Genomic DNA, 141,587 nt, shown 5'->3' with positions numbered 1-141,587 from the left:
AAGATTTAACACATGTAACCTTCCATTATTTAGTATAAATAGAATATTACATACAGACTAGAGCAGATGTTTAAGCTCTGAACAGTGTCTGCTAGATCATCATCATCTCAGCGGTGTGAAAATGAAGCCACCAGCAGCTTCACTAGACATATTTATTTATAATAACTTAATAATTCAGTATAAACACAACACTGTTTACTGCCTGAGGATTACACTTTTGCATGTGTGAGTCACAGCGAAGGGCCTTTAGCCCGTAAGCTAGCTCTCTTGCCCTTCTGAGGGCAGGGGTTAGCAGTACCCTCTGGCACATCCCCACCAGCCCCTGCCCTGCTGCCTGCGCTGCCCCGTGCTGAATTCTGCTGCACTCCGGCAGACGGTCTCTCAGTGGCACTGACAACAGGGGGTGCTTTGCCGAGGGGGGCGGGGGTCTCCTGCAGTCCAGCCAGGGGTGTGGGAGAGGGGGTGGGGTTCTGAAGGTAACCCAGGTTGGGGTCAGGGTTAGCATTAGGGTCAGCGTTGATGTCAAGACCCCCCTGCCCGCCCTCCGCTATTCCCATGTTGGGAATCTCAGCACTGACTGGCAGCAGGTAGATCACCTGAAAGAGAGAGAGAGAGATTAGTCAGAGTGGGTCCATGCATTAATAATGATATGTCTGTGTGTGTGTGTGTGCATGTGTTTACCTGATTTGCATCTCCCTCCTCTGAGCTTTCTGAGTTAGACTAAAAGAAAAAAAATAACACAGAACTGTATTATAAATGCAGTATTATGTATTGTTCAATACATGTAATATATAGTACTGTACTATAGTGCAATGCATTACACTAGTGTTTTAAGGTACTGCACTATAAGGGTGATGAAATTCATTATACAGGTGATTTATAGTTCTGTATTATAAGGCAGTGTAATAAGGCATTAATATAGGAAGTATATAGTACTGTGCTATAAGTCAGTGTGATGTGAGGCATTATATTCAAAGTATTTAGTACTGCACTATACAGTGTGATGTGAGGCATTATACAGGTGATATCAACAGTTCTGGGAACAAATAAGAGACTAAAAAATAAAATAATGAGTTTCTTTGATTTTACCAAATTCATAAAAACTCTGGAATATAATCAAAAGGAAGATGAATGATCACAGCTATCAAACCAAGCTGAACCGCTTGATTGTTGCACCAGGAGTGGAATAAAGTTATCCAAAAGCAGTGTGTAAGACTGGTGGAGGAGAACATGCCGAGATGCATGAAAAATGTGATTAAAAACAGGGTTATTCCACCAAATATTGATTTCTGAGCTCTTGAAACTTTATGAATATGAACATGTTGTCTATGCATTATTTGAGGTCTAAAAGCTAATAAATTCTCCAAATGACAAAATTTTTGGAATTTGGGAGAAATATTGAACGTATTTTTTAGAATAAAACAACAATGTTTATTTTTCTCAAACATAAACATATTAATAGCAAAATCAGCTAAACTGATTCAGAAACTGAAGTGGTCTTTTCCAGAGCTATATATATATATATATATATATATATATATATATATATATATATATGCTATATATATATATATATATATATATATATATATATATATATATATACAGGCAGTTTATAGTACTGTAAACTACTACTTAAAAGGGAGAGTGATATGCATGATACAGGAGATACTGGAGTATAAGGTCAGTGTGATGTGATAGATTATACTGGGAATATACAGTATATTTACTACTATAAACACAATTGGATGTAATGATACATTGAGGTGATATGTAATAGTGCGATGCATTATACAGTCAATGCAAAGTACAGTCCTGAATTCAATTTGATGTTATACATTATGCAAGTAATGTATAGTATAGTGTTATGAAGACTGTGACATCTAACAATCACATAGGTTATGAATAGTACTTTACTCTTAATGCAGTGGAGTTATACAGGTAATATGTTGCACTGTAATATTAAATGCTGTGTGACCGAATGCGTTTTATGGGTAATGTATAGTACTGTACTATAACTGTAGGGCCAAGTTATTTTTATTAGTTTTATTAACACTTACCAGCAGTCCTGGTCGAATTATTGACACCACCTACAACACACACACATAGTGAGCAATTTAAGTACACACACACATGCACAAACACACACGCACACACATATAGATATCTCTTTGAAAGTGAAGTGTGGGTGGACCTGTGTCTGTCCACCGACTCCTCCAGCAGGGGTCAACAAAGAGGGGAAAACAGTCTGACCAGTCTGCAAGACACAGACACACACACAGCTTAAATTTGTATGATATCCTATTATGTACTATGTTGTGGCCAACAGTGTATGATGCCTATACATGCTAGATACATGCACTGTCATGTGTGTAGTAGTGTATACACACCAGTGAAGGCTGCAGTGGGACTATGGGGATAGAATTCCACATCGGAAACACCTACACACACACACACACACACACACACACACACACAAACACACACACACACACACACACACACACACACATCAAATAAATATACGGTTTAACAACCTACTTACATATATACACATGTATGTATATATATTTACAGTACCAGGCAAAAGTTTGGACAGACCTTCAGAAATTGAATGTATTTTTAGTATTTGAATTAAAAGTTTTCTGGATTGCAGATTAATACTAAAGTCACACAAACTATGGAACTTATTTAGGAAACAAAAAAAGCATCAAACAAACCAGAATATTTCAGTTTTACATTATATTAGTATACAGTGAATAGCTCTATTTAAATTAAGTTCTAATACATATAATGGCAAGAACTACTCAAATAAGTAAAGAAAAAATACAGTTGATCAAAAAGAAATCAAGAATGTATAATCAAGTGCAGTTGCAAAGACCCATCAAAAACGTTATAATGAACATTATCATTTTAATTACATAAGCACTTATGGAAACACATCTGCAATAAATATGTCATTTACCTGTCCCTGTGGCAGTGCAGCCTCAGGTGGGAGAGGGAGTGTGTGTGTGTCCAGTGCTGGGTCGGTCGGTGTGTCTGGCTGTAGAAACGGACTGTTCACATTCTCAGCCTGCGCTGCGTTCTCATTCTTTACCTGCAGAACCAGCAGAACATTACAGTTAATCACTCAGTTCTCCCATTGATCTGTTTACTCTTAGCACCTGCTGTGAGGTTGGACGAGGTTTACAGAATACACTCTGACACTGACCTGATGCTGGGGCTGTGTGAGTGTGTATGTTTGTGCTGATGGAGGTGTTGGGATGGTGTTCCTCTGCATGTTCCACTGGGCCGTATTCACTGGTATCAGAACCACCTGTGGCCCGTAGGAGCTCATAATTGTGACTGGGATCAGGAGGGTATTTCCTGGAGCAGCAGGTGAGGGAGGCGGGGCCAGCTGGGGGGAGTTACAGAGTTTGAATTGAACTTTACATGAGTCACAGCTGGGTGGTCCTGTTTTCGCTCATGATAACTACATTATTAATAGTGATATTGCATAATTAACACATTATTAAGAGGTATTAATATGATACTTACAGGAAAGCCTGCAGACAGCCCGAGCACACACAACAGCAGGACAGCAAACTGCACCATCATTATTAATCTGCAGGACATAGACTCCATTAGTGACAACATCACATAGTACAGTGATGTCCTATACAATACGTCTGTACTATATAACTATATAACTAGATTAGTCTTCACTTTGCTGGACTCTATGATACTGTTGTACCAAACAATACTACACTGTTAGATATTATGGTCATAACATAGTACTGCTGTACTGTACTATGGTAATATACATAAAATACATTATTACTATATTAAACAATATTAGTGTACTAAAGAATGCTACTGTAATATACAAAACTGATGTATTGGAGAAATATGCTCTATTATAAAACTGCACATGTACTACACTATAATATGGTACTACACAAAACAATATTCTTAATCCTATTACTAATATAGAATACAAAATTGCTGTAATATCCAACACTACTATACAATTTTGCTGTACTATATGATGATACAGCATTATATTATGCTGCTGGACTATATGATACTGCTCTACCAAGCAGTACTTCTTAAAACTGTTGATCTGTCCTACACTATGGTTCTATAAAATGTATTTAATATTAATGTAATACATAATACTACTATATCACACAATGTTGTACATGTATATAATAGTATTATACTATGTAGCACTGCTTTACCATACACAATAATATTCTGCTGTATTATATAATACTTCTATACAATACTGATGCTGTACTACATGATTGTATGGTACTATACAATATAGATGTACTACACTATTCTTTGGTACTACGCAAAACAATACATTACACTACGGCATTACTATTATACTATACAATATTGCTGTAATATCTTGCACAAGTATACATATACACAACTATATATTTTTTCCTACACAAAATTACGGTACTATAAAATACACCTGTACTATATTTTCCCGCTGCAACATACAATACACTACTCTACTGTATTATATAATACTTATGTAGCACACAACATTGGTGTACTATAATAGTACTCTATAATACTGGAATACTACATTATACCACTGTACTATGCATTAAAGGTGTACTATATTTCAGTACTATATAAAACAATACATTGCTACTATGCTATACAAGTATATTACACTCTACTACTGTACTATACAGTAATGCTGTACTATTTAGAACAATAAAATACTGAGCGTTAACCCAAACCGAGAGCTGTTTGAAGGTAAGTTTATCACCTGTGAGCAGATCTTCAGTCCAGCCTGCAGATGCTCCGGTAAAGTCTGAGGTGTGTAAGGGATGTAGGACAGTTTATAAAGGCTGCCCAAGTACTTTGCCCGAGACAGAGACGACCATCACGTCTGTCTGACTGAGAAGGAGACATTTTCTCACTGGTAAAGATTAGAGGAGACACTGAGTCACTGCAGAGGAAGCTCAGGATCATCCCTGGGAAACCTGAAATTATCTTTCTTCTGGTGTGGACAAGCCGACCTGTTCGTCAGAGCTCCACCGACACAAACTACAAACTCTAGCACCTTAAAGTGATAGTTTAGCCAAAATAAAAAGTCCAATTTTCCCTGCTTTCACCCAAATTTAGTAAGAACATGGTCAGTGTGATGCTAGCTCCTTTAGCCTAAATTTGGACATAAAAAGCTAAAACACACTGTTTTACTGTAAGATTGAACAAGAAATGGAATTGTTCAGGCTTGGTTAGTAAACTTTATTGCCTGCTTACTGATAACAGCGAGTAACCTGTGTTAGAAACCACATTATGAACTCTATTAGCGATGACTGAACACCTTCTCGTGGTCTAAGAATGTTAGCACCATGCTAACTGACACTAATTGCTTGTTAGCTACATTAACTTTGTTGCCTCAGTGATAAAGTCAAATAAGTAAACTTCAGACTCTGAATGTGTTCTAGCTAATTGACTAGGGCTGCTACTCTAATAGCTTTTATTGTTTGGGCTGGAAAAATGTTTTTTTATTATTAAAATACACTTTTTTTTATTCTCTGCTCACTACTTTGAGCTTTTAGTGATGTAGTTCTACTGCTAGCTGGCTCTGTTGTGTCCACTGAAATTGTAAAAATTAATGAAATTGGTAGAAATTAATAAAGCTTACCATCAACCCTGCTCAAATGTTTGCTACCTCTAATGCTACATTTTACAATACTAGCAGTGCTTTAAATTTTATTTGACTTTAAGTTCACTCAAGCAAGTAACAAAGCAACATTGGTTGGGAAAATAAAAATCTTAACTCTCTCAACTATTAATATTAAATTTATTTAAAGCCAAACTATTGAAAAATATATATTAAACAGGGTAAAATAAAATATGCTTGGATTATACTGTAACCATAGTGTATACTGTACTATTGTAACCCCAGGACTGCACTAATAATGTAAGGTGCAATCTAAAGAAAAAAAACAGCAACTTAAAAAGATTTCCACCTTCATTCTAATAATATATACTGTTTAATCATTTGTAAAAAAAAAAAAAAAAAAAAAAAAGAATATTTCTATAAATAACTAAATGCTAATTAATTTGTAACTGAAGTTCTCATGATCCTTTAGCCCACTCTAATCCAGTGTAGCTAAAGGTTTTAATACCAACCTAGTACAAGCTTATTTGATCAGTCGTTTAAAGGCACTGTGTCCTGCATATTTTTGTGTTTTTTCTGCTTCCTACAAACCTTTACTAACAAGGACTTACAAGCTTTTCCAGTAGAAGAGTGTGTGCTGAAGCAAGAAAGAAACACAAAATATATTTTGTTTAACAACAACTTGAACACCCTGGGGAAATTATTTTTCCCCATTTTCTTATGTTTCTCTGTTGCCACAGAAGAGCAATGCATGAGCTTCAGGTAAGTGACATTTTAATCTAGTAACAAGTATCAGTAATATGTGCAAATTAGATGTTAATGTGTGCATGAAAAAAACAGACCGCTGTTTAATCTGAGGCTCCAAGACTTCAACTCTAAAATCAGGGCTTAACAAAATACCACTCATAATATAATACCATGCTTTCAACATGCATTAGAAACGTGGCTTTTGCGTAACAATAGAAATGTTAAACAATAACACCAACTTTTATTTTATTTTTTCTGTTTAGTTTTAATTACATTACATTTTTTTTCACACACCTAATTATAATTAATTAGTGTGCACAACCACCCCACTACAACACATTTTTCCAAAAGTCAGAATGATAATATTATCTTAAAATGTTAGTGTTGGAAAAGCTGGGATGCACTAGGCTCACTATTGCAGCAGCAGCATATATGCCCATTGGAAATTAATGCATTTTAAAACAATGCAGATATATTACAGAAGCTTAGTTGGAACATTTAGAGAACTCAAATTCTCTTGAGTCTCTGCACGGATCATCTTCATACTAGATTACACACAACTACATATGTTTTTGCTGGAGTGTGACATGATGTGCAGGTCGTCCCTAATGTACTACGGCTAATGTGTAACAGTTGGCAAAGCTCGTAGGGGACTGTGAATGGGGTTTAAAGGGTAAGAACAGGAGGCTGGCTGAACTATTGTTTTATATCACTCACAATTGACACACACACACACACAGAGCCTGTACTTCAGCCATTTCAGCACAGTCGGTGTGTACATCACTCCAGACAGAGGATTACACACACTATTGCACTTGTGGGTCTCGCCAGAGTGTGTGTGAAGACCTGCAAGAGTAAATTAACTCTGTGGGGCCTACCTCACATGCTGACTGTTGGTCTGTGAGCACACTCTCTCTCTCTCTCTCTCACACACACACACACACACACACACACACACACACACCGCATGCTGACAATTCAGAATGTTCATATATGGAGCAACACATTGGACTCACTGTGTGATGAGTGCAGAGCAAATAAACATGACAAGTTCTGACTGATTTACACACACACACACACACACACACACACACACAGTGAGCAGTAATTTTAGATTGTAGATAGTGTGGAGTTTAGCCTAGACACACCTGCTCTTCCTTCAGACAGTCTGACACTGCTAATACACAAAAGCCACACCCAGCTGAGCTAAAGTACTACATATATATAATATACAGAATGTAAGTGTCTATATTTAGTAGTAAAACAGCTCTGGAAAAAATAAAAGACCACTTTAAAAAAATTTCTTTGATTTTACAAAATTGAAAACCTCTAGAATATAATCAAGAGGAAGATGGGTGATCACAAGCCATCAAACCAAACTTAACTGCTTGAATTTTTACACCAGGAGTGGCATGAAGTTATCCAAAATCAGTGTGTAAGACTGGTGGAGGAGAACATTATTTTTTGCATTATTTGATGTCTGAAAGCTCAGCATCTTTTCTGGAATTTTAGCCATTTCTCATTTTCTGCAAATAAATGTAAATATAAATAGCAGAATCAGAGAAACTGATTCAGAAACAGAGCAGTATATGCCATTGTAGGTTCCTATATGTAGCAATAATACACAAAGAAAAACATACTCCGGATTGCTGCAAAATTCTATGCTATGCTGTCCCCATGTTTATTATGGCAGATATACAGTATACCGTTACCGGTGTGGTCATAAAAGTACCTCTTGGGGAAACACTAAAATGACTCCCGTATTCTTTATGCCTCTATGGTGCATTGATAGATGTTTCATGCAATTAACAGGCTGTGAAAGAGTAGTTCAGGAGGGAACTGAGGGAAGCAGGATGGTTGTTGTGAAGTAGCCCCGAATTGTTTTGTTCAGCTCAGCTGTACTATTAACCTGTTACTGCAGAAGCGCCCACTAGCGGGCCCGCCGGCGGGCTAGTTCTGACGATGTAAAGCAGAATGCTTAAAAGCGTCAAATATTCTAAACACATCGATCAACTAAGCGACTCATATTTCGTAGTAATACTATGACTGCCTGCTTTCAAATTGTCAGCCCTCTAACTTACATGGAACCAGTCGCCAATCTCCAACTAAAAACAGCCTGTTTTTTTTCACATTATTAAAATGGAGAACACGCCTCCCCAACAACTAAGCCTTATAAAATATTATTAGTATGTAAATTTACATCAGATTTTATTATAGAAAATTCACTTACTATTACAGGATCCACAATACAGCACTGACCCGCAGATAAAATATCCCAAAAGTCCTTTATTCACTTGCTCCTCCTTAAACACATTTAAACGCGTTTATTTTCAGCGCAACCGGAACGTAATATTCTCAAGCTCCTAGCGTAATGTTTTCACGTAAAGTTGTACGTGAATTTAAAGCTAAGGCTGCCCTCTTCTAGATTCTTTGTTTTTTATTGGTCCATAAACAACTATTTTCTTGAGTGACAGTTTTTTGTACCAATGGAGCGTGAGCGCTGGATCACGTTGGTGTTCAGAGGTGTCCAATCAAATGTGATTTTGGGTCACAAATGTGATTGACACTTATTTCAACCAATAGTCCACCCTCAGACGAATACATTGAAACGTGATTTGCCCTGATTGGTCTGCTACTAGCGGGGGTGGTGCATGCCTAAGCCGTCACCACGTGGTGTGCTGTCACAAAAAAAAACCCTGAACTCCAGGCTGCACACAGCGCGCACACGTGTGACTTTGTGTCATTTCACCAAAACAAATATAAATATTTATCTGAAATGCATGTACACTAGTTTGCTCTATCACAAACAAACAAATAAAAATATTACAAACTCCTGTTGTATAGTAACATATTTCTTCTTTGTATTTGGAGAGGTTAGGGGCACACTGAAGAGGTTTTGGCACTCTGAAGAGGTTTTGAACCCTTTGGAGGCGACTAGTGGACACCTAATATAATGCAGTGTAGCTCCTCAATGCTTTCTTGTAACTTTTTCAAATGTTGTAATTTGTTTTTCAAGACCCTACTGAATCAGGAAATGCAGAGAATGACTGATTTTTCATCACCAACATTTTTAAAAATATATTTTCATCTGCATTTGATGTTCTCAAATGGAACCTAAAGAATGGAAATAAAAGTAGTCTGGAAGTGAATTGTTGTTTTGTCCCAAGTGTCTACTTCAGTTTAAGCCCTAAATAATCATTTTGCTATATGTAAAACTTAAGATATCCAGTGTTATAGCGTAGTAGTGCAAATTGCATGAAAATGAGCATATAATTGGATCTGTCGTGAGGAGACAGACCACTGACCGCTGTGTGACTGGGAAATCTCTGAAAGAGCCACTAAACCCTAATCCATATTGTTTCCATTTATATTAATTAATTAAACATACCAGACCTGCTTAAACCTTTTAGAAACCTTTACTAACCTTTAAAAACAGTTATTTCTGCCTCTGCAGTGTCCTCACTGGTGTAACTGTGCTAAAGGCGAGGATGACGTTAATTTGTAACGTTACTTTTGTTCGTATAATATGCAAATCAGTCAATCGATGATACCCCCCCCCCATGCTACGCGTACATGCAAATCAGTCAATCAATGATACCGTCCTCCCTCCCATCCTCCAGCGAAGGAGCCCGGCGATGTAGCTTACCAGCGGCGTAGCTTACCAGCGGTGTAGCTAGCGTAAAAGCCCAGCAGCGTAAACATAGAAGCCTGGCGGTGTAGCCTACCAGCGGCGTAGCTAGCGTAGAAGCCCGGCAGCGTAAACATAGAAGCCTGGCGAAGTAGTGTACCAGCGGCGTAGCTAGCGTAGTAGCCAGGCGGCGTAGCGTATCAGCGGCATAGCTAGCATAAAAGCCTGGTGGCATAGCTAGCGTAGAAGCCCGGCAGCGAAGCGTCCAGCAGAAAGTATAATAAAGCTTTCTTTTTTAGGTAAAAGTGTACCCATGTTCTAAACTATAACACATTAACTGTGAAAAACGGCAGCCCAGCCCACTCGGCTCCTAACTGCAAACATCACTGCGGTGCCCCTCCCATTTTTTAGCATTTTTTTAAAACTGAGCCAGGGGTGGAGTCAGCTCAAATCGGGGGATTTAGTTGGCCTTTAAGGCCAGTAAAGGTGCTGGTTCAAGAATACAGTTCTGCCTCTCAGGAGAAACAGCCAATCAGCTTGCTGGATTGCAGAGCACCGAGGAGAGACAGTGAGCTATTGGGAATTTTTTTTCCAATGTAATTGTAACTTATTCAACAGTGCGAGAATGTTTAAGCAAGTTTGGGGAAAATAAAAAACAAAAAGAGAATGTTTCAAAAGTAGTTAATTGTAATAGGTGAGTTGTGAATGTTGCCAAATTAATTAATTTTAATAGTTTAGGGTTAGGGTTTGGTAGAGTTTGTTCAAATCTTAAATATTGTGGTGTCATTTATTTCCTACTACTACAGACAAATAAGGGAGTACAGAAGAGGGAATTTATGTTATTTTAAAAGGGAAAAGAACAATTTTAAAACAACTGAATTGTTTATATTATTGCATTGTTACATGCGTGTTTTGCATACTTTATTGAGGATTGAGTGATGAAATATATCTGTTCCATGTCTATTCTATTTTTGGGTCACCAACAGTCATTTTGCAGAATTTGTGCACCATTTCCTCAATTTTAAATCTATTAAATAAAAAAATATAACAACACATTATATTGTTAAACATTATATATCAGGATATATAAATATATAACTACATGGGCTGAGCCCCGGATCTTTACTTACGCCGGCCCTGCTAAAGACTGAAACTGTATTCTCTTTAGTGGCTTTTTGAGATCAGACAACTTTCAGGTTCAAGTATGGAGGCCTTGTGGTGAGTTATTTAATGAGCCTTTAGTGTGGAGTAACGCAGTTAGTTGCTCACCCCTAATAGTGATACAAGGGACACTAATGGCTCAGCACTATGTGCTGGACATCCTGCGGCTACATGTTGTCTTGCTTGGTAGAGGTTCCAACCTACATTTTTCAGCAGGACAATGTTCATATATATTTTACACCATTAAAATCCCCCTACACCAAAGATACACAGACACCGTTTTTTTACTTCAACATATTTAATATTTAATATTTAATATTTATATAGTTAACAAGTACAGAGATACGAATCAGATTCATAACATATTTTTCATGAAAATTAGTACAATCTCACCATTCATCAAACACACAAAAGTACTGCAGTCTGGCTCAGTGAGTCACTAATAAGGAAGTGTATTGCCCTCAAATGGCTGCCCAGTTTCATGACACTCTGCTGTGGAGCATGGTGCAAACTCCTAGACAAACATACATACAGAGACAGAGAGAGAGAGAGAGAGAGAGAGAGAGAGAGAGAGAGAGAGAGAGAGAGAGAGGAAAATACATAGTATCACAAATTAATTCAGAAAGTCTTCACAGTAGTAAAAATAATTCATAGTAGACACTCAATAAATTACAGTAGATACTAAATAATTACTTGATACATTTTGGCTGCTGTATTACTTAATAATACTTAAAGGTTGCTATGTAATTAAGAGTGAGAACTAAATTCACCACTACACCACAATACTGAATTCATAACGAAAACTAAATAGCTAAAAAAATACACCAATTCATAGATAGTTAATACTGAACAATTCATAGTAAAAATGGAATCATTTATAGTAGATACTGAATAATGCTTAATATATAATGAATAAAACACAGTATATAGTAAATTATTGTCTGGATATTATGAATAATAAATACTAAGTGTTTGCTGAACACATCATAGTAGATACTGATTGATTTTGATCTCTCTGGATCAGTAAATATACAAGTAAATATCTACCTGCTCTGTATCCATATTGCCATCTGCTTCCTGATTGGCTGGCTCAGTGGGTGCGTCATCTGCTTGCTGCAGCTGCAGAGAAGGAATGTTTGGCATTTGGAATGGTGATCCCTGAGGGACAAAACATCAGTTTATTTTCATTTAATAAACATTGACATGTGAAGATTTTAAATTGTGCGCTTTTTTTTTTAATCTCTAGAACACTATTAAAGATCAGTCTAATCATCTTAATTATCTAAATCACATGTTTGATCACTGACACAAAAATATTTAATTACATGCCATGACATGTTTAGTATCTGTTCATTAACAGGTGCTTATTTTTAGTTTACATTGAACTGGTGTGTGTAAGTGTGAGCGTGTGTAAGTGTACCTGTGATACACCATTTATCATTGGTGGTATGACAAACTCTCCCTGAGAACAACAAAATCAATCAATGCATTATTTTATACAGATATATATATATATATATATATATATATATATATATATATATATATATATATATATATATATATATAAATGACTGAAACAGCAACATTGTGTACAAATGAATGTGTAAATATATCAACACAGACTCAACAAGTGTTCAGCCAACATTAAACTGTGTTAAATATTCTAAATTAGACAATAAAATGTTTCTGCATAATTAATCAATAGCCAATAATTATCCAGAATCAATTGCATAAACACGTGCGAACACATTTGAAAGTACTATTAAAACACACACATACTTGATTTCCAGGGTTGGCTCGTTGTTGCCGTAGAAGTTCCCGAACATCAATTGAAATTGGCTGGTTGCCAGGGATGGATCCTTGTTGCCTTATAATATCCTGAATATTGACTATGGCTGATCGATTACCAGGGGTGGAACCTTGTTGCCTTAGAAGCTCCCGAACATCAATCGTAATTGGCTGGTTGCCATACAGTGAAGAAGTAAGCGGATTGGTCAAAGAGGGGAAGGGACTTCCTGGAATGGGAAGAGGGGGAGGGGCTACAAACGAAGGTAGCCCTGATTGAGGGGGGAAGAAATAGGGTGGGAGGGGATCAAAAGGAGAAGGAAGCCCAGTCAGTTGGGGGAAAGGGTTAGGCAGAGGCTGGGACAGTCCTGGTTGGGAGAAAACTGGATCAATAGGACCAACAGCAGGTGAAGGCAGAGAGAAGGGGGGTATTTCAGGGTAAAATGGATTCGGCAGTTCCCCGGGCAGGGCAGGAACAAGGGGTTGTGAGTGAAAAACAGGATTATTGGCTGGGATCGGGATCACAGCAACAGGAACCTGTGGCACATTCGGAATTCCAGCATTTTGAACCGGAGCGATAGGGCGGGAATTCTGAATCTGCATCTGAATCTGAGAAAGTAGCGAACGGAGGACAGGAAAAATCTGAGAAACAGAGAGACAGAGAGGGAGTTAATATAATACAGATGATGGACAGATCAATACTAATAATAACGTAAGGAAAGACTTACCTCCCCACTATCACTGTTACTATCACTGCCTACATTTCCCATAACCACTTGCGACAACTGCGTGAAAGAGAGGAAAAAAAAATTAGTTGACGAAACAAACAACCAGCTGACCAGTTAACCAAACCGTTAGAAAATGTGTTTTAATTTAGAACTGTTTATATAAAAACTTTATTTAACAAATTTAGAATTTAAGTTAAGAATTTGTCAAAAGTATTGACATTCATTATTCAGTTAAAATTATAGATACCAGGGTATTTCTACTTAAGTAAAAGTGTAAAAGTACTGGTTTCAAAACTACGTAAAGTGATGTAAAAAATGGCATCAAATTGGTATTGTTAATTGTACTATGTTTTGCTGAAGTGTGACGTGATACGTAGGTGTGATAGATCACATATAAACCAATAGGGTGTCAGAATGGATTATGTTTATACTTCTCATCCGACCACAATTAAATTCACTCTATCCGGAAGGAGCGATTTATCTGGGTTTTTTTTTAATGATGAGAATCCCTAATGAAAAAAAGTAAGAATTACATATGAGTAATTTTAAAATGTAAGGACTAGAAAGTAAAGATTATTCTATGAAAATGTAAGGAGTAGAAGTAAAAAGTTTGATAAAACAGTTCTAAGGAAACAAAGTCTTCGTACTTCATTTACTTTTGGTTTTACATTTGCTTTATGTATTTATGGGTGTAAAGTGGTAACACTGGGAGAGAGTAAGGTGGTGTGTAAAAGGTGGCTCACATACAGGCAGAGAGTGAACATGCTGCAATAGCAGGAACAGGAATAAACACACAGCCATCAGAACTGCGGATAAATTCACACACACACATACACACAAAAATGAAATAATATATATATATATATATAAATGTATATATATATTTATAAAAATCTAAATATTATTTGCCTTTTTAGTTCAATTAAACTGAATATATAATGATAATATTTAAATAAAGAATAAAGAATGGTATAAAGGTAAAGAATGGTATAATTTACAATAGTCCTGCTTATATTATAAACTTTAAACATAATTGTATTACAATAATTTAATAAAAATATATACAATTCATTACAAATATAGTGAATGAATAATTGCTAAATTTTTAACCCCTACATATGAATCCATGCAGTAATCACATAGACCATTAAATGTATTTTATGTGTCAGTGTGTAAAAATGAAAAAAAAAAAACTCACACTCTTCCTGTGGATCTGGGTCCAGATGTGGTGTAAAGGTGAGTGAGATCTGCTGACACAGCTCTTTAATACCTCACAGAAACACCAATGGGAAGCTGACAGCCAATCAGGAGGCAGATAACCATCAACCAAAACCATCAATACACACATAGACACACTCTTACACACAACTATTTTACACTATCATACTATCATACCTTAATCAGCCAATACGCCAGAGGCCCTCTGTGTGAATCACCTGGTTTCTATGTTTTTTCTAAGTGTGTGTGTGTGTGTGTGTGTGTGTGTGTTTGTTTATCAAAACAAGCAGTGCAGCAATTAAGTTGGTCCACATCTCATCATTATCACATTTCAACATCTTGTCGCATACAATCACACAAAACAACAATCACACAGCACCTTGATAATACCTCACTGGCCTCTTTATTAGAAACACCAACTTTGTACTTCCATTCACTGTCCACTGAAACCACTATCATGTACTTCCACTCACTGGCCATTTTATTAGAAACACCTACTTTGTACTTCCACTCACTGGCCCCTTTATTAGAAACACCTTCTTCGTACTTACACTCATTGGCCAATTTATTACAAACACCTACTTTGTACTTACACTTATTGACCACATTAATAGAATACCTAATAAAGATATTGACTAACACTGAAGACATGAGTCATTGGATGCTTTTTGGTAAAACAGTCACATGATTGGTTACCCGCTGACCATAATTACAGCACAATTATATCAGTCATAACTGATTTGATGGTAATTTAATTAAATTGATTACAACATGTCTCATTGTGGCCAGTGTGTTGCTGCAGGCATATCACCTGAAAACACACACACACACACACGCAAGCACACACATACATACACACCCATGCAAATATGTTGAGACCAGTCAGCAACCTTAATATCCACATTAAAATATCATCTTGCTATATGTGTTTGCTTTAAAGGAATATTAGACTAAATGCAAGGTAGAAAGACACCACAGAATGTGGACATGACCGTGGTTAAATAGACTGCTGCTTTCTGCTTGGTGCTGGAGAGAGATTACCTATTGCTTATTCACTGTGTCCATGTCACAGTTAGAGACAATACTAAAAATTTATTACAATTTGTGACAGTTGATTTTAGCGGTATGACAAGACCGGAAAACAACATACAAGCACGCTGGAGCTCACATCTTGAATTTTTCGAAAAGGCTAAGGGTATGCTAGGCTAACATTGCTAGCAAACAATGTACACCAATTTCATCTTTTTTAAAATTCATCCAGAATTTTCACAGAAATCCCAAGTATATTTCAGGGAGTTACTTTCCCCCACCCCCGCAATCCCCTGCCCAAAAAAAAAAAAAAACTTCCGCACACACCAACTCTTACAGAGAACAGACCAATCAGAACATGAATATGCACACCCGGGGAGCAACTTTCTCTCACTCTCCCTCACTTTCCCAAGCATGACTGGGAAAAAAAGTCTGTGCCGGCTGCGTGCACGTTTGAATTCACACTTGGTGGCCACTCATTCTAGAATCCGGGAGTTTTTATCTGACTTGCAGGCATCAGGGAGCCGTAATTGATATGCAGTAGACTCCCGCAACTTCCGGGAGACTTGGGAAACCAATAAGGCTTTTTTTACTAGTATGAAACTGTAAAGGGCAAAATGCAATGTGACAAATAATGCTATTCGAAAATAAATGTTGAATAGACAAAGGGATTTACTTACATAACACTGCATCCAGAAGTCAGCTAACTAGCTGATTTGGTAGCCATGCTAGCTTGTCATTGTGCATACATTTTCTCACTTTCCAAAATGAAGTCTTTTGAAGCTAAGACGATATTTACTGCTGAAAGGTCTGATTTAAACTGGGCATCAATGCTCTTTTTGTATCTCTTAAAATTAAGCTCTTTTGGAGTTTCCATCAGTAAATGCATTTTTTAATGTAGAAACACAAACTCAATTTCTTTGCCCGGGGTGAAGGTGTGTGTGTTGTGTTAAACGGGGTGAGTCATTAAAATCATATATTAAGTGACGCTGATCAAAACATGTGCTCACTCATTTCATTAGAAACTACATCATGAATATAATGTAAAATGAAATATAAATATAAAAGAAAACATATTTTATACTTTAGAAATACACTTACACCACACAACACCAGTCAAACCCTTCAGCAATGTCTTCCCCTGAACCCCTATTCCCTGAATGGTTTGATTGGTGTTGTGTGTTCTAAGTGCATTTTTAAAGTGCAAGATTAAAGTTGCTAGACAGACTTTGGTCAAACTGATAGTTAACATTATTAGGAGATGTTAGAGAGAAGTCCCCAACATCAGCTCTCATTATTTTTATGATGCTTCTGGTCATACCAGCAAAACCATCTTTTCAACACAACTTCTCTATAAGCATCGACTCCCTCTCTCTCTCACCGACAAAGGTTGCTAGGAACCTGGGTGTTATGGTTGATGACCAGCTCTCCTTCACGCACCATGTGGCCTCAGTTGCTTGACCCTGCCGCTTTATAACATCAGAAAAATTAGACCGTTTCTGATGCAACAGGCCATCCAACTCCTGGTACAAGCAGTCGTCATCTCACGCCTCGACTACTGCAATGCCCTACTAACTGGCCTCCCGGCCTACGTAGTAAAACCACTCCACTGCTCATTGAGCTCCACTGGCTACCAGTTGATGCTTGCATCAAATTCAAAACTCTTACAATCGCCTACAAGGTGATGACAGAACAGGCTCCTTCCTACCTGCACTCACTCCTGAAGGCTTACGTTACCTCCCGGCCGCTGCCCTCCTCCAATGAACGTCGCCTCACTTTGCCAAACACTCACACAAAGCAATCCAGACTGTTCTCATACAGAGTTCCCCAATGGTGGAACAAACTACCTTCCACTACCAGATCAGGAGAATCTCTCGCTATCTTTAAGAAACTCCTGAAGACAGAGCTCTTCAAAGAGCACTTACTCTCTTAACACCTCTAACACACTAACTACTTCTAACCTCATTTCCTTCTTCCCCTCCTTCACTTCTCTATCCTTTTATTTCCCTTCGACCTCCTTTAAGCCCTATCTAAAATGGTTTATCTTAATACCTATTACTTTTGTACTTGACTTTTGTAAGTCGCTTTGGACAAAAGCGTCTGCCAAATGTAATGTAATGTAATGTAATGTAAAAGTAGTAAATCAGAAAATACTAAATCAAATGATTAGATGATTTACTGTATTGTAGCTACTCGATTTATTATAAATGTATTTATTGACTGATGTGTGGCAGCTTCTTTGGTATCTGGGGTAAACCGATTCATGCATTGGGTGTTGTCCTAATAATTTCTGTGCGTGGGAAACTAGGTGTGGTGAGTGAGCGTGTGAACTGCTTAAAATACATGTGTCTCACACTCACCCAATGCTCTGGCTATAGTTGTTTGTTGGACCTACATTATCACGTTCAGATTTAAAGTTATTATTAATGTGGAGTAATACCATACACTGTGCTGAGGTAAACATTATTCTAAACCACATCCACTAATGAAGATATGGATGTGTTCTGGGAGAATAAATGGGAGACTATGGCATCACATTAATGTTAAAAGTCGGGGTGCAAAAATACCAGGGGAAAAAATTGACCCGCATGTTTTAACATTTTTGTGTGTAAATTTACTTCTCAAGAGTGCAAATGTGAAACTCTCGAGCAAAAAAAGGGAATCGTGTGCACACTATTAGCCTGGGTTCAGCACCTGCAGAGACCCACAGCAAACAGCTCCAAAAAGTCGGCCGCTGCAGATGCTGAGCTCGGGCTAACAGGTTCAGAGAGTGGGTCACACCAGGTGCTGAACCCAGGCTAAGAGCGCCGGAGAGAGGCTCATTCCAGGCGCTGAACATGGGCTAACAGTGCTAGAGAGCAGGCTGTTTCACAGCGTTGAACCTGGGATAACAGCGCCGGAGAGCGGGCTGTTCCACAGCGCTGATCCTGGGCTAACAGCTTTGGAGAGCGTGTTGTTTTACAGCACTGAACCTGGGCTAACAGTGCACAGGTGAGCAGGTGCTCCAGGTGCTGAACCTGGGCTAACAGCACTGGAGAGAGGCTTGTTTGGAGTTTGGATTTTAGCATAGTTAGCTATCTCTCCTGCTGTCCTTCTTTCTCGCCCTTCTCCGCCCTCCTCCCGCTGTTGTTAGTAGGCGGTCTGTCACAAACCCAGAAGGTATCAGCCAATATACAACAATTAGTTCCGACCTCACAATCTGATTGATTGAGAAATGTCCTAACCGTGCTGATATTTGTGATAACAGTATGCGTTCTCTATCTGTTTCACTACATGGACGTGTTGCAGAGTAACTGCATATACACACAAGACATTTTTGTATCATCACCTCCAGAAGCAGCACCAGTAGCATCAGCTTAGCACAAGCTAGTGCCCAGCCAAGGCACACCTGACCAATCCATCAGTCACCTCGGCCGCTATCTGATAGCCGGTAACCAGCCAGGCTAGGCTAAGCTAATGCTGAGCTAAATAAAGCAAGCTACGCTAACCTAACCACAGTCTGCAGATGCAGCTAACCTGCCAGCTAGCTAACTAACACCACCCAGCACACAGGCAGAAATGCTCCCAAATGCACAGCTTTCACGTGAAGGAGACAAATGTTTTTGTTTGTTTACAAAGAAAAATGATTGGGAAAGAGTCCAGTATTTAAAATTAATGTTAGTCTAGTATCTCCTGTTGTAAACTAGCTGTAGAAAGCATATGGCAGATACAACACATGCCTTATCAGGGCTATAGAGTGCAACCTACTTTCTCAGTAGTGTGACCTTTAATTTTTTCTGCTCGCACCAACACGACCAACCGTCTCCGTGTGGTTAAAGACTTGTATCCCTGTCTAAACCAATTAAAGTGAGTGAAGGAGCGGATCCCCACAGTTATATAATTATATGTCAACATTACTCAGAATCCGACGAGGTGAGTTTTCAGTAGAATTGAATAAAAAAGGTGATTTATTTAGATCAGAAATACAGTTAGTATGGCCAGTTAGCCGCTAGCCATCTCCATTAATATCAGCAGTCTGGTAGCCTAGCTAGCATTGGACCGACAGCCGCATTCTGGTGTTGTAAAGGTATTAACTACAGATTGGAGTATAGTAGCCTATAGTCATAATCCACATATCCTATAAAACCACAGGGTCTACCCATGGGCGTGGTAGTGGGGGGAAAAGTGGACCTGACTACCCAGGGCCCGAGTAGGGAGAGGGGCCCATGAAAATCCTGATTTTTTTTTTCGCTCACTTTCCTTTGTTTACTGGCATGGATAGGGGCCCATTAACATAGAGGGTGTACAGGGCCCAGAATTTGCTGCTACGCCCCTGGGTCTACCAACACTAACCAGCACAAGCACACCTATCTGATGTTAAAAAAAGGGATTAATGTCGCTTGGAAATACAGTTAGCATCGCTAGTTAGCCCTTAGCCATCTCTATTAACACCAGCAATCTGATGCCTAGCTAGCATTGGGCCGTCAGCTGCAATCCGGTGTTGTGAAGGTAATACGTTATTGACTATAGCCATAATCCACATCAAATATCAAACAACAGCTCTTACCCACTCTAACCAGCACTAAGAAATCAATCTGTTACTTAAAAAAAACAGTGATTAATTCAGCTCGGAAATACAGTTTGCTAGTTAGCCGTTAGCCATTGCAGCTAATCCACTATCAGCTTGTAGACTTACACTTTAATTATACTTCAATTCAAGAAAATCAATTTTGTACACTTTTGATCAAAATATAGTCAATTATGATCCTAATAACAATAATTATCTTAGTAATTGCATCAATTTTTAAGCATTTTAAGCAGGGGTTGTATAGATTATTACTGCAGTGTAAAACATTTCAGCTATTAATGTGTAGTTGTACTCTTTAAAATGTATTTGAGTAAGTTATACTTTGCAATTTAAGTGAATAAAGGTGCATCACATTATATAAAATTGGTCTTGTAGAATAATCTATAAGATGTTGAGCTATTTGATGGTCTGTTTGAAGCCCTTAAAACACTTGCACTTTTACATTTTATTTTTATTTAATTTATCTTGAGAGATTTAAGCTTAAATTTAAGATCAGTAAAACACTTTGAACATGTGGGAAATCTTACGAAGAAACCCTGTTTTACCTTGAGTATACTGACAAATATCTCACAATCATGATTACTTATCTTGGTATCTAAAATTACATAATCATCTGTGAAACCTTGTATTTTATATGCATTAACCAATACTTAAACCACATTAGATCATTTTATTATTCACATGATATATTTTTCACACATTTATATTAACACCATATTTGATCATTTTATTACTCACAGTATATCTTACACACATTTATATAGAAGACTAACCATTAACCACCATATATTCCTCACGTACATAGTGAAACATTGTTTTGTACGAGCATGTGACTAACACAGGCCTTAGTCTGACAAACTAACCCACATGATACATAAGGGGGTTTACTAACGTATAGACCTATTGTATGGCGGACGAATCACGCGCCACTGACACCTCACTGAAACTCATTGTGTGATTGCATGTTTTTTTCACTAACAGCTACAAATCATCAGATAGTGCATTCTGCATGACCTGACTTAATACAAAGGAGACTTTTGGGCAAACAGTGCAGTCTTTCTCTCTCTGTGCGCGTAAAGTCCTTCACCTGTCAAATTAAGGAGGACATGCGCGCAGGGAGCGCAACACTGTCTAATTACTGAACAATGCCGTACTGTCTGGCTGCACACACTCAAGGCCAAGACTAGCGAATCTTGAGCACTAACACGTAACACCATGCATGCTGACATAAGATGATTTTAGCAACGCCTCATCGGCAGATATCACGTCATTTTGGGTATATACATGGAGTCAGATCATTAGGGGGGTCAGAGCGTATGTTGGGACGGCTGATCAGCCGTTCTTTGTATGTTCTCCTGGATCCAGTCCTTTGTAATAAATACTTGGCTTGCTTTCAACTTCACTCCACCTGTCTTGACTCTCTATTCAACGAACACGTAGGGGAGTTGTACCCCAGGCGAGAGGTGGGTGCGGACCCACCTTTCATTCTCATTTCTACAACAAACACTAACACATTTTCTATTTTATATTACCTTATTTCTAGAATGATGCTTCAAATAAAGAACTTTATGCTGATCAGATCGTTAGTTAATTATTATATAAGTCAATATTTCCTGAATGGACAGTGGTAAAAAAGAAGTCAACCTGTAAAACTGCAGTGTTGAAGGTAATGCAGTCGAAAACTTGGATGCACCTAACATTTGTGCTGGTGCACCTAAAAAAGTTAGTCTAGAGCCTTGCTTATATTCTATTTATGCTGAGTTTATATAATATTATATACAGTGTGTTTTATCTGCTCGGTGTGTCTGGGTTAAGTCTCCCCCTGTCCTGCAGGGGCAGCGGTCAGCCTCGCTGCGCGGAGGAGAGTTTACGCAGGAAGAAGAAGAAGAAGAAGGAGTTGTTTTGGATGATTTGAAGATTTTAGCGCGGGTTCTTTTCTTTTAATAAAATTATTTCAGAGAGGGAATTTAAATGATTTCTAGTGATCTTATGTGTAGACATGTTATTCACTGACTAGGCTGATGCTGGTTTGTTATCCGTCCGTTTTGTTTTTGAATTGTCAGTTCCACCTTAAATGGACCGGCAGTTGCACTCTGGGGCTTCAGACGCCAGTGTATAATCTTCTGGAACATTTAAGGTGGAATGGACGGATATAAAAAGTAAGGATTCTGAAAGTTGCAGTGTGACAGCTGTGCATATTTTGCTGTGGAGGAATGGACGAGTTTCTAGACCCCTTTAAAGACTGCACTCGAGTGGTATGATGTCCAGAAGTTTGTTTTAATGCCCAGTCTGTGTCAGTTAACTTAACTGTCTTATTTTGACTTTATCTAGTTATGCTTTATCTAATTATTGGAGCCCAAGCATTTCAATCCAGTGGTGTAATGGTTAATGGTTCCACATTCCTCTCATTTATTGTCTTCCTAATCTGTGAAGTTACATACTATTAAATGATAAATAAATTAGATTTAAATATAAATATCTTTATTTGTTTCCCCAACCTCTGTTTAAACCATTTGGAGCTCTATTGCCGTAGCTTCATATGTGTAAAGATTAATATACAGGTCTGGGGAAAAAAGGGACCACTTAAAAATAAGTGTATTTGATTTTACCTAATTGGAAACCTCTGAAATATAATCAAGAGGAAGATGGATGATCAGCCATAAAGCCATAAAACCAAGCTGAACTGCTTGTATTTTGTCACCTGGAGTGGCATAAAGCTATCCAAAAGCAGTGTGTAAGACTGGTGGAGGAGAACATGCCAAGATGCATGAAAACTGTGCTTAAAAACCAGGGTTATTCCACCAAATATTTATTTTTGAACTCTTAAAACTTTATGAATATGAATTTGTTTTCTTTGCATTATTTGAGGTCTGAAAGCTCTGCATCTTTTTTGTTATTTTAGCCATTTCTCACTTGTTGTCTGTAGTTTATAGACTAAAACAACAATGTTCATTTTACTCAAACATATACCTATAAATAGCAAAATCAGAAAAAAATGATTTAGAAATTGATGTAGATTTTATGCCCACTCTGTCTCCGTTAACTCTCTAATTTTGACTTTAATGCTTTATCTAGTCTATGTTGTACAAATACTTTGATCCAGTAGTTTAGTTAGTTAATGGTTACACACATTTATGGTTATTCAAATCTATGAATTCATGTATCTAAAGTAAACTCTATCATAATATGTAATATCAACACTACATTTCAATATAAGTTTTCTCACACACGATTACAACATTCAAAGCAGTAGTGTTAAGAATTTCGGCTCAACACTACTAGTTTAATTGAATATATATTATTTAAAAATATATATATTACCTTCTGATAATATTAGTTATTTCAGTTATAAAAATAACTAAAAAGTAACTCTGTGTGTTTTGTAGGAGCAGGCATGGCTGGGGGATTTGTACGCTGCAGTGAGGGACTGGATCCACCCTGCTGTAGGAACCTCTCTCGGGTGGTCAGTGGAGAAACTGGCTGAGACTGTGCTTTGGATTGTAAGGAGAACTACAGGCTCACAGTCTCTACCTGTCAGCTACAAGTGGGTTTCTATTTAGGATGCTTTTGGATAATTGGAATTAGAGCTAAACAACATATCAATATTTTATTGTATTGTGATAAATGTTCTTATCTTAATTGGATTATGTCTGCCACTGCTGGTGCATTTTGTTTTCATGTCAAAATATGATAAAAATGTGTATTGTGAAAATATCTTTTAAATACTGTGATATAATATTTTACCATACCATACCATATGCATTGTCCATATGTGGTTATATACACTAAGGGTGGTGATTTTTATACTGTTCATATTGATATCGGAATTTGTATTGTATCATCTGAAATTAAGAAATATCTTGTGAGATAAATGTTTACTATATAGTCCAGCCCTAATTGAAATCTTTGCTTAGTTAAGGATTTGGGGAAAAATAGTTATGGTATTTCTTACGCCTTACGAGCGCTCCAGTTAAAAACTTGAATTGTTTGAAGCTAGTGCTAAGTACAATTATGAAAGCTAATCTTCAGAACAGCCTATTGCCAAATCTTATTTTACCCTTTGGCCCTGCCACTTACCCCTACCCCTCTGTTTTGTGCGTGCATGCAAAGAGGTAGGGGTGTCCCAATTCTTGTTAGGCTGGAGGGGTAGGGGGAAGGGATAGGGCTTTTTACCCCTTCATACTGAGCTTTTTCAACACACATCAAACCGAAGGGTATGAGAATTACTGGTAGGATGGCACAAGCGACCAAAGAAACCCACAAGTATTTTCCATGTCAAAAGTGACAATTAGCACAAATTACCATAATTTAATGTGCATTTTCAATTTTTTATGGCCGAAATCTTCATAGCAAGCATTAAAAAAGATTGTTTATTTGTCTCAGTAGGTAGCTAGCTAATTTTCCCATTTCACGTTAAAAGGTGCAGCAGAAGGCAGGAGCTGCAGCATTTAAGGCGAAACGGAAAAATAAAATAAAAGCTAATCAAAGCTAGTTTCAGCTCCCCACCACAGAGGAACTAAGAAATGGACAATAATAATTAATATCTGCACCACCTGCTCCCTTTCTGAAGATAATAACGCCTAAAGTTAACTAGTTATCCAGCAGCTAGGTTACTGAACTTCCAATTCTTAGGGGGAGGTTTTCACCCCTTCCCCTTAGCTTTGTTCAAAGGGTAAGGATTACACTCAAAATGAAGGGGTAGGGGTATGTGTTAGGAACAAGCGGTGAATTAGGATTGAGATTAATTTGTTTTCATTTTTTGTAATGTCAAAAAAAAAAACACATTTCTTTTGGAATTAGGCACAATTGAAGAAATTTGTGGTAAATTGGTGACTTAAAATGTACTGGCTGTACATATAATCTCTAATAAAGTGTGTGTGTATTTATGTGTGTGCCAGATTGGTGTCTGTTTCAGAGCTTCTCAGCAGACAGCGCTCCCCTTGCTGTAGCAGCCTTACCTGGAGCACCAGTCATTACAGGGAACGGGCCAGGGAGGCGGAGCAAGCCCTGCCCAATCACAAAGCTCTTCCACGCACCCAACTCCTTCTGATTGGCTTTCTGTGTGATGGACGCATATCTGGTCAGTGTAACGGCTGTTGGAGACTGAGGGATGTGACCGGGAGTGTCCACTGTGAGGTACAACTCTCTTCTGAGGCATTTTAATGTTCTTCTGATGAATATAATCAAAAAACACTGATCACACTCGGATAAACACACAATGCCCTCACAGTGCTTCCAGTGCATCGTGAAAGTGCTTTACTTTTTCCACATTTTGTTACAGCTTTATTTCAAATTTTATTAAATTAATCTCTTTTCTTAAAATTCTACAAAAAAATACCCCACTATGACTGTGTGTAAAAAGTTTTCTTGAGAGTTTTGAAAATGTATTAAAATTAAAAAACAAAGAAATCATATTCACACAAATATTCACAGCCTTTTCTTAATACTTTGTAGAACTACCTTTGGCAGCAACTACAGCCTCAAGTCTATATATATCAAGTCAATATAATGTCACAAGCTTGGCACACTTCTCTTTAGGCAGTTTTGCCCATTCTTCTTTGCAATACCTCTGAAGCTCCATCAGGTTGGATGGGAGACGTCTGTGCACATTTTCAGATCTCTCTAGAGATGTTCAAAGCTAGTTTCAGCTCCCCACCACAGAGGAACTAAGAAATGGACAATAATAATTAATATCTGCACCACCTGCTCCCTTTCTGAAGATAATAAAGCCTAAAGTTAACTAGTTATCCAGCAGCTAGGTTACTGAACTTCCAATTCTTAGGGGGAGGTTTTCACCCCTTCCCCTTAGCTTTGTTAAAAGGGTAAGGATTACACTCAAAATGAAGGGGTGGGGTATGTGTACGTCTGTGCACATTTTTAGATCTCTCTAGAGATGTTCAATCGGATTCAAGTCTGGGCTCTGGCTGGGCCACTCCAGGACATTCACAGAGTGGTCCTAAAATGACTCCTTTGAGATCTTGGCTGTGTGCTTTGGATCGTTGTCCTGCTAAAAATGAATTGTCGCCCTAGTCTGAGGTTAAGAGCGCTCTGGAGCAGATTTTCATCCAGGATGTCTCTGTACATTGCTGCATCTTTTCCTCTATCCTGAATAGTCTGCCAGTTCCTGCTGCTGAAGAACTTCCCCATGGCATGATGCTGCCACCACCAGGCTTAACTGTAGGGATGGTATTGGCCTCGTGACGAGTAGTGCCTGGTTTCCTCCAAACATGACGCCTGGCATTCACACCAAAGACTTCAATCTTTGTCTCATCAGACCACAGAATTTTGTTTCTCGTGGTCTGAGAGTCCTTTAGGTGCCTTTTGGCAAATTCCAGATGGGCTGCCTTGTGCCTTTTACTAAGGAGTGGCTTTTTTTTTTAACTGTAGAAACATCTCAAGGATTATGAGTGGAAACAGGATGCACCTGAGCTCAATTTTGAGCTTCATGGTGAAGGCTGTGAATACTTACATAAATGTGATTTCTTAGTTTTTTTTTTTAATACATTTTCAGAACTCTCAAGAAAACTTTTATCACATGGTCATAATGGGGTATTTTGTGTAGATTTTTGAGGAAAGAGATTAATATAATACAATTTGAAATAAGGCTGTAACGTAACAAAATGTGGAAAAAGTAAAGCGCTGTGAATACTTTCCGGATGCACTGTATAATAAAACAGCTCCTCTGTTCTCCCAGGTGCTTAACTCCTCCCCTCTCTGGTTGGGAAAGCTGATGCTCCTTCCCACTTGGAACTACATCCCCCAGAATGCACTTGGAAAAGAATTGGGGGGATACTTAGAGCTGATTGACTCTCCTGTCTGTGTGACCTCTGGACCCACAGAGCTTGACCCTGGGGAGATGCTTAATGAGGTCATTGGGGTCAGAAAGGCGGCCAGGATTCTTAGACAGAGGTGAGGGTAAATATGTAAATGTTTCTTTGTGTATTAGAAAAGATCAAACAAGTTACACAGAGGTGTTGATCCTGTAAAACAGAAAAATCATCATGATATAGGAGCTATTAAATAAACATATGTAAGCCTCATTATATATCTAACAGTGCAATGTGTAATGCTTTCTCTTGCTCTGTCTCTCTCTCTCTGTCTGTAGGGGCAGTGGAAGAGGGTGTGTATGTGTTTGTGGTGAGGTGAGAGTGGTCTGCCCTCTGCTGGTCATTGCTGGGAAATGCTTTTTCTGCTTTATTCTCGCTGAAGAGGACGCCTCTGTGCCCATCCTAGTCACTGTACGTCTGTGTTAATATCTCTTTATTTATAATCATTGATTGATTAAAATAATGGTCATTTATGAAGTAAATAAATTAGAGAGTAATTTATTAAGTAAGTCATTGATAGAGTAATTGAGTGATTAGAGAAATGATTGAGTAATCAAGTAGTTATAGAAGTTATGGAGTAGTTAAAGGGTTTAGTTATTGGGTATCTAAATGTTTAAGTAATTGATTTGGTAATTCTTAATTGCACGAGTAATTAATTGGTTGATTGAGTAATTGAAAGATTGAGTAATTAATGATGGCGTAATTGAACAGTTGAGTATTTGAGTTAGTCATTGAGTAATTGAGTGATTCATTTTTAACAGTCTAGTTGTGGTGTCTAATATGAATGAATGCCATTTGAGCCGTTTGTTTGTAAAAAAAAAAAAAAATCACTGAATTACAAGTATCTGAAATAAGACAGGTTTAGGGCTCTTGCTTATGAATTTTTATACATGCAAATATATCGCCTCTGATTGGCTAACAGCACTGCAGCAGAGAACGCCTACCTGCCCCCCCCTTAACCGCCGCCCCTCCGTTCTACTCGCGGCGATCTCCCCTGCTGTAAACGCCGCCCCTCCTCTTTCCCCGCGCCGGTATTCACTGCTCTAACCGCCGCCCCCGCTCTCCTCTCGCCGGCATTCACTGCTCTAAATGCCGCCTCCTCCGCTCTCCTCGCGCCGGTATACACTACTCTAAACGCCGCCCCCCTCCCCCCGCTCTTCTCGCGCCGGTATACCCTGCTTAAAGTTTAGAGCAGTGGATACCGGCGTGAGGAGAGCGGGAGGGGGACGGCGTTTAGGGCAGTGGATACCGACGCGAGAAGAGCGGAGGGGCGGTAGTTAAAGCAGGGTATACCGCCACGAGGAGAGCGGGGGGCGGTAGTTAAAGCAGGGTATACCGCCGCGAGTAGAGCGCAGGGGCGGCGTTTACAGCAGGGGATGCCGGTGCGAGGAGAGCGGAGGGCGGTGTTTAGAGCAGTGGATACCGGCGCGAGGAGAGCGGAGGAGCGGTAGTTAAAGCAGGGTATACCGCCGCGAGGAGAGCGGAGGGGCGGCGTTTACAGCAGGGGATACCGGCGCGAGGAGAGCGGAGGGGCGGTAGTTAAAGCAGGTTATACCGACGCGAGGAGAGCGGAGGGGCGGCAGTTAAAGCAGGGTATACCGTCGCGAGGAGAGCGCAGGGGCGGCGTTTACAGCAGGGGATGCCGGTGCGAGGAGAGCGGAGGGCGGTGTTTAGAGCAGTGGATACCGGCGTGAGGAGAGCGGGAGGGTGGCGACGTTTAGGGCAGTGGATACCGACGTGAGGAGAGCGGTGGGGGGGGGCGGCGTTTGGAGCAGTGGATACCGGCGTGAGGAGAGCGGGAGGGGGGCGGCGTTTAGGGCAGTGGATACCGGCGCGAGGAGAGCAGAGGGGCGGCAGTTACAGCAGGGTATACCGGCGCGAGGAGAGCAGGGGGAGCGGCGTTTAGAGCAGTGGATACCGGCGCGAGGAGAGCGGAGAAGCGGCAGTTACAGCAGGATATACCGGCGCGAGGAGAGCAGGGGGAGCGGCGTTTAGAGCAGTGGATACCGGCGGGAGGGGGGCGGCGTTTAGGGCAGTGGATACCGGCGCGAGGAGAGCAGAGGGGCGGCAGTTACAGCAGGGGATACCGGCGCGAGGAGAGCGGGAGGGGGGCGGCGTTTAGGGCAGTGGATACCGGCGCGAGGAGAGCACAGGGGCGGCAGTTACAGCAGGGTATACCGGCGCGAGGAGAGCAGGGGGAGCGGCGTTTAGAGCAGTGGATACCGGCGCGAGGAGAGCGGAGGGGCGGTAGTTAAAGCAGGGTATACCGCCTCGAGGAGAGCGGAAGGGCGGCAGTTAAAGCATGGTATACCGCCGCGAGAAGAGCGGAGGGGCGGTAGTTAAAGCAGGGTATACCGCCGCGAGGAGAGCGGAGGGGCGGCAGTTAAAGCAGGGGATACCGGCGCGAGGAGAGCGGGGGGCGGCGTTTAGAGCAGTGGATACCGGCGTGAGGAGAGCGGGAGGGGGGCGGCGTTTAGGGCAGTGGATACCGGCGCGAGGAGAGCAGAGGGGCGGCAGTTACAGCAGGGTATACCGGCGCGAGGAGAGCAGGGGGAGCGGCGTTTAGAGCAGTGGATACCGGCGCGAGGAGAGCGGAGAAGCGGCAGTTAAAGCAGGGTATACCGCCTCGAGGAGAGCGGAGGGGCGGCAGTTAAAGCAGGGTATACCGCCGCGAGGAGAGCGGAGGGGCGGCGTTTACAGCAGGGGATACCGGCGCGAGGAGAGCGGAGGGCGGCGTTTACAGCAGAGGCTACCGGCGCGAGGAGTGCCGCGGTTAGAGCAGGGGAGACAGGCGAGAGGAGAGCGGGGGCGGCGGTTCCTATAAATCTTTTAAAAGGGCCCACACCCTACACACTGTGTTGTGTTTTATACTTTGTTATGGACTAAATATGGGTGGGTTTTATAATTAATTTTCACAAAAATTACTGCGATATTACTCGCGATGGTATCCACTGCTCTAACTGCCGCCCCCGCTCTCTTTGCGCCGGCATCCACTGCTCTAAACGCCGCCCCCTCCGCTCTCCTTGCGCCAGTATTCCCCGCTCTAACTGCCGCCCCCTGCTCTCCTCTCGCCGGTATCCTCTACTCTAACCGCCGCACCTCTGCTCTCCTTGCGCCGGTATTTCACGCTCTAACTGCCGCTCCCCCGCTCTCCTCTCGCTCGTATCCCCTGCTCTAACCGCGGCCCGCTCTACTCGCGCCGGTATCCCCTGCTCTTAATGCCGCTCCTTTGCTCTCCTTGCGCCGGTATTCCCCGCTCTAACTGCCGGCCCCCGCTCTCCTCTTGCCGGTATCCCCTGCTCTAACCGAGGCCCCCGCTCTACTCGCGCCGGTTTCCACTGCTCTAACTGCCGACCCTCCGCTCTCCTCGCGCCGGTATTCCCCGCTCTTAATATATATATATATATATATATATATATATATATATATATATATATATATATATATATATATATATATATATATGTATGTATAGCGAAGATTGTACATTTAAGATTGTATGTTTCACAGTGTTTGCACATCACAAAACACTAAAGTTAATTTACAAAATGTGTTGCTTCAGAGTGGAGGGGGCGGCGTTTACAGCAGGGGATACCGGCGCGAGGAGAGCGAAGGGCGGCGTTTACAGCAGGGGCTACCGGCGCGAGGAGAGCGAAGGGCGGCGTTTACAGCAGGGGCTACCGGCGCGAGGAGTGCGGCGGTTAGAGCAGGGGAGACCGGCGAGAGGAGAGCGGGGGGCGGCGGTTCCTATAAATCTTTTAATAGGGCCCACACCCTACATACTGTCTTGTGTACATACTACACCCCCCCCCCCCCCCCCCCCCCCCCCCCCATCATCGGTTGTAACTACCGCCACCCTGCTCTCCCCTCGCTGGTATCTGTTCTGTTCTAACTGCGGTGCCGGTATTTCACGTTCTAATTTCTCCGCTCTCTCCTGCTCTAGCTGCCGCCCCCGGTCTCCCCTGCTCTAACTGCCGCCCCTCTGCTCTCCTCACGCCGGTCTCCCCTGCTAACTGCTGCCCTTTTGCAAATTTGTTTACATTTTTGTCAATTTGTTTTTCTAAAATTTAATGTTTTGAATGTAATTATTTTTTAATATAAATAATTCTAAAAAAATAAGTTTTAATTTTTGTAAGCATAATGGGAAATAATCTCAGAAAGAATTTAGTTGCAGTTTAGTGATCCCCAGTCTTTGTAATATCTTAGCCTGTGACTAATTTCTAAGTAAAAAATCTGTGACTTGTCTTTAGATGTAAGAGGTTGTCATACTTTAGTCTGTTTAAAGACTTTTGAGAGTCTTTTCAAAGTCGTGTAGTGTATGGACAGCATGAGTCATTGAGTAATTGAGTGACATTGACTGAGTAATTGAGTAAATAATTGAGTAATTAAGTGCTTAATTGGTAATTGAGTAATTGAGAGAAATTGCGTGATTGAGTAATTAAGTGATTCACTGATTAAGTTCTTGAATTAGTCATTGAGTAATTGAGTGATGATGGACTGAGTTATTAAATAATTTATTGAGTAATTGAGTGCTTGAGATCATCATTGAGTTATTGATTGATGATTGACTGAGTGATTGAGTAACTGATTGAGAAATTAAGTAATATATTGAATTATTGATTGCTTGAATTAGTCATTGAGTGATTGAGTTTTTAATTAACAGTTTGTTGATTAATTGAGTGTTGAAGTGAGTAAATGAGTGATTTAATTTTTAAGCAATAATTTAACTGAGTGATCCTCCCTCTCTGTTCTTGTCTCAGGACCCGGAGTGTGTGCACTGGAGGCAATGCGTGTGTGTAGGGCAGAGCGTGTGTATTACAGCTCTGCGTGTGTGTTCTGTCCGTGGGTGGGCAGGGCACAGAGTTCTGTCTGTCACACCGTGTTCCCACCTGCGTCTGAATCCACACACCGAGGAACAGCGTGACAACACACACTCACAATCAGATACACTCGCACAGTCAGACTCACACACACAGTCTCAGATTGAGACACAGTCAGACACAGCCTCACCCACCTCACATGAGTCAACACAAGTGGAGGCGCAATCACTTTCAGACTCACACACCCAGTCACTGACCGGCACACACACTCTGGACACACATCTGCAGCAGGAATCAGGTGACCTTGCCCAGATGGATGCTGATCCTCCTGCACGGAGAAAAGTCTCCAAAATCATCAGCTACCGGGTCAGTTCATACATCGCACTCCTATGTTATTGATGATCTGATGAAGCTAATAAATCAAATTTCTATTAAAGTAAAAGCAGTAGTATTCGTAGGGTCGGGAGTAAATACAGTATGATAGTTAATGGTGTAAGTGTTCTGGCACTAACATTCCTAAGACCTCTTATATATTTATTCTAAACACAGAGTGGCCTGGTATGTTTATTGGATGTAGTTGCTCTGTAATTTTTTACGTTTATAAATTAACAATATTACCACAAAACAATATAGACAAAAACACAGAATTTCACACAGCAATTTATTTACAATAACCTGCATTAAAATTATTCTACACATGCTTGTTGCAGTTACACATTATAACCAGAGAGGTCTCTGATTTATCCAAACTTAGGGACTGTGGCTGTGGCTTTTTACATGTTTTTCCTGTGAAATATCATCAAATATCATCAAGAGTGCAAACATATGTAAACAAATATTTAAATCAATATATGTTCAAATATATTAAATATATATTAAATAAATGAAAAAAAAAATGTCATTTTAATCCAAATAATAAATATCTAAACAAATAAATAATCCAAATATTAATTGATTATTAAAATAAGTGTTGTTTGCAGCCTTAAATATATATATATATATATATACATAATTTGTATGAAAATTAATTATGAAACCCACCCATATTTTGTCCAAAACAAAATATAAAACACAAGACAGTATGTATGGTGTGGGCCCTTTTAAAAGGTTTATAGGAACTGTAAATTATTTGTGTTTTACAGGGTCTGATCACTAGTGTCCTGAATGCGGAGGCGGGGCTTTATGAGATTGATGGAAAGGTCGGGCTGTGTTTAGCCTATCAGCCTCAAAGGAAGTTGAGCGGCGGTTTAAGGCCTGGGGCTGAGATTGAGGTGAGTTAGCGGGGGCTCTGTTTCTCTGTCTTTACTTCAAATGCTGTTTCTTTTTTGTACTAGTCTCACCCTTCCCTCTCTCTGTCTCTCTCTCTCTCTCTCTCTCTCTCTCTCTCTCTTTCTTCTGTTTTTCAGCTGCAGAACGTCCACTTTCTGTTCCGTCCGACTCCATTCGGCCCTGATGCCATGCTGTGTTTGTGTCTGCGCTCTAGTGTGTGTGTGAGGGCCTTCAGTCCTTTGAGGTCGAAGATTTCGACTCCAAGATCAGACAGTCCACTGCTGTGTTACCTTTTAGAGAGGAACCTGGGAGTTTCTGAATACCTGTGGCTCTGTTATTGCCACACTGCTCTGACCGAGAGGTAAGTGTTTGTGTGTAAGTTACAGTCAAAGACTGAGCAGCAGCACTAAGTGGTCCCAGTTAATAATTAATGAGCTGCTTCTAGTTGCATCTATTTCACAGTAAAAGCACTTACGGTTGTGTAGGGCAGCTCTAGCAGGTCAGAAAAATCATGAACTGAATAGTGCCAAAGTCTCTTAGGTTTTTAGTAAAACTTTTACTGCCAGCTCTTGTGTAAAAAGGGTTCTTTGTAGATGAGCTATTATGTCTGCACAATAGAACCACACATCTATATAGAACCACCGTAGACTTGGTTCTATATAGAAACACTCTCACCAATTAAACGTCTTTTATAAGAACTTAACCCCAGTCATAAAGATAAAGATGATTGTGTGTGTGTGTGTGTGTACCTGCTCTTTTTTCCAGGCTGTGTCCTCGGTGGGTTTGTGAGGCTCGTGTGTGTGTGGTGGCTGGGCGTCTGCTGCAGTTTGCTTTAGGGGAGGAGGAAAAGAGAGGGAAGCAGAAAAGAGACATTTACAGAGAAATGATTCAGGACCCCCACACCTGCCCCCTGACCGAGGTGTCGCACACATTCAGTTTAAGCATCAAAATGTCATATTAGTGTTTAGTCTTTTACAGCTTTTTTAAAATTGTGTGTGTGTGTGTGTGTTTCAGTACTCTGTGAGCCGTCCACATGTATCCGTGTGTTCACTGAAGGAGCTCTGTGATTGGATGGAGAAGGAGTGCTGGGAGTCTCTGTCTCTTTCCTCGCTTGTCCCTCCGTCAGCCCCCTATCTGGCTCATGCTCAACTCAACCCTCTGCTCTGCTGGTCTACACACACACTTCCACTGCGCTCCTGCTCCACACACACACTCTGCCCACCACTGCTGGTGGGCGTTCTGGAGGCCAGCTCCAGCAGAGCGAGTGTGAGGCTGATGGACCAGACTGCTGCTGTGGATTGTGTTTGTGTGGAAAGCAGCCAGTCAGGAGATCAGCTAGCAACCATCAACACAGCCTGGCTAGGTACACACAGACACAGACACACACACAGGCTTTGCTGGCTGTGTCCTGTTGCTGGTGATCTCTAAAACTAATCTTGCTTTTATTTTTTTTATTTATTTATTTTTTTATTATGATTTTGTGTGTGTGCATGTTGCAGGTTGTTTGGTGTGTATCCGTAATTGTACATTAGTGATGGAGAGATTTCTGAAGACAGACTTTCCTTCTTGGAAACACCTGGACCAACAAAGATACATCACACACAAACACTGCAGGTATAGACACACAAACACACAGACAAACACAGTCCAGTGGAGAATTACTAAGTAGAGTAGAAAACTAGAGGAATCTCTTGTTGTTTATTTTGGATTTATTTTATTATAGTTATTTTTAGTTAAAGGAGAACTTCAGTGTGAAATGGTGTGAAATGGGCTTGGGTTATATTAAAATGTGATAAAAATGACTTATCTTTGTTAAATAGCCCACCTCTGCTCTCCCACAGCTTTATGAGATCCAGTATTTTGTGCGCATTGCCCAAACAGGCTTTTAGACTGGGTGATAAGAGGCATAGTTTGTCCTGTAGATAAATCACTTTTTCCACCGTTATTCAGGCTCAAATAGCTCCACACTTCATTGGTAGAATTCGGAGACCCCTGACATTTAAAACGAGGCATTTAGAACTTTAAAAGTGCAGAAGACGTTTATTAAAAGCCACTGTTTGCCTCCATAGATCTCTGAGTGCCGCTATCTTAAAATTACATCACAATAAGTCAACCGTTGAGAACGAACAAATAGTTAGGATAATTGAGCAAATTGCAAAATTAATTCCTTGGAAATGCCTGAATTCCAGCTGTTGCTGAAAATATTGCTGTTGCTGATTACTGTCGATATTAGAATGCAAAGAATCAACAACAAATTACATTAAACATTGCTCAAAAAAAGTTTTACTATTCCTGCTCAACACGGTTGATTTATGGTGACTTAAATTTAAGAGGGCGGCGCTCAAAGATTTACCAATGTTATGGGATGTAAATAGTGGCTTTTAATAAACATCTTGTGCACTTTTAAAGTTCTAAATGCCTCGTTTTAAATGTCAGGGCTCTCCGGATTCTACCAATGAACAGTGTTGGGAAGTAACGGATTACATGTAACGGCGTTACGTAATCAGATTACAAATTATGAGTAACTGTAATCCGTTACAGTTACTGCTTCAGTAAGTGGTAATCAGATTACAGTTACTCTGCTAAAATAAAAGGGTTACATTGTGGTACTTTCCTATTTTTGCTCTTTCAATCCAACACCGACAAAACGCAAATAACATTTTGGTGTGAAATCGCTCTGATATGACAGGGAACTGTCTGCCCCTCCTCCCGTCTCGCTGCACACACACACAGAGAGAGGAGGGGCAGACAGCGGCTCCGCACACACAACGAGACGAAATTAACTGACATTTTGGTCAACGAATAAAAACGAGACGAAAATGTTTGGCAGGGACGAAATCCAATCAGACTGATTTAGTTCTGTGAAAGGTAGGGACCAGTTAGGAAGAGATCCAATCACTGCTACTTTAGCGGAGGCGCCGCGCGCTCAGTTACAAACCCGGGAATTAACCTGTCGTTACGGAGCTCGACTGGAAGTTAACTCGACAGTGTTCAGCAGGAAGAGAGAGAGGGGAGAGTCGATATATTTCTCCTTTGACGTTGCGAAAAACAAGATAATGTGTAAACAGAGACTCCATCTCCGGTAAAAACACCACTAATCTTTCAGCTTCTGCAGACCAGAGTCACACAGATCTCCATGCAGAGATCCGCGTTTTAATGCTGATGTTATTTCATGAGCAGATGGTGTGTTTAACTCGGCAGTGCACTAAAACACAGAACTGATACAGAACTCACTCATTAAGATCAGATCATCTGCTTAGTCTCACAATGGGAAAGATATAGCTAGTGTTAAAGCAGCAGCAGGTCAGAAAGGAACTCAATAATATAACGAAAATAAAACAATAAAATAAGTGAATCTATGAACCCAAAAGTCTGTTTAAAGTTCCTTACAGCACTTTTTTTCATCAGTTTCTCACTTTAACTCATGACGTCTCTCAGTACATCCTGAGAGCATCTCTACAGGACAGTGTGTGAATGTTTGTTTTGATCTCATTTATAGACTGTAGCTCCAGTAGATGTGCTGGAGATAAAACTAGATCCTTTAAAAGTTGTTTTTGCATCTGCAGCTCTGTTTAAACTTTAATTTAACTATTCAGATGTTTTATGACCTGATTTCTAGAGCAAAATTTTGAATGTAACATATGTATAGTCACACACCTACAATAATAATAATAATAATAATATACATTAAATCATATATAAATATATTTCACTTTCAAACATTAACAATATTACTCAAGTGGTTATTAAACGTTTCATTTTGTATACGTGTAGAGTTAATAATTCAAGGAAACTGATGAAAAATCATTTACATTTACACCCTTTACATTTTAGTCGACTAAATTTACTGTCATTTTAGTAGACTATATTCTTATGACATTAAGTCGACTAAAACTAAAAACATTTCAGATGACTAAATTGTGACTAAAACTAAATACTATTTTCGTCACAAGACTATGACTAAGACTAAATCAAAATTTGTTGTCAAAATTAACACTGGTGGCAAACCTGCAAATAGATAGCTTACAGTTGTTGTTACATTGTTTGGTTTTAAATGGTTTTATCATCAATTTATAGAAGTGTTTCATAAAATTGTTTGATGAAATGGTTTCATAAGTATTTTTATAGAGTGATTGAAAAGGCTGTTTTATTTGTTTATCTATTTGTTAACTGGAAAGAAAAATAAAATAATATGCAATATGTGGTTGCTACATTCATTCAGGCTTAAAAAACGACAATATTTAAAGTAATCCAAAGTAATCAGATTACGTTACTCACTTGAAGTAATGTAACTGATTACGTTACAAATTACATTTTGAGTGATGTAATCTGTAATCTGTAAGGGATTACATTTTAAAAGTAACCTTCCCAACACTGCCAATGAAGTGTGAAGCTACTTTGAGCCTAAATAACAATGGAAAAGTAATTAATCTGCAGGGGCAAGAATATGCCCCGTATCACCCAGTCTAAAAGCCTGTTTGGGCAAAGTGCACAAAAAATACTGGATCTCGGAAAGCTACTGGAGAACGGGGGTGTGCTATTTAACTAAGGTAAGTACTTTTTATCACGCTTTAATACACCCTTTAATTTTACAGTTCTCCTTTAAAACAACAGTATGTTAAACTACCTCCACTATATGTGGAAGCTGTACTTTAGCCTGGCTAGCTCTCAACGTTTCAGATGCCTTAGAAATGTATTCTGGGACTTCTAAATATGACCCAGCCATCATCCGCTGAGTTCAGTTAAGGCATTAGGTCCTTGCCATTTACTCACTGACATTCATCCCAATTCCTTGAATGGTTTAATGATATTATTCACTGGAGATTAAAAGAAAACGGTTATTGAAAATTATTTTCAATAACTATTATATTATTAATTATCACGGACTTACCAAGACTAAAATAATGTCGCTTACAAATAATAAAAAAAAAAACATACCACAATTTTAATTGCATATGAACTGCAAACAGTAAAAAAAAAGACACTTAAAGCTTCACAGCAAATAGATTTCAAGAGAGAATACCACTATTATACTCTACTGTACACCCTGATATGTTCTGCTTGTAGATTTGTTCTCTGTGTACGTTGAAGGGTTTACATACAGGTGTGTGTGAAAGACATGCACATCCTCAGCCCCTCGGCATCCATGACCATCTTTTCCTCTGAGGGAAAAAGAGAGGGAGAAGGAGGAGTGATGGAGGAACAGGTTGAGGGAGTGCAGAAGGCTGAGTGCAGCGATAAGACGTCTCACACTGGGAGGATAAAGAGGAAAAGAGAATCAGAGGAGAGACGAGAGGGACACAACAAGAAAAACAGAGACCGCAGCAACTACAGCAATGGCCCAGATGATGCAGAGGGATCAGCGTCCATGATGTCTGTTCCCTGTGTGACGCTGCTTCTTCGTGTGGACACCAAACAGGGTGTGGCCTTCAGGAACCTTCAAACAGCCAATCAGACGCAGGGGCTCAAGCTGAGCTTCACTGTTAAGGTGACGTGTCTAGGAGACGTACAAAGGTGGGATAGAGACCCCAGAAACGAGCCAATGGAGGAAAGAGAGGGCGCAGGAGGAGAAAGGAAGGTGTGTTTATCAATGTTGACTGTTTATTAACAGTCGAATGGCTGAAGCCATGATGTGTTTTGTAACAAAACCAAGAGTCTATATATACTTTATATACACAGCTCTGGAAAGAAATAAGAGACCACTTCAAAATGATCACATTTTCTGATTTTAATATTTATTTTAAGTACATGTTCGAGTAAACTAAATATTGTGATTTTATTCTATATGTGGTGTTATTCTATAAACTCTGGACAAAATTTCTCCAATATTAGAAAATAAAAATATTGTCATTCAGAGCATTTATTTGCAGAAAATGGGAAATGGGTGAAACAACAAAAAAGATGCAAATATTTCAGTCCTCAGATAATACAAAGAAAACAAGTTCATATTCATAAAGTTTTAAGAGTTCAAATATTAATATAGGTGGAATAGCCCTGTTTTTTAATCACAGTTTTCATGTATCTTGACATGTTCTCCTCCACCAGTCTTAAACACTGCTTTTGGATAACTTTATGTCACTCCTGGTGCAAAAAATGTAAGCAGTTCAGCTTGGTTTGATGGTCTTCCTTTTCATTATATTCCAGAGGTTTTCAATTTGGTAAAATCAAAGAAACTGAACATTATTAACTTATCTATATGAAATTTCAGTCATCATTGTGTTAACCATGATTGTTAATGTTTATTGCATGTGAATTACTTTTGTGTAAATTGTGTTTGTGTGTTAGATGGAGCTCCAGTTTGTGGATTCTTCTGTTCGTTGGTTTCCTCTGCTGCAGCCGGGATCAGTTTACAGACTTACTGCACTAAACACAGAGGTACAGTACACACACACACACACACACACACTGCAACATGCTGAAGATGTAAGTTACACTCCCTCTCCCCCTCTCTCGCTCTTACTCTCTTTTTTAGGATGTGAGTGTACTGTGTGGCAGTACTGTACCTGCAAAGGGTGGAGTCACCCTCCTTAGTAGCCCCTCCCTCCTCGTTCAGCCTCAGTGGCGCATACACACTCTTACACAATTGCTGCTGTCAGAACAGGTATGATATGCATGTGTGATAAATGCTATGTATACATGAACATAAACACACTACTGCTGTACAGACTCAATGAGTATGTTCAGGTTGAGTTGGTATTAAATTATTCACTCTTTGTTCTTTAGATTCAGGGAATGATGAGTGTTTCTGATGTCCTTAGGTGCAGGTAACAAACACACACGCGCACACACACACACACACACACACACACACACTAATACATACACACAAACACACACTCCTTTGCAGCTCAGTTAAAGACTAACAAGGTCCTCACTCTTGGTTGATGTTTCAGTTCTGAGGTTGTCTCTTTGTATGGAGTGATATCTGAGAGAATCACGCTGGAAGAGGAGAAAGGGAAGACACCTGCCCTGCGGTCACTGATCAGTGACAAAGGTATAACCCTAAGCTCAGCTTCTTATGTACGCATTTTGACCTCCTAGTATGCTTGTACATTCCCATTTTCTAAAGTATGCATATCATTTGAGCTTGTAATTTTGCCATTTTTGATCAAGTTGATTTCACCGCTAAGCTACAGAGATCTGCGTGTAGAGTCCTTTCGGCCAATCAGAGCTCTTTATTCTCACCCAACGACCCCACCCCACCTGGCCTTTCAGTCAGATACCTTATTAAAGATGAGAATGGTGAGTTTGTCTGTTGTGAGTGTGTTTTTGGCCAGTCGCACTGTAATGCTGTTTAATGTGTGTCCAGTTAGCAGTGAAGCTAATCCTGCTAGCTACCTATGAAGCAATTTTTCTCTCTGTCTGTCAAATCTGTCGAATCACTGTTGCTGTGATAAAAATGTTCTGTCTCTCTCTCTAATAACCTGAGATATTATAATACAGTAAAAAAAGATCTTGTCTGCCAAAAAAAACATGCCAATTTTGCCAACCTAATATTTAAATTACATTTAAACACCCGTTAAGAAAATTTATTAGGCCACTTGGATTATGCATATGTGCACTGTTTGATATTTGTACTGGTGAATAAAAAAAGTTTTAAAAACTGTATTTGCGCACTATAATGCGCACTTAAAATCCTTTTTTTTTTTTTTTTTTTCTTCTTTTCAAAAATCAGTGCGCCTTATAATCCAGTGGCACCTTATGAATGAATTTTATCAGTCAGGTTGTAAGGAGCAGTAAAGCCACTTCGCTGAAGTGCAGCGTTATGGTTTAGCTCTGTAGTTTAGTTCTCCAGCACCAAGACTCGAGACTGGAGCAGTATTAGCATTAGCTACAAACCGAGCTATGTGCTAGTTAGCTCGTTTTGTCTTTCAGAGGTGAGTATATCGGCCTGTAGTCTGCTCCTAACCTCGTTTAGCACTGCTGGAGCAGCATTAGCAATGGAGATTATAACGCATTGGCTTCCCGATACACTCAGGGTTCCTCAGTGTAGCTCTGTCTGGCTAGTCTTGGTGGAAATCTGGAAATCTAACTTATTATTTAAATGCACCTTATAATCCAGTGCGCCTTGTATATAAAAAATGGACTAGAAAATAGACGTTTATTGGTAGCGCACCGTATAATGCGGTGCGCCTTATAGTGTGAACAAAAAAACCCGGTATATTGTTTAAATATATTGAAAGATTCTAAACCGTTCATTAAATCAACCCAAAACCTTACTTTAATCCAAGGGACTTTACTTAACAGTAACCTAGCCTGGCACCTGGCCCAAACCAAGCCTTAAATATGAATTTAACCAGCCCAAATCCCAGCCTGAATCTATTGTTTGGGCCATGTGATCCTTAAATTGGGGTTGCAGAGCTCTAAATATTTAAAGTGCTAAAGTGTGTGTGTGTGTGTGTATTTCAGAGCAGTCTGTGGAGCAGGGTCTGCGGGTGAGGCTGACGCTGCAGGATTCTGAAGCTCCGGATCGGAGTCTCCAGGTTTATCTGGATCTTTCCCACGTGCCCTACATACCAGGACTCATCCCAGGAGCAACAGTTCTCTTGCACGACTTTCAGCGCAAAGTGTCCGTGTGAGTTAGTCCACTTCTCTGTGTTCCTTTAGTTCCTTCAGTTCCTGATGAGCTTCTGTCAGGCTACTGGTTCTCAAAGGCTATGTAAAATAACATACATATAATGGTAAAATATGTGTGTATGTGTGTGTTTGTTGTTTTAGTGTGAAGAACGTGTACTGCTGGTCTCTGCCGGTAAGCTGTCTGACTGTCACTGGTTTAGGGTGAGTGAATACATGACTTTTATCCCTACGTTTTTACGTTTTAATAGTGTAATACTGTTGACTGTTTGTTTATATTATTATTTTTTGTTTATATTAAAGGTATATTTCTGCACTCTCCAGTTGTTTATTGCTTGTTGTTAATTAGCACTTTTTTTGCCTGAAGGTCACTTAAGCCTCGTCCTCCTCCTCCCATGATGCACCTGGGGCAGTGGGCTCCAGGCAGAGCAGGGCAGAGCATTGTGGGTAGGGTCAGAAGTCATGTGGTGTGTGTTCTGTCCCTGCAGCTAAAGTGGGTGTGTTCTTTTTGTGGGAGTGTTTTTAAACAGGTAAGGAGACACACACACCTTGTATCTTTATCTGATTGAGATTGTTACAATATTTAACATTAATTTGTTTGTTATTAATTGTTTTTAAATGGTGATAATTTAATATTTAGTTTTGTATGCTTTATGTAATATACATAACTAAATATTTGGCTGTTTCTTTATTGTATTGGTTATAAATTATTATTTATTTGTTACGAATATTAATTATTGATCACTTGCCGATGCACTTTTGTTTGCTCTCTCAGTCTGTGTGTACAAGAACTTGCCCTCCGTGTGACTCCAACACTGGCATCTTTCAGGCAGAGGCAAAGTGAGTGTTTGTGTTTAGCTGCATATTTGAAATAAAGGTAAAATATCAGTAATATTCAGCTCTGGAAAAAATTACCACTTCAGTTTCTGAATCAGTTTTTCTGATTTTGATATTTATAGGTATATGTTTGAGTAAAATTAACATTGGTTGTTTTATTCTATAAACTACAGACAACATTTCTCCCAAATTCCAAATAAAAATATTGCATTTATTTGCATAAAATGAGAAATGGCTTTTAGACCTTAAATAATGCAAAGAAAACATATTGGTAATTTTCAAATTTAGTTCAAAAATTAATATTTGGTGGAATAACCCTGTTTTTTATTCAGTTTTCATGCATCTTGGCATGTTCTCCTCCACCAGTCTTACACACTGCTGTTGGATAAAATTATGCACATTTCACTCCTGGTGCAAAAATTGATTATATTATATCTTAATTATATTTTTAAGTGGTCTCTTATTTTTTTCAGAGCTGTATACGCCTTAATTTAAATAAATAAATAAAGTTTGTGTGTGTGTGCACACAGAGTGGCTATTGAGGACGGTACTGGGGAGGCTCAGGTGTGGTTCTCCACAGAGACAGTAGCTGAGCTGTTGTCACTGGCCGCAACTGACTGGGAGGGGCTACAGCGGCATGTCAGGGTTAGAGGTCACCTCCGAGTGTACGCTCGTGGACGGAACATGGTGAGACCCCAGCACAGCTAAACAGGTTCACAGACACATTCCACTGCATTTAAGGGCTTCCCCACAACTGCACTCATTTGTTTACCTGATTTGTAGAGCTCATGTTTTGGAATTTGGTTCTAAATATGTTACATATTTTTGTGTTCTGTGTTATCGGTTCAACGTCAGCTGTTGGAGTGATTTTGGCAGGACTGTCTTAAAATTATCTGTAACTTATGCAGCTGTGCATACGCGTGTGTGTGTGTGTGTTTGCTCAGGTGTGTGATGTGGACCCAGATGATCCTCTGGTGCAGTATCTCTGCTGTCTGTGTTCCAGCAGTGCAGTCTGTCGTCAGTTTACACTAACCTGCAGACTACGCTCACACAAACCAGGTAACACACATGCGCACGCAAACACACACACAACCTAGTTATTGTAATTAGTGATAGTTGTTATCAGGTTGAGACCAGTAATTGTTTTGTTACATTCAGACATTTGGATGCATATATAATATATTTTTTATTATAAAAAGATACTGACACAGTAAGATTTGTCAAGTCAAATTAAATTATTAAACCGTATTTTTCACACTATAAGGCGAACTTAAAATCCTGTAATTGAAACCAAAAATAAAAATCAACAGTGCGTTTTATAATCCAGTGAAACTTATGTATGAATTTTACCAGTCAGGTTGTAAGGAGCAGTAAAGCCACACCACTACGTAAGTACCAGCTTCGAGCTTGGAGCAGTCTTAGCATTAGTCGCTAACCACAGTGCTAGCTCTGTCAAAGTTCAAAAGTGAGTGTATCGGACTGTAGCCTGCGTGTTTACTGTGTTAAAACAAGCTATGTGAAACGAACTGCTAGCTGATAGTGCCCTGGGTTACCAGAACACTCAGGGTTCCTGAGTCTAGCCTGTCGGGCGTTGTTTACTAGCACTAAGCACTGCTAACTGAGGCTAGCGCTGCTGCTAAATTGACTGTTGAAAATATTGGAAATCTAAGCTTACTGTAAATAAACAGAAGCACTTTACTCACACAAATAAACAGTTTTCAGGAGAAAAATCTGTGTAAATAAACATGCAGCGCTCGTTTGACTTTGAAAGAAAATGTTTTCTTTTTTTAAGAATTACAGTTTTGTTTACTTAGGCAACATTAAGAAGGAAACATGGCAACACTCTTGTTCCTTACTATTGTCGCTTAAATGCGCCTTATAATTTGGTGCGCCTTATGTATCAAAATAGACCAGAAAACAGACGTTCATTGATAGTGTGCCTTATAATATGGTGCGCCTTATTGTCCATAAAATACGGTACTCTAACATGGCAAAAGTCATGGGACAGCTGTATGTAAATTGATCATAAATTGTTGCTTCAAGGAACACCTTGGGAGCACCTACACCTTTATATATTGTAAGGTGTTATCTTGCGAGTAAGCTTGAACACTGGCCATTAATTATAAGAGCCATGATAGAAGCTGCCCCATGAGTGGGATATTATGAAATAATGCAAGTCTTTAATTTGAATTGATTTACAGTGCAGGTGTGTACCAGGAATACATCATAGAAGGCAGTACCACCCACAGTGGACAGAGCAGTGGGTGGCAATAATAGTAACTAGTAGTGCCTGGCTCGAACTGTCAAAGCAAACAGACAAATCGCCAGAAAATGAATCCACATTCAGTGCAGGAGGCCCCACACACATATCCCACAGGTCAGTGCAGGGTTTCCATTATACATGACAGAAGTCATGGGACATGAAAATAGATCTTGCCCCATGGTATGCTGCTTGTCAGTATAGATCCATTACTGTGAAAGGTTGGGATGGGAAAGCATTTAGCCTTTTGTAATGTTGTCATTTCTTCAAACACTTAAAACATGTTTTGGTGTTTCTTTTGGAAGAAAATGGCAAAAAAAATGAAAGAAGTCACTAGAAAAAGATGTTTTGAGGATACCAAGATGATACCAAGTGATGAAGCTGATTAAGCTTTTCAGCCAGGATGGTCCTTTTTGTCTTTTCAGTAATGGATACTGAAACAAAGTATCCATTTCCACTCTGTGATGGTCCATCCCAGAAACCTCTGAGCCCAAAGAAGTCAATGCTACATCTGGAATGTGGTTCTGTCAGTTATTATTGAATGACTGATGCTGATGCAGTGCTGTCAGAAGGATCAGAAATCATGGATGCTCAGCTCAGGCTTGCATCCATTTATTGTTTATGCTACAGGTCTGAAATGCAAGAACGTATGTGTATTAATAAATAAAATGAAGTGGACAAGACTAGAGCTGGGTATCGTTTAACAATTTTCAATACCGGTACAATACTTTGAATTTGTTACCGAAACCCAAACGATAGTTTTGTTGGTACCTTTTTCTAAATTCTAACCAAAAAATACAAAAAGCAATAATTATTCATACAAAATTATTATTTACATTTATTTACATTCAGCCGTTATGAGTATTATTCTCATCCTGTCACCATGAGAGAATCTTGGAACAAAAACAATGAGCATGTTTTATTAAGAAAAAAAAAAACAGCGTTACTTAAACTACTTGAACTACAAATATTTTACCTAAGCATCCCTGGAAGCATTCAATCACTTCAATCACAAAGGTCTCATTCCTTCGTTTTTTTTTAATTCATTTTAAAATGTCTAGTTGTGCAGTTTCACTGCATCGAAGCCCCAGAGTCCGCTTTATATCATAAAATCCAATATGAACAGCGCTTGCTTTGACTGGTGTTCTGAGTTGTGCTGCCTTATCAAACCGTGCTCCCATAGTGTATATTTAAGGTCTTGGTAAAACGCAGAATCAACTGGAGATCCAATTTAAACCTACAGTTACTTACACAAGATAGCTAACGCTGTAAGCTCTTTAGCTAAAGAGACAGTGCCAGCTCTGCTGCAGCCTGGTTTCATGTGCAGCATGCATATACAGCTCGGAGACTTATTGTATTTCACAAAGAACAAGAAAAAGTGGATTTTAGTGGAAGGAGACCTTTAAAAAGTCTGTATTACTGTGAGAGGATAGTAATAATAGTGTAATGTGGTTTATGTCTGACAGACTAGATCATTTTTTACTGTATTATAATATCTCAGAGTAGAGAGAGAAAGAAAGAGAATGCAAATGAGTTGGAGAGAGAGAGACAGCATTATATGTGTTTCGTGCAAAGTATCGAAAACGGTCCAAGACATTTCGGTCAGTACCTTTTTGGTATTACATTTCAATACACAGCCCTAGACAAGACAAAACATGAAATATCATAATGAATATGGGACATATTGTTGTATGTATAAAGATATGTGTGGTGTTGTTTGTGTTCTGTGTTTCAGAGAAAGGCCAGTTAAGAAAAGTGTGCAGAGGAGAGAGAGAATTCCTCACCAAGTTTCCCCAAGCTCTTCAGCTGCACTGCACACACATACACACCTCAAACTCAACACCATGAAATACACACATAATGAACAAACTGAAACACACACACACCCTCCCACACACACACACACACACAAACACTCAGTGTTACATCTCTGTTCGATACTCTCCTGTCTTGGAGGAGGACAGTAATCATGTCTGATGCAATATTTCCTCACTGAGTGGAGGAGTGCTCTTTTTTTTAATCAATGTTGACAAACATTGACTGACTGACTGAATGAATGAATAATAACTCAGATCTACTGCTCTTGAAGGAATAATTAAAGTATATTTTATTGTATTTCTTTGAAATAAAACATTTATTTTTCTACTGTAAAACGAATCAAAGTGCGAAATTATTAAAAGTGAATAAAACTGTAGAAAATTACAGATGATCAAAGAAAGCAGTGGTGAATTTTTTTTTCAATCAGAGCTCCTCCCCCTGACCTATTACAGACTGTTGCTGAGTGAGGGGGAGGGGCTTGGTGTTCAGATGAGTTGTTAATGGGTGGGGCTATGAGGGTACAGATAGAGGCCTGTCAGTTAGGGCACTTACACACACACACACTCGGACGCTGCTTCAGAGGGAGTGAGTATCTGTTGTGTTAATATTCTGTAACTGTTCAGTGTCTCTAAACATACGCATGGTGTGTGTTAATGATAAGTTTAATTAGGACTGTGTGTGTGATCTGATACGAGGTGTGTTTTAAAGTCTGCGTGGTCTGTAGTTTGCTTGTTTGGGCGGTGGGCCGAAGTGGCCCGTGGTTGGCTGGTCTGAGGCCAGTATTGATTGCGATTGGTGACGGTGAGAAAGTGATCAATTCCGGTTTTTGGTCACTTAACTATTTATTCTGCTGAATCTGTTTAGTGATAATTATTTATATTTTTTATTATTTTGAAGAGAAGGAATATGATATATGTTTTTATCATAGGGTAGAGTAACTGCATAAAATGCATAGCAACAAGTATGTAGTTGGATAGCAGTGTATTAAGGCATCACATGGTTTTGGTATTTTATTGTCACTTGTCTTATCTTTCCTCCATTTTTTTATTTATTATTTTTTAAATAGATAATAACCATATATATTAATAACCTGTATTTATTAGGCATGCACCACCTGAAATTAGTTTAATTATAATAATTATGACAGAATAATAATATAATTTTCTATTTATAGATGCAGTTTAAATTTCAACGTAATTCAAATTTTCTGCATTCGAATAATTATGATCAGTGAAAACATTGTACATTTATATAAAGCTAATCTCAACTAGATTTCCTTAGCACATCTACAGTACATGTCAAATCATGTAACCGAGGTTTAAGAGTGTGTAAAACTACCTCCAGCATGTGTAGAAGTTGTAATTTAGCCTGGTTAGCTCACACTTAGGCTGATTTTCTTTTAAAAGTGATTTTATATTACATAAAATATACGAGTTAATTCTTTAACAACATCCACATAAATGTTCTAGACAGATTACTGGCAGATTATTAATATGCGTTGTTTACCTAACCTGTCTTTTATTAAAGGGGATTTAGACCTGCCATCATTAGAAGACCTGCCATTATTATGTAGGAGAGATGGTTTAGCTGAATCTGCCCAGATACCACAGAAAGAATCACTTTTGATTATACACCCCTTTAGTTTCTAGTAGAACTGTAATTAAAGTATTAATTTTACTGAATAACAATCCCTTAAAAGTATATGGGTCATTTCTGGGATTGGGTGCCATTTGGACTTTTTGAAAATGAAATATTGTTATTATAATTTTTTTTTTATAATATTTATAATATTTATTATTATAATATACATATATAATAATTTATTATGAAAGGGATACGTTAGACATTTTAAAATTAATTTTGGTCAAGCTCAGGCGTACAATTTGTAGCATTTATTTTATTTTTTTATGAAGTCTCTGACCTAGGATGTTCACCTTGTTATGGACATATGCATAACTGTTTCAAAGACTTATGGTTTAAAATGATGTACAAAGCATTAATTATCTAGGAGCAAATATGTCCCTTTTTAGCTTTGAAGTTTTTTTTTGTTTGTTTGTTTGTTTTTTTGTTATTAAAAAAAAAAAAAATTATATAGTTTATAAATCGTGTGTCTGAATTCTCACCAGTTCATGATTTCACTTTTTTTATGTTTAGATAAAAATTAATTCTATAGGTATTTTGATTATTTTTAAGGATGCAGGCTTTGGCCTTTTTTTAGGTGAAAGATTACAAATAACATCTTAATTAAATTATAGACCTAAACCTATATATAAGGTGGACATAGCTGTAACACATAAATAACACACAAAAATAAGTGATTACAAATTATTAAAATATTTTATTCATGGATTTTTCTTATCACATAAAAGTTGACAAAGAGACCAGCTCCTATGACATAAAACCAAAAAGTCAAATTGGTTCTTGCACTACATAAGGCACTAATTGAACAATGTGTTGTGTCTTAACATTTCATCATGAAAAAAGCAGCAATTAAACAGTCATAACAACAAGCAATTAAAAAAAATGCTAAAATCAGATTTCTAACAGATTTGCCTGTCTGCCCCCCCTATTTCTCTCTCTTTAAAGATATTTTCTTCTCCTTTCAGGATAAGAATCCTGCCGTTCCCTGTAATGCTTCTGTCTCTCTGCAGCACTTTAAAAGATGCACACTTAACATCAATATAAGGACAATCTATAATTATACATACTAAACATAATAATAAAGCAACATAAAACACACGTGCACTTGATACATTATAATGTCCACCCTGTTTTGTCTGGTGGTAACAGGGTGGACATTCTGACATAAACTTAGCCATTATCCAGTGTGTGAGGAAAACCAGGCTAGCAAAATAGGGAAATTAGACAAAGTATTGTATGCTTTTTAATATCACTATTTTGAAATGTTTAAAATGTACGGGGTGGGCATGTAGTGGTTGACCATGTCAGACTGATGGGCTAAAATTAGGAAAAACAGACATTAGCATTAGGAGTTAGCCACTCATCTTTCACAGTGTTTTCCCTCCCAAAAAGATGATGCAAACTCCAGGAAAGTATGTCAGTATGTGAAACAGCTTTTCATTTAAAGAGACAGAACTTAGACATAACAGGGTGGACAGTAATTTGAGGGACATGCAAAAACATTATAATCTGTGACAAAATAAAAACCATTTAGAAAAATAAACTATAGTTAAGAGAGGGGTTATGCAAAACTTTTAAAAAATATTAAAAGATCGAAATATTTGCATCACATAAAGAGAATGCAAAACACCAGGGACATGGGAAAAACCATAGTGTCTAATAAATAAAAACACTGTAAAATGTATTAAAATTGTATTTTGGGGTCAAATGCATTATGTTTAGAATGTAAAAAAAATGTAAATGTTAATTTCAGTAGAATATTAAAAAATTATATTGTTTATTTTTACATTATTATTTTTGCATTATAAATACAGTGATCAGTACTGGGGACGCAAAAGGCACCAAATTGTAGGAATGACCGATATTGTAAAAATTAGACCATCTGTGATCACTTAAAAAGTTCTGAAGGTTGACATTATTGATATATTAATAATAATGAACCTTTTAGTGTATTAAGTCTAAGGTTTGATAGGGAGCACTGGTGTGTGTGTGTGTGTGTGTGTGTTGTGTTTGCTGAGATGACTAACCGTGTGATCTATGTCCTTGGCTATCGTGTGTGTGTGCGTGTGTCAGTGTGTCTGTGTGTTAAGCATGACTGTGTGCACATTACAACACTACCAATCTCTTTTTAAAGATAACATGCAAAATAACTCCTCTTCAAAGAGAGGCCCCTGATCTACACAGAAATCCGAACCCTCTGCTATATGAATGGGAGTTCTCGTACCACTAATCATGATGGCTGTTTATGTATAAAGTCCCGCTCTTCAACAAAAAGAGCCGCTCAGCTTGCTGGATGTGTGGAGAGCAGAAAGGGTCAGGATGTTGTTGTGGAATCCTCTAGTAATAGAGATCTGTTCTTGATTTTTTTGTCAGATTAGAGTATTTGGATCTCTTCCCCCAATTCCAGTAGACAGGAGGCTTGTCATGCATGAGTGGACCACATATTAAAAACAGATTCTGTAGAATAAATATTAATAAAATTCTAATAACTTTCATATTGTGGAACATTATAGGACATCACTTCATTTCCCAGAATACCTTGCTTTATTAAAATATTTGTTTAAACCTTTAGGTCATATTTAGAGTTGCAGGCAAGATATTCAGATCAGCATGATGCTGCCTCAATAACAAAACAGATGAGGAACCGTTGACTATGTTAACCTGTAAAGTACTTTAATAATTGATTATCGCATTCACCAGAGCATTGTTATGTTTGATTACTTTAAAATAAAGATATTGCTAATTATTCAACATTAAGGGAATGTATGCCTAATTTTAGTATCTGTATTTACATTTGAAAGAGAAATAAGTGTTAAAAGTATCACATTCTCACTGATATGTGATTAGAATTAGTTTTTTTGAATTGCAATGCATTAATTCCACTTTATGTAATTCCAATTTAATTTAGTTCAACATTTTGAATGATGGATTCAGTTTGAATTCAAATTCTTTTGAATTGATTTGAGTTAAATTCTTAATTTTGCCCAATTTATTATTACATTTTAGATCCACACATTCATTGTTGGCATTTACCTTAATAAAGAATGAATCTTCTTTGCTTTGTTCAAAAGCGACATACATTAAGGGACATATAAAATCATATGCACAATACAAAATAAAGCACTGCTTAGCTCTAGTTCAGTACATATAACCTGGACTAGGGTGACCAGACGTCCTCTTTTCCCAGACATGTCCTACTTTTGAGACCTAAAAAAATGTCCTGGGGGAATTTCAAAATCGTCCGGGATTTTGTTTGACTTGCCTCAAATATAATACATGTACAGTGCGTTGTGATTAGAATTGCCACGCCTGTCCATTCCACTCCACTCCAGGTTTCTCTGTATTGCAAATTAGTCACGGCTTTCTCCTCAAATCGCGAAAGTGTGGGCTTGCCAGTGTACCCCCGAGTGTTTACAAGCAAAAGCACATGTGTGTCTGCCGGTTCTACACCTTTTCTCTGCGTGGTACATTCAGTGTTGATCGCAGTGAGAGGCAGAGAGGCAGTATGAAGAAACAAAAATAGTTGTGCGGAGAAGTTGTGCGTATGCAATGCATAGGGGTGCTGCACTAGAGGGGGCGCCAAATCGATGCCGGAAAATGATTACTAGTCGGCATTTTCTGTAAGAGCTGTTTGTTCATGTGTGATAATACACAGGGGTGTTGCCTGTCCTGGGCTTCCGGGGCTTTAGCCCCGAATAAATTTCCAGTAGCCCCGAATCGTTTTGCTCAGCTCAGCTGTATTATTAATGAGGAAACAGGTCACTGGTCGTGTGTGAATAAAAACTCGGATCCAACTGATCAGATAATAAACTAATATATTTACCCAGGCAACGCACCTGATAATACATATTAAAAAACTGAAGCATAGCACTAATCAGGCACCCATCCACTCCTTCCCCATCCATCCTCCTGTCACTTCCTCACAAACACAAACAGGTGCTGTTTTTACAATATAACGGATTATAACAAGTAAGTAAGTAGAGGGTGAATCATAAAACTAATAAATTATATTATTATAGATGCTAATGCAACATTCATGTGCTAGTCAGAAAATTATACAATATACAATTATATAAAAGAACCCATGGTAACCTATGTGTCACAGACCCTTCGAAATGCTGTGCTTTTGTATGCTGTCCATAATTTTAACAGTGTGAGAATGTGTGTTTGTTCATCTTACCTTATTTACAGAATGCAGGTGTGCTGGGATAATGCTGCAGACAACACTAATTAATTTCATTTTTTTTCATAATTCATTTTTTCATACTTTCCTTTCATAATTTCATTTTTTTTCATAATTCATGCAGGTCAGATTTAATCATTTGAACAATTCACATGCTTCAATTAAATGTTATACACTTAATAAAACTAGTTCTGACATTTTGATTTCGAGAGTATGATGTTAAAATACCAGTTATAAATTGTTGCATTAGGATTTTTTTTGGTCAAAGTCTGTTTTATTTAAGATTTTTGGCACATACAGGGCACAAACATTTCTGTACCCTTTTTTACCCCCCTCCCTCCCCACAGCACCCCTCCCTTCAGAGCTGCATAAAGCATTAGGATTTTTATCTGAAAATGTTTAGTCGTTTAGTTTGCTTTCGGTATTCAGAAACTGGTCTGGGCTCTCATGGATTGTTGTTGTGGTGACAGAAAATGGTGACTGCACGGTTTGTTTTTACCTGCTTTTTGGCAAACCACACTAGCTGAAGAATCAACAATAAATACCATTTTTTATAGTTATAGTCAAGTTAAAGGAACTGCTTAAAACAATGTGTGCCAACCACCTTTAATAGATGCACTATTAAAAACTTTGGATACCATCCCTTATTGATTCCTGTCCTGAGCAGGTTAAAAAATAAATGATGGAACTTTTCCAGATTAAGGTGATAAATGCCCTCAAAAATCAATCCTGAGTTTTGAGTAGCTTCCTGCTTTTAGCTATGTAAACTAAACCAGATAACAGATAATGCAGATGTGGAAGAAATGTTTGGTACAAATTAGATTAGAAAAAAAATTAAAGAAACACACCTGTCCCCTGCATATAAGAGTTTGTATGTATGATTTGAATGTGAATTATTATATTTCTTCTGATATGACACACTCACCCATACAGTTTTTTAAGGGCCGGTGGGGCTAAATTTTATAGTGCTGTTCAAAATCTCAACAGTACGTTATATTCCCTATATAGTTCACTCATAATGCCTCGCAAAATGTTGTTTACAAACCAGCTATGCTAGAATTTCCAATGTATACCATAATGCAATGCAGTGGAGATGTGTCAGACATTCTCACAGTGGCTCAAACAAAGATTGTTTATTGCTTGTTTGTTCCCCAGACATTTCATTATATAATAAATGATTTATTGTGAATAATAAAAGGAGTTAATGAGTGAACCATGTTGGGGGGGCATTTCCTGTGTTTGCTGTGTTGTTAATAAAGTTAACCTGATCAAACAAAGACGGCACACTTAGAGTGACCTTGGTTAGCCTGTCCGCCAATCAGAGCCTAGGTTTCTGGATTCAGAATTCAAACATTCATTCTACAGCAGGGGTGTCCAAACTTTTTTTGTTGGGGGCCAGAAGGAGAAATATATTTGAAGTCACGGGCCACACTCTGTAATAATACAAATAATGAAATATACCACTTTTTTCCTGATTACTTTCATTTACACACCATTTTACTTGACTTACTATCTTTATCTTTGACAGTGTTGTGTAAACTAAGATTTTTCAAATTGATGTTTAATTTCATGATGTCCCTTAATATAAAACTCCTTAATTACGGCAACTATGCGCACCCTCTCCGCTTTTAGACTCTTTGGCCCATTTCTCTGCGCTAGAAATGCGCACTCTCTCCGCTTTTAGACTCTTTGGCCCGTTTCTGACACCTAGCATTCAAACTTCGAATCTCATATTATAAAAACCTGCTTAACAGCGGGCCAACTTTCATTCTATTTCTAAAATACCTCGCGGGCCACTCCAAAAAAGAAAACGGGCCGCAAATGGCCCGTGGGCCATAGTGTGGACACCCCTGTTCTACAGTCACTTACTCACACTCAAAACTCGAGATTGTAACACTTGACCTAAACCTCAGAGACTCACAACTCGACTCAGAGTTGGACTTTGAAGACTCTCTTTTGTACCTCCTACCCCTTGTTTTCAAGTGTAACCCTTCCCCATAACACAGAGTTACCAGGGGAAGGGGTAAAAGTCCCCTAAGAATTGGGACAACCCTTTAAGCAGCCAATACAGATATGTCTATAGCAGTGGAGCGCTAAAGTTTAGCAACCTAGCTGCTAGTTAACTAGTTAGCTTCAAGGCATCATATGTCTTCAGAAAGGGGGCAAGTGATTAAGCAATTCATTCTTTAATTTCTCTGTGATTACTTGAGCTGAAATGAGCTTTCATTACCTTTTATTTTGTTTCCTCAAATGCTGCAGCCTCTGTTGCACCATTTAAAGTGGAATGAGACATTTAGTTCGCTAGCTACTGAGATAAACTACTAGCGATTTTTTTTTTTTTGCTTGTTATAAATAAAATAGCCATAAATATTAAAACTACACATTAGCCTATGCTAATATAGTAATTCTAATTTCTTACAAAGAAAATACTCTAAATTAGTGGGTTTCTTTGGTTGCTATCTTACCAGTGATTCTCAGGCTCAATCCCATTTCACCCCTTGGCCCTACCACTTACCCCTACCCTCTGTTTTGCATGTGCACGCCATTTGGTAGGGGTGTCCCTGATCTTGTTAGGCTGGAGGGGTAGAAACCCACAAATGTAAGTATTTTCCTCGTTAAAAGTAACAATTAGCACTATATTACCATATTTTAATGTGTAGTAGGGGTGTAAAGGTACAGAAAATTTACGGTTTAATCCATACCTTGGTATAAACACCAAAGCTTGGTACGTTTTTGGTACTGTTGGTGGAAAAAATAGAGACGTGGCCTCACCTTTATTAATTTCATAATAACAATGATTCTTCATTATAACCATCTTTTGTATTTTTTTAGGATGGAATGTTATTAACAGGGCTCAAACTCTTTTATTAAATGCTTGAAACCAGGGTTCTGTCCCACTATCATCATGAGAGGCTCCATCGTTTGGATCTTGTTGGAACAAACAAACAGTGAGCCTGATTGTGGTGATTTATTAAGGACCAAAATTAACAGCATTACTCTAACTGATTAAACTACAAATATTTTGTCCTAAGCATATTACTGGATGCATTTCAGTGTTTTTAAGAAATATCAGCATTAGACTGTTAAAATTAAATTATATTAGTGGTGTCAATCACTTAAAAATAATTAAAATCATGATAATTTTTTTTAATGCTGGAAAAGTGTAGTGTGGTTTAGGTCTGGCAGACTAGATATTTTGTGCTGTATTATAATATCTCAGAGGAGAGGGAGAGAGAGAGAGAGAGAGAGCGATAGACACGGTATGAGTAAGAGAGAGAGCATGAGAAATACATGGTGTGAGTGAGAGAGAGAGAATTATCTGGGTTTCTGCACACGGCAGTAGCAACAGTGCTACAGCTACACTTTCCGGGTTACGTTAATTGGTTCCACAAGGCTCCTATGCTGCCTGTACTGTGTATTCTGTGAGCATTTGTGCGAACCGAACCGTGACCCCCTGTACTGTGACGGTTCGTGATGAATACATGTATCTTTACACCCTAATGTGTAGTTTCAATTTTTTATTGCTGAATTATTCATAACCAGCATAAAAACACATCACTAGTAGTTTGTCTCAGTAGCTAGCTAGCTAACTTTCCCGTTCCACCTAAATGGTTCAACAGATGGCAGGGGCTGCAGTATTTAAAGCTGAACAGGAAAAAATAAATAAATCTCACTAAAGCTAAATTCAGCTTCCCATCATATGATACAATAAATCTGATAAAGTTAAGTAGTTAGCCAGAAGCTTGGTTACTGAACTCTGATGACGTATCGTGTGCTTGAAGGGTTGTCACAGTTCTTAGGGGGAGGATTTCACCCCTTCCCCTTATAACTCTGTTCCAAGAGTTGAAAAGTAGGGGTAAAACGAGATTGGGCCTCAGTCCTCTGTTTTACCCTCTAGCCCCTCCAGCCTAACAATATTTGGGGACAAATAGGACACCCTACCCCTAGGCGTGCATGTAAAAACAGAGGGATAGGGCCTAAGACTCTGGACTCAAGACTTAAAACTCTGTTATTTCAGACCTGACTTTATTACTAGACTCAGCTGATCTTGGGCTGACACATCAGACACTTAAAGTGTGAAACTGTGCTTTGTGTAATTTAGCTTGACTTATTTGGTAGTGCTGCAGTGACCCCTGTAATGTGTGTGTGTGTGTGTGTGTGTGCACGCTATATTGTCATCAGTGTTGGGAGTAACGGCGTTAAAACTAACGGCGTTACTAACGCCGTTACTTTTTTCAGTAACGAGTAATCTAACTAATTACTATGACTGTAACTATAACGCCGTTACCATTTCCGACACCCCGTTACTGCACGTTACTTTAGCAGCTCTATGAACTTTTTTTATTTTATTTCGCTTTGCCCTGGTTAACCCCTCCTCTGTCCGGTGAACTTGAGCTTCTGGCCGCTGTGCCTGTGGTTTGGCGTGGTGAAGTGAGGCACAATTGTGACGATTTGCGTGCTCTAATCAATTCAGTGATTGCCGTGGACAACCCAAGTTCCGAATTAAGGACGTTAAGCTCTTTTTAGCTGCTCCGGTTTTTGTGGTGCTGCTGCTTTCTATTTTAGAGCTTAGATTCTCTGCCCGAATCCCACCTGACCTGAGGACCGACCCGAAATCAGGCTCCTATTTTTATTTTATATAAAGCTCTGGTGTGATAATCACAATGTTGCTAAGTAACCAATTATTATTGTTCACTAAAGCGAACGAAATAGCGAAAATTGAAAGTGAAAAACATTTGTGTTAACTGAATCTAATAAAAACGGTAATTAAAAGGAAAAACATAACTATCTCGAACTGTATTTTGTGTTTATAAAACTAACTAAAACGAACTGAAATTACTGATAGAATACCCTCATTTTTGTGTTTAATTTATTTATAAGCGCTGTTGTACAGCGGAGTTGTACAGCGGGAGTTGTTGTGCCGAGCGCGCGGCACTCGTGGTCCGTTAGTTCTTGTGTAAAGCGCTCGCGCTAGCAAGCCCACCCTAAAATGAACAGAAAAAATAAAAACAAAATAAAATTAAACTATAATAAAAATGAAAACTGTAATCACGTAGCTCTGGGCGCACGTGAACGCCTCCGCGTTTGACTTGCAGCACTGTGTGTAGCTGTTCTTAAAAATCATTTAAATTAAATAATAGTTCTATGCTTCTATGTTATAGTGTTAATTAACATAATTCTGATTATATTCCGCTCATTCAATCAGCCCGAAAACAGACAGTTTATGGGGCGGATCGGGTCAGGCTCATAATGACAGTTTATGGTTCGGGCTTGGGCAGAATGTGCACGGGCTCCGGCTGGGTCGGATTTTTTGGGCACGATCTAAGCTCTATTCTCTTTTGGTGAAGCTGTTATATTAATACCATTTTAACGGGCATTAAATTGTTGTTTTTGTCCATTATTTTGTTTTATATATACATATTTCTTTTGAGTGTGGCTTGGTTTGTTAAATTTCATCCCCAGACGCGTTTTTCCGCTTTTTTCAGTATTACAAGTTTTAGTAATTTTCTTTGGTTGTGTGGAGAATTTCGTTTTATTTTTTTTGAAATTCGTTAGATTATATTTTTGTCAACATTTTGGGTTTATTTTCGTTTGTTATTTTTTGTTATTTTTCTAATAATAATAGTAAATGCATAATTGATTTCCTTTTTTTGACGGGCGAATAATAAAAAGTAACGCGATAGTTACTTTTACTGGTAACTAATTACTTTTATAGTGGAGTAACTCCGTTAGTAACTCAGTTACTTTTTTGGAGAAGTAACGAGTAACTATAACTAATTACTTTTTCAAAGTAACGTGCCCAACACTGATTGTCATTGCCGGATGATCCACTCCAGAGCTAAAGGGTGTGGTTTTGTGTTTTATCTTACCCTCAGAACCCCTTTCCTGTGTCTCCTGAGAGGGAGAGATAGACATGGGGAGAGAGTAGAGAGAGAGAGAGTTGTGTGTTGTCTCTGATGAGGTCAGAAATAAGAAACGAGAGTGTGTGAATTTCTGTTATTGCATCACATCCAGAGTTCTGTTGATCCAGGGGGGCACAATCTGGGAAATTCCCATTGGATAAGAGCCGGAACCTTAGTCTTAATGATAATGAATTACTCAAAGTCCACTGTAAATTACTCAAAATTCATTTTCATTAATTAGTTTATATAGACTATGAATTATCTATTATCTTCTATGAATTGTTCAGAAACAGAACTATTATATAAATAAAACAATTCAGCACCTACTTCTGAATTACAGCATTATGAATTGTTCAGGATCCACTGTCAATTATTTAGTGTCTACAATAAATTATTCAGTTTCTATTTTGAACTATTCAGGATCCAGTGTGAATTATTCTGTAACTATTATGACTGCCTTTGTAAGCTGACCTCTCTGCAGTAGCGATGATAGAATGATGCAATAAGTGCAGGTCACCGTGCTGAAGTTCAGAGTGTGATGGAGTTACAGGAAATAGGCATGGTCTTCTCTTTATTCCTGGACTAGCACCCCTAATACTCACAGTGCTACAATATCTACATACATCAGAGTTGTTTAAATAATCAAGAGTGACTTACTGACCCCACACACCCTGTACACATGAAACCAGATGCTGTGTACAGGTCAGTTTGAATAACAGGTCAGTAACATGCCTTACATGTGTCAAATTCAAGTTTTTTTGGGGTCAAAATTTTTTTGGGTCTAAAATGTTTCAAAGTTTTTTTTGGGTCAAAATTTTTTGAAGTTTTTTTTTTGGGTCAAAATTTTTTCGGGTCCAAAATTTTTCGATTTTTTTTTGGTCAAAATTTTTTTAGGTCCAAAATTTAACACATTTAGTCTTCTGTGATGTGGGAGGTTGTATTTTGTCATGTGCACAGTTTAAATTATTTTTTTATTTTGCTTATATTGAATTACTCAATGATTGATAAATGATTTGGATTTAATTATTTATTCAGCTATATATTAGATGCAATATGCTGATAGGTTTATTACATGTTGCTTATCTATATATCACTAAAATATGGCCATATAATTTGCAGCTATAAAATTCAAAAATTTTATTTTATAAAAACCTAAATTTTCATTTCATTTTTGTGATTATTTTTACAGATTTTCTTGGTTGGTTGATGATTTTGGTTTCTATTGGCTGTTGATATTTAATTTTACTCTCAACCAAGTACACAATTTGACCCAAACCCATTTTAGCCCTTGCCCCTTCCATTCAGCCCAACCCTTCTAGGGGTAGGGTGTCACGATATTCTTGTTAGGCTGAAGAGGGAGGGGAAAGTGTTGGGGCTACAAACTGAGATTTTTCAATGGCACACTCCAAACAGAGGGTTGAGAATCACTAGCAAGATGGTGACACAAATGACAAAAGAAACCCAGAATTTGAGCATTTTCCTTGTTTAAAATTATGCTAACAACTATATTACTAAGTTTAATGTGTACTTTCAATGTTTTTGGCCATTTACTTCATAAAAAGTATTTAAAAATTGCCAGTAGTTTGTCTCAATAGCTAACTAGCAAGTTATGTTTCCCATTGAAGGTGGAATAGAACAAATAAAAGAAGCCAATAAACGCTAATTACAGCTCTTCATCACAAAGGAACTTTGAAATAGACAATAATAATTATTTGCCGCACGACCTGATGTGTTCAATTAATTTTTTGAATCAGTGCCTGAACGTAACTGATAGCTGTGTGTTTTGGTGTGTGCTGCAGGTGGAGAAGGAGTTGATGGCTGACCCTGTGAGAAAGCTGCTGACTGGGGTGAGAATAAAGAGCACTTGGGGGCTCATTTTTTTGAATAACACAGTTGTTGTCTATCAGCTGCTCTTGTACATGGTCTTACATTATTACAATGAAATTAGATCAATAAAGCTGCTTGCTGTTTACCTGAATTCTTTCCTGCTCAGTCTCCAGGGGGCGGAGCTCAGGCAGACGAGGGGGTGGAGGAAGGGGGCGGGGTCAAATGCAGTAAGAATCGTTTGGAGATGAAGCTCGTCCAGTCAGGATCAGAGAACAGTTCAGAGGCGGGGCTTACTAATGACATCACAGCTCTGGTGCTGCGCAGACAGGTGGATCGCAGGAAGGCTGCTGTGTATCTCACCCTGATAGGCCTGCTGATATTCACTACAGGTATTTACACACACACACACACACACACACACACACACACACACACACACACACACACACACACACACACACACACACTCTTCTGTAAAGAGTTCTGTAATATTCAATAACTTTTACTGTTACTGAGACTCAGGAAAAATGTCGTCGGTTCAGGAAAAATGGTCGTCGCCATGGTGTGTCGGTCAGAACACGACAGGGCACATCTTTAATTGGGTTTACTGAGTTTACTTTACAAAGCTGTTGTACAAACGTATGTGTGGTCTGAAACAATAACACAAATACATATCTTTAGTAAATAATATTACACAAACATCTAAACAGTTTTAATAAAGGAAATAAACTTACTTTTTGTCACAAACGCACACAGAGAGGAACATCAAACAAAGGGTCTGTACAGTCCTTTCAGCAGCAGAGCACTAAAGCAATTAGTTGCTCAAGCCTCTCCACAGCCTCTTAATCACTCCAGTGATCCTATTGGCTGAGAGCTAATTATTACTACTAATTATTACTAACTAGGAATGTCATTCTCTTAAAGGAACCTTGCCCCATTCTCTCTTGTACATTTACAATGTTCAGTCAACTTACAATAAATATTCCATACAATTTATTTAAAAAAGTATTTAATATAATTCTGAAAAATCCAAAACATATTTTATTTAATTTTAGTAAATATTAAGTAAAGTCTATGCTAAAAACGTCCTCTATAAATACATACAGTAACATTTAATAAACATTCAGTAAATCCTATGTAAATATATACATTAACACAGGAGTGAAGCAAATTCTGGGCCCTGTACACTCTCAACTCTCAAAGTGGGCCCCTATCCATGCCAGTACACAAGAAACGTGAGCAAAAAAAAAAATCAGGATTTCAATAGGCCCCTCTCCCTACTCGGGCCCTGGGTAGTCAGGTCCACTTTTCCTCGTACTACCACGCCCTTGCATCAACATTCAGACAGTCCTCTGTAAATACATACAGTAACATTTAATAAACATTCAGTAAATCCTTTGTAAATACATACAAAAAACATACATAAAATATTCAGTACAATTATAAATACATTTTCAGTAATGTCTTATCTAAATATTTACTAAACATCCAATGACCATAATATTCAGTAAATATTTTTCATAGTCTCTTTCTGCAGGCCTCCTTCTGGCCGTTGGTTCTCTGCTAGCCCTTTTCCACCAAAAGAACTCTGGTTCTGGAACTGGTTCTATTCAGACTGATAAGAATCTTAGTGCTTTTCAGCGAATCAGCTCGTATTTGCACCAGTTTTAGTGGAAAGAGGATATGTCACTTCCAAATTCCCTGTTATGTCTGAAAATGCCTGCAAACCACTAGAGGGAGCCCACGAGTATGTTTAAAATGAATGGGAGAGAATGGAGCTGAACGTCTAATGCAGACCTTACACCTAACGATTTTCAAATGATTTCACAGTCGCAGACAAATGTCCTGAGTCATGATAAAATTACGAGAATCTTACTAGAGTTGAGTGTCTTTTTTTTTATTTGGCTGTTTTTTTTTCTGAACTGCACATACCAATGCAGCTGAGACCAAGTGCTCCTGTTTCTGCTCCACTGTTAAACAGCTTCTCTTTCTGTTAAACTCCACCAGAAGCATGACGGGAAATAATCTCAGAAGAATCTAGTTGCAGTTCTGTAAATAGTGATGAAATAGTCTTTGCAAAATCTTAGCCTGTGACTAGCCTGCTACCAAAAGGTCAGTGGCGAGTCTTTAGATGTGAGAGGGTGTCAGACTTTAGTCTGATAAAAGTCTTTTCGGAGTCTTTTTAAAGTCATGTAGTGTATGAACAGCTTAAAACACAAAAACTAAAATAAAAATCAACTTCAATCAATATCAACTTAGCCAGGATATTCATTTAATTTTGGAGATAAGAACAAGGTATTTTACTATAAAAGTAAAGAAAACATAAAGAGCTGCCACTATGAGCAGGAGGTCGCAGTTTCGAACCCCCGCTCATGCAGCTTTGCCATCAAGCTGCCGGCGCCCAGAGGGAGCAAAATTGGCCCTGCTCTCTCTGGGTGGGTAGATGGTGCTCTCTCCCCACATTATTCCTAGGGTGATAGGCCCCCTCTAACTTGTGAGCCGGTCTCTTAGGAAAAAAAGGAAAAAAAAAAAATCAGCATCGGCCCCTGAGGACGGTCGGCCCACCGGGCATTTGCCTGGTACCATACCTTTCAAGTCTCCCGTTTTGGCCGGGAAACTACCGTATTTTATTCCTCTTTCCCGCCGTCCTCCCGTATTAGTATTTTCCCGTAAATTTCCCGTATTATATTAAAATAAAAAAATATATATTATTGAGGAGACAGGACACTGACCGCTCTGTGTCTCTTAACCAATCGTGGAGCCGGTTCAAGGAGAAAGTCCCGCCTTTCAGGAGAAACAGCCAATCAGCTTGCAAAGGAGGGTCATTGTGGGGAAGCCCCTCGTCGCTGTGAGTTCAGGCAGCGAGTCGGAGCTGCTGATGTTAAAACAGATCTGGATATACAGCGTTTTTTCTAAAAGAAAGGTAACGGTAGGCTAATCATGTAAACTGTGATGAGATTTTTCTGATAGCTGCTTAAAAATACTTGTTTCCGAAATAAAACACACAGATTAAACCTTTTAAAATAAAAAAAATTACAGCTTTTGACTCAGTTTAACTAGAAATGTGGAGAGGACCGAAATTAACTGAACTAATCAGGGGTGGAATGATCAAAAGAAAGAAGTATTAATTAAAAATTATTAATTGTGTAGGCCCCTTAAGACTATTTTTTACTGATGGAATATATCTGGTCCATGTCCTTTTAGTAAAAGCTCATGATACTATTTTTAGGTCACCTACAGTCATTTTGCAGAATTTGTGCACCCTTTGTTCAATTTTAAATCTATTAAATAAAATAAAAAAATATAATAGAAAAGAGTGAATTTATGCCAAAAAAGACATGAAATCTTAACTTTTTTTAAATATCTAAAAAAGGCTTTTTAATTTGGCTGTATTAAAGGAATGACATATGTAGGAATGTCCACAACATTTCAGATTCTGATGATCTCACTGTAGTTTATAAGTGGTTCTCATGTGGTTATTTTAGATTTTTTGTAAACCTGTCTTAAAATGTAAGGGATACTGAACCTTCGTTGGGCTGGTGGGACGACTTTAAGCGGACAGAGGAAAATATCCCTTATTTTTAAATCTAAAACTTGACAGGTATGCGGTACGCCAGATTACCAGTCCAGCCCTGAACATCACCTTTAACTAAACACAATCCCATGAAATGTTAAAATTTCAGCCATACCGATATAAAATGCATTTCATGAGTGCTGTTAAAAACATGCACTTACAGTAAAATGTTACTATGTTTCCCCCTGTGTGCAGCATTTCTCCTGGGTTACGTATCGTTTCGTGGAATGTGTCACTTCTGTGTGGAGGAAGGGGAGCTGGTGCCGGTGGAGGACCCGGCTGGGCCGGACCACTCTGCAGGAGGAGGAGTGATCTATATGGGGGAGCTGAGAGACATGCTGAAGAAATACCTGAGAGAGGAGAAGATAGAGAGCACAGTGCGGTTAGAGCATACACACTCAAATTATCACACACATATACATTATTACCATAAATGGACACAGTAACCGAATTAGTGGGCGGAGTTTGAATAGAGTAATTAGCTGATTTATTATCTGTTATTAGTGTGTAATGATGTAAAGGTGTGCTGAGTGTATTCTCTGTGTTTTCAGGAGAGTGAGCAGGGCGACCCACCCAACCGGCTCATCTGAGGGAAATGCTTTAGCCACTGAAATATTGCAGAGCTTCCAGAAACTTCAAATGGACCACACGTGGACAGACTCACACTACGCCACACTGCAGTACCCCTCCAGGTGTGTCGGGTGTCTGTGTGTGTGTGTGTGTGTTATTTTTTTATTGCAGTAAAATGAATGGAATTGATCCAGATTGGGGGATTTTTCTTTATAAATCATTGATTGTTTGGATCAGCACTTTTAGTTAAATATGTCAGTGATGTTTGAGAAGTGAAATGAAGTTTATAGGATTTACAGAAAGTGTGCAAATCCTATAAACTTAACTGCTCTTTCTTCTTAAATATCACTGTTGTCACTGTGTTCATCTGTTATATAATGACAAACTTTGTGTATTAGGAGGTTGTGTATTAGTGGACAGAACAGTGGTTTTGACAAATTATCCAGCAACTAGGCTGTCCTTCTGTTAGCCACCACTTGCAGTGGTGTTGTTAATGAGAAATTTGGACTGTTAAAGACTAAAAGCTCATCAGCATTTTCAAGACTGAAAACATCTGCTTGTTTTACATGTTTTTCAGGGCCCAGAGAAATGCCCTGTGGTTGGTGGATGCAGATGGAACAGAACTAGAAGAGATTTTATTGGACAGTGCTGATTACTGTGCCTATAGCGCTACTGGAACAGCCATGGTAACACATAAAGAGCACTCAAGAATTGAGTGTATATTCTTTTGTCATGTATTGTGTAAATGTTAGCTTGGTAGCACATTTCCCAGTTTTGTTAGAACATAAAGGTTAGAAAAAAAACGGTTCTCCAGGAAATGGACAAAGTCTAGTACAAAGCTAAAAACTGCAGCAGTTTTTAACTTTTTCTATATTCTTGTGTGCATGTATAGGGTGGTGTAGTGTATGTAAATTATGCTCGGAAGGAGGATTTTGACAAGCTGCGAGTTCTGGGTGTGGCCCTGAATGGCTCTGTTGCCATGGCGAGGGTGGGAGGAGGTGTGTCCTTTGCTGAGAAGGTGTGGCATGCGCAGGAGGCAGGGATGGTGGGAGTTCTCATCTACCCCGACCCCGCTGACATCCCGCAAGATCCACGCCGACTCGGCCTTAATGGAAACGTCGCAATCTCTGAGCATGTGCGTGTTAATGTGGTTAAAATTAATTCATTTATTATTCATACATCTGTGATTAATGTCTGCGTTTGTTTGTGCAGGTGCATCTGGGCTCAGGAGACCCTTTCACCCCTGGATTCCCATCCTTTAATCACACCCAGTTCCCTCCTACTCAGTCCTCCGGCCTGCCACTCATCCCAGCTCAACCAGTCAGTGCCAACGTGGCCTCCAAGCTTCTGAGGTGAATCTGCTCTGCTCAGGGTCCAGTAAATACCATAAATACCACAAAGACCATAAATATTATAAATACTATTAATACCATGAGTCTGTTCTCGCTTTCTCAGCCAGTTGGTGGGCATGTCGTGCCCGCAGGGTTGGCAGGGCCGGTTGCCGTATGTGCGGTGTGTGTTGGGTCCGGGGTTCTCAGTGGAGGGCCGCCAGGTGAAGATGGCGGTGTATAACAGCATGAGCCCGGTCCTGCTTAACAACATCTTCGCCTCCATTGAAGGCAAAGCTGAACCAGGTGAGGCACTGAAGTAGTGCTGAACAATATGGTAAAATATTATATTCTGATATTTAAATACATTTTCATTAGGGATGTCCCGATCACATGTGATTTTGAGTATCCGCCGATAGCAAGTCCCAATTCTTTAGCAATGCAGTAAAAAAAGGAAGAAAGCGCACATCTTTGTTGTCTTATAAGGTTTTTTAAATTATTTTTAAATTATTATTGAAACAACAGTATCAAAACAGCCAATTTTTGGCACAAAATAAACAAGTACTAACAGCCATATGAATGGTTTCCATTTAAATATGCATTTGTCTTAAATAAACAAACAAAAAAATGTGATCAATCATAATTAATATCAGTACCTTTTTTTTATTGTTGGTAATTACTTATATATTTGGGAGTAAGACAGTAATAAAAATGTAGCTTAGGTCTGACAGACTAGATTCAGACTGGACTTTTTTCTGTATTATAATATCTAATTACTGAGTTAAAATGCGAGCTTTCTGAGTGCGTGCAGAAGAGTCTATTAATTATTATTAAATCAGTGATCCAGATCTTTTCCACCCCTTTTCTTATTCTTTGAAAAATACGTGATCAGACCAGATTTCCGATCAAGCATTAGCATCTATAATGTTTACAATATTTATGATATTTATCGCAATATTTTGACACACTGACAAAATCCATCAGCAGTGCTAGATTCTTAAAAGTTGCTGTTCAAATACACTTGATATATTTTAATATAGTACAGAGATTTTTATTAATTTTATTGTGGCACGTCATCCAATTAAATAATTATTGAGTATTTGATTAATTATACTCTCTGAAATGAAATGTACAGTTGTATTTGGTCAGCATTCTTTAAGCACTCATGCTGCCTCTCTCTCTCTCTCTCTCTCTATTTCTTTCCCTCTCTCTCATTTTTTAGATCAGTATATAATAATGGGGGCTCAGAGGGATGCATGGGGTCCAGGGGCTGTGAAGGCCGGAGTAGGAACGGCAATCCTGTTGGAGCTCGCCCGCACCTTCAGCACCATGCTACAAAACGGTACACACACACACACACACACACACACACACACACACAGGAGTGACAGTCTGTGACTGCTTAAATGTAATCTTAACACTCATATAATTTAATACACTGACTGTCTTCTCTCTGCAGGCTTTTACCCCAGGCGCAGTCTGCTCTTTGTCAGCTGGGATGCTGGGGAGTTTGGGAATGTTGGTGCCACTGAGTGGCTGGAGGTGAGAATTGCAGACAGAAAACCTTATTTCATATTCAAGGTTTCAGATCTTCTGAGATCTGCTTTTTACAAAAATAATATAGTAATGCTCATATATATACAGAACCAGTCAAAAGTTTAAAAGCACCTTTTCATTATTTTTTTTTTCCTACATTGTAAATTAATACTGTAGTCTTCCAGATTGTGAAGCAATACGTACAAAATCATGTAGAAACTTAAAAATGTTAAACAAACCATAATACTCTAAGAGGCATTTAGATGTGCTTATCTGGAGTGCTGGTAAATTACTGTTTCTGAGGCTGGTAACTCTGATTAACTTATCCTGTGCAACAGAAGTAACTTTTGCTCTTCTTTTACTGGGGCGGTCCTGATGAGAGCCAATTTCATCATAAATCTTTTTAAGGTCTGTGCGACTGAGTTTAAGGATAGTTTCTTCTTTAAGTCTCAAATTCTTATCTCATCTCATCTTGTCTCATCTCTTAAAGTATTTTTTTTTTGTTGAGTAGTTCTTGCCATAAAATGGATTAGAACATTACTCAAATAGGGCAAGAAATTCAAGTAATCAACTCTTGACAAGTTCAGCACAGCTGTTAACTGAAAGCCATTCCAGGTGAAAATGCCAAGATGTGTAAAACTGTCATCTAAGCAAGATGTGCCACTTTGAAGAATTTAACATATAAAACATATTCTGGTTTATTACACATTTTTATTTACTTTCAAAATAATGAAAAACTTACATTTTAAGATATAAAATTAAAGATGTGTCCAAACCTTTGACTGGTATTGTAAATATATCTGCACTTTAGCTTCGCCCACTCACACTGAAGCTGATTGGAGTTTTTCATTTTGGACTAATATTTAAATGAGCCTTGTCTTGCATAGAGGCTAAAAAGTAAAATATGATTATATAATAAACTCACAAAAATAATGTAATTCTTATTAAATTAGAATTTTGTAAAACACCAAAAAATGTTGGATATTGGATCTTTAATTAAAAAAATTGTATCTGTTGTCAGGGTTACCTGTCCATGCTTCACCTGAAGGCTGTGGCCTACTTCAGTCTGGATCAGGCAGTTATGGGTAATATTTTTTCAATTCTAAAATTAGAATTTTTGGACACATCTCTCAGCTTATCAGCATCATCCAGGTTCATTTAAAACACTGTGCTGACTGCCACACTGTGTGTGTGTGTGTGTGTGTGTGTTTGTTTAGGTGATGATACTCTGTCTGCGTACACAAGCCCCTTGCTGGCCGACCTCATCGAGGGAGCCATCAAACAAGTTTGTGTGTCTTACACTCTAGTTTTGAGTGTGTGTTGCGTTGTGTGTTTTTGGTGTACGTTCTGAGTGTATGTTTGATTTTGAGGATGCCCCTAAATCCCTGATCCCTGTGTAAATGAACCCAATTAAGCTAACTAGCACACATTGATTTGCCTCTTAATTTCTTCATTTTCATTTGAGCTCCCTTGTAGTATGATTAGGTTATGCTGCCACTATTTTGGGTAGCTTAGTTTAGTCCATATTCCAGATAACAGAGAGTCTTACATATACAAAAATAGTTATCCCCAGAAAGAATTAACTGACAGGAATAAAACCTGGTGGATTGTTATGCTGTGACTAACATGAAGTTACTAAGAATGGCAGTAGGATTCTAGGATTCAAGGAGACTTTATTGTCATTCACATCACATGTATATATAAGGTAGAACAAAATTGTATTCTCATGGTCCAGTTTACACCCAAAGAGCAATTTTTAAATAGATCAATATAGACAAAAAAATAGAACAAAAAAAACCCCAAAAATAATCAAATAGATAAGATAAAACCACAGAATAGTATAAAGGAGTAGGGAAGTAGCAGTAACATGAAGTCCGAAGTGCAAATTGCTATAGCAGAATGATGATTATGCGTGGATTTCAGTGATCCACGCGTAATTGTCCTTGTAAAGTGTCAGTGCAGTGTGTTGTCTAGGTAGAGTTTAATAGTCTTACAGCTTCTGGAATGAAGCTGTTTCTCAATCTGGTTGTTTTGCACTTGATGCTCCGCAGCCTCCTGCCTGAGAGGAGCGGGACAAAAAGTCTGTGTGCTGAGTGTGTGGGATCCTTCCTGATGCAGGTGGTGTGTGTATGTTGCAGGTTGATCATCCAAAGCATACAGGTCAGTCCATCTTGTCTCTGGCTGAGACTCAGGGGGGCTGGAGGAACAAGATGTGAGTGTAAATGCACAGTATCGCCTCATCTTCTTCACTGATTTACACTGTAATGAAAACTGGTTTGAAGGTTTTGATTTGTTTGTGCGTTACAGTGTGAAGCCCTTGTATCTGAACAGCGGGGCGTACAGTTTTACATCATTTGGGGGTGTTCCTGCCATGGAGCTGCGCTTTCATGAGGTAAAGCATACAGGTTTTGTACAGGCTCCTACTAAACTCTTTTAAAAAAAGGAAACGCCCCAAGAAGGAGTTGGAGGATTATATTTGTTTGTATTTAATATAACGAGCAGTTGGGGCAGTGTGATGTTCCACAGTAAGCAGGATTAAAGCACTCATCTTGAGGCCTCCATACTCAAACCTGATGTTTTTTGGATCCGAAATAGAATATGGATTAATTGCTGAAGATGATGCTTACAGTCCACAGCAGTCCAGGTTTCTCATTCTGAACACCACTGCAAATGCACCAACGGTGGCTGGCTAACGGCTTCCTTGATGGCTCTTTAATCTCAAATTGGCCAATGATGCTCCTCCTCTCAAAGTCTATCAACTGGGCAAAATGTCCACAATCTCTTGTGGTGAGGTGAACTACCCAAAAGTATCCTCTGAGATGTATTTTTATCTTCAGTGTCTAATCAGACCATATCAGTAATTGTTTATATGTCTGCTTGACACATGGATTTGTGGGATGAGTTTTGTAGCAATCTTGGGTGCGTTTTTTTTTTAGTGTGTCTGTATATCTTACTTACAGGGGTTGGACAATGAAACTGAAACACCTGGTTTTAGACCACAATAATTTATTGCCCCGACGGACAGTTCTGGTGGAAACAGGAGAGTTGAGGTGCACATTAAATTCTGCCGTGATTTGGGCAGCCGTGGTTTTATGTTTTTTGGATACAATCCGGGTTAGCATCCGAACATCCATTTCAGACAGCTTCCTCTTGCGTCTACAGTTAATCCTGTTGGATGTGGTCGGTCCTTCTTGGTGGTACGCTGACATTACCCTGGATACTGTGGCTCTTGATACATCACAAAAACTTGCTGTCTTGGTCACAGATGCGCCACAGATGCGTCAAGACGTGCTCCAACAATTTGTCCTCTTTTGAACTCGGGTATGTCACCCATAATGTTGTGTGCATTGCAATATTTTGAGCAAAACTGTGCTCTTACTGGTTCAATGTGCAATTAATGAAGATTGGCCACCAGGCTGCTCCAATTTAGCCATGAAACCTCCCACACTAAAATGACAGGTGTTTCAGTTTCATTGTCCAACCCCTGTATATCTATAACACATGTGGGTACATTGTTATTTAATAAAGATTTGATGCCACATCTGAATAAAAATGTGTATGTGTGTGTTCAGGAGGGCCGTGTTTACCCGTTTGTGAACACTCAGATGGACAGTGCAGAGCGTTTGCAGGAACTGCTTCAAGGTCGGCTGGGGGTGGTGGGGCTGGCAGTGGGAGAGCTGGTGGGCCTGATGGTCCTTAGACTCACACACGACCTCATCCTGCCGCTGGACGTCACCTGTTACAGCACTGCTGCCCTCCGGCTCAGCTCTCAACTTAACCAGCTCTCAGCAGAACTACAGGTACACACACATACACACACACACACACACACACACACACACACACACTCAGCTCTCAACTCACACACAGGTACACACACACAGTGCCTGTGCTCCTCCCATGAGGATCACCCACTGTGTGTATGACATATTTGTTTAAGAAAAAAATGTATCTCCTGTGCGAAAGTGGGAATGCGTATCTAATCAGTGTTTTACAGTAACTGTATGCACAGCGGAGCTGGGGGAGAAGCTGCTCGCGCTTCATGTCCAGAGACGAAAAATGGAAAAGAATTGTTTAAGGAGTTTTCCTGCTCATTAAACATAATTTAACCAGGTCTAATAAACAAATATACACTAGAATGACCACTCTATCCATATATCTAGCTATCTGTAGAACAGTGTAACATTCTGGTAATTAAAAATTTCTAAAAGTTTCTGTTTTCAGGTTAAAACCACTATATTTTTAACATTACGTTACCGTATAAACCACAATTTAACCAATTAAATTTGCTACCAAATGAGTAATCATGTTAGATTTCAAATAATCGTACTGATCTTACAGGAATTTGCTGTCATAAAATGGAAAAGTACAAAATGCTTATTTGGTTGTATATAGACCTGAGTTTAGAACAGGGATGGGCAACTGGCGGCCCGGGGGCCGCACACGGCCCTCGTCATCACTCAGTGCGGCCCGCGAATAGATCAAAAATAATTTCATAATTAAAAAAAAAAACAAAAAAAAAACGTAATTCTACTTTTGACCGCTAGAGGGCGCTGCCAAACAACCACGAAAATTGACATTGACATCCAGTCCATTGTGAGCCAGCAGGCCAAACCACAGCTCTCTCATTAGCTTCAATAAATGTTGGGCCTCTGTGGTCTAGTTTTCTGCTATTATTGAATGAGCTATTTGCAATCAGTTTTTAAATCTTTTTTGTTCTTTGTTATAAATGAGTTCAAATGCCTTTTGCACTTTTATAAGCAAATGTTTTGTCCTTGTTGCTTATGAAGGACTTGTTATAATGAACTTATTTTACACAGAGGAACTACTGTATTTGCAATCAGTTTTTTAAGCAAACTTTTTGTTCTTTGATATGAAGGACTTACTTTTTGCACTTTTTTTAAGCAAACGGTTTGTCTTTTGCCGTATTAAAAGGCATTAATATGCAGAAAATAGTTGATAAATGTTGGTGCTGTAAACATACAGATATAAATTCATATAAAATTCGTTCTTATTGAAAATCATTTGTAGCGTTTTTCATATTCAATTATTTGAAGTGCGAGGTCATGTGGCCCTCCAATGGTCATGCTGAAAAAAATGTGGCCCTCTCCATCATGGAAGTTGCCCATCCCTGGTTTAGAATATCAAAGAATTATCAAATGCATCCCTGAAGTATTGAGGTAAACTTGTAATAGTATTCATTATGTATGTAATAATACTGTTAGAATTTGAATTAAGTATGACAAATGTTTGGTTGTATGAAGACCAGAGTTTGGAGTCCATATATCATTCTCATATATTGAAGGTATATGGTTTAAGTGATATTACTGTTGCAATTTGGAGAAATGGAAAGTCAAACCTAGGAAAAATTTCTATTTGGTTTTCAATTCATACTATTTATGATAAGAAGTGTCAACTGATATGATATTATGATATTAATGTAGCATTTGTGTTTAGGTACACACACAAACACACACACACAGCAGTGGTAGCAATAGCTATGGGGATATTAACTCTCTGCAATTAGCCAACCTGTAACCAACTTAGAGTGGGGCGAGGGGGTTGTGATTATGTTATTAGTAATATTGCAATGCTTATGTGTAATATGTGTGTGTGTGTGTTACAGGTACGTGGCTTGTCACCTCAGTGGGTGTACAGTGCGAGGGGAGATTACAGCAGAGCAGCGAAGACCCTGCAGGAGGCCATTAAGAACACTGACATCCAGGACGAGAGAATGACTCGACTCTACAACACACGCATCATGAGGGTAACCCCACCCACACACAAAAACACATAGTTTTATATTTGTTGTTATAGAGACTAATATGTGAGAATCATGTGACTAATGGTTTGTGTGTGTGTGCAGGTGGAGTACTACTTCCTGTCTCAGTACGTGTCGGCAGTTGAGACCCCGTTCCGTCACGTTCTTCACGGTCGAGGAGAACACACTCTGAGCGCGCTCACTGAGCACCTGGCTCTGCTACGATCGGATCCTCAGCTCTTTAACGAGGCCCGCTTCCGCCGACAGCTCGCTCTGTTCACCTGGACCCTGCAGGGGGCAGCAAACGCACTCAGCGGAGACGTCTGGAACATAGACAACCCCTTCTAGAGCATGTAGAACATTCACAAGATCGATATATAACCTTCATAGGCCTTTCAAAAACACAGAACTGTCATAACATAACATAGAAGCTTAATTTTACACCACCTTCAGAGAACGTTCATGACTTCTAAAAGACTTTAATGTAACTGTAATTCATTCAGTCTAAAAAAGAACCTTCATAGCCCATTGTACAATGCTCATAATGTTTGAGACAGCTTCTAGAACAATTATACAAAGCCTAGAACTTCAACAAACCATTAGTCCACTGGTTCACAAACTGTTCCTAGGAAACCTCAAATGTCTTTGTGTTACAAGGACCAAATACAGAACTACTTTGTTCTACTTTGTTTGTTGTGCCTACAACTTTAACAGCTCATTATATAAAACCTGGAACCTTCAAAACACATTATACAATACCTAGAACTTTTACCAGCCTACACTGTAAGCCCTGATAAGTTGAATTTACTTTCAAAAAATTGAGGAAACCGGTTGCCTTAAAAAAGGTTAAGTAATGAGTAATAAAAACTTAAGTTAGCATAACTTAAAACATCAAGTTATTACAAGTAAATAGGAAGTTATTTTTTTTTTGTTATATTGTAAGACTGGATAAGTTGAGTTTACTTAAACATTTTTAGGAAACCGGTTGCCTTAAAAACTTTAAGTAATGGGCACAGAAAACTAAAGTTAGCATGACCTAAAACATCAGGTTTTTACAACTAAAGGGGAAGTTGATTTAACTTTTTTTATTTTTGTTATACTGTAAGACCAGATAAGTTGAGTTTACTTAACTTTTTTAAAGCAGCTGGGGGAATGAAAACTTGACTTAGCATAAATTAAAACATCAAGTTATTACAACTACAGGGAAACTTGATTTATTTCTAAGGTAGCCCAGGGTAATCACTAAACACTGAAGGTGACTGTCAGAAACTGTTGGACACACCCAGTATGCAAATAGATTGGGGCAGAAGCCAATGGAAAAGAAGCTGCCAATTGCAACAGATTAAACTCAGTTGTTATAAGTTGGTTCAACTCAGTTTGAATGTATAAATGTGTCCACAAATCATCTTACTTAAAATAGTTGAGTATTGTTTAGAAATATCCAATTTTATGTAAAACAGACTTAACTCTTTTGAGTTTAATCAATGTTTGGGTTTACAATGTACATGCAACCTTCATGACCTAGTGTAAAGCTTACATAACCTTCACAATCCATTCTAGAGATAATACAAACCAAGGGAGAAATTTTTTTAAATACTTTCCTAACTTATTAAAGGGTTCATAACACATTATAGCTATTTTAATCTCTAAAGCCCATTCCAGAACATTTAAAATCATGTTAGTACCCTTCTGTAATACAAACTACAATCTTCCCAAACCATTTTGAAGGATTTTAACAATTCTAACCTGTTTTATTGACTCCAATTTCTGATCATTCCAAATTGATAAAGTTCTAGGTATTGCATAATTGTATTAACAGGTGTTTTGAAGAGTATGTGCATTCTACAATAGTGAATAAAGGTTGCATTTTGGGTTGAATGGGTTACAAAGTTTATTCTAGAACTTCCAGAATCTTCACAACCCATTCTATTTCTGTAGGTAGTGTCTCAGGAGAACCTTTATTAGTAAAGTTAAAGGTTATTGTGTAGCTTGGTTTCTTGGATTGTAAGTGCATGTGTGTGTGTGTGTGTGTGAAACAGAGAGAGAGAGAGAGATTGCTCTCTGTTTCTTTTCTATTTTGTCTGGCAAAAAGAGACCTCTCTGTTCTGAGCGAGCACTGAGTTCCTCTTTGTTAATTAATTGTTAATAGACAATTATGATTAAGTTGTAATTTTTTTTTATTACTAAGTGATAATAAAGCTGTTATTAATATAAGCAGTAATTATCGAGAGCAGTGACTCTCATAATTATGACAGTCATACTGTCGTCCAATCAAAAAGCAGCATCTGCTATCAATCGGCCCGATGGCGTCATGAAGGAACCGCCAGGGAACTGGTGTCACATGACCACTTTTACGTCACCGGGTACTTTTATGCCAGTCGTCAATGAGAAGGAGTTCACCAGTAACTCTGTAACTGAGAGGAACCCAGTGGAACCGACACCAGACAGCTGTTCAGTCTGCTGATGGATGTGTGTGTGTTGCTCGGAGTGCTGGTCGTTGTTCTGCAGTGATTCAGGGGTGCTGGTTTTACGACTCCAATAAAATTCAACTCTTTCAGCAAAGAAACTACTGTTATTTTTACCTGACCACCTTTACACTGACCACACAATTAAACATGCTTTCATACACTTTATTACACTTCACAATCTGCACCATATCAGAACATCCAGTTTCTACAGTCTCACAACGATAGAAACACCATTAATGTACAATGTTTTCTAGAACTGTTAACCTTTTAAACTTATTCTAGAACTTCTAACCACCTAAACTGATTTTAGAACGTCTAACCTTATGAAACTTATTCTAGAACTTCTAACCTTTTTAACTTATGCTACAACGTCTAACCTTCTAATCCTATTCTGGCATTTCTAAATTTTCTAACTTATTCTAGAGCTTCTAACCATATACATTTATTATGGAATTCTTAACCTTTTAAACATATTATAGAACTCTTTTTAATGTATTTTAGAATCTTACTTTGGAATGCTGTGTAAAGTAAGCTTAATCCGTGTCTGAGAAATCACCTTTACAACACATTCTAGAACTTGTTTAGCTTTTCAACACATTCTAGAACACTTTCTAAAAACTCATTCTTTAATACTTTCTAACTTTACAAATTATTCATCTTTATAAAATAGAACACCTTTATTTAGTAAACATTTACATTATGTGAAGGGCATTCCAACTGTTAATTAGGATTATGTTATAGTAAAAGGGTGTTTATTGTAGAACTCTCAAAATAGTACAAACAGTTCTAGAACACCTTATACACCCATTCTAATGGAAATAACCAGACAGAAGTTTCACAGCCTGTTCTAAAAAAAGATAGAACACTCACAATGCATGCTGGAACACTCTTTATTTTTGTGAAAATGATTCCTAAATGGAGTTTTAAAAGAATCTGTTAAAGATTTCTGACCCCAGAGCAAAATACATTCAAACTATAAGACAAAATTCAAGAAGAACTGTTGCATGATTTTAGTATTAAATGTTTATTTACATATAAAAAAACACTAATTTCTCAAATAACACAAAGAATAGACTAATCGTTTTATGTGAATAAACGCTGCATTAACTGTCTCCACACTGATTCAGGAACAGCTGTATGATGCGCTGCGGTGTGTCAGAATGGTTGAATCCAGAACTGGTCTGAGATCATCTGAGCTGTGTAGGTTCAGATTTAACAGCTGGAGGAGTGAGACAGATGACCAGTGATGCTCATAGTTCCAGTTAGGGGGTCTGTGGGCAAACAGACAGAGATTTAAGGTCAGAAAGTCACAGGCTTTGGTTTAAATGTATTTTTAATACATTTTAGTTAATGTTAAAATTACTATTGTTGGCTAACCAGTAAATCTCTGTTAACATTAGTTTTTTTACTGACCATGACATTAGTTAGAGTTTACTAATCAGTTAATATTAGCTAATTATAGCTAACCAGCTAATATTAGCTGTGTTGCCTAACCTGTTAATTTTAGTTAAACAGTGAATAATAGCTAATGTTTACCTAAACATGTAACATTTGCTAATGTAAGCTAACCAGTTAATATTAATTATTTTAGCTAGCCAATTTATTAACCTTACAGCTAACAGCAATTATTTGTTAGCTAATAGCTAACCAGTTAATATTAGCTTATGTAAGCTAACCAGATAATATTACTTATTTTAGTTAACCAGTTAATATTAGCTAACCAGATAATATTACTTATTTTAGCTAACCAATTAATATTAGCTAATGTTAGCTAAACAGATAATTAGTTATTTTAGTTAACCCGTTAATATTAGCTAATGTTAGCCAAGCAGATAATATTAGCTATTTTAGCTAACCAGTTAATATTAACTAATGTAAGCTAACCAGATAATATTACTTATTTCAGTTAACCAGTTAATATTAACTAATGTAAGCTAACCAGATAATATTACTTATTTCAGTTAACCAGTTAATATTAGCTAATGTTAGCTAACCGGATATTATTACTTATTTTAGTTATTTTAGTTAACTCGTTAATATTAGCTAATGTTAGCCTAGCAGGTAATATTAGCTATTTTAGCTAACCAGTTAATTTTAGCTAATGTTAGCTAAGCAGATAATATTAGTTATTAACATAACTAGTTAATATTAGCTAAGGTTAGCTAAACAGATAGTAGTTATTTTAGCAGTTAATATTTGTTATTTTAGTTAACCAGTTAATTTTAGCTAATGTTAGCTAAGCAGATAATATTAGTTATTAACATAACTAGTTAATATTAGCTAAGGTTAGCTTAACAGATAGTAGTTATTTTAGCAGTTAATATTTGTTATTTTAGTTAACCAGTTAATTTTAGCTAATGTTAGTTATTCAGATAATATTAACCTAGTTATTTTGGCTAACCAGTTAATATTAGCTAATATTAGCTTAACAGATAATCCTAGTTAATGTTATCTAAACTCTGTTATCTTGGGATAATTGTCCATTTAGGAAGTAACTAAACCGTTGACATCAGTGACTACACTGAAGACACTTTTTGCTAATATTGATCATATTGTTTCCGTATTTAGCTGAGGTAAACCTTAAGCTGTTCAGCTTGTCCTGATAAAATATTACAGTAATTAAAATTAGAAAATCGAAATGTATCTTTATATTAGAGCAAGTCACTGAACAATTTAGTTCAAGTAAGACCAACTTAAGGTCAAACATGTTTTCGTAAAATAATTAAGTTTTCCACCCTGTCATGCAATATGCCATAACAGAATGAACAAATGCATGCAAGTAAAAATAGAATGTGATTAAGCTAGGAAAATATGATAAGAATGAAAATCCTAAATCATTATTTAAATGATGAAACGAGGTGTAATTGTCTCAGGCTTACCTATAGTGTAATCTCGTTTTCATTAAGTCCTGTGGTGGGTTCTGTTGCCACTTCTTCAGTCCCTTTTCCGCTCCCTTCTTCTCCTCCTTTACTGCCTCCTTCTTTTCCTCCTTCTCCTCCCTCACCTTCTGCATTTTCTCCCTCTCTTCCTTCTTCTCCTTCACCACCTTTACTTTCTGTTCCTTCAGCTCCTTCACTACTTTCTTCTCCTCCCTCATCCTCTCCACCTTTGCCCTCTCCTCCCTCACCCTCTCCTCCTTCCTCCTTCTGCTCTTCTCTCTCCCCTTCCTCACTTTCTTCTTCTTTACTTCCACATTCATTTTCCTCTTTTTTTTCACTTTTCTCTCCTCCCTCCCCCTCTCCTTCTTCCTCTTCTTCTTCTCCCTCTTCCCCCTCCTCTTTTTCCTCTCCCCCTTCTTCCTCCTCTTCCTCCTCCTCCTCTTCTTCTTCCTCTTCCTCCTCCTCCTCCTCCTCTTCACCCTCACCTCCATCTCCTTCTTCTTCTCCATCTCCCTCCTCCCCCTCTCCCTCACTCCCTTCATTACTTCCATCTTCAGAGTCATCCTGGGGGAAACATCAGACTCATAAGGACAAAGTACCGTCACTGTAAGATCACTGTAACATTTATTAATTCAGTTTTGTAACTGTTTGAGGATAAATTAGAAAATCGACAATATGTTGTAGAATTTCATTATTTAATTTATTTCCACTAATAGTATAGTAAAGAATAAATATTTTATTGGTGTTTTCTGTCCCTTATAACATGAATCTGACGAAAGTGTTTGGAATTATTCTGTCAGATTGCAGTAAAACATAAAAAATAAAAAGTAAGATGATGTTTTACACCCAGTACCTAGTCCTGGACCTTATTCTAACCATTAACTATTGGAAATTTCTCCTGGTACAAGCAGTGGTCATCTCACACCTCGACTACTGCAATGCCATACTAACTGGCCTCCCGGCCTGTGTAGTAAAACCACTCCAGATGATTCAGAATGCAGCAGCACGTCTGATCTTCAACCACCCTAAACGGGCACATGTCACTCCACTGCTCATTAAGCTCCATTGGCTACGAGTTGCTGCTCATATTAAATTCAGAGCTCTTACACCTCTAACAAACTAACTACTTCTAACCTCATTTCCTTCTTCCCTCCTTTACTCCTTTATCCCATTATCTCCCCTTGACCTCCTTTAGGCCCTATCTAAAGATGTTTTTACCTTCTGTTACTTTTGTACTTGACTATTGTAAGTCGCTTTGGACAAAAGTGTCTGCCAAATGTAATGTAATGTAATGGAAATAAATCCTATGTAAGTAAGTTTGTGTGTGTGATATTACCGTACCGAGCCTCCTTCAGAGCTGTCTGAGCGCTTCACTCTGTTTTTTTGAACCTGCACAGAGCAAAAGACTAATTTACTCTGTATTGGCTACTGAATCAGTAATAAGAGATGATAATACTGAAAAATTGCTAGTAGATACTAAATAATTCATAGTAAACACAAAATAATTTTTGTAGATACTGAACAAGTCATAGTGGACACTGAAACTATTTATTAAATAGAAAATAATTCAGTTGATACTAAATAATATTAGTAGATACAGAATTACTCATAGTGGATATTAAAAGAATTTAGAATAATTTAGAGAATACTTAATAATTAATTGTAACTACTGAACAATTCCGAGTCAACACTGAATAATTTAGAGTGTATATTGAATCAGTGATAGTGAATGATTAATTATGAATAGTAGATACTGAATAATTAATTGTAACTAATGAACAATTACAAGTAGATCTTACAATTTCTTGTAAGATATAGTGTAAGTGTATAGTTAATTATTTATAGCAGATATTGAATAATGTATAGCTACTGTACAATTAATACTGTATATTGAATAATGCTACTTAATAAATAATAGTCTATACTGAACAATTCATGGATACTTATTAATTTGTAGTAGATACTAATTGATTAATAAATTAATTCCTAAATGAACACAATTCCTAAAAGGTACTTATTAAATAATAGGGAATATTATATTATTTATAATGATTATTTAAGCATTTATAGTAGATACTTGGATAATTCATTGTGACTACTTATTAGTTTACAGCAAGTACTGAGTAATTTATACAGATGTTTCTGCAGGACACTCACCGGCAGGGTTAAACCCAGGGCCAGCAGGCACGCCAACAGCAGCACAGTCTTCATCTTCAATTAACTACAACAACACACAGGTATTAAATGATCTAATTCTATTGGTGGCAAACTACAACCAATAGATAACACTACAGTATAGTAACAGCAGTCTTCAGTGTTTACTTCACTATAAATATGTGCATGTAATCCCCAAATGTAAACAGTAATACAAGTTAAAACTGGACATGGTCGCTCTTACCTGTGATTTCAGCTCTCAGCACTGTCTGTTGATTACAGCTGCAGATTTCCTTTCCAACCACAGCTCCTCATCATAAGCTGCAGTGAAACAGGATTTAAACTCAGCATTTAAAATCTGCTTGTCCAATCACAGAGGGTCTGAGCAGCGTCACACCTCTGTGGGGGCGTCCAGCCAGACACTACATGTTTAATGAAGATCCGAGTGCCTATAAAGCTCTATTTCTGTGAGTATGACTCCAGAGCTGAACCCATTCTTCACCCACTCTTTAACCCACTGAGCCCACACTTCACCTGACCTTACTGATGTTGTCATTGGGGCTGGATGCAATCAAATCCTCCTCACAGCATTGATCCAACATTTAGTGTCCAACCTGGCCAGAAGAAGACAGTCTGATGTATATGAAAAAACTTCAGGTTCAAAAATAAATGCTTTTAAGAGTCATAAAAGAATTTTAATATAGTCAGAAATCTGATCTGAGTGTTTGATGTTAATGACAGGTTTCTGTATTTTATTATATCGTGTTTTATTATCACTCAGATATTTCAGGCTGAGGTGAACAATATCAGAAACCACAGGTCAGTGTGGCACAGCTAACAATGACTGACCGCTTCATTAAATAAATCCAGCAGAAGTTTAATTATATAGTGATTCTTCTAAATAAAAAAAGATTGCTGTACAGTTGTAGACGTGTGAAATGGCTCCCACAGTTCAATGTCAAAACACTCCTCCCAAGAAAAAAACAGTGAGGTTGAGGACACAAATGACGTAAGACAAGTTCAAGAACTTTTGCAATGTTTTTCCTGTTTTTACATTACACCCAAGCTCATGTGAATTTTATGGAACTTTGTAAACTGTTAGGTAGCGTTTAAAAACGCTGGCTGTGTTAGCCAAGGCCAAGTTTGTTATCTTGAGCATGTATGAAAGATGGACGGGTTCAGTCTATGGTATGAATGTACAACAGCGTTTTAGGACCAGTCCTAAAAAAAAAAAGTAGAAACTGTTGATTTCGAGAAAAAAATGCAATATTTTGAGAAAAAAGACTTATGTATGGCATTTTGAGAATAAAGTCGGAATATTTTGAGAATAAGGTTGTAATATTTTGAGATTAAAATAAAAATATTTTGATTCGCTGTATTTTAAGTACAAAGTAATTGTAGGAGGCAATTATACTTAACAAGTAAATCCATAAATGCAACCATTTTTGGTGATGCGCACAACTGCTTAGTTATCTATTCAGGAGAAGATTAGCCTGCTATTGTGTTCTTTTCCTGGCAACCTGGGGTATGGAAATAGGACACAATCAGAATTCCACTCCATGACAGACATTTTAAATGCTTGTTGTTGTGATGTACATTTGGAGGCTAAAACCCACACAGATTTCCATGACGTATCACAAAGTTCAAATAAAATCTACTGGATGAAGCTCTGCTAAAAAGAGCTTCCAGTGATTAAACTAAGCATGTTTCCTTAATATCTGATGATACATCCTGATCATGTTATAAATTACTACAGAAAATATAATCCTTAATGGTTCTTTAAAATCGCAGTGTAAAATATGTTTAGATCTGAAGAGTAAATAAATCTTGTAAAAGATTTGTGTTGTGTATAAAAGAATTATGACCATTTTTGGTTCATGTAACCTTTCAAACAAATAAGCTTTATGAAAAAAATAAAGAGGAAGAAAAATGTGGAATATGAGCTCTTTAATGTATGAATATGAGCTGAGCTCAGCGCTGAGTTAACAAACACCCACCATTGAATGATATAATCAGGATTTGATTTATTTAGCAGCAGCTCAGTTAGAGAAAGCTAATAAATTCCAGTTGCTTTGAACAAACGCAGATGTTTTATGGTGTATAAAGTGTGACCGCTGTCTGGGTCGTGCTTAGCTCACATTGCGTACGTCGTCCTTCATGAGAGTGGAAATTACTTCTTCCCAAAGTGAGGCACAAGCAGACGTTTGATCTGACTCACCAAATATAATGAATTGTAATGAAATACATTTTTTGAAACCTTTCAACCTTTATTAATGTTATACTGGCTTTTTTTTTTGGCCCAACACACCCACTGCATCTTTTACCCTTACAGACATGACGACTGGGCAGCCCCAGTATAAGCATATAACAGTGAATGTGTATTATAAAAAATATCTCCAAATGATTTTGAGAATAGTATACACATAAATATTAGTTGCTTGTTTCCTGGTATTTGTATTCATTTTACTAACATTTTTGCTTACATTTTACCAGTTTTAGTAATCTAGGTTTAGTAATCTAGCAAAATGATCAGTTGCTTTGATTTTACCAAATTTAAACCTTTTTGAATATAATCAAGAGGAAGATGGATGATCACAAGCTGTCAAACCAACCTGAACTGCTTGAATTTTTGCACTAGGAGTAAATAATAAGTGTGTAAGGCTGGTGGAGGAGAATATGCCAGGATGTACCAAATATGTTGGAATACATATTTATTATTATTAAGCATTTTCCCGTAAATTTGCGTATTATATTAATTAAAAAAACAGTATTAATCAGGAGACAGGCCACTGGCCGGGAAACCCCTAACGCCAATCATGGAGCCAGTTCAAGGATAAAGTCCCGTCTTTCAGTCGAAACAGCCAATCAGCTTGCTGGTTTTGCGGAGCGCGGAGGAAAGTCAGTGTGAGTGGGAAAGCCCCCCACTTTTTAACTTTAATGTGTTTTGAGAATGGGTGGGACTAAGCTGCTATAGGCTGAATTGGTAAGACTTAACTACAGTAGTTTGAGTAAGTGAAACTACCTTGTTGTGGGCTACATGGGTGGAGCTAAACTGCTGTATTCTGAATTGGTGACACAAGACTGATAGAGGTAGAAAGTGTGAAGATAAACTGCTAGAGGATGAGTTAAACTACTAGTGGAGTTAAACTTCTGTAGTCTGAATGGGTGGGCCTTTTGAAGACATAATATTATCAAAGATAATTCATCTCAATTTAAATAAATCATAGAGTCTGTTCAATTATTACATATTAAGTCATATTTATTTAACAGCTTACACAACACCAATAAAACACAAAAAAGGATCTAGAAAACATTGTATGATTCTAACAGAGCTATCACTGTTTTGAAATATATGTTAAGAACCAATATTACAGTAATTAAAGCTTACAGGTTATTGTGTCAGTGAATCAGGAGCTTGATTCAGTAGGGGAGTTGTTTGATTTACATGACTCTGATGCTCTGAATCAGCTTGAGCTGCTTCAATCACTCGAGTTACTTGAACTGCAAGAGTCACTCGAATCACTAGAGTCACTGGAGCTGCTGGTGGAGCTGCTCGTGCCACACGAGTCACTTGAATCGCTTGAATCACTAGAGTCACTGGAATCACTTGAATCACTAGAGCCACAAGAATCGCTGGAGTCACTGGAACTTGAACTACTGGAAGTACTTGAACTAGAGCTGGAACAAGAGTCACTGGAAGAACTGGAGTCACTTGAAGAAGTGGAGTCACTTGAATCGCTTGAGCCGCAAGAGTCACTTGAGGAACTGGTAGAGGCGCTGCTAGAAGAGCTGCTAGATGAGCTGCTCGAATCACAAGATTCACTTGAACTGCTTGAACTGCTGGAAGCGGCAGCTGGCGCTTGTGGGGTTTTGGCTGGAGCCTCTTTTGGGTGACCGGGGTCATCGTCCAGCAGGCCAAAGTCATCAAACTCAAAGCTGAAATCTGTGAGCTTGCTCTTCTTTGGTTTCTTCTCCTGTCTAATGGTCTGCCTCCCCCATCCCAGTCCTCCCCATCCCAGTCCTCTCCACCCCCTTTCTAGCCACCCCTGACCTCTACCTCTCTTTCCTTTGCCTCTTTTGGGAATCTTTTTCATCTGTTTGTCAGCATCTCCAGCACCTTCTTCATTTTCCCCCTCATCGTCGTCCTGGGCGACGTCTTCGGCACGGCGGACCCGGAGATGTGCATGTGTTAAACCATCCTGTTGCTGGTTTGTCTCATTATGGATGGTCCTGGACTGAAGTTGAGGTTTTAAGTCACTGGTCTGGGAGCTGTAAGGGAAACCCGTAGACTTGCCACCAGCAGTCCGGGAGTTTTGGTGTCCTGAGGTAGTCATTGTCCAGCTCTCTGGTGGACCTGGGCTTGGACTAAAGTGTTCTGCTTCTGTAAGCCTGTTAGCCCCCATTTCCACAGCAGTGGGAACAGTCGGGATCACACCTTCTTCAGCACTAGGTGGCATAGTGACCTCCAGAAGCTGGTCAGATAATAATGGACCAGAGCTTAAGCTTTCCCCCACGGCTCTGAGTCCTGTTCTGGGTGAACGCCAGAACGTGTGGAGAAGAGATAGTGTGGTGCTGCTGTCTGTGGGAACAGCCTGAAACACAGCGAATAACATCACTCTTTTGTTTGCTGAGTTGATTTACATATCCTACATTTTAAGTTAATTGCAGATGTAGAACAAAAGAATAGAAATATTCTCTAAATAATATTAAAAGTTGTATGATAATGCAGTAAAACCTCAGGGTTTGTTGTTGGATCTCTGTTTTCAGCAGTAGAGAAATCCCCACTTCCCTAAAACACCAACGAGATACAGTTACAGAAAGCAGTTCAGACTGAGAACATCACTGCAGATATAGATTTAGTTTGTCTTTGGCATTACTGAAGTTATAGAGTTGAGTTTTCATTAGAGTGACTGTAGTTGTAGAGTAAGTTTGTGATCAGCGTGAAAGTAGTTACATTTTGTCATTATTGTGACAGTAGTTATAGAGTTAGTTTGTCATTAGCATAACAGTAGTTACATTTTTGTTGTTAGTGTGACTGTAGTTATAGAGTTTGTCATTAGTGTGACCGAAGTTGTAGAGTTAGTTTGTGATGAGTGTGGGAGTAGTTACATTTTGTCATTACTGTAATTGTAGTTATAGAGTTAGTTTGTCATCAGTGTCACAATAGATACATTTTGTCATTATTGTGACTGTAGTTATAGAGTTAATTTCTTAATAGCTTCACTAGTTATTAAGCTACTTGGTCATCAGTGTGACTGTAATACAGGTGGTCGTCAGTAGTGTTACTAAATTTATAGAGTTAGTTTGTTAATAGAGTGACTAGATATAGAGTAAGTTTGCCATTAGTTTGACTGTAGTCATAGAGATAGTTTGTCTTCTTTGTTACAGTAGTTATATCATAAGTGTGTCAATACTGTGACTGTATTTACAGAGCTAATTTATCAACAGTGTGACTATAGTTATAGAGTTAGTTTTAGAAAGATTCTGCAGTGTGTAGAGAAGATAATGAAACAGAACTTACTGACTGCATTTCCTCCACTTGAGGAACCTGAGTGACAGAGAGTAGAAGAGATTTCAACACTCTTTCATATACACACACTCATCCACACTCGTACACTAACTGTACAGCAGTACTCACAGGTATGGCAGTGATGGACCCAATCAGACACATCAGCACAGCTTTCATCATGGTGGCAAAATTTCTCTAGTGTGCTGTTAGATCAAAACCTTTCAATAGAAAATCAGAAGACTTCTTGCTATCAGTCCAGTCATCATGACATTGTGTCATAATACAGAGTACTATATTCACATTATGTCAAAACTGAAATTCACAATAGGAGCAATCAGAAATAAACAGATGCAGCAGAAGTAGAAGGAAGATCTGGAGATTTTACTTACCTTTTGTTTGATCACCTTCACCTGTAACCCCGAACACTGAACACACTCTCTCACTGAGACTACACACAGGACGAGCTAGAGGACAGCACAACTTAGCATGCCTATCTCTCTCTCTCTCTCTCTCTCTCTCTCTCTCTCTCTCTCTCTTTCTTTCGCTGCACCTGTGCACCTGCACAAACCTGTGGTGCTTTATATAAATACTCAGCAGGACAACACACACACACACACACACACGGGGCTATACTTAGGCTAAAGGCTACCCCACTGTGCTAATAACTAGGGTCCTGTGTATCAATAACAGGTGTGTGTGTGTAAAATGATACTTCAGACTTTACTGCTGTACAATTAGAAGATAAGGAGAGTTTTAAACTCCTATCAGGATCGCGCACACACACACACACACACACACACACACAGTCTGTGTGTGTGTGTGTGTGTGTGTGTGTGGAGACGGCCATACTGATTCTGTACTTGTAAGTGTATGTATATTAGTACATTAGTTGGTTTATTTATATACACTGCCACATGCCAAAAGTCATGGGACAGCAATGCGAATTGATGTTATCCCATGTGTTACGTTAGGGGACATCTTGGGAATGCCCACACCTGTGTACATTGTGAGGTGTTATCTTGTAAGTGAGTGATTTCACACTGTCTGTGAAAGTATCGGTGTGAGGCTTGACAATAGATGCCAGATGGATAGGACATTCCAAGTTGTACAGCCATTTAACATTCCTTGATCCACAGTGTCACACTTTACCAGAAATACATCAAACAAGTCATTATCAGCTACAGTGGACAGCACAGTAAGTGGTAATGATCATGACTGGCAGCATCTTACTAAAATTGTCCCCACACACCTTTTCTCTGTTTTAAATATGGAAAGGAAAGTTATTCTCTCTGGTAATGGATGGTGTACAGCAGGTGTGTCGTATTAAATTTAGTATATAAAAACTCTGACCTGTTGTTTTAAGCCTTTTAGGCACTTTTAATTTCTTTTCTCAGCTATACCGATATGGACAAATTAAAAAACAAACAAAACAAAAACATTAATCTAAACCAGATTTGGATTTTTTAGGTGCAGGGTCATAGGTCATTTCAACATGGTTCCTCTGAGTACATGAATTGCTGAGCACTACTCATCATTGATTCATTAATGAGGAGACCACACAGTGACTGCATTATGAATGGGAGTTCTCATATTGATAATCATGGCGTTTGCTCAAGAATAAAGTCCTATCCTTCAAGAAAAAAGAGCCAATCAGCTGGCTGGTTGTTAGGAATTAGGAGCAGGGTCAGTTTGATAGTGGGGCAGAGTCCCTTCACTGTGGAGATGTTTGCAGGTGCAGTAGCCATAAAAGGGCAAAAAAAAAAAAAAAAAACGTCTACCGCACATCAATAATGGTTCCTAGATGCCCACAAGTTAGAAAACCCTAGTGAAATAGCAGTAGATTAAAGTATACTGAGTATTATCTTGCTATAGTGCACTAAAGTGTACTTGTAGCCACATTATTAATCAGTATATTTAAAGAGTGTTAAAATGGAACCATTTTTTTGTACTTACAAAAGTCTTATTTAAATTGTGTTACTTACTTAAAGTGTACTTAACTGTACTAAAATTGAACTATTTTAAATATACTTCATGTACATGAGTACAAATATGCTTCTTGTCCCTGTCTTTTGTAAGTAGCACACTTCTAGTATACATCATTTGGTATTAAAATATATTTTAATATACTGTGCTACAATTTTTATCGTGTTACAAATTTACTTAATTTTTTTTATTAGTAGTAGTAATTTAATTTAATTTACTTTAACTTTAATTGTACTTTAAGTGAAATACTGTAACAGTTGTTTTTAACACAATTTGCTAAAAATGTACAAAAGTATATTTGAAAATAAGTATTTTAGAAGTATACTGAAATTACATTAAACTAAAAGTGCACTTCATAGTAATCTATTTATTTAAAATACACTATATTATATTTTTTATAAGTTTATTTTCAAACATTTGATAAAAGTATAATATTAATGTACTTTTCATATACCGGTATGTTAAGGAAATACATCAATGCATACTTAGACATTTCTCAATATGTTTTAAGTACAATAAAGTATATATTTTTTTCACCATGGAAAATCTCCCGGAATCTAGAACGCATAGCCTAAGAGTGAACTGAAACTCGAAGAGAAAGGGAGAGAAAGGCACTTCTCTTGTATGCACATTCATGAAGCGCATGCAAAACAGAGACATCTTGCAAGATGGCCGCTAAGTGAACTGACTTTCCAACAAGGACTTTGACTCATAGTGGTCTTTACAATATCGATTGTATTTATTACTTAATAACAGCCGGAAAGTTTTTTCCTGTTTGGGGGCCATACAGGTTGGTTTATGTTCTCAGAATCACTGTATCATCAAATTAGCAATACAATGCCTTTAGGACTGCTAAAAACATTAGTGTTAGCAGGGAGAACCCAGCTTTGCAGAAATACTGCCATTCTTACATAACTTTCTGTGTGTTACATTTTTATTTTCCGCAGGAAACATTTACATTTTTAGAAAATGTAAAGATTTCCTTTTAACACTAAACTGCAAAGTGCAAAATGAGAAAAGTGGAGTAGAGGTGCTGCATTAAAATGTATATTTCTCAGCTTTAACTGAACACACCGCTCTGTTCTCAGGCCTGCTGTTGTTTCCTGTGCAGTGTTGGTAAACAGACCGGTGTGTTTGGTGTGTTTAGTGTGTGAATCACGGTGCACACCTCTCCAAACCACACTTAGCATTTCAAAGCAAGGTGCACCTTCAGCAAACGCTGTATTTATCTCCTCTATGGATATTATTACAGCCCAACCGCTGTTTTTAACCTTCATGAGAAACTTTCACACACCAAAGACACACACAGACACACACCTGAATACACACTCCTAATCAGAATTTAATCACAGTTTGCAGAAACACAAATCAAAGGACACATTAAAGGGTTAAATGTCTGCGCTCGATATCGAGGCGTGCCATAAACTATAACTTACACAGTCTTTATATGATCACATATCATCACCATGCAAACCCATCATACACACACTCACACATGATAACAGTCATAAATAGAAACAGATCACACACAGACGAGTCTATGAGGCTGAAGAAATAAACACTAAAAGAATCTGTTGAGAATATAAAAATTTGTGGTTAATGAAGATAAATGTTAATACAGTCGCATCAGTGCACATACACATTAGTGTTTATATAAGTGCTTATATGAGTATATATGTATGTTTTGAGTAATGATGTGTTTACAGTGTTACAGTTTTCAGTGAGTAAGAATGAGTATTAAATAAATACATTCTGTTAGTTAATGTGTTTCATTCACACATGGTTAAATAATTCAAACATGGCTACAGCGCCCCCTGGAGGTACTGAGCAAAAGCTTTTCTGTTTTTCATTGACTGGGTGAAGAGAGGGGATTGTGAGTAGTGCTGTTTTAAAGTTGCAGTGAGGGAATGAAAGTAACTATAATGTTAAAGGGAATTGTGAGTAGCGCTAAAGACAGACATCACACCCTGCAAAAACTCACTTCAGGGAGGTAGGATTAACAACTCGGCCCCAATTTTTTTTTGACTGCTTGTTTGGCTTCTGTAATAAAAAAAATAAATATTTGTATTGAAATCTTTACTTGCTATATAACATAATTTTAATGTGAATAGGGTTAGGGTTAATGTGATAATGTGATAATGTGATAGTGGATAGGGTAGAGTAGCTCTGTAACACCTATCCATCTAGTTTACCTAATGTTAGCAATGCTAATGAACGAATGAACCCTGTTTAAACTCACCTCCACATGTTTTTGCACTAATTTTATCCACTGCAGATCAGAGAATAGAGAAGCCATTGGGACAAAGCAACGATGTCATTATTTCACCCAATCCAGTAGGGATAGACTAGTGTTGTGTTTACGCTTTATTCACCTACGTCACCATCGTCTACCAAAAGCGGTGAGTTAGCTAACGTTATCAGAAAGAGAACTAAGGTTAACAGAGAGCTAGCTAACATCAGCGGTGAGCTAGCTAACACACTAACATTAGCAGCGAGCTATCTAGCTACATTACTGGGGAGAGAACTAAGGTCAGCAGAAAGCTAGCTAACATACTAATATTAGTGGTGAGGTAGCTAACATGCTAACATTAGCTTATCATTAGCAACAAGTTAGCTACATTACCAGGAAGAGAACTAAAGTTAGCGGCAAACTAGCTAACATTAGCAGCGAGCTAGATAACACAGTAACCTTAGTGGCGAGTTAGCTACGTTAAGTTTTGATTTCCAATACAACAAATTGTTTTCTACTGTAGAATATAATTTTTAAATTACACTGTAAGATTTACCAGTCTAAAGCACTTCTGTGTAAATATTTCCCCAGAGGTAGCAGTGCAAATCATGACTACATATTTATTGGTCTTAAAATTAAATAAAAAGGTCTTAAAATTAGGTAGTAAATTTAACTTTTAAAATAGTGCAAGATCCCTGGTGAAGCCTGTAAGGAGGACTCTAGTTAGACCAACTACAAGGTATTTTTCTACAGTCACTAAGTTAGTTAGAAACTAAATAGCTAGCAAGCTAGCTAACATGTGAGTTTTTAATACAGCAAACAAAGGCAATTACCAAGCTACCTTCAACACTGTGTACACAACCCTTAATCCAGTTGCTGTAGCCTTTTAGTAAAACAGCTCGGGGAATCTTGCACTTATTTTTGTCCATATTTCGACTGCTTTCACTGTTAATTCAGGGAGGTGTGCGAGGTTAGTTGTCCACACAGGTGCTGCCATTTAAACTGGTGGATATTCTGCCAGCTCCTTCACTGCCTTAGAATTTCCGGTTTAGGAGCGTACCCCCCAACGTCACCTTCGTTTCAACATGGGCGTGGAGTGAATAATGTACATTAGTGTTTCACAGTGCTTTCCTCCTGCTCACTTCAGTGCTGCAAACCTCACCCACACAGAAACCTCATTGGTCAACTAAGCATGAATAGAGACCAATCAGGATGCTGTATTTGTCACTCTCTCACTGAGTGTGTCTTCCTGTCTTACCCTTTGTTTCTCACATGCAATCTCTCTCTCTCTCTGTCTCTCTCTCTTGTTCTTTATAAAAATGATTCAGGAATATTGTATATGATTTTAATGCAGGATACCCCCCTGAACTTTTGTGAAAGGTGGGACCTCTGTAAAGCTACTGTATTGGTGGTTACAGTTGTGTTAAAGATGCAAAATGCAATTAATTAGTGGTAAAAATACAGGGAGGTGATTGTCGGTAGTGTAGTGTTAAACGTGAAGTTAGACACATAATTAGTGTTAAATGTGGAGGAAGGGTATGTGTCTACTGGCACTTAAGCCCTGACGCATCCTATTAATTTCAATGCCGAGAGCCGCCACATGCCACGGTGCATGCTGGGTTGCGTTGCGTCGAACGTAGCTCTGCCCTCCGGCGATAAGTTCAACTTTATTCAAATGAATGTCCAGCCAATCAGGGAACAGCAGGCTACGACTTCACACACATACGAGCCTCACATACACGCCTTTCAACCACAGAAGACAAGCTACAAATGGCGGAATATGGATTTATAGAACTATAGATTACAGTGAGGTTTACTAAAAATGTAAAATATTAAACTTATGTCATACGCGGTGAGCCGAGAGATCCAGCACAGTGACTTGTGTTGCAGAAAAGTGCCAGTGTACACATACCGTGAGGGATTTATGGGTAGTGTTATGGGAAGCTGGAAAAGATTTGTGGTTAGTTTTAAAAGTGCAATGAGGGCATTGTGGGTAGTGTAGTGTTAAAGTTAAAGAAAACGCTTTGTCAGTAGTGTAGTACTAAAAGTACTTAAGGTTTAGCGAAGCATTAGTATGTAATATAATGAAAAAGGATCTTCTAAACTGGCCAGTTCCTCAGTTAAATGGTCATGTGGCCAAGGTCCTCCTCCAATCGCAACCCCTCATGATGCAGGTCATCTTCAAATTTTCCACCATCGCTAAGTGGCTGATGTGGAACACAGTCGCCATTTTCCAACATCTCACTGCACTTGTTCCATTCATTAAGTTCTGCCTCCTCTTGACTTTCTTTGCTCTCACTGGCTGCGCTGTCCGTCTCAGTCACATGAGCCTCAGTTGCGGGTGCCGCCGGCACAGGGGTGCTCACAGCTGGTGCCAGAGCTGGACTGTTGGACACGGCTATGGTTGCAGCCTCAGCCACACCCACAGTTACACCCACAGCAGCAGTTCCTATAGCAACTTCAGTAACTGGTGGGTCTGTAGCCACACCTCCCATGATGTCTCCGCCATGAATCTGACGATGAAAATTGCGTCTGAAAGCATGGAGCCAACTCTGTGACAGGGGAAAAGGAAAAAGTCTCTCTTTAACAATGAATACATCGGATAAACAATGTAAAACATCAGAGGAAACAGTAGTAAGCAGTTACAGACAGTTATAAACAGTAATGAACAGTAATAGGCCGTTATAAACAGTAGTGAACTGTAAAGGCTGTTATAAATAGTAGTAAGCATTAATACACAAGCAATAATAGACAGTTTAAGTTAAAATCACACTTTTACTTTCTTAAGATAATTTGATAATGGATATTAAACTGTGAATAACAGAATCAGCATTAGAAACACTTAGATTTGTACTATTGGTGCCAATCCCTTAAAAATAATTATATTAATCACAACAATAATTCTGTAACTAAATCAGTTTTGTCACTTGAATATTTTGCATTAAACACCTTAAAGTTAATTACATACATTAACATGTTTATATTGACATTCCTAGGTATAATATGTAATAGTCAGTATAAGATATTAATATGCAGTAATTAACTGTAATAAACTGTAAAAAATTAACAATAAAGATCAGTAATACACGGTAACAAATGGAATAGCATTTTACCTTGTGAATGTGTTCCTCGCTGCCCTGACTGTCATCCCTCAATTCCCCATTAGAATCAGTGTGTTCTAGGTGCTACACACAGACACACACACACACACATATACTCAGAAAAAAATATTTAAAACACACATACAAACTGTACAGAATGACTTGATGCATTTTCTATGTAAGTGTTCTTCGGTTACCTGGATCTCAAGTGGGCTGGGGGTCTCCTCAGATGTCTGAGAGCACACAGAGAGAGACAGTTCACACACCCATCACTCTTTTACATAAACTGCAAGTAATTACTGGAGGATAAAACTGATTGCCTACCATGTCCTCTGATGTCACATCCTGTGATTCAGACACCTGAAAACACAGAAACCAAAACATGGCTTTTATTATATACTGTATTCGTTTCACCTTAAACAATAAAGCAAATATTAATGAGCTGTATTAATGAGTGTACCTGCTCAGATGTGTGTGGATCTGAATCTTCTTCCTGTGGAAAAAATATGGCATGTCATTTTTTTGTATTTTTTGTATTTTTTTGTATTTTGTATCATCTGCTTTTCATCTGCTTACAGTGTGCTTAGACACAGTCAGGGAGAATATGTGTGTGTGTGTTTGTCTGCTTCAGAGGGACTCACTGTGCTTTCAGAGGTGTTTTCTGAAGGGGGCTGCAGGAAAAAAAAAACAGACACAACATTAAACAGTTTTTGTTTTTTTATTATAGTTATTTTCATAGTTTCTTTTCCTATTGTCCATTTTTTTCCTCCAAGCATGACTCTGTATTACTCCGCAGTTTAAACCGTGAAGGTGGAAATGTGTGAATGGAAACACAAGGATCACCAGACCAATTACAGCTGCTGCTGTTCGCTGAGCGCAACACATAATTACATTTCTGGGCAGGGTCACGTCAGGCTACGGCATAGAGTATGTTGCTATGTGTAAGGTACTGCATAGGGTTCAGTGTGTTTTTCATGCAGAAGTATATATTGGTCTTTAGAATGTGTTGTGCTGGAGGTATTAAACACTGCATTCATTCATTGTCTACTGTCTATTAGATACTCCCATCTAGCTGGTCAACCTTGTAGAGTGTGAAGTCAAAGACAGAAGCTCATCTGTTGCTGCACACTTTGTGTTGGTCATCCTCTAGTCCTGCATCAGTGGTCAAAGGATTCTGTTGGTGGACTATTCTCAGTCAAGTAGGGACACTGAGGTGCCTAAATCTGCAGCAGCACTGCTGTGTCTAATTCACTCTGACCAGTGATATGTCATAATGTTAGGCTTGATCAGTGTATATACTCTATAGTGAATTATATAGCACAACTAGATATATAATACTATATACACAAATCTGTGTGTGTGTGTGTGTGTGTGTGTGTGTGTTTGTGTGTGTGTGTGCTATACCTCGGTTGGATTCTCCACTGACTGGCTTTGCTCAGAGCTTTCAGATTCAGATGAGCTGTGTGCTGCTGCCTATAACAAACCCAAGTAAAAAAAAAAGATTCTGAATCTTTCCTCAGGAATCATCCTTATATTATTTTAAAACCTAAAAAAGTTTGTTTGTCTTTATATACTATATGTTTATATCTGCCGTGTTCATGTTTTACCTGTTCACCCTCAATCTGCTGTCCATCCCCTGGAACAACATTAACATCTGGAACTGCAGGAACATCAGGGACTCCAGTACCCTGAGGACAAGACACATATTTTTAGTGCTGTTTATTGAGTAACATGTGGCATGTAGTGTTGAATAGGTCGTCATATTTTTCATTAATCATTAAACTGTTTATTTTATTGTTTTTATTTATTAATCTACAATTATTTAATAGTAGATTAGTAATTATTTAATCTACTTGCTTAAGACAATACTACAACATTGTCCAAAGGCTGCTGTTTGATGTTTTGTCAACATAATCACACTGTTGACACAACCTCATGATTATGCAGCAACACTATAAAAAACTAAACTTTGAATTGCACCAGAAATGAGAGCACCTATTAATCAACTAATCGCCTCAACTACCAATATTCATTTTCTTGTTAAAAGTTGGTCTGACTAAATAATTTTTGTTGGCAAAATGTACAAATTGTAGTTAAGGTCAATCCAGCTACTCTGCACATGCTCATTTTGACACTTCGGTTGAACGGGGTCTAACGTTGTCATGCTAATTGCATACTGGGCATTTCCTCCCACCTCACCATCAGTGTATAGTCATTCTCCACAGGCTGCTGCCTTCTATTGGTATTTATATATGTGTTATATAATAGTTAACTGCCTGGTTTTATTGTTAAAGGCTAAAAGAGCAATTTATTATGTTTTGTGTTGCTGAGTGTGACTAGATGCTGGCTGGGTCCAGTTTGTCACATTTACATTACTATAAACTGATATGACTTATAATAAGGCCGATAATTAAGAGTCATGAATTCCCAGTTCACAGTTGTTAATTTAAATTAACAAACATATAGTGTTTAGCCCACTACATGAATTTGATTCTTGTAAAATATGGGATTGACACAACTTGTTTTTAGGTCATCCTAAAGGACAGTCAGCGGAACTTCTAATACACATTTTGTAAAACTTAAATTAGGCCAAATAAAACATTAAGTGAGTTGGTGAGACCTAATATTTGAATATTTGTTTTATACATGAATATTAAATTAAATTATCTAAACTAAAGATTTTTAGAGTTTTCCCAACTTTTTACAGTGAATACCTCTTGGTCATAAGACTATGTTTTTTGCAACTTTCCATAATGCTAATTATGTTTGACTATGTATTATCAATGGACAATAGACAGGATAATAAATGTTTGTACATACTGTATTTCAACCTTATAATAACATTGTGGCCTACAAAACAATAGGTTGTCACAGAGTTGTCACAAGGTATCTGTTTGCTGAGCGTCTACCGGGAATAGAAAGCATTACCACCAACAGTGAACCATGCAGTGGGTGGTAATGATTGTGGCCGGCAGTGTCTGGCTACAATTGTCTGTATGAACAGTCACATTTACATTCATTACAGGACATCCCAAAAGTCATGAGTACCACTAAAGTCAATATGAGTTCCTATTCTATGATATGTGTTGTGTTAGTAAATATTGATGTATAAACTAAATGGGTTTAGTGTTTGATAAATAAATTATTGTATGTTCTAATGAGAGATGGTCTGTGTTTCCTTACCAGCAGTATGGCAGCAGTAACTGTTATGTGCTCCTGCTGAATCACTGGATTGCTGACCACGTTGAGACTGCTCTGAGTGACCAGTTCATCTAAAACATCCTTCTGAACAATCTGACACACAGACAACACTGATAAGTTTACAGAACAGAATCAGAGACACACTGTGATAAATCACTAAACTTAACTGATGCTTCAAATTTTACAGACATTGTGTTATAGATAATTATTTTATTTTCACACCTATACACATACACTTTTTAACCCATATATTTCCATGATTTAAAAAAAAAAATTGATCCTACAATTTTTATTAGTGCAGACATGAACAATAAAACCAAAAATCAACTAAAACTATAATTAAAATTAATTACAGTTGGCCTAAAATAAAATTTTGACACACACTTTTAAATAATAAAATGTGTGTTAAATCCGGAGAGCTCCATTGTGTTAAATTACTGAATTAACTCTAAACTGATGTACATGTTAGCTCAAAAAGAAAGTCTCCACAAAAAATTGTAGACAAAACTTTTATGACTTTTCCAAAACTTTCTGGGAAGTTTTATTTTTCCAAAACTTATCCAGGCCTGGAAATTGTTATTTTTTAAATTTCATGACTTTTCCAGGTTTTTCATGACCGTATGAACCCTGTATACAGCTCTGGGGGAAAAAAAATGTTTCTCTGATTTTACTATTTATAGGTTTATGTTTAAGTAAAATGAACATTGTTGTTTTATTACATAAACTACAGACAACATTTCTCCCAAATTCCAAATAAAAATATTAGCATTTACATAATTTGTTTTCAGAAAAGGAGAAATGACTGAAATAACACAGTTTTCAGATCTTAAATAATACAACAAAAACAAGTTCATATTCATAAAGTTTAGAGTTCGGAAATCAATATTTGGTGTAATAATCCTGTTTTTTAATCACACTTTTCATACATCTTGGCATGTTCTCCTCCACCAGTCTTACACAGTGCTTTTGGATAACTTTATGCGACTCCTGGTGCAAAAATTCAAGCAGTTCAGCTTGGTTTGATAGCTGTGATCATTTATGTGCATCTTGGTTATATTCCAGAGTTTTTTTGTATTTGGTAAAATCAAAGAAACTCATCATTTGCTGATCTCTAAGTGGTCTTTTATTGTTTTCAGAGCTGTAAATTTGCTCTGTGCTTGCTCTGGTCATAATCAGTTAATACGTTTGCAATAAATGTGCAGCTTATTTCCCCTTAGTTTGGTTTGTTTTCACACAAGGAAAGATCAAGTTCACCAATATGTGTCACAACATAGAGATGGTATCATATAATAGCTGTAGTAATAAATCAGTTTAAACTGCACCTGAACAGCTGCTTAGCTCAAACTTGCAAAGTACACCTGATGGTTGGGTCAAACTGAGGGTGGATCATGTTCTCACCACAAACAAATCACTCTGAATTTGTTTGGGGCCGCACTAAAAAAATCTACTCTTGTAGATCTTGTTGCTATGGATTCAAGTGTGAAAACTGTATTCACAAATCAGACCAAGGTCGAAAACGAACCAGAATCCAATTTAATAAGGTGTAAAAAAAAGCCTTAAACAAACCAAACCTGGATATATGTTTTTCTTAATAGTTTATGTGTTTCTAGAACTGAAGCCAGTCGTGTTGTAATACAATAAACATATACAACCAAACAGTTTTCAAATGCTCCAAAAAATTCTACACAAATAAGCTAATTTAGAGCTAGACACTTTCAGTCCATTTCATTTAAACATCAATAACAAGAAAAAAACTAGATAACCTTAAATATTAAGTTGTGAGGAAATGATAGCCAGGTTCAAACCAGGTTAAGAGAACTACAAACTCGGTAAGAACTACAAAGAAAACTCACTAAGGCCATTATTCCCATTGTAACCATTAAAAAACTGAAGTCTGACAGAAAGCTCTGACTGGTATACTCACCGGATAGGCTGCAGCTGGGCCGAGCAGGCAGGCGAGCGCTATAGAGATCAGCATTGCTCAGGCTGGTGGAGGATCCGCATTAAAGGAGTGAGCTTTACTGACACTCAGGACTAGCAGCAGGGTTTATATCACTCCACTGTTACTTGTGGGAGTGATATTTGTGTTTATACACACACACACACACAAACAAACACACAGACTCAGAGGATGTGCAGTGGTTTAGTGATGCGCCCATCCATTTCCCATCAGTCTATCCATCATTCTTTTACAACCCACCCACTGTCTCTGTATTTCTCTCTCTCTTCCTCTCTCAGTGCCACCCATTGTAACTAAACCGGCTGATATATCCTCAACAACAGTGCCACCAACACGGTCTCGCAATAAAAAGGTCTCTGGGTTGACTTCCTGTTGATGCTATGGTGGTGCTGTGCTATTATTTCCACTAACATACAGTACAAGTCAAAATTCTACATTGTAGATCAATATTAAAGACAAGAAAGGGACACATATGGAATTATGCAATAAAGAAAAAAAAGTGTTTGGCCTCAACAAGCCTGTGACTTAAACCTGATCAACTGAAATGCTGATTTGGGATGAGCTGGAGCTTTACAGCATGAAGGAAAAGCAGCAACTATTGTTCAGCACCACCAGGAACTCCTTTAAGATACTGAGAAAACTATTCCAGGTGACTCTACCTCATGAAGACATTGAGATACTGAAATACTAACAGTGTGCAGATCTGTCCTCAAAGATAAATGTGTGGTACATATTCTGGTTTGTTTAACATATGTTTTCTTTACTAAATAATTCCACATGTGCTTCTGTATATCTTTAATGTCTTTAATTAAACTTACAATGTAAAAAAAATAATGAGGTATGTCCAAATTTTTGAGTGGTACTGTAAAAACCCAGAGCCAAAATCAATATTGTCAAAGTGAATACATATCAAAGTGAATACGTTATTATTTTAACTAACTTTTTTTTACATTTTATGCTTTTTTCTTTGATGGTAGCTTTTTCACCATTTTTAATAATGGTTTTTGGTTAATTTACATATTTTAATTAGAGTATTTTTCATGCTATAAGGCGCATCTTTTAATTTTCCCAAAAATCGGTGTATAATCCGGTGCATCTATATATTAATTATAGCAGTCAGGTTGTAAGGAGCAGTAAAGCCACTCCGCTGAAGTACAGCTTTATACAGGAGTTTAAGTTTAGTTCTCTAACTCCAAAACTGGAGTAGTATTAGCATTAGCCGCTAACCGCTAACAGTTTTCAGGAGAAAAATATGTGGAGATTAACATCCAGAACTCAGTTTACTTTAAAAGAAAATGTTTTTTTGTTTTTTTAAGAATTACAGTTTGTTTAGTTATATAGACGTTATATAGAGGTTTATTGATAGTGCGCCTTATAATCTGGTGCCTCTTGGAGTGTAAAAAATACTCATGTATCTGTTTTCCTAAAATTATCAAGCTATTTAAATGTCTAAGAAGTCCCTGTCCACACTGTGCTCTTGAGATAACCATTAAATAAGAAGCCTTTGACATCAGTAATATCACCATTGTCCTACTGTTTTTTTACTTAATTCATTAAATACAAGATGGGAGGATCCCTAGTCAAAGGTTTCTACAGCCGGTCCAGACAGAAACATGGGCCAGGTAACAATTCTCACAAAATTTTCGGTTTATTATTTATCTTATTTATGTACAATAACCTCTCTAGCTTAGTTTTTGACAAATGTTGTAATAATAGGAAGCTATATATGGTTATATATATATTGTACAAATTTATACAATGTTTTTTTTTTTTTTTTTGCAAAAATCACTTTCTGTACAATGACAACATTATATTATTATATTTTTTTCATTTTATTTTTACAATATATTATAATGTGTCAATGTGAAGTAATGGATGTCCTTTATGTTATTGTATTAATAGTGACAGATATATGCTATTTTAACCCAGATATGTAGCATATTTATATTCAGAATTCATTATAAACATGCTATAATGTGTTAAATATTTTTAGAAATATGTATAACCATATTTATAATGCCTAATGAATACATAAATTCTGATATTCACATGTAGGTTCACTGGTGGGTTTGGATTGTAAATAAAAGTGGCTATATTTATTTTAGCCATGGTTATATTCATCACTAAATGACAATTTCATGCTTATTGCTCTCTGAACTTGAAATTTAAAAAACTGGATGAAAATAGTGGACTTTCCCTTTCTGTGTGATCTTTAGACTTTCTGCTGAGTTTCAATGCATCATTGTTTCTTTGTGAATCTGATTTATTGTTTAAAAGAGCTGCTATTATCTGAACACTGATTTAGTGCTGGCTGTTGAAATGTTTGTGTGATTGGGGTGTTGTTGGTTGTGAAGTATATTTATATTGTGGAGTTGGGAGCTGGTGGTTTGGGTGGTCTACAGACACCCGGTGGGACAGAACTCATTACTGTCAGTCAGAGTGCTGCTATAGAGACCTTTCATAAAGATGCTGTGACTGAACACAAAGCCAGGGAACTGTTATGGTAGAATGAAGAATTGCATCATGAGATTTATTTCAACAAGCTTTGGATGTTAGCAATAAACTCTTCTCTAAACAAACATGTAGAGGTTTAACACAGTACAGTGTGTTCTTCCTTCCCTCTGATCAAATTATTGACAAAACGACATTAAGTCAGTCAAACGTATCAATACAGGATGTAGTCAATTCTATAAATAACTATAACCATGTAATTATGAAGTTATATTTAAACTGAAACATCAAAACTTCTCAGCGTAGAGTGAAAGCTTCAATCCAGAATGGTAACAGTGTTCATACACTGCTGAAAATCCAGATCAAGACCATCTTTTGTCAATAGCTGAGATTCAGATGGTTTATGCTCGTCTATGATGATCTTCAAATCTGGACCTTGAATTCAGATTTCATTCCTTATATTTGTAGTTCTTGGTATGTGTAAAACTATTTGGCCAATCAGTTGCATTAACTGTTCCCTTAATCAATGAAAACACAATTCAATACTGGAAAATGAATTCAAGGTCCAGATTTCAAGACCTGGAGTCTAGGTAGTTGAAAAGCTTGTCATGTAGGGTAAAACATACCTTACACTGTACACTCTAACGCTTAGCTCTTGACCAACATACTGTGTGTACTTGACCAAACTGGTTAACCAGTTTAAGCTGGTCACAAGAATGCTGATTGATTGGCCAGCTAGTATATATGCTAAACCATCACAAAACATACCTCATGCTGATAAAAGGTTTAACCCTTTCAGCCATGCACAGAGAATTTCCTACAAAATGTCAGAATTACTAATATAGATAAATCGCAAACCATAAAACTAAACAATTTTTAGGTGCAAAAGAGTCAAATGTAATTTCTGAAGTGGTTTCTTCTTGCTTGGATGTCATATAGGCTGGTTTATGTGCTCAGAAATACTGTATAATCAAATAAAGTTCAGCTGTTTTTTTTGTCAACTGGCCATTATTGTTATAATCATATGAAACAATGTAAACATAGCACAACAAATAAGGAAATTTGTTTATAACAATGCTTCTCAGCAATAAATCTTATACTGTTGGAAAGCCTGGTAATATCCCTTTTAAATGGTACCACATTTGTAATATATATATATTTGTGGGATGAGCAGCAGAGCTGAGTATATGGGTTACACCTAAAAAAAATTGCCAAATCTTCCCTGTATTACCATCTTCGGATTATCATCTTCATGGGGACGCCTACTTAGTTGCCTTTCTGTGACATCCCCTGTTATATGGAACAGGACACCCATTTATTTCAAAAGCAAACGGAAAGCGAAAGGGAAAATTACATATCTGAATACCCCAGCAAGTAATGGGTGAGCGATCCTATCTTTTAGGCTATACCATCTTGAAAGCCACCATATTTCATGTCTGAAATAAAAGGGTGTCTTGTGACGTTTGACTGTATATGAGATGTAGTTAGGAATGTAGATTTTGTTTTTTATGGAAATGACTGCTGCTACAGTGCTGCAAATTTAACCTTCCATTCACAGCAATTCCTGATTGTACAGTCTTTAACAGTAAGGTGTTAAAATAAGCACAATGACTTCATTTGCTCTCTTCGCTGCTACTGGCTTTCTGTCCTTTATTGCTACGAATATGTTGACCGCTATGGCGTCTGTTACCATACTTATTCCATGGTCTCTGCACCTTCTGTTCACCATGCTCTGCTCGCCAAGGGGTCATGTGTGCTTTCAAGGATTGAAGAAAAGTTGCCCAAGGATTGGCTTCCTCTTCTTTGGGACTCGTTGCTGTAGGCATGAGGTTACTACGTAAATGATCGTTTGCTACATGGTCCATCTTCACGTTTTCTTCACTGCTCTTTTTAGTGTTTGGAGCTTGGCTAGGGTTAATAGCTACAGGAGGACGGAGTGTAAACAAGGAAGGTTCTTGGGATTCCTCTGACTCCTCGCTCCTTGTTTTGGCAACATTAGTTTGAGATGTGATCTCCGGCCCTATGCTTGGATTTGGTGTGCTAATCTCACTGGATAGGTCCTCATCACTTACAATCAAGTCATTTGCGAAGGCTGACTCTGGATGTTGTGTGATGTATTGCAGTAAAAACGATTCATGTCTCAGTGTGGATTGAGAAGGCGACTCCGCACTGATGGCTGGGCTGTCAGTTGAGGATTCATTTGAAAACGATTCTTCATTCTGGTCGTTTTCAGAGCTGAAGTTGCCTAAAGGGGCTGGTTGGAGACGAACATGGTTTAAGCTTGCATTGACATCCTCTTCATTGGATTCACTGTTGTCTACAGGACGTAGGAGAGGTTGGGATGTACTTCTGCTAATGATAGCTGAAGATACCTGCTCCTCGCTGGACATGGGTGGCAGAATGGAGAAGATCAAACCTGGTGCATCAGTACTGGAAACTTGATCCAGCTCTTCTTTAGAGCTTGATTCAGGTGTGAGATCTACAAATAATGAAGATTCTTCTTTGCCTTGCTTTTGAAGGTGATGACTTAGCTGCACCACAGAAATATGAGGAAGCTCCAATTGTTGAACACCTGAGTCATGAATTAATCCCTTTTCTAGCCAGTCAGGAGTATCTGTCTGGGTTTGAATCTCCTGACTGTTTGACCCTACTGTTGCTAAACTTTGTTCTTTAGAGTCTACTAAAGGCTCAAGTTCCTCACTACTTGAGCTTACTGTCAAAGCGTCTTTCTCATTATCAGGACCTACAGTGGTTTCTGTACTCTCTAGACTGTTGGACATGACTGGCGCAGCATCAGTAGGAGGCACATCTGTAGCTCTTGGAATCTGGAATCTGGTTGTTTCCTTGCTAATCTCACTGGAGCTGGAAATAACATCTTCCCTGGATGCAGCAAAATCTGGGGTGAACTCAGGGTGGTCTTTGTTGTGCAAGTTATCCTGGGTTTTTGGGTCTTCTGTAGGAAAGCTCTGGATCTCTGCTGCTTCCAATGAGTATGCTGGGGTGTTTTCATAAGCTGTATCATGTTCTGCAGTTTCATGATATGTATTTGTGTCAGTGTCCTCATGATTTTCCCATTGCCCATTCCTGTATTCAGGTTTGTAGCCATACTTATGGTAATGTCTAAAATCGTTTAAAGAGTTGGAGTAGTCAACAGCAGGCCAGCCATCGTTAACATACACTGGACCAGAAGAGAAAGACTTTGGAGAATCCTTCTTGGCATTCTGTGGATTTGGCAACGGTTCTGGACTAGGCACTGGGCTGCTAAGTGTTGCATCAGTGCCCAAGAACACATCATGATCTTCTTGTTCTTCAGAGCTGTAGATGAGTGGAGAGACTTCATTAAACACCCAAGGACTTATGGTTGGACCAGAGTTTGTGCGAACCTTGTGCTTATCTTTAGAGGATAAATATAATCCAGGGTCAGTTCCTTTTTCCTTTGCTTCTGTTGAAGTAGTTTCCTCCATGCTGGTCATCAACGCTCCTATGGATTGTGGTTTGAGAGGAGCAGGAACTGATCTTAGACCAATAAGATCTCCAAGCAAGTAGCGAAAGACAGTAGTAAGGGTAATGGAAAGCTCCTTACTTTGGGACTGAGGGTCATCCAGGGATTCACTCATTGTCTCGCCCTCAGGAAGGTGTGTAGGTTGGCTTTCTGATCCAGAATCATGTGTGTTTAAAGGATTTGTGCCATGGTTTGACTTGTGAGATTCAACTTGAGACTTGATTTGGCCAGTCTCCTCTGAATTTGAGCCCAATCCATGGTCAGTAGAGTACACAGTTTCAGGATGTGTACTAGCTTGCTTTCCCTCACTGGTGCTTTCTTCAATGGATTTAGCAACATCTAGTGATGCTATAAATGCCTCATCCGCTTGGATATCATTTTTGAGGTCATCCACTTTACTTTGCAGAGCTTCATCACTATTAAAATCAATTGTTTGTTGGTTTGCAATGTCCTTTCCAGAAGTACTGTTGCTTTTGTCACCAATTGGTGAATCTGGTGTTTGGTAGCCTCCTTCATTTAAATTATCAATTGATTCTGGCACATCATCTTTTAGGTTTATGTTTGCTTTAAATACATCATCCAAGCTTTGCTCATCAGTTATATCTCTTTGAGTGATTGAAGGTTCATCAGCCTGCATTCCTTCATCGCCAAATCCGCTGCTTTCTTCAGCTGCACTGCTCCTACCGGCGTCATCCTCCGTGTTGAAGATGAAGGTCAGAACATCCACAGATGCGTTGGTGTTTTCATCCCGTATGCTGACGGTCACGGCACTGGTGCCATTCTCATTGGGCTGCCCGAAGTCTGCAGGTGCTCTGATTATGATGTCACTTCCAGGAGCATGAGATGTAGGGGTGACCTGAGGATATCACATGTAAACATGAATTTTAGAAAGAAGTCAATGAAGTAAGTGAAGTTATTCTATTGCATTTTAATCTCTAATGTCTATAATGGACATTAATGGAATTTGAGTATCATAATGAGGGAAAACAGTAACAGGTTAGAAGAATTGTAGAAAAGTTGGAGTCAAAACAGCACACTGGGTAAATAATTGACATAAAACGTATTTTAACAGATACAACTCAGAGTTGGGATGTCTTTTATGTAAGTAGCCTTTAGACATCAATGATTTGCCATAAGCTGATTACACTTGAAGTATAAACTGAAAATTGTATTACATACACTACCAGTTAAATGTTTGGATATACTTTCTCATTCAATTCAAATGTGTTCAAATTCACTCAAAAGTGTTATCAGAAACAAAATACTATGTAAAGCATTTAGGTGGAGGTTTCTGAGGCTGGTAACTCAGAACGTTTAATGGTCTGCACTTTTAAAGTTCTTGATTGCTTAGTAATTAAGTTATTTACTTAGTTAAGTAGTTTTTGTTATACCAATTCTGCCTCTTCAACACAACTAATGCTCTCAAACACATTAAGGAGTCCCGGACGGGATTTGTTCAGTGAGTGAGAGAAAGCAAATCATGGCAGAGGCAGAGAAAGCAGAGGCAGGGCCTTCCAAAAAGAAAAAATATGGGGGGTGGGGGGTAACCTCCCTGAAATCAACTTTTGCAACTTGGGATGTCTGAACGCTGTCATTTAAGCAATAGGTTCTACTTTGAAGAATCTAAAATATAAAACATATTCTGGATTGTTTAACACTTTTTATTTACTAAATAATTCTATTTTTTTCTTCATAGTTTGGATGCCTTTAGTATTAATTAACTATGCAGACAATTTTCAAATAATGAGAAAGCACTGAATTTTAGATGTGTCCAAACTTTGACTGTTACTGGTACTGTATATATTTAGAACTAAGTATTTGAAGATGTAATGAAAGAATGTACTGAGTTTGTAATGAGTTTGAAATTACTTTTTAAAATGGGGTAAAAAATATAATTTTATTTTTAAATACCTAAGCAATACAACAAATACTCAATTATAATATTAAATTGTTCGTAATATTAAGTACAGTACGAAGGTACAGTTATGTATGTAGTTATGATTTAATTAACATACTTAAGTAATTATGATTTAGTAAGTGTTTTTGCTGTCTAGGAAAGGCCTTGTACAAGATCATGTTAAATGATCACCACATCACTTCATTCCCAACTCCACAGCTCATCCCAAACGTATTGGATATAGCACTATCATTCTAGAGAACATAGTTCCACTGCACGATAGCTCACTCTTAGCCCTCGTCTGTCTTTAGGCATGGTGCCAAATGGTTCATGTTCATCTGCCTCAGAGAGGCAACTTCTATTGTCAGTACCTCTCTACAGGGACTAGGCAAGTTATGTGTGTGCTTTTGCACATCTGTTTCAGCAGCTGAACTTGACGTAGCTAAATGCAGTCATTAGAAGGAGTGTCTAGAAACATTTGGACATACAGTGTAGTGTAATGTAGATGAGGTAATGTGCAAATAATGTGCACAGAGTACAGTATGTGTTACAGGTGTGGTTTGCTGCAGTAAAGGCCTACCTGTTGATCTGTTTCAGCACTTTCCATGGAATCACTGCTCTCTGAGGACTGAAACAGGGCAGATTTTACTTAAGGAGCATTTCTCTTATAGAAAAACAGTATAGTAAAATAAAATAGCACCTTTTCTGAGAGGCGAGTGTTTAATTACTAAATAAATCTCAAATATTAGAACATATAAAAATAACATTCAGAAAAATTGCATTTTTTTAATATCACTGTGCAATGATGGAATTTAGGGGCATTCAGTAGAAATCTTGAACCAAGTTTTTTTCTTTAACGCTCTGGGATCTACAGGTGTGCTGTTGATTTTAACTCACTCTTTCTCAATGTTTCTATTAATGTATTTTTCACACTTCATACTTCAATGAATGTCTATTTTCTGGTCTATTTTCATACACAAGGCGCACCAGATAAGGTGCATTATGCACCGCTAGTAAGGAATGGGGATTTTGCCATATTTTCCTTCTAATTCAGCAGCTCTTGCTACTGTGTTCTGGTTGTCCTAAGTTACGTAAAGCTAAGCTAAGTAAACAAAACTGTAATTCTTAAAAAAACAAACAAAAAAAACAGTTATTTCAAATGAGCACTGGATGTTAATCTAAACAAATTTCTCTACTGAAAACTGTTTATTTGGGTGACTAAAGCGCTTCTGTTTATTTACAGTAAGTATAGATTTCCACTAAGGCTGGGTGCGGCAGCATTAAAATTAGCAGCTAAGCACTAGCCTTGGTAAATGCAGTCTGACAGCACTGCACTGAGGAACCCTTGGTGTTCCAGTAAGCCAGGGCGATATTAGCTAGGGTTTTGTCTCACATAGCTTGTTTTATAATGGTAAATGTGCAGGCTACAGTCCAATATACTCTCCTCAGAACGGCAAAAGAGCTAGCGCTTAGCGCTGTTAGCGGCTAATGCTAATGTTGCTCCAGCCTCGGTGCTGGAAAACTAAACTGAAACTCCTGTGTAATGCTGTACTTCAGCAGAGTGACTTTACTGCTCCTTACAAACTGACTGGTAAAATTCATACGTAAGGTGCACTGACGAGTTTAAGTTTGATATAAAACATTTGGGTATTATCGTATAGAGAAGTGTCTTTAAAGGCAAATTTAAGAAGATAAGTGAAAATGAAAGAAAATGTCCTTAGATCCCAGAGTGTTAAACTATCTCACAAGATTTAAATACTTTCTTTAAAGCAGCATTTTGTTATTTTTACTGTATTTATGTTTACCTGCACCTGCTGTAATGCAATCGGTTATCTTATTCTTAAAATAAAAAGCTTTAAATTACGTGTCCAGATGAATAAACCTTACACAGTACTTTACATTTACATTTTACTTTACAGTGTATGCATATGTTATAAAGCATTCAAAAAATGCTACTGCTCTTTACCTTTTTAACACATTCTGAATGTATGACATACACAGAAAGACCAAATGAAGCCAACAGTTTGAACAGACATGATGCAGGCACTATAAGTACTTTTGTTAGAGCTTGTGTGGAGCAGTATGAAAGACATGTGCAGTTTGGGCTCAAAATTACAAACACCCAAAATACCAGCACAAAAGGAAAAAAAGTAAATCATATGTTTGTTTTCTGCAGAGAAGAGTGAATGTGGAGGTTAAACAAACTAAACTGCTGCTGCTGCAATCAACCACATTTCCAAATATATAACCCACAGTCATTATATGCTCTTATATAACATCTGCTACACACAGAGGGACAGTACAGCACTAACAGATGTTCTTACACACACACTTTGCACTCGTCACAAAATGTTCTTTACAGTAGATTTCTGCCTGTATACTCTTTAAACAGCAAACTAATTGTTTTAATAAGCCTAACAATCATATATTGTTTTAGGGAGAGAGAGCATACACTCACCATGGATTGCTGAAAGTGCAGCCTATGATGATTATGGTGCATCTGAAAGAAACACACACACATCAGTATGGTCATTTATATGAATGTTGCATTGTTTACTGTATCAATACTGCATACATGTTCAGTACCGCGTTGCTTTATTAATACTAGAGAACACAGTTCCTTAACTGTGTTAATAGTGCAGTGATTTTTGTATTAGTGCCACAGCATCTTGTATGACTGCATAAATATCTATCCGTTTACTGCATTAGTACAGCAGTGTTCACTGTATTAACACTGCAATGCATTGCAAATATAAATATTGCAGCTTTTTTACTGTATAACACTGGCACTGCCTGTTTACTGTATTAATACTACAGTGATTAGACAAGACAACAGGACAAGACCACCATATTCACTATACTTGTGTTTTTTGGACAGAGATGGAATGTGGCCTCTGCATTTAACTCATCTGTGCAATAAACACACACACAAACAGTGATATACAGTGAGCACACTTGGCCAGAGCAGTGAGCAGATATTACACAGTAGTAAGTGAGAATTATGAGCTTTGCTCAAGGTCCCAACAGTGGCAGTTTGTCAAACCCAGGTATTCATCCCAAACCAGGGTTTATGGCATCAAAACTGCAGTGTTAATTTTTTTTTTTAATTCTAGGGTTTATTTACTCTATTAACTTTATTTATACAGCAAATATTTTTTTTAAACTGCAGTGTTAACCATATTAATATTACAGTGCTTACTGCATAAACAGTAGTAACATTGTGCTCTTTCGATATGAATCCTGCAGAGTTACAGAATTAATACTAGTGTTTACTGTATAAATCTTCGATTTCTGTATTAATACTGCCATGTTTACTATATTAATAATACAGTGGTTTCTGTATAAATCCTACAGTAACTACTGTATAAATCCTACAGTAATTACTGTATGAATGCTCCATCACTGTATTAATAATGGCACGTTTACTGTATAATTCTTGCAGTGATTTCATATTAGTAATGCAGTGTTATCTATACAAATCCTGTAATAATTACTGTATTAATATTTTCATGTTTACTATATTAATAATGCAGTTTGTACTTTATAAATCTTGCAGTAATTAGTGTATTAATACTGTCATGTTTGTTAATAATGCACTGTTTACTGTATAAATCATGCAGTGATTACTGTATTAATATTGTCATGTTTACCATATTACTAATTCGCTGTATATTTACTGTATAAATCCCACAGTAAATAATGTATGAATACTATATTGCTGTATTAATAATGCAGTGTGCACTGCAATGTTTACCTGGACTGAGGGTAAATGGTGAAATAATGAAAGATAAAGTTCTTACTGGTGTTGAGAAGTTCAGGAGCCCAAAGCTGAGCAGCAGGACAGTCAAATTTAGCATCTTTCACGAGCACAACATACACACTCACACCAAAACCAGTGTGATGGTGCATAAGAAGAAAATAAGAAGAAAAACTGATTGATCTAATCCCCAGAAACAATCAAAGTTCCAGTGATGGAAGTTAATATCTCCGCCCTACTCCTTAATGCTTCATCTTCATAGTCATATCACTGTGTAGGTATCCTCTCTGCAGTGTCTGACTTAAAGTTCATGTTAGAAAAATATGCATAACCTATATATTTGTGTGTGTGTCCTCTCTTTCATGCTGTTACCTTAAGACTAAAACACACCCACATGTATATATAGTGGGCTGGGTTATGTGCCGTTTAGCAAATATGGGAATGAAATCCAGTCTTGAAAAAAGAATGTTCATTTTTAGTATCACTCTAAATTACAGTAGAGACTTCTACTGGGACACAAGATGTGTGTGTTTGAGAAAGAAGGCATGTACAGTATGTTGCCAAACCCAATAAAGAGTTCTTCAAACCTTGTACACTCTTCAAACATGAGTTCCTCTTAACAACTGTCTAAGGAACTAAAAAACTCAATGCCTTAAGTAATTAATGCCCACAAAACATGAGTGTGTTATTTTAAAAAAGGGCTTGCAATTTATACAGTGTAAACTGAAGGGAAATGGCAGTTTAGGAGAGTCAAGTCAAGATAAAATCTGGAAGACCAAGAAAAACTCCTATAGGGAATTTTCACATCTGTAGTTTCTCCCCCGAATCAGTAATGTTTGGAGCATTTTCTCACTCTTAGAGAACTGCTTGTGTGCTGGTAATACAGGCAAGTCAAAGCCTCCATATGGCTGCCAAGAACCTTTATTAATATTTAGCCCAAGAAGGTGGTGCACTGTTTCATTGTGCTGCATTGCTTGCAGAAATATAATCTTCTTGGAAGAGTCCTAAGAAAGAAACCTTACCCGTGACTTCATAAATGTTTTGATGATCTGAAGTGCTACAGAACATCTATATCTATAAGCGAGATGAGTTTAGGACCAGTGAAGACAGCATAGAACTATTTGGCCACAATCAGCAAAGGACAGCAAACCAAAGCACTTGCAGAAAAAGAACAATATTATATGAAAAGAACAATTCACCAACCGTGAAGCATGGGGGTGGATGTATCATGCTTTAAATTGTGTTGCTGCCAGTAATACCTCTTCAGTACCTAAGGAGATACAGAGACATGGGCCCCTGGCCTTAACATCATTGATCTTAAACAAGCTATGCAGCTGGAAGATGCAAGAACACAATATGTCTCAAAGTGGCAGCATCTAATTTGGCCCTTACTCCATGTAGTTTGGTTTGACCATATATGGGTGGTGTGAGTGTGTTTCCGCCGGAATGCATGTGCCTGTAGTTCCTGTGTGTTGTGGACGAGAGTGTAATTACAGACATGCCACATTCCTCCCTCGCACTCACTTTCCAATTACAGTCAGTTTTCTTCCCAGGACTTTGTGTTCGGAGCGGGTGGCACGCAGCCAAGTCCGGCCCAGTCCGGCCTGGAGAAATCCAGGAAGAGTCAGGAAGCCTTTAGAGCGTTCTGTTTTTACATTTTTAATTACAGCAAGGGCAACTCTAAATCTAGAATGACATCTGTGGACTGGATGGCACACACACTAAGCTGTGCACAGCTGGAATTCTGGTATCCAGCGTTCATGAGCTTCTGATTTATACATCAGGGCAGCAGATCGCTGCTGGGGCGTTAACTAAATACATACATTTAACATACAGAGCTGCATCACAGTTAACCAGTGACTTGTATGGGCTACATGGAGCTTGTGGCTCCTCTGTGACAGGGGAGGTTTGAAACAGTAAGGGCCCTATTTTAGCGATCTATAGCGCATCGGCCTCATACATTCTGCTGATATGGTAGCCATCATAAGCTAGTCAGATCTGCCAGAATATTTACTGACCCAAAACATACAGATCAGCAGAAGGAAACCTTACTTGTGACTTCATCAGGGTTGTCAATGTTTAAAGTGCTACAACAGAAGCAGAATGAGTTTTTGAAATATGTTCTGTGAACTGAGAAAGTCAGCATAGAACTATTTGGCAGAATATGAAGCATGGGGGTGGATGTATCATGCTTTATGATGTGTAGTTGCCAATATAGAGCTGCTGCCTCAAGGTCAAAAGTGATTTTTATGGGCTACATGGAGTGAGTGGCTCTGCTGGGATGTGACAGGGGAGGTTTTAAGCAGTAAATTTTAAACTGAACCGGTATCTCAGTCAACAAATATATGAATAAAAGGACAGACGGTTGCGGTTAAAACCTTTACCAAAATGTTCTCAGATGCTTTATTTTGATATAATAGCCATGTTGAGCCATAAGCTACCAGTACAGAGATCTGCTAGAATATTTACAGATAAAAAACACACAGATCAGCTGAATCAAGCAGAGAGGAGAGGCAGGATAATTAAATTGTTCAGACTCCTGGTTTTCCCACCCTAACAATGATGTTTTTAGCATCAGGAAGGCAGGAGAAAGGCAGGTTTAAATGCAGCCATTTCTTATAATTTTGCGTTTCCTTTTTTAACCTGTTCTGCCATCTAGTGGCTGGAATAATTATGTACTTTCTGAACCCTTACAAAAGCTTTAATGCTTAGGCATTAAAGGGAAACTTTACCACAAATTTTCAGCCTGACTGAGTGTTTGAGATGTGAGGTGCAGTTTGGTGTGAAAGGGTTGGTTGTTTGGTTAAAGTTTTATAGAAATGGTTCTTTTAGGATGAGTCCAAAATTAGTTAGATGGTGTGAATAAAAGGCCAAATATGATAGTGTGTATTAATGCCTCAATAAATCTCTATGGATCTTTTGTACATCACACATAATTAAATAATCAAATAATCAAATAATACAGAATAATCCCAAAAAAATCATTATCATACTAATTTCTTACTACATATTTTGATACTTTAAAGGAGAACTCTGTTGTGAAATGGACTTTGGGTGTAGTGATAATGAGTACAAACTTATGTTAAATAGTCCACCTCTGTTTGCCACCTTCTACGTTGAGATTGTTAATGGTATAAAAATAGTTATTTCTTTGCATTTCTTTGGCAATTCTGTGGCCCTACATATAAAGAGTTGTAAACCTGTTGGGAGCATTGGCTAAATGCATTGTATTTTAGGAAGGTGGGGGCATACTGGGCTGGTTGAGGCTATTCAACAAAAATGAGTGGTTATTTATCTTATTTACCTGTAAAACTCTATATTACATTAAAACAACATTAAATAAAACACAAAGGGAGGGGTCAGTAAATATGTCCAACTGTATAACATTAAAACAAAGCCACATAAACATAAAGTGTGTTGTCCATGATAGTGTTTACCTCTAAAACTCTATATTACATTATTTGTAAAACAAACCCAAATAAACATAAAGTCAGCTGTCAGTGAATATGTGTAACTATATAACTCGATATAACATTAAAACAAAGCGAAATAAACATAACGTCAGTGGTCATTGAATAAGTCTAGGTGTATAAACCTTAAACAAAGCCAGATAAACATAAAGCCGGTGTTCAGTGAATGTGTCTAACTGTATAACTCGATATAGCAGTAAAACAAAGACAAATAAACAACGTCAGTGGTCAATATGTAAATATGTCTGACTATATAAAACCTAAACAAAGCAAATAAACGTAAAATTAGTTGTCAGTGAATATCTCTCTCTAACTGTATATAACTGAAACAAACCCCAAAAAAACATCCAATCAATGATCAGTGTTGTGTTTACCTGTTGGGAATGGGTCACTCATTAACTCATTCACTAAACTCTGTAATACTGGATCAAATGATTCATTTTGCTCGAACAGTTCTAGAGAGTCGGTTCGAACATGACGTCACTGATGGGGCGGGGCATGAAAACAAACCCAGAACCCGCTCCTGTGGCTAATAACCTGACTAGCTAACAAAGCAGGTGATGTTAATTTGTGTGTTTCTGAGCTGTTTTATAAAGCTATGGCTGTGCTTGTGTGCATCTTCTCTCGTCTCTCTTTCTGACAGAGTAACTGGCGTTAGCTGTGTGATGAATGGTGTAATCACAGTAGCTGTGCTAGCTTAGCTGAAGAGCTAGTTAGCCTCTCACAGTGCAGGGAGTCACTGACCGGCCAGTTTAGCATTATTTTTATTTCAAAACCATGCTGCTTTTATACTGAGATTTAGAAAGCCTAATTCACTAATGTTTGCCTCCGCATGTTTTACAGTCATGATGAAAGACCCGAACAAGCCGAGAGGCAGGAGCTCTGCCTATGCGTTCTTCGTCCTGTCCTGCAGACAAGAGCTTCAAAATAATGGTCAGAGAACTCCTGAGAACCTAAGCACCTTCTTTATGAGGTGCTCTGAACAGTGGAAGGTGGGTTCACATGTCCATGAACAGCATCTCTCAGTATACTAATCTAGCCTTAATCTGCCAATGTTACCTCAACCTACCAAATCCTTTTCTAGATTTAATAAATTATTCCTATAGATTTAATCAACTATTATCTATCCTGGACAACACATCACACCCCCTCCGCAATGTAGAGACCATACCTGTCAAGTTTTAGATTTAAAAATAAGGGATATTTTCCTCTGTACGCTTAAAGCCGTCCCACCAGCCCAACGAAGGTTCAGTATCCCTTACATTTTAAGACAGGTTTACAAAAAATCTAAAATAACCACAAGTGAACCACTTACACACTACAATTAGATTATCAGAATCTGAAATGTTGTGGACATTCCTACATATGTCATTCCTTTAATACAGCCAAATTAAAAACCCTTTTCTATATATTTTTTAAAAAATTAAGATTTCATGTCTTTTTTGTAATAAATGCACTCTTTTATATGATATATTTGTTATTTATTTAATGGATTTAAAATTGAACAAAGGGTGCACAAATTCTGCAAAATTACTGTTGGTGACCTAAAAATAGTATCATGAGCTTTTACTAAAAGGACATGGACCAGATATGTTTCATCAGTAAAAATTAGTCCTAAGGGGCCTGCACAATAAATTTTAATTAATACTTCTTCCTTTTGATCACTCCACCCCTGATTAGTTCAGTTAATTTCGGTCCTCTCCACATTTCTAGTTAAACTGAGTCACAAGCTGTATTTTTTATTTTAAAAGGTTTAATCTGTGTGTTTTATTTTGGAGACGAGTATTTTTAAGCAGCTATCAGAAAAATATCATCACAGTTTACATGATTAGCCTACCGTTACCTTTCTTTTAGAAAAATCGCTGAATATCCAGATATGTTTTAACATCAGCAGCTCCGACTAGCTGCCTGAACTCACAGCGACGGGGGGGGGCTCTCTGCCCACACTGACCCTCCTTTGCAAGCTGATTGGCTGTTTCTCCTGAAAGGCGGGACTTTCTCCTTGAATCGGCTCCACGATTGGTTAAGAGACACAGAGCGGTCAGTGCCCTGTGTCCTCAATAATATATATATTTTTATTTTAATAGAATACGGGAAATTTACGGGAAAATACTAATACGGGAGGACGGCGGGAAAGAGGAGTAAAATACGGTAGTTTCCCGGCCAAAACGGGAGACTTGACAGGTATGGTAGAGACTGGACAAACAGAGAAGCAAGTTGAGCTACAGACTCATCCAGCTCAACTGCAGAAAAAAACAGTACAGGAGATCATTTCTACCAACAGCGATCACACTGTACAACTCATCTCATCTCAACTTAACTTATTGAGACGTTATAAAGTTTCAAGTATGTCAGTTCAAACACTTTGTCCTTTAACTATTCATATCCACTCTTCAGACACTGCCTACAGCACTCACTCATACATACACTGCCTGGGCAAAAAAAAAAGCTACCCTAAAAATGGGTCACACTCTAATAGTATGTTGGACCGCCTATAGCTTTGATTGCTGCGCGCATTCACTGTGGCATTGTTTCGATAAGCTTCTGCAATGTCACAAGATTTATTTCAATCCAGTGTTTTTAATGAGATCTTGCATTGATGATTGTAGACAAAGCCCACAAAGCCTTCTCCAGCACATCCCAAAGATTCTGAGTGCAGTCAAGATCTGAACTCTGTGGTGAATAATCCATATGTGAAATGGTGATGATCTCATGCTCCCTGAACCACTTTTTTACAATTCCAGCCCCATGAATCGTGGCATTGTCATCTAGGAATATACCCGTTTAATACTTTTACTCCAGTATATTTTTATGCGCTGCATCGTTACACATTACAATTCTGAAAACTTTAAGAATAATTCCAAACCAACATTATCACTGCCAGAGAGGTAGATGCTCTGCACTGACACTGTGTTGAGTAAATCAAGCAGTCAAGTTAAACTTATTAGAAGACAGCACCGCTCCCATTCTGCCTTTTGCTCTGCAAACTTTTCACTGCTTTCTGTAATGACTAAACAGCAAAATATACAAAAGTTGTACTTTTACTTTTAGTACTTGAGTTAAAATAATCTACATGCAATACTTAAGTACAAAAAATATTAATACTTAAGTACTTCCACTTAAGTATGATAAATAAAGAATACTTCAACTCCTACTCAAGTCGAGATTCTAGTACTAACATATACATATCTGCATATTATACATATACTTCACTGATTGTTTACAACGCACAGACACTTTATCCGCTATACTGTTTCAGTGCAGCGACACTTATTACTATCTTACCTGCACTGTGCACAATAATGCAGCACAATGCCTATTTTTCTGTTTTTGTAGTTATTATTATATTCTTATTTGTATTGTTTTTACAGTTCTTTACCGATGTACACATTATTACATCCTCTGGAATAAATAAAGTGGTCTGTCTGTGTCCAAATGTTTCCCTTTACTTATTATACCATTTCCTTGAGTTTAATGATTGATCATTCTTTTAATTGACTGTTCTCTCAGTAAATCCTTCCCTCAGTGTAAAAATGCATTACCTTCATTTAACAAATGTTCTCTAGCTTTAGCATTTAGTAAACATTCAAATGATTTCATAGCCTAATCCCTCAGTTTAAAAAAATAATTTCTTTACTTTAATCAATTTCTCCCTGAGTTTAAAAATCTAGTTCTTCAATAAATTGTGCTTTGGTTTTATAAATCATTTAATTGATAATTTCCTTGATTTAACAGATGTTCCACAGATTTAATAAACACTATTCAGCTTAATTAAAGTTTCTCCTCTAAAATCAGAAAATCGATTATTAAGTTGGAAAATTGATTGTCTATTAATTTTCAACTTTAATGCTTTAATGCCTGTACTAGTAGTTTGCTGCAGGTGGATGGGAAAATCCTGAACCCTGTGGAAGGTCTGTAGTTGATGCATCATGCCTCTTCTTGGTGTTTGCAGGCTCTGGGTGCTCCTGAGAAAAATAGGTTTGAAGACATGGAGAAGGCTGACCAGACTCGCTATGATGAGGAGATGAAGGACTACATTCCAGTTGAGAGGGTGATGTGTTGCTTCCATCTGAAGTGTTTGATTCTGAGAAATGAAGGATTACAGAAGAGAATGTAAATGATTACAGAATAGATTTTAGTTGTAAAAGTAGGAGTAAAGAGAAGTGAAGTGCTTCAGTGATGGTATGATTTGTGAAATTAACCTAATGCTAAAATAATAAAAGAATTTGGTAACAGTGACTGACACCTCTTTTTGAAAGTTGAACACAACCCCTCCGACCATTCTCCCATGTGACACTGGAGCTCTAATACTTTCTGTGTTCTGCAGGATGGTGGACCTGACCAAGCTGCAAGCTCCAACGAGAATGCAGAATTTAAAGATGAAGACGATGATGAAATGCATGAGGAGGATTATGATTATAAGGATGATTATGGTATGTTTATGCAGGAAAACTTCTAATACAATTCAAGAATTTCAGATACAATCCAGAGGTACATGAAATAATTCAATTACAGCTATTTTTTCATATAATATCAAACTGTGAACAAAACTGAACAAACATGGAAGCACCTGGACTAGTTTATCCAGTGAATAAACATCTAAAAGCCCCATATTTGACTTAAAAAATATATATATTTTTAGACTGAAATATTTACTGTAATATTTTACATTTCCAGCTATAGTTTGCTTACATATTTTCTCCTTATTACAGTCATGGTGAAAGACCCAAACAAGCCAAAAGGCAGGAACACTGCGTATGCATACTTCATCCTGTCTTGCAGAGACGAGCTCCAAAATAAAGGGCAGAGTATTCCAGAGAATTTAAGCTTGTTCTTCCTGAGATGCTCAGAACAGTGGAAGGTGGGTTAATATGCAAACATATTCCCTCTTAATAATGAGCTTGTTACTGCAAATGGATGGAGAATTTTCTAAACTGTTTGGAATGTCAAGTGGAAAGTCTGTGATTGATCAGTGTTTTATGCCTCTGTCCTTTGTATGGTGTTTGCAGACTCTTAACCCTTCTGAAAAGAAGTTGTTTGAAGACATGGAAAAGGCAGACCAGGTTCGCTACGAAAAGGAGATGAAGAGCTACATTCCCCCGAAAGGCAGTGAGAAGAAAAGGAGGAAGGACTCAAACAAACCTAGACGACCCGTGTAATTTAGTGTTCTAGATCTTGTCTCACATTTTATGGTGCCAGCACAATAACTTGTGTTACTGTGGAATACAGTTTATGGATTTTTAAGATTGTCATCTGGTTTCTAGTGTGAAGGCTAATCTTTGTATTTCCTCTGCAGGTCTGCATTTTTTGTCTTCTGTGCTGAACACAGGAAGACAGTAAAGAGAGAGTACCCCAACCTGTCCATCAGTGAAATCGCCAGGAAGCTGGTAGAGATGTGGTCCAAGCTGAGCAAAAAAGAGCGCTCACCCTTTGAGCAGAAAGCAGCTTTACTACGTGTGAAACAAGAGAAGGTGACTTGTTGCTTTAATCTGCAATGTTTCCTCTTCTTTAGGAGCAGATGACTAGTTATATTTTGTAATGGTTAAATGGTAGGATTTTAGTCCAGTGTGAAATCTGCTGTGTGTAGAAATGTGGAGTAAATGTATCACATGCTAGAATAGCATCAGTGAGGTTCTTCTTATGTGTGACTCCAACACTTTCTGTGTTCTGCAGGATGGTGGGCCTGGTCAAGCTGGAGGCTCTACTAAAGTTGAGGTTGATGATGAGGATGACGATGAGGACGAAGATGATGATGAGGATGAAGATGATGAAGATGGTGATGATGATGATGATGACGAGGACGATGAGTAGTGTGTGTGTGTAGCAGTGTGGAAAGGAGATTTTTTTTGTTTGTTTGTTTTAAAACAGACTAAGAAGTCATTTTCTTTCCTTATGTGTATGTTTTGTTTTAATAGTGTGTAGATTTTTTTAATATAATAAAACTGTTGCCTTTGAACTGTTTATTGAGTTCATAACTTTGTATATTTCATTTTAGTAAAGTTAAAGAAGGGCATCAAAAATCTTCAGCACCATCCTTCCAGAGAACACAGTCCAGCTGCCCCACAATTCAGTGCAGGGTGGCTTTATATATACATACATACAGTACCAGTCAAGATTGTATCTTATTTGGGGTGCTGTTAATGTGCGGTTTCTGAGGCTGGTAACTCTGATGATTTATTTTTTGCAATATAGGTATCTCTTGTCTTTCTTGTCTTTCTTTCCTAGGGTGATCCTGATGAGAGCCAGTTATATTATAATGCTTTTGATGGTGTTTGCGACTGCACCTGAGGAGACTTTCAAAGTTCTTATATATCTTCGTGTTGATTGACCTTTATTTCATGAAAGTTTTTTTTTTAAATTTAGTTGAGTAGTTATTGCCATAATATGGGTTATAACATAACTCAGATAAGGCTATTCACTCAAACACATTAAGAGGGCAAGAAATTAAATTGGTGCTAAACTGCCTGATTTTTGCTGACTCCACCCTAAGCTTAAATTTGAAAAAGGCCGAAAAAAATAGGAGGGGTAGTTTGTGAGGGACACTGTGTGATGTATGTTGGGAAGGAGAGCAGGGCGGGAGAGAAAGCAGATTGGCTAAGCTGCAACAGCAGCAGTGTGCCTCTGATAGCGGTGAGGCAATGGTTGGATGTCAGCAGGGAGGGCAGTATTATTGATTAATTCGAATGTTGTTAGTGTCTACATACCAAGGTACACAGACACATTACACTGTCAAAATTTCGTGAATGGGGCTATAGAAGTTATCCAAAATTACCTAACATAAACTATTTTTATATTGACTTCCATTAAAACTTAAGTTTTTATCTTGCTTCTGTAAAGTTGCTCTTTTGAAGATACATGTTTTTTTGATTGGACAGCATATGCATATAAAGTAAAATGAACATTTTTTTTTTTATAAACCACAGACATTTGTCCCAAATTTCAAATAAAAATATAGCAATTTCGAGCATTTATTTTCAGAAAATGAGAAAATAATAAAAAAAATGTCTGCCTCTGCAGCACCCTCCCATGTTCAACTGTGCAATAGGTGAGGGTAATGTGTCTGTGTACCTTGGTATGTGAAAAAGGTGGATATGCTGAAGTTGGACACTGAGTGTATAGCGTTGGTTGAGCTCTTCGACTCTGGTAGAAAATCATGTACAAGTAACTCGGACTGCTGATTGGCTTATGGAAATTTAATGTAACTCTAATGTTTAATCTCATTGGCTGCAGCCGAAAGCGATTGACAAGTTGCCTGCCCTTTGACCACGCCCTCTGTCGCTATGGCCTGGCTGCCAGTACTGTAGCTATGGGAGGATTTCTGCAGCGATGTGATGCTTATGATGGAGTGTGTGTGTTTGTGCTGCTGACATACTGAATACACAGTTTAGAGACGGATATGGGGCGTATCTTGGGTTCTGTGTATAAACTGCGTGTTTAATGACTTATAAAGCTTATAAATTATAGAGTTTGACGCTTTGTTTATGAAAGTAGCATTAGCTAGCTGTGTGGATAGCTAAGCTCTTGCTTCAGCCTGCAGGTTAGCCTGTGATGCTAACGCTAGCTCTGCTGTAGTTTAAACTTGTTTTTGGGGGGAAAGCAGAAGAGGGGGGGCAGCACTGCTCAGATATGGTGGGGGCTGGTGGTCGGTAGCTGCTTCGCGGGGGGGGAAGGGCAGGGTTAAGCGGGGTTGCGGTATTGTTCTAGTTAGCATTAGCACCGGATGCTAATGCTAGCTAAACAACCTAGTGCTTTATTTTAAGCCAGAATATCATTACTGAACCTTGTCATGCATACATGTAGATTTACCTAGGCAGCTAATATTAGCATGCAAAACAACCAGCCATAACATTAAAACCACTGTCCAGTTCCACTAGTGATGGTCTGTCTAGTTCCAGTGGCACCTGTCATAGGGATGGCTGTATTAGGCAGCAAGTGAACAGTAAGTTTTTAAGACTGATCTGTTATAAGATAGGAAAAAATGGGCAAAGGTAAGGATCTCAGCGACTTTGACAAGGGACAGATTGTGATGGCTAGACGACTAGGTCAGAGCATCTCCCAAGCAGCAGGTCTTGTGGGTTGTTCCCGGTCTGCAGTGGTCAGCACCTACAGAAAGTGGTCCAAAGAAGGTCCACCAGTGAACCAGCGATTAGGCCATGGCCGACCAAAGCTCATTGATGAGCACGGGGAGCAAAAACTAGCCCGTCTGGTCCAGTCCAACAAGCAAGCAACTGTAGCAGAACTTGCAGAAAAAGTCAATGCTGGTCGTGAGCAGAAGGTGTCGGAACACACAGTGCATCGCAGCTTGTTGCGCATGGGTCTGGGCAGGCGTTTGGTGAAAGACACAAACAAGCCAAAAGCCAGGACCTCAGCGTACGCGTTCTTTGTCCTGTCCTGCAGGGACGAGCTTAAAAGGAAGAGCCCAGATACTCAAGTGAACCTAAGCATGTTGTCCAAGAAGTGCTCAGAGGAATGGAAGGTAATTGAGACATGTCCTGACCCCTGTGGAAGCTCAGGTGAAAGGCCAGTGGTTGGTGTATCATGCCTCTTTAATTTCTATGGTTTTTGCAGGCTCTAAGTCCAGATGAGAAGAAGAAATTTGAAGACATGGCAAAGGCTGATAAGGCTCGCTATGATGAGGAGGTGAAGAACTACATACCCCCAATTGGCAGTGAGGAGAGGAAGATAGAAAAGGAGGGCTCCATTGAACCTAAACGACCTCTGTAATTCACAGTGTTATTTCAGCCATTTCTCCTTTTCTGCAAATAAATGCTTTAAGTTAATTTTTTTTTATTTGGAATTTGGTAGAAATGTTGTCCATAGCTTATAAAATAAGAAGACCATGTTAATTTTACTGAAACATATACCCATAAATAACAAATCAGAGAAACTGATTTAGAAAATAAGTGCACTCTAAATTTTTCCAGATTTTTTCTAGCGCTGTAGAATAAAATGTGAAAAAGTGAAGACCGATCTCCCTCTTTCTCTCTCTCTTTTGTTCTTTTTCTGTAGATCTGCATTTTTTATCTTCTGCGCTAAACACAGGAACACAGTGAAGAGTGAGTTTCCAAACCTGTCTATTGCCGAAATTGCCAAGAAACTGGTGGAGATGTGGTCCAATCTAAGCGCAAAAGAACGCTCGGCCTTTGAGCAAAAAGCCATCCTGCTGCGTGAGAAACAAGCAAAGGTGATGTGTTGCTCCCATATAGAGCCTTACATCAATTAGTGATTAATCTTAATGCTCTATGCTTTCCAGATGCATAAATCCCTTAATGTCACTACTTATGGTCTGTGGCTAAAAATACTATCAGCAAAAGTGATAGAGAACTGATCTCACATGTCATTCGAGAGCTCTAACAGTTTCTTTGTCCTGCAGGATGGCGGTATTGGCCTAGCTGGAGGCTCCACTAAGGCTGCCCAGACAGAAGCTGATGAAGATGAAGAGGAGAAAGATGAAGAAGAAGATGTGGAGGATGAAGATGAAGAAGAGTACGAGGATGATGAAGAAGAAGATGATAAAGAGTAGTGCTTCTTAACATTCTTTTGCTTATGCAGAAAGCTTTAATTGAGTAGATATTTTTGTGTGTGGGCACCTAACTAACAACTATTACCATAATCTCTTAACTGACACACCCGTGTTACTGGGGTTTTTAAATAACTGTCCACTGTTTTTTCACAGTGTAGAGTAAAGTGAAAGACAGAAGCTGATCTGTTGCTGAACAGTTTGTTTTGGGCATCCTCTAGTTTTACATCAGTGGTCTGAAGAACTGCCCACAGGATGCTTTTAGCTCAATATTTCTGACACTGAGGTGTTTAAAAACTCCAGCAGCACTTCTGTGTCTGAACCACAAACCTAACCAGTCACTGTCTTGTCAGTGCCTTTGCAGTGCTGATTGTGACCCATAATGCAAATAATACCTTCTCCGTGGTGGTCCTGAGGAGGTCCTAATCATAGAAGAATAAGAATATTCTGTTTATACTCCTTTTATATGATGAGACAAAATAGATAAATAAAACTGTCTTTAAATACCACTAAGTAAATAGTGCAATAGAAACAGCTAGTTATCAGTCACAACGTCTCCACTCCAGAGAACAGCTTTCAAGGGCTCTGTTTTCACTGACCTGAAACATGATGTCAGCAAACTAGGTAGGAATCCGTATCTGTGTGGGCGAGAAAGTTTGCAGCATTAGCAGCCCTCAGAACCAGTCAGCAAAAATCAGCCACTCAGTTTAGACCAAATACAGCTCAGTTCTTCAGCCGACAGCACTTATGGTATTTGCTGAACTAAAACAGCTACAAAAAAGACCACACTTTTGGATTTTTTTTAACAATACAGACACTATTACACACCTCTATGCACAACAGTTCTATTTTCAACCTATTAAAGTTTTAAAGTATTAAAATTAAAATCAAATAAAAAGTAAGATTTTGCTGTGGAATATTTAGTTGTATCATTTGTGATCCATAATCCACCCAACATGAGTCGTTATAGAAATGTCATTACAGATAGGTGAATTTAAAATGCCTGATGCCTAATTAGCAGCTTCTTGTTTTAACATGCATGCAGGCATTAGGCAACAATTTACCTTAAGCTGCCTTTAGAGTCTTTTGGCTTGCCTTGATTTGACTGAGGTTTGCCACAGTCTTTAATGACCCATGGTGTCTGTGCTGTGTGTGAACTAAACACCTCCTTGAGCTTCTCTATACTCCAGAAAAGCAGTGATAATAAGGAATATTTAGACACATCAGTTTGCACAGGACAAATATAACATTATGGTATATCTGAATCTTTAATGACCTGGAAGTGTGCTGCTGGAAAAAAATGCCCAAAATAGTTTATTTAGAAAAGACTAAAATCACTGAGAAAATCCACCTGCCCAGTTTAAACAAATGACATTCATATAGGGCTTAAACTTCATTAGGATCTGGAGAACTGGGCCAAAACTGTTAACCAAAACGAAGTTAATACAAATATAAAGTATGCTACTTTAGTACAAACATAAAAATTCTGTCTATAATATAATGCAGGATATCACAGAGACTTTAGTTGTTTAGAAGAGCTCATGCTTGGTGAGTGTTAGAAATCCTGAGAGTTTCTAAAGCTGGGAGATTTGATTCAGCGAGCAGTTCCTTCATATGATTGGTGATGAGCCTCAGGTTTTGATTTGCTAATCAATATATGAGACGGTTTGCAAATGAAGAGCTGCACTGTTTATAAAGGACTGTTGCTTAGTGGAGGTCTTTTTCTGTTCTGTCTGTTACCCTTTAGAGCTGCATGGCCAGAGATGAGTGCTGGCTCGTCACGAACTGCAGAGTCATCATAAGAATCTGCCTTGGGTGGCTGTTAATTGGGTAAATCACATCTACTTTTTTATGTTTGACTTCACAAATTAAAGAATAGGGTTATTGTCACTTATATAATTGTACAGAATGAGATTGTTCTTTGCACATATCCTAATTTAGAAAGCCCAGTTTAGAGTGTAGGGCCAGCTGTGCTACAGTTGCCCTGGATTACATAAGATTTAGAACCTGCTCAAGGGCTCAAAAGTGGCATTTTATCAGATACAAGTAATTAATCCATAACATTGTGATCAAGTGCTTTAATCAGTGAGCCACCAATGCCCATATTTAATACTGTAAAGTTTAAAATACAGTACAATTTAGAAATAGCTTATATTTCAGCACAGCTGTTAAGCATCGTGTTTATATCTTACCTGATGTTTTTAATATTACTGTGCATTGTCATTGTGTGCTAGCTCAAATGTAACAGCTTACTACTTACTACAGTTTTCTATAGGAGGTGAAATTGCTCCATCCATGTGTCAGATCTCCGGCCTCAGCTCACTGACATGTGATTGTCGCTTCTTAGCCCGATACCCTTGTAAGACTGTACACCAAGACTACACCAAAGTGCCAGAGCATTCTCTTTCACATTTACACACACAAACTTGCACATGCTCACACATAAAATACTGTATATTGCTTTTATATTAAAAATTAAAAACCGAGTTTCTTTCTGTATTAACAATATTATTGAATGGTTAGCAGAGGTTCTTCTATTTGTGTTCATACACATAAGGGTCTCTAAATAATTTGAACCCATGTAGAGAACCACTAAGACTGAAATATGGGCATTGTATTACAGCCATGTATCTGTATTTAATCCTTTCCTGAAGTATTCCAACAACATGGTCTACAGAATGGTCCACATTAAGGAATAAAATGCTGGTTTTATAGCCACTGCTGCTTTTTTTTGTTGTTTCACACTGTCAGTCTTCATGCCGAGGCTGTTGGTCATTCGTTGTTTACAGGAATCATTACAAATAGCAAGTTCTGTTTTACACCACTGTTTTTAGTTTTTTTTTTTTTAACAATATTGCATTGATTATTATTTTATTTTATTTTCAGCTATTTTCAGAACAATTTTAAAGTTCTAAGTTGTTTCCCTCACTGTATTTGAGTGTGTATGTTTATGGGTTTTATTTTGTCAATGATTCTGATTCTACTGAGTGATTTCTGTATAAGCAGAACCTCCAACATTTAAATATTTATTTTTTTTTACATTTTTGCTCTGTTTACCACCTATGTCCATTTAGATATTAGTTGCAGTTCTTTTGATTCTGTTGTCAGGGATTTTTAATTCTGTGTTTGAATTAAGAAATCAGAGCCGAGATTGTGGGGTCAGGTTATGCAGTATCTGTAAAAGGGAAAAAAAACACAAATTATCCTGTAAAGTCAATAATTTAATTCAACAGTGTCCCTGAAGTATTATGAATAATATTTGTAATTTTAAAATGTTTGCTTAACTTAAATAAATTAAAGTTAATAAACTAAACTAAAAAGTTATTAAACAATGTTCTCACTGTAATAAATCATTCCAACAGTTAAGTCGAATCATTCCTTCTCATCCATTCATCTAAGTGAAAAATGTATTAAATAAAAGCTACAATGAAACAACTGATTTTTTTAGAGAGGGACCACATCCTGACTTCTCCTTTTCCTCCTTTCTATATATACACAGCATCTACTCTACTAATTATTTTATTATTATTATTTTTTTTTCTATTAAGCCTTGGTTACATTTCTGTTTGTGCCAATAAAGTGAACTTGCCCAAATATGGTACTGGTTGTATTTTTCCCCACAGTATATTCTGTGTATATGTTTAATCTCTTGCACAAAAAAACTCATATCTCAAATAAATATATTTTTCCACTTTTTGACATAATATGACTCTGGCAGTTGATCTTATGTTGTATAAGAATTACAAGATAAATGAAATGCTCCAGAATTATATGGAATACATCTTATCTCAGTGACTTCCATTGAAGGTTTAATTGAAAATTAAATGAAAAAAAGGAAACTGACTTCAATTGAAGTTTTCTTTCGCTGTAAAGGTTTTTAATACGTCTATTTTTGAGATTTGAGATTATATTTACATCTCTGTTTATGAATCTGTTTTCTGTTTCTTTTTTTGTTATTTATAGGTTTATGTTTGAGTAAAGTGAACATTGTTGTTATATTATAGAAATTACAGACAACATTTCTCCCAAATTACAAATGAAAATATTGTCATTTAGAGCATTTATTTGCAGAAAATTAGAAATGACTGAAATAAAAAAAGATGCAGAGCTTTCAGACCTCAAATAATGTGAAGAAAACAATTTATATTCATAAAGTTCAAAAGAGTAAAAAAGAGTGAGTTCAAAAATCAATTTTTGGTCGAAAATCCCTGGGTGTTAATCACAGTTTTAATGCATCTTAGCATGTTCTCCTCCACCAGTCTTACACACTGCTTTTGGATAGCTTTATGTCACTCCTGGTGCAAAAATTCAAGCAGTTTAGCTTGATTTGATGGCTTGTGATCATCCATCTTCCTCTTGATTATATTCCGGAGGTTTTCAATTGGTAAAATCAAAGAAACTTATAATTTTTAAGTGGTTTCTTATTTTTTCCGGGGCTGTATAACAAGCTACTATGTACTACATTAAACAACAGCTGGACAGTGTGTTGTTGGAAGCCGGCTGGCGCGTTACGTCACGCGGGGCTTTGTCCAATGGAAGCGGGCAGACTGCGCTTCAAAAGCAGCCCGACCCGCAGCGAGGTTAGTGTAAAAAGCAGCGTGTTGCCCTTAGTAACCGAGCAGCTTCTTTGGCGGGAGTGGAGGTGGATGGCTGGTTGATTTGAGTCTCTGAATTACTGAGTTAAACGCTGCTCTGGACGCCCGTCAGGTCGGTTCTGTGCTTTAGCTAATATTTAATCGAGGCGGTGTTTACTGTGTGTATGTGCGTGTGTGTGTGAGAGTGGGTGGTGGTGGTGGTGGTGGTGGTGGTGGTGGTGGTGGGGGGTGCGCTGCGCTTGTTTTGTGCGTCTCGTAGCGGAGCTGGACGGGATATCACGCCAGCAGCTAACGTTAACCCTCAAGCTGTTAGCTAGCGAACTACAGCAGGTAACAAAGCGAATAGCAACCACACACTGCCGTCGAGACGGAGAGTGAGGCCGTGTGTTATAAAGTCGGTCAGTCAGTCAGTTAGCGAGGCTGTAGCATTAGCTGTGGTTCTCTGTCCGTGTGTATGAGGGAGTACTGTGTGTGATTTTACTGATGCGGCTGAATTGACGCTTTGTTGATTAGCGTTAGCATTAGCCGTGTAGCTGATTTTCTAGTTCGCTAATGCTAGTCGGCTAACCTCCCCGAGCTCGCCATTCACCTAGCGTAGCTAGTCCGCGATGCTAACCTGGCTAGCTTAACTGAATAACTCTGCTTTCAGTTCAAGCCTTGGTAGTTTCTGTGGGGAAGCAGAGGATAATGGGTGTTCATTTTTTTTACCTCAGAATTTGCTCAGAATTTTAAAATTGCCTCAACACACACTCTGCTCGGGCATGTCGGTGGTCTGTAATATTAGCCAGCTGCTCCGCTGGGGGAGGGTAGCTACAGGATTAAGCGGGAGTGCGCTATTGTTCTATAGCTGGCTAGTTAGCTAGCTTAAGCTAGCATTAGCATCGTGTGCTAACGAGCGTTTTCAGCTTATGTCATTTATTGGAGCGTTTTTCTTTTCGCAAAGGAACTCTTGTGTAAAATGTTGCGCTAGCATTAGCTATATACGCCATATAAACCCTGAGGTAGCGTTTAAAACAAACGTCCTTTTAGTAGCTAACTTTATTAGGTTGGGTTGAGCTTGGTAAACGCTAGCTAGCTCACTGTAACGTTACTCATTTTAATGTCGCTTTGAATAAACTAAATAAATTAAAAACCTTATTTGACAATGCTCGACCTGGTTATACTTTTAATATTATGAAGTGACTTGTAGGGAGGAGGAATGGGGAATTGGTCAGTCTAAACCAGTTTATTTAAGAAAATGTAAGAATAAACACAACGTGGCTTAATACAAAAATGTACTAAACGTATAGTGGATAAAAGTATTGCGCCTGTGTGATTGAAGCCGTGTGCCAAATAAAATGTTAAGTTATAAAGTTGGTTAGTTTGGTGGTTTATTTAGTGCACCAGCATAATTACAGTGGTCGCTAAATCAAAATGACCAAGTAACTAGCTCTCCCTTTACCTGGATGATTTAAGCTATTAGCTAACTATCTTTTTTAAACCACAATGACTAGTTTAAAGCATTTTAAAATCTAATATGAAGCTTCCGCTGAAATAAATGAGCAATTTGGACCTCAACAGCGTTGGAAGAACAGTCATGCTGGGCCTGTGTTATCATTTGACGTATTTGTCTCCCTCTCTTTCTCACAGTCATGGTGAAAGACGCAAACAAACCGAAAGGCAGGACCTCTGCGTACGCATTCTTTGTCCTGTCCTCTAGGGATGAGCTTAAAAAGAAGAGCCCTGGTACTTCAGTGAACTTTGGCAAGTTTTCCAAGAAATGCTCAGAAGACTGGAAGGTGAGTTCATGCGTGTAGGTGTGGCATAAATGTTAAATACTCTGACCCCAGTGTAAAGTTTGTGGTTGGTGTATCATGCCTCCTCGCTCTTAATGGTGTCTAACTCCATTTCAGGCTCTAACTCCATCTGAAAAGAAGAAGTTTGAGGACCTGGCGAAGGCTGACAAGGCTCGTTATGATGAAGAGATGAAGAGCTACGTTCCCCCAAAAGGCATGGGAAAGATGGGGAGAAAGAAGAAGGACCCAAATGCACCTAAACGTCCCCCGTAAGTTGTAATGCTGCATGTTATGACTTTGGTTGTAGGACGTTCCTAGAGCAGAGACTGAGATCTTTTCTTCTCCTTGCAGGTCAGCATTCTTCATCTTTTGTTCGGAACACAGACCAGCGGTGAAGAGTGAGCACCCAAACCTAACTATTGGTGAGATTGCCAAAAAGCTAGGTGAGAAGTGGTCCAAGCTGAGCACAAAAGATCGTTCTCCCTTCGATCAGAAGGCTGTCCTGCTGCGTGAGAAGTATGAGAAGGTGAGGTGTTTCTTCCTCAGAATTTTTTATTATTTTTTTTTTTTTTTTTTTTATAGCCATGGATTGTGGTTTCTGTATCTGTAGTTTTTGGTCAGTCGTAGCAAAATCTTTCCAATTAATCAGTTAAATCTCACTACAGTACTGTTCAAGTCTGATAGTGGACCACATACCTTTTTCTCCTGTATGTGTGAAACAGACCTTGTTACTTTGTCACCTGCGATTGGACTGTGGGATTAAAATGATCATAATGTAGCACTGAGCCTCTTCTCACGTTATGGATGGAGTTTAATATAGTTTTGTTCTTTAGGAAGTCGCTGCGTACCGCTCTGGAGGCAGTGTTGCTAAAAGGGGCCCCGGCCGACCTACAGGCTCCACTAAGAAAGCACATGCTGACGACGATGACGACGACGACGATGATGAAGACGACGAAGATGATGACGAAGAGGACGATGACGAGGAGGATGAAGATGACGAGTAATTTGTGTTGTTGTGTGGGTGTTGACTCTGACATGGTTTTGCAGGTTGACTTGCCTGGGTAGAGTTTAGTGTGCGTGTGTGCTCGTGTTGGATTTTTCATGTTGTCCATTATTTCAGGATGAGCGGGGAGATGCATTTCTGGGTCTTTTTCTTTGTTTGTTTTAAACAGACTAAGCAATAATTTGGACAGGAAGATGTTCTGATTTTCTTTATTTTTATAAGTTTTTGTTTCAACAATGTGTAGAGTACCTTTTTTATGTAATAAAGCTGTGGTCTTTGCACTCTTCATGGAGTTCATCTTTTGTGTTTTTTAACTTTAAAATGTATTAATGGAATTGACCAAATTAAACGTTTTTTAATCAGATATTGCTGTATAGTGGGAAGTACACAAAGACTCCAGTCTGCTGAGTCTTTTATAGTCAAATAGAGGGTTTCTAGCAATCCTGATATCCAGTCAAATGTAACTTCTTAAGCCCACACTGTGGAACGCCCTACATTTTTGCACAAAGTCTGATTTGCCACTTTTTTTTTTTTTTTTTTTTTTAACTTTGCAATTTAGGTCAGGATTTTAACACAAGAATCTTACACATGATTATGCTTTAATCTAAACCATTCCACTGTAGCTGTATCAGGGTTCATATGGGCATGAAAAACCTGGAGAAAGGAAAAGTCATGGAGTTGAAAATATCAATTTCCAGGACTGGATATGTTTTGGAAAAAGAAAAATACCCAGAAAGCATTGAAAAAGTAATGGAAATTTGAAAAATGTTTTCTTTTATTGACTTTTGGTTTAAAATAAATTATTTAATGTTTGGGTAAATCTGCTAAATCTTTTGCCATTAGCTATCTATCTGTGTGGGTCAGCTTTAGCTATAACTGTAGGAGTTTCAGCTTAACTGTAACTGTAGATTCACACAATGAGAAGGAAAAATGCTGATTTAATGCTGTCTGGCTTCTTTTTGATATTAGGCAGAGATGTGCAAAATATGCAGTAAATATCAGCTATTAAAATCTAATTTTAGTGTTTTCATTTAATAGTGAAATATAGACCTGTTATAACCAGTTTAACCTTTTTTTGCCATGTCTCTGCTGATGTTTTAAAGATCATTATTAAGGTAAAGTAATGAAAATGTATTGGTTGTGTATAAACCCTGGGTATGGCATTGTCCAGCTGGAATGTGAAACACAGCCCCAGTCTCAAGTCCTCAGCAGCCTTACAGGTTTTCTTTGAGATTGGATCCAAACTACTGTATGTTGTCATTTTTTTCTTTCACACAAAACAATATAAAGAACACAAATCTTAATGTTGCTAAGACTTCCTCCAGCCTTCAAGAGCGATTTGTATTAACCAATATTTTGAGTTTTCACACCCCTGTGTGGTAATGAGTAAAATGTGATAAAATAAAGCAACTTATTTTTCTAGGATGCCAGAACGCTCTAAAGAAATGAAATCTCAAGATACTGTTGACCATGAGATTACGCAGAAGCTGCACTGTAGGGTGGACCGCTTTAACAAAAATCTGCATGTGATGAAAGTGTGGTGGATCTAGAGAATCAAATATTTTGACTTTTAGTTTTGACTTTTGAAAAATATATATTTTGATTATATTTATTTTATATTAGTTTCCCAGTAATGGGAGATAGCCCATCTTTACCTAGTTTAATATGGAGACAAGCAGCAAAATATGAAAAGAAAATAATTCAATAGTTCAAGTGTACCCTTCAAAAGTGTAAAAGGTCAGCGGTTTCTTTCATAAAGGGCCAGGGTTATACTGGGCAAGTAATTGTTGGATATGTAGCTTGATATGTTTATGAAAATGACAAATGTAATGGTTATTTAATCAAGGCAGCATACAAACCAAATAAAACTATTTGAAATTACTTTTTGTACAGTTCAGGCAAAGATCTCATAAATCTTGAAAAACTGATCGACAGTAACGATGAAATTTAAACTGTAGCTTTGCTACAGGCACAAAAGGCATGTTAGTATTAATACTGACCCCTAGAGAAACTGTTTCCAACAACAGCCTTCAGGACCAGGGTTTGTCACCTCTGATCTACTTACCCTCACTTCCTTTATGGACACAAACATAAGGCTGGATTAATCCCACCCTTAGGCTAAACTGTAGTGTTACTGGTATCCATAAGCCTTCCCTTAATACCTCTGACTGAACTTTCATTTTGTTTTATTATCTGCAATAGAAGGAATCTCAAAAAAACAGAAAAATAGAAAAATGATTTTATTTACAAAAGTAATTTGGCATTGATGTAGAAAAACAACAGATGAAATTCATTAACAAGTAAAAAAAAAAAAAAAAAAGTTTACAGCCATTCATACAATGAAGACAAAAGTCTGGTTTTAAAAAAAATACCTCAGAGACATCTATCAGCATTAAAAACACTCAACCAACATAGACAAGGCTGGTTGGAGATCTGCACTCATCAAACAATACATCTAACACACACCCACACACCTCTCACACTCAAACACATGCACACTTTAGACTGAGATCAATCGTCATCTTCCTCATCTTCATCCTCAGGGTCTCGTTTCCTCTTCTCTCCTTTATTATCCTCATCTTCTGCAGAAACAGCAAGTCAGAATCAAAAATTATTAACAGACCCTTAAATCCCACTCAGAGTACAGACAGTATCTGATCAATACTAATGGATGAAGAAAAAAAAAAACAAACAAAAAAAACACTAACCATCCTCATCGTCCTCATCATCCTCATCGTCCACCTCTTCCTCCTGACCAGAGTCTTCCTCCTGAGAGCATTAAAGAACAGAAGAATACATACCATTTTTACACCTGGTCATCATGCCACATGACTAGTAGGTGGATTTAAACTACATGCATTTACACTCTTTGAGCCTTTAGTTAGTCAAATTGCAGTTTGCAGATGACTTGCAGGCAAAGTGCAGAAAGTGACAAACTGACAAACAAAAAGGAATGCAGACCCATACAAATGCTACCATCCAGATTGATGGAAGGACCTCGCCAAAAACTAGCTCTGGGCTCTAATGCAGACACCCATAAAAACACCTGATCCAGTGTCAGTGCTGTGTGGCTGAAGTGGAGCAAAGACCTACAAGACCCAACTCACCTCTCCTTCGGTGTGTTTACGCTTGCATTTTTTTGTGGCTTATCCTGAGACTCAAGGCACATGTAGTGACCAGGTGTAAATAGGGTCACAAATAAAACTAGATGTAGAGGCATGTAAAACCTCCAGCAGGTGGTGCAGGTCCAGTGATACTCTCAAGAGTGAAACATCTGAATCTGCATGTGAACAATGATTTGTTTTTTCTGTTTGTTTGTTTGTTTTTTTTTGGTGGAACTGCATCATTCACCTCATCCCCGCTCACATCTTCCTCCTCTGCATCATCATCTTCATCAAAATCCTCCTCTTCTCCATCTTCATCCTCCTCCTCATCATCTTCCTCTTCTTCTCCCTCAGAGTTTACTTTAAAAGATAGGAGGAAAAGTCTTGATTTTATTTCAGTTAGTGTGCTCAAAATCACACAAAAAAATATTTTTTAATGTTTAAATGATAATCTGCACTATTGAACACAACATGGAGTAACAAAGTAGATCATAATTGGTTAAGATTACAGACACATGCAGGGTAAGATAACTGGACATAGAGATAAACAGGTATTGTTATTAAAGGCATTAACGCCCCAGTACTGACCTTCGTCCTCATCTTCCTCACCCCCCTCACCATCAGAGTCTGATACCTCACGATCTTCAGGGTCATAGCCATCCAGGTAAGTGATCTGTGGGAGGAGCTTAAACACACTGCCTCTGTAGTCGTCCAGGGTTGTGACCTCACAGTTGAAAAGGTCAAGGCTCTTCAGACGATTTAGGTTTCTCTGAAATAGAAGAGACATACATAAAAAAAAATAATTATTATTATTATTTAGCTTTTGTTGGGAGTAACAGTCTCTACTGTCCAGAAAAATATATAATTGTTGACATTCTTGAGTTGTGGTTTCTTTAGTCGCCAGTGTCTATTACAAGTGACAACTAAAATTCATGGTTTAGTTTTAATAAAGGTGACACAAAATTAGGAAAAGAAAAAAATTTATATTTTGTTCTGTGATATTTAAAAAAAAATACTGTAATTTTTCACTAGGTTGCTTCAGCAATTAGTGAGGTCCTGACCCTAGAATTTTAGTAACAAAAATTTATATTCTGCCGATATAACCTGCTTCTGAACGAGAGGAGTTGAAAAAAAAAAAAATGTACATATTCCAATTTTGTTTCAAGCAGAAAAAAAATATTTTTGCCTGATGTGGAATTGAATATCCTATAAAATAAACTAAATAATGTGCACATTGCTAAAATTTGTTGTGCTGCTCTAGTCTACATACACATCAGTAGATGCCAAACCAAAAAAAAAAACTAACAAAAAAACTTTAAAATCAAGGGGGACTTAAGGCTGAGGCTCACCAGAGGCTCGAGGGTGGACAGGTCCTTTAGTTTGTTGCCGCTGAGGTTGAGATGTGTAATGTTGGGGAGTTTCTCTGCCAGAACCTCAAGTCCTCCTGAGATTCGGTTATCGCTCAACTCCAGCTACTCATAGTATCAAATAGAAAAACAACAACAACAACAACATTTCAGAGAACCGCACAAACCAATTAAAACAGCACACACATTCATCATACACCAGTCCATGCATCATGCTCACCTTTTTGAGCTTGGCTAGTTTGGGAAGGTTAGAGATGGACGTCAGGCCAACATTGATCAAGCTGAGAAACTCCAGATTCACAAAGTCTGCAGTGAGGCCCTCGATCTTCCCCTCATCTGACCGACAGTTATCCAGCACTAATTCTCTCACCTGAGAAAAAGCAAAGACAAAATTATAATTTACTTTTTTTTTATTATTATAATTTTTTTTCCCCCAAGATAAACAGCAAATGAAAACTGAAAACTCCTTCTGTTTCCAGTTTAGTTAACAGGCTGAGCAAAACAGTTTTTTTTTTTTTTTTAGCACATTTTAAACTAAATGTGCTATTTACAAATAAACTGTGCATTTTTTTTACATATTAGGCTAGTTATTCTGGCAGCAAAAGATCTAATCTGACAAAATTTCAGCATCATTTTAATCAGCATTTTAAAATTAGCCTAGATTTTAGGTGAGACAGATCGTCACTTAGTTTTCTACACTGATAAAACTAAAGAAGTCAGATAATTTGAAAATATTTGAGAAAAAAGGAAATATGACTATCAAACTAACTAACTAAATAATCACTAGAAGTTTATTTTTTATCATATTATTCATCAGGGAGATCTGTTTTGGTTCCTTGTAGAGGAAACATGGGATTGATCCTTCTTTTAGAAGAATATGTAAAGAATACTGCTGAAATATTTTATTCTACACAATTTAACAATATTTAGTAGTAAAATAAATAAGAGTAAATAAAGTAAGTAGGTAATTCACTGTATTGGCGACTAAGAAATGCATGCATGTTGATGTTTATCCCCTTTACAGGCCTTGGGACTTATCCAGGCTACAGGTGTAGGTGATAAAAAAGCCCTTGTCTCTGCAGTAAAATAGGTTATTTTACATTCTGAAAACTTTGAGATCTTTGAAATCTCCTACAAGACACTACAAGTAAAAGCTGCCTGTTTACTCTCTACTCCACTTAATAATTCCAGATCAGTTACAGGAATCAAACCCAAATTTGAGGTTTGGAGGACATGACCTGTCCTGATTTTAAAATGAAGATCAGGAAAGTGCCAATTTTATCAGTATTATTACATTTTTAAAAGTTGGAGATTTACTTAATTTTTTAAAAATAATTTACATTTCAATTCCAATTAGGATTTTTGGTAACGTTTACTATCAAACATTAAAGCTTTTTATGTAAGTTAATGCTTGAACAGAAATATTTAAGATTTAGGTGTGTTAGGTCTGCAGTATCAGGCAGAAAATTGACAAATGCTGTCCTGTTAAGGGGTTAAACTTTAAGCTACTGTTTTAGGAACCGGATTCTTTAAATATAGTGTAGCTACTGAAAGACTCACTTTAAATAATCATTTAGAGCTAAAACACTTAAAAAGAAATTGTTTTGTTAATCTTGGCTCTGAAATTTAGCGCTTCACACTTTAACGCTCAGGGCGGGAAGAGGCTAAGCTAAATGCTAACGTTTCGTAGCCTCGCCGTTTCTTAAGCGTTTCGCTCAGAATGCCGTTTTAAATTTGGTCCTACCGGAGTTAAAATGCAAATATCTTGTTTACGAAAACCTGTGTTAAATTAAACTACTCTGACTCCCCCCCCCCCACTAACACACTGTTAAACACCGCTCACACAAACTAACGGAGCGCCTCGGTTACACTGCAGCGCTTTGACCAACTGAACCTAAACAAACTCAAACTCAAATCTAATCCAGAGAAAATAACCAGAATTAATGAACACCAGGCATTTAAAACCAGAAAACCAGGTCAGAATCTCAGACACCATGCGGTTTCTGAAAACAACAGCGAACAGCAGCTCTTTTAAAGCAGCTAAAACTCCGAGCTCAGCTCTGCAAGTTCAGCAGGAGCGGTTTTCTCACGTCTGAGGGCGTCCTGTTCCGCAGCTCCAGGTGAATTCTTTTCTTCATGTCCATTTTTCCCACAGGAGCTTTAAAACCTCGGACAGGGCTGGGGCACTTCTCCACAAAGAGAGCGCTGGAGTACAGAAACACACAAAGGCGACTTTACACAGCGGAATCGAGGGCTTTGAATGAGTTTTTCTGGACTCGACAGCGCCGCGCGGTGGAAACGCGGAGTGACGCTCACACTGACGCGCTTTTAGCTTCTCAAGTGCTGCATTTAAAAACAGCACTTAGCGCCCCCCGCCGGTGAGCACCGCGGAGCATAGACATTTATATTGATTTTTTTTTTATCTATTTATGTATTTATCAATCAATCAATCAATCAAAATGTATTTTAACTCGGAAGTACATTGAGGGCAACCCTCATTTTCAGTGTAGCCGAGCATTTACAAATACAGGGATTGACATAATTAAGAAAATAATAACTACATTTAATCAATAAAATAACAGTAAATAAAAGATAAAAAATGGTATAAGAATATAATAATAATAATAATAATAATAATAATAATAATAATAATAATACAACTTGATTTAATTAAGATCAAAAGATGATAAGATTAATACACAAAAGTTAACAAAATTCATGGTTCAAAATTCAAGCTAAAACTAACTTTTGCACAGTACAATAAAGATACAAATAAATTATTTATTGACATTTATATTTATAGACATTTATTTTATCGTATATGGCGCGGATTATTAGCGCCGTCGAGTGGCCACAAGCACAAACGATCGATCAAAAAAAACTAGATATTAGATTTCTGCTCATATCAGATTATACCTAAGACTGTAAAAAAAAGCCATACACAGTCTATGGATTATACAGCCCCCCAAATTTACCGATCCCCCTCCTCTCTTCTGTGACCTGCAAACTGATTTAGTGGCACCATCTTGCTGCCTGTCCGAATACCGGAGGAGACAAAAGAAGCTGCTTAAAATCCTTCTGTAGAGTCTTCCAGCAGAGGATACCACAGTATCCTACCTAGGAAATGTTTTAAAGATTTTAAAGTGACATCATTGTGGCCACGCCCACAGTAACTGAGCAAGTATAAAATAATTTTTAATTATTCATTCTTTTTTTTCATTATGTATGGGTAGAAATAATACAGTTTTATTAAACACACTTGTGCTTGGATGCAACTTGTTGGTCAAATTTCATCATAGAAGAAATGGGGTGCAAAAGTTGCCACCCTTACTATGTCTCTTCTGCAATAATGCAAATACAAAAAGACAATATTGAATTCCACAAAATAACTTGACAGCCACCTGTGACACCATAGCAACTGCCGATCAACCCCCATGAAACACCCTAGCAAACACTAAAACAAGAATTTAGCTACTGCATAAAATACCACTGCAATAACCTTGCAATAGTGTAGCACCAATACCAGCTAGCAACATCATATAAACCACCTGAAATACCACAGCAACCATGTAGGAACAGTTTAAGCTGCACTGTCATCCTTCAGCAAATACATGTTTTTAGTTGCGTTTTACATGTTAGGTACATGAGCTTGGTGTGTTTAATTGTATTATTTCAACTCTCAATATTGTCCAAATGAAGAGCAAATGTTTAAATTTATTAAAAAGATCTTCATTGTGTGTCTATTTTTTTAAACTTAAGTGTAAAATCAGTTACTAGGGTAGTTTTTTTATGTGTTACGTGGTTACAAAGTGTTTCACCAGTGCGCCCACACCAAACGCTATATATTCGCTCTGTGTCGCCCGTGCAGCCATATAGACATGTATACATAAATGCCGCATCGACTAACGTCGTCTATTGGCAGCCGGTGATCTGTCGAATTTTGCTACTCATCGATATGTGCTTCTTTACGACACTGCGCATGCGCCGACCAAGATTTTTAAAATATGTTTTAATGTTTTTCAAGATCATTTCTTTTCCAGTTTTTTTGGGAGCATTAAACAAACGAGGCTGAAGTTAGCTTCTTATTCGCCAGTGTCTTATTCACATTAACGTTCCACCTTAAATGCTGGCTGAACATACACGCGGCCGGCTGTAGATGGCGCATTTTAACAGTAAAAAACAGCATGTAAGCAAAGCGCTGTGTAAACGCTCTGAATAAATGGGAGGACACAATGCGAGGGACAGTGTTTAATTCTGAGTGGAACATAATGTACATAAAATTAGATAATATGAATTAAAACGTTATTGCTCTCACTTTTGGCCTAATTCCCAGGTCATTATCTCTTCAGTCTTAAGTCGTCTAAAAACTATCATACCTAAAACACAATACATAAGACTGTCAAAATCCTGATGAAGGACAAATATTACTGCTGATGGCTCGCGCTCATTGAACATGACTGACTTCCTGCTGCTTTGTCGCTCGCGTCGCGTTCGGTGTGGACGCAGTGTGCTCTGACTGGACTAAACTGTGAAGCTGTGGAGAGAACAGTGAGTCTGATTCCTTTTTATTAATAATCATATAAAAGTGTTCCTTAGAAAGCGCTACAAAAAGTTACCGGCTCCGTCAGTGTCAATGTTTATAGGTTTAGGATTTGGGATTTGTATTTGTATTACTTTAATCTTTTTTTCTTTTCCAGTGTACAGGTCTTAAATGAACAGTAACATACTGTGAATGTACAGTTGCTGTTACTGGTTAATATTTTATTTTAAACATTTTTCTAACAGTATTGTTCTGTTTTTTTTTTTTTTTTTTTTTTTTTTTTTTTACAAATACGGATATATAAAACGGTCTGTAAGAAAAGCAGAGACACCAGAAAGTGTCTGTTAAAAACGGCAACTTAAAGTTTAATAACTTACATAAAACTATTATTTTGTTCATAAATACATGTGAATTCAGTGTGGACATCAAGCTTACGATACCACGTTTTAGTGGTTGTTACACCACTTCACATAAAGTTTTGTAAAGCTTGAAAAGTATCTTTACATGCAATATAGTGTTCACACTGGTTAGGTTGGTCCTCGTTGTGGTCTGAAAATATCTGAGAATGCACAAATGTAGGGTAACTTACAATATACGGACAAAAGAATTAGCCCACTTTTTATGTATTGATTCTTTTGAAATGCAGGCTATTACAAAAATAGTTTATCCTGCTTTTAATAGAATAACTGTCTCTACTGTCCAGAGAATACTTCCTAATAGATTTCAGAGCAATGTTGTGAGGCTTGAATTGAATTTAGCAACAATAAAGTAAGGGAGAGAGATCAGGATATTGGATGATCTTCCCCTACCTCATCTCCAACTCATCCCAAAAAGCATTGGATGGACATAACACTGTATTTTCACAGTCCTGTCACTATACACTACATGGACAAAAGTATTGGAACACCTGTTCTTTTATTGTTTCTTCTGAAATCAAGGGTATTAAAATGAAGTGTCAGATTCATGCTGTTCAAAAAAAAAAATAAGAAGACAACATAAGAACCTGCCTGCGTGCAAATCTAAGCTGCACCATGCATGATAAAATAGTATTCATCCTTGATAAAGATTACTAATAACCTTATGGTATATTAGGCTAATCTAATCATTTTTAAACATTTTTACCATCACTGACAACTTCAACCTTACCTTTTTGCAGTTTTTTTCTAATATGGGAGAACCTATAAGGCACCACATCACATTTTCTAAACCAAAGGGGCTTCCATTAGAACAGCACCTAACCATGCATGTCATTGTGTTTTGTCACCTGTCGGAAAACCCTATGCAAAACTGCATCCTTCATGCTGTAATGTCTTTACTTAAAAATGGCACATTTTGGGACACTGCTCCATTTTCTGTTTGAAGGTCACCCATGAATAGGCACATGTTTAAGCACATTATAAAAATTTCTTGATCTAGAGAATAACTCAGCATAATTTATTGCAAGAAGGGGCACCCTTGTTGGTCTCTTTTCCGTACCCGTTTCAGCTGCATATGTGCCAAGTGAAAATGATTGCATTTTAGAACAATGCAAATATAAATAAGCTTATTTATGATATTTTTCTTTAGTTTTCCTAAGTCTCTGCCATGGATTATCTTTATATTAGACTACATGCATCTGCTACATTATTGCTGGAGTGTGACATGACTTGCAGGTGTGATGGACCACGTATAAATCAATAGGGTGAGGCCGAGTGGTCCAGTGGTCCAAGTCGCTGCCACTGTGAGCAGGAGGTCGCAGGTTCAAACCCCAGTTCATACAGCTTTGCCTTCAAAGTTGCCGGCACTTAGAGGGAGCAAAAATTGGCCCTACTCCCTCCGGGTGAGTAGATGGTGCTCTATCCCCACATTACTCCCACAGTTTTATATTATTTTTTTATATTAATATTTACTTT

General features: G+C 38.0%; 12 protein-coding genes and 1 long non-coding RNA gene across 19 annotated transcripts in view; 5 read left to right on the top strand and 8 right to left on the bottom strand.

Moving 5' to 3' along the window:
- si:ch211-149b19.4 (uncharacterized protein LOC100149596 homolog) overlaps positions 1-5,477 on the bottom strand; it is a 5,535-nt gene extending 58 nt beyond the window's left edge. The window contains exons 1-9 of the mRNA XM_022662483.2: positions 4,772-5,477; positions 3,538-3,604; positions 3,212-3,397; positions 2,966-3,097; positions 2,391-2,441; positions 2,195-2,257; positions 2,061-2,090; positions 682-720; positions 1-596 (exon numbers count right to left, since the gene is read on the bottom strand). The exon at positions 1-596 is cut by the window's left edge and continues 58 nt beyond it. Of these exons, the coding sequence (XP_022518204.2) occupies positions 231-596; positions 682-720; positions 2,061-2,090; positions 2,195-2,257; positions 2,391-2,441; positions 2,966-3,097; positions 3,212-3,397; positions 3,538-3,597 (927 nt within the window). The 5' untranslated portion in view covers positions 3,598-3,604; positions 4,772-5,477 and the 3' untranslated portion in view covers positions 1-230. The remainder of the gene's footprint in view (positions 597-681; positions 721-2,060; positions 2,091-2,194; positions 2,258-2,390; positions 2,442-2,965; positions 3,098-3,211; positions 3,398-3,537; positions 3,605-4,771) is intronic.
- A 6,015-nt stretch (positions 5,478-11,492) lies between these two features.
- On the bottom strand, positions 11,493-14,984 carry LOC111188724 (uncharacterized). The gene is made up of 7 exons (XM_022662481.2): positions 14,886-14,984; positions 14,435-14,493; positions 13,688-13,744; positions 12,954-13,601; positions 12,592-12,633; positions 12,219-12,329; positions 11,493-11,685 (listed from the first exon to the last, which is right to left on the bottom strand). Exons 2-7 carry the CDS (start codon positions 14,486-14,488, stop codon positions 11,611-11,613), a joined length of 987 nt encoding a protein of 328 aa, XP_022518202.2. The 5' UTR covers positions 14,489-14,493; positions 14,886-14,984; the 3' UTR covers positions 11,493-11,610.
- A 7,389-nt stretch (positions 14,985-22,373) lies between these two features.
- On the top strand, positions 22,374-47,290 carry ctc1 (CTS telomere maintenance complex component 1). Of its 3 annotated transcripts, XR_007423928.1 has the most exons (24): positions 22,374-22,756; positions 23,888-24,045; positions 25,400-25,637; positions 27,196-27,410; positions 27,607-27,739; positions 32,089-32,514; positions 33,291-33,419; positions 33,555-33,778; positions 34,183-34,336; positions 34,432-34,780; positions 34,917-35,031; positions 38,509-38,995; positions 39,703-39,792; positions 39,890-40,018; positions 40,141-40,181; positions 40,311-40,411; positions 41,827-41,992; positions 42,136-42,195; positions 42,359-42,521; positions 42,767-42,831; positions 43,338-43,515; positions 43,773-43,887; positions 45,030-45,205; positions 46,824-46,929. XR_007423928.1 is itself a non-coding variant. In XM_007237502.4 (23 exons), the coding sequence occupies exons 1-23, from the start codon at positions 22,715-22,717 to the stop codon at positions 46,934-46,936; spliced, it is 3,870 nt and encodes a 1,289-aa protein (XP_007237564.3). In that variant the 5' UTR covers positions 22,375-22,714; the 3' UTR covers positions 46,937-47,290. The 3 variants fall into 3 exon arrangements, 2 of the variants coding, with proteins under 2 accessions (XP_007237564.3, XP_049319135.1); XM_007237502.4 differs by lacking the exon at positions 45,030-45,205 and having other exon boundaries at positions 22,375-22,756; positions 43,359-43,515; positions 46,824-47,290; XM_049463178.1 differs by lacking the exon at positions 45,030-45,205 and having other exon boundaries at positions 22,375-22,756; positions 46,824-47,290.
- A 163-nt stretch (positions 47,291-47,453) lies between these two features.
- On the top strand, positions 47,454-75,795 carry tfr2 (transferrin receptor 2). Its single transcript, XM_007237501.4, has 18 exons — positions 47,454-47,491; positions 60,433-60,480; positions 60,627-60,849; positions 64,230-64,416; positions 64,586-64,726; positions 65,182-65,290; positions 65,497-65,739; positions 65,817-65,956; positions 66,060-66,238; positions 67,155-67,274; positions 67,392-67,474; positions 68,490-68,553; positions 68,686-68,753; positions 69,607-69,680; positions 69,776-69,860; positions 71,041-71,268; positions 73,095-73,235; positions 73,335-75,795. Exons 2-18 carry the CDS (start codon positions 60,448-60,450, stop codon positions 73,575-73,577), a joined length of 2,361 nt encoding a protein of 786 aa, XP_007237563.3. The 5' UTR covers positions 47,454-47,491; positions 60,433-60,447; the 3' UTR covers positions 73,578-75,795.
- A 567-nt stretch (positions 75,796-76,362) lies between these two features.
- Positions 76,363-78,993, bottom strand: LOC125780664 (uncharacterized). Its single transcript, XM_049463223.1, has 2 exons — positions 78,577-78,993; positions 76,363-76,968 (listed from the first exon to the last, which is right to left on the bottom strand). The coding sequence occupies exons 1-2, from the start codon at positions 78,894-78,896 to the stop codon at positions 76,821-76,823; spliced, it is 468 nt and encodes a 155-aa protein (XP_049319180.1). The 5' UTR covers positions 78,897-78,993; the 3' UTR covers positions 76,363-76,820.
- Positions 78,994-79,691: 698 nt separating this feature from the next.
- Positions 79,692-81,100, bottom strand: LOC111188728 (uncharacterized). The gene is made up of 3 exons (XR_002648583.2): positions 80,975-81,100; positions 80,734-80,797; positions 79,692-79,965 (listed from the first exon to the last, which is right to left on the bottom strand). It is a non-coding gene; the product is annotated as an uncharacterized LOC111188728 (long non-coding RNA).
- Positions 81,101-83,968: 2,868 nt separating this feature from the next.
- LOC111188722 (dentin sialophosphoprotein) lies at positions 83,969-87,517 on the bottom strand. Of its 2 annotated transcripts, XM_022662478.2 has the most exons (5): positions 86,629-87,516; positions 86,369-86,457; positions 86,252-86,278; positions 85,466-85,519; positions 83,969-85,322 (listed from the first exon to the last, which is right to left on the bottom strand). In XM_022662478.2, the coding sequence occupies exons 2-5, from the start codon at positions 86,417-86,419 to the stop codon at positions 84,210-84,212; spliced, it is 1,245 nt and encodes a 414-aa protein (XP_022518199.2). In that variant the 5' UTR covers positions 86,420-86,457; positions 86,629-87,516; the 3' UTR covers positions 83,969-84,209. The 2 variants fall into 2 exon arrangements, with proteins under 2 accessions (XP_022518199.2, XP_049319161.1); XM_049463204.1 differs by having other exon boundaries at positions 86,369-87,517.
- Positions 87,518-89,540: 2,023 nt separating this feature from the next.
- On the bottom strand, positions 89,541-98,732 carry LOC111188725 (SH3 domain-containing protein 21). Its single transcript, XM_022662482.2, has 10 exons — positions 98,679-98,732; positions 96,737-96,847; positions 95,161-95,241; positions 94,958-95,026; positions 94,195-94,224; positions 94,014-94,046; positions 93,878-93,913; positions 93,751-93,786; positions 93,566-93,637; positions 89,541-93,004 (listed from the first exon to the last, which is right to left on the bottom strand). Exons 1-10 carry the CDS (start codon positions 98,730-98,732, stop codon positions 92,573-92,575), a joined length of 954 nt encoding a protein of 317 aa, XP_022518203.2. The 3' UTR covers positions 89,541-92,572.
- Positions 98,733-102,197: 3,465 nt separating this feature from the next.
- Positions 102,198-110,794, bottom strand: LOC111188721 (uncharacterized). The gene is made up of 4 exons (XM_022662476.2): positions 110,365-110,794; positions 109,023-109,064; positions 107,145-107,192; positions 102,198-105,523 (listed from the first exon to the last, which is right to left on the bottom strand). Exons 1-4 carry the CDS (start codon positions 110,419-110,421, stop codon positions 102,779-102,781), a joined length of 2,892 nt encoding a protein of 963 aa, XP_022518197.2. The 5' UTR covers positions 110,422-110,794; the 3' UTR covers positions 102,198-102,778.
- Positions 110,795-114,240: 3,446 nt separating this feature from the next.
- LOC125780663 (high mobility group-T protein-like) lies at positions 114,241-119,747 on the top strand. Its single transcript, XM_049463207.1, has 8 exons — positions 114,241-114,348; positions 114,635-114,783; positions 117,744-117,842; positions 118,119-118,224; positions 118,504-118,652; positions 118,801-118,946; positions 119,088-119,262; positions 119,465-119,747. The coding sequence occupies exons 2-8, from the start codon at positions 114,637-114,639 to the stop codon at positions 119,600-119,602; spliced, it is 960 nt and encodes a 319-aa protein (XP_049319164.1). The 5' UTR covers positions 114,241-114,348; positions 114,635-114,636; the 3' UTR covers positions 119,603-119,747.
- Positions 119,748-121,449: 1,702 nt separating this feature from the next.
- On the top strand, positions 121,450-127,015 carry LOC103036323 (high mobility group protein B2). Its single transcript, XM_007237500.4, has 6 exons — positions 121,450-122,267; positions 122,360-122,511; positions 122,801-122,975; positions 123,165-123,310; positions 125,059-125,141; positions 125,577-127,015. The coding sequence occupies exons 1-5, from the start codon at positions 121,770-121,772 to the stop codon at positions 125,111-125,113; spliced, it is 1,026 nt and encodes a 341-aa protein (XP_007237562.3). The 5' UTR covers positions 121,450-121,769; the 3' UTR covers positions 125,114-125,141; positions 125,577-127,015.
- A 734-nt stretch (positions 127,016-127,749) lies between these two features.
- On the top strand, positions 127,750-130,970 carry LOC103034313 (high mobility group protein B2). 4 transcript variants are annotated; one of them, XM_015602504.3, is made up of 5 exons: positions 127,750-127,891; positions 129,536-129,684; positions 129,799-129,950; positions 130,033-130,207; positions 130,515-130,970. In XM_015602504.3, exons 1-5 carry the CDS (start codon positions 127,765-127,767, stop codon positions 130,683-130,685), a joined length of 774 nt encoding a protein of 257 aa, XP_015457990.3. In that variant the 5' UTR covers positions 127,750-127,764; the 3' UTR covers positions 130,686-130,970. The 4 variants fall into 4 exon arrangements, with proteins under 4 accessions (XP_015457990.3, XP_007237553.2, XP_007237554.2 ...); XM_007237491.3 differs by having other exon boundaries at positions 127,881-128,018; XM_007237492.4 differs by lacking the exon at positions 127,750-127,891 and adding an exon at positions 128,122-128,236.
- Positions 130,971-132,909: 1,939 nt separating this feature from the next.
- Positions 132,910-137,476, bottom strand: LOC103035064 (acidic leucine-rich nuclear phosphoprotein 32 family member B). The gene is made up of 7 exons (XM_007237494.4): positions 137,246-137,476; positions 135,376-135,525; positions 135,138-135,260; positions 134,377-134,557; positions 134,036-134,148; positions 133,393-133,453; positions 132,910-133,266 (listed from the first exon to the last, which is right to left on the bottom strand). The coding sequence occupies exons 1-7, from the start codon at positions 137,297-137,299 to the stop codon at positions 133,196-133,198; spliced, it is 753 nt and encodes a 250-aa protein (XP_007237556.3). The 5' UTR covers positions 137,300-137,476; the 3' UTR covers positions 132,910-133,195.
- Between the last annotated feature and the right edge of the window lie 4,111 nt (positions 137,477-141,587).

This window comes from Astyanax mexicanus, chromosome 13, assembly GCF_023375975.1.
Source record: "Astyanax mexicanus isolate ESR-SI-001 chromosome 13, AstMex3_surface, whole genome shotgun sequence".
Classification (NCBI taxonomy): Eukaryota; Metazoa; Chordata; class Actinopteri; order Characiformes; family Acestrorhamphidae; genus Astyanax; species Astyanax mexicanus.
Note: the sequence above shows the minus strand (reverse complement) of the source record. Positions and strands in the feature narration are given on the sequence as shown.

Excerpts from the sequence above, each read along its gene's own strand:
- LOC111188724 (XM_022662481.2), bottom strand. The coding sequence starts at position 14,488 with ATGGCTGTGTGTTTATTCCTGTTCCTGCTATTGCAGCATGTTCACTCT. Across the intron at positions 13,745-14,434 it reads AGCATGTTCACTCTCTGCCT|TTGTCGCAAGTGGTTATGGG; the intron begins GTATGTGAGCCA and ends TCTTTCACGCAG. Across the intron at positions 12,634-12,953 it reads GAGCCAACCCTGGAAATCAA|GGAGAGTTTGTCATACCACC; the intron begins GTATGTGTGTGT and ends TGTTGTTCTCAG.
- ctc1 (XM_049463178.1), top strand. The coding sequence starts at position 22,715 with ATGGACGAGTTTCTAGACCCCTTTAAAGACTGCACTCGAGTG. Across the intron at positions 22,757-23,887 it reads TTAAAGACTGCACTCGAGTG|GAGCAGGCATGGCTGGGGGA; the intron begins GTATGATGTCCA and ends TGTGTTTTGTAG. Across the intron at positions 27,740-32,088 it reads CTGTGCCCATCCTAGTCACT|GACCCGGAGTGTGTGCACTG; the intron begins GTACGTCTGTGT and ends TTCTTGTCTCAG.
- tfr2 (XM_007237501.4), top strand. The coding sequence starts at position 60,448 with ATGGCTGACCCTGTGAGAAAGCTGCTGACTGGG. Across the intron at positions 65,291-65,496 it reads GCGCTACTGGAACAGCCATG|GGTGGTGTAGTGTATGTAAA; the intron begins GTAACACATAAA and ends GTGCATGTATAG. Across the intron at positions 66,239-67,154 it reads TGAAGGCAAAGCTGAACCAG|ATCAGTATATAATAATGGGG; the intron begins GTGAGGCACTGA and ends CTCATTTTTTAG.
- LOC125780664 (XM_049463223.1), bottom strand. The coding sequence starts at position 78,896 with ATGAATGTGGAAGTAAAGAAGAAGAAAGTGAGGAAGGGGAGAGAGAAG. Across the intron at positions 76,969-78,576 it reads AAAACGAGATTACACTATAG|ACCCCCTAACTGGAACTATG; the intron begins GTAAGCCTGAGA and ends GTTTGCCCACAG.
- LOC111188722 (XM_049463204.1), bottom strand. The coding sequence starts at position 86,419 with ATGATGAAAGCTGTGCTGATGTGTCTGATTGGGTCCATCACTGCCATA. Across the intron at positions 85,520-86,251 it reads AAGTGGAGGAAATGCAGTCA|GGAAGTGGGGATTTCTCTAC; the intron begins GTAAGTTCTGTT and ends TTGGTGTTTTAG. Across the intron at positions 85,323-85,465 it reads ATCCAACAACAAACCCTGAG|GCTGTTCCCACAGACAGCAG; the intron begins GTTTTACTGCAT and ends GCTGTGTTTCAG.
- LOC111188725 (XM_022662482.2), bottom strand. The coding sequence starts at position 98,732 with ATGCTGATCTCTATAGCGCTCGCCTGCCTGCTCGGCCCAGCTGCAGCC. Across the intron at positions 94,225-94,957 it reads CAGTGGAGAATCCAACCGAG|CCCCCTTCAGAAAACACCTC; the intron begins GTATAGCACACA and ends TTTTTCCTGCAG. Across the intron at positions 93,005-93,565 it reads GCGAGGAACACATTCACAAG|AGTTGGCTCCATGCTTTCAG; the intron begins GTAAAATGCTAT and ends CCCCTGTCACAG.
- LOC111188721 (XM_022662476.2), bottom strand. The coding sequence starts at position 110,421 with ATGCTAAATTTGACTGTCCTGCTGCTCAGCTTTGGGCTCCTGAACTTC. Across the intron at positions 109,065-110,364 it reads TCCTGAACTTCTCAACACCA|ATGCACCATAATCATCATAG; the intron begins GTAAGAACTTTA and ends TGTTTCTTTCAG. Across the intron at positions 107,193-109,022 it reads TGCACTTTCAGCAATCCATG|TCCTCAGAGAGCAGTGATTC; the intron begins GTGAGTGTATGC and ends GCCCTGTTTCAG.
- LOC125780663 (XM_049463207.1), top strand. The coding sequence starts at position 114,637 with ATGATGAAAGACCCGAACAAGCCGAGAGGCAGGAGCTCTGCCTATGCG. Across the intron at positions 114,784-117,743 it reads GGTGCTCTGAACAGTGGAAG|GCTCTGGGTGCTCCTGAGAA; the intron begins GTGGGTTCACAT and ends TGGTGTTTGCAG. Across the intron at positions 118,947-119,087 it reads AACAAACCTAGACGACCCGT|GTCTGCATTTTTTGTCTTCT; the intron begins GTAATTTAGTGT and ends TTTCCTCTGCAG.
- LOC103036323 (XM_007237500.4), top strand. The coding sequence starts at position 121,770 with ATGGGCAAAGGTAAGGATCTCAGCGACTTTGACAAGGGACAGATTGTG. Across the intron at positions 122,976-123,164 it reads TGCGTGAGAAACAAGCAAAG|GATGGCGGTATTGGCCTAGC; the intron begins GTGATGTGTTGC and ends TTTGTCCTGCAG. Across the intron at positions 123,311-125,058 it reads GAAGAAGAAGATGATAAAGA|AGCTGCATGGCCAGAGATGA; the intron begins GTAGTGCTTCTT and ends GTTACCCTTTAG.
- LOC103034313 (XM_015602504.3), top strand. The coding sequence starts at position 127,765 with ATGTACTACATTAAACAACAGCTGGACAGTGTGTTGTTGGAAGCCGGC. Across the intron at positions 129,951-130,032 it reads AATGCACCTAAACGTCCCCC|GTCAGCATTCTTCATCTTTT; the intron begins GTAAGTTGTAAT and ends TTCTCCTTGCAG. Across the intron at positions 130,208-130,514 it reads TGCGTGAGAAGTATGAGAAG|GAAGTCGCTGCGTACCGCTC; the intron begins GTGAGGTGTTTC and ends TTTGTTCTTTAG.
- LOC103035064 (XM_007237494.4), bottom strand. The coding sequence starts at position 137,299 with ATGGACATGAAGAAAAGAATTCACCTGGAGCTGCGGAACAGGACGCCC. Across the intron at positions 134,149-134,376 it reads TGAGGAAGATGAGGACGAAG|TAAACTCTGAGGGAGAAGAA; the intron begins GTCAGTACTGGG and ends TATCTTTTAAAG. Across the intron at positions 133,454-134,035 it reads AAGATGTGAGCGGGGATGAG|GAGGAAGACTCTGGTCAGGA; the intron begins GTGAATGATGCA and ends TAATGCTCTCAG.